We start from the raw sequence: 144,179 nt of genomic DNA on the forward strand, positions 1-144,179 counted from the left end.
AAATCAGGAACATGCTTCAGAGCTCTGCTGAATCTGATGTGCAATTTTCCAGCAAGGTTAGTGCAACACCTGAGAGCACAAAGTTTCTTGCTAAGAAAATATTGGAAGTCAGAGCACCTGATTTCAGGCCAATGCAGTTAGGACCTTTTGCAGACTGTGAGCTGCTCCTCACCCTGAGGATAGCAGTGGAAATACTTCACCTTGATGATAAATGCTTAAATGTTTCTTAGATTTGGCAGTGTTTTGAAGATGTCTTTGATTTTCCACTAACAAGTTGTTCAACTGTTTAGAAAGGAGGTTTCTCTTAAAACCTTTTTAAACTGAATGGCTGAGGGAGCAGCTTGACATTTTCCTTGGGGATTTGGTGATATCATAAACCATAGGCTTTGCTGTCATGGTCTGTGGAATTGTTATGGGAACAATTAAAGAAATTATTACAATCTATAGCTGTTTAGAGGCTGTGGACTCAGCTGTGTTAGCAAAAAAGGCAGAAAATTAATTAAAAATTGATCTGATAAAGAATGGGAAATTACAACATTTTTTTTTTTTTTTTTTTTTTTAATACAGGGAACCTTTAGCCATGTCAGATGTGTACATTTGGAAGTGTTGATATAAAATGTATTTCTTCTCTGATAGTGAACGTTTTTGAATTCTTTTAAGTGTTTCAAGCAAAGCTGTGCTTTAAGATGCAGAATTTTGAAGCAGTGCCTAGATACTAAAATACGTGTTTTGTTTTACAGTACTGGCAGTGTCTTCATGGGTTTCTTAGTTGTGGTGAATGATTTCTGCAGTTAAAAGAAACTTTGTAAGGAAAAAATAACCAAAACCTGAATTTGTGTAAGTACAAATATATAACAATGCTAATCTAGATAAATGATGTAAACTGTTTAATAAAAATATTTACCTTCTGTTTCTTGGACTTAGTCTGTTATGTATACAGTTACGATTAAATCTTTGAATACCTCTGTAGGTTGTTCAACAGGTTGAGGGCTGGTAGAAAAATGGAATAACAGTTCTCTGTGCTGGAAGGCTTCTGAAAAGCCCTGCATAAGGATTAGTTTCAGATGGTGGTGCTCCCCATTTTATGCAAGTGTCACACAAATTTCCAGTAGACAGATGATTTTCAGCTGTGAATACTAAGATCAAAGTCTTTAGTCTTCTTTTTCTGAAGAACTAAACACTAGCTTGAAAAACCAAGATCCACCTCTGGGGTCTTGATTCTAAAACAAGAATGATTCTAAAACAAGAAAGTGGCTTTGCTTTCCTAGCCACTTGCAGTACAAGTCTGGCTTGCTTAACTCTGTGAAATGAATGCGAGTGTGTAACAAGACTAACTGTACCTGCTGCTGAAAGACAAGTACTAAATCAGCATGAAGGAACTATTTACTCTTCTTTGGATGGGATTCATCTAAAACAGGTTTCCACACAAAGCTTATGCCATTCTGAATGTCCATAGCTGTTCTGTGACTTCCGTTTCCCTTTGAAATTAATACCCATCCACAGTGTGCATGCTTTCAATCTGGTAGATTTGTGTTCTACACATTCTCTCAGTCTTCTCTTGCTGTAAAGAAGGTGGCTGTTTGATAGGAAGGGTGTCAGACTGGTGTTTCTGAGGATATGTGTACAGCTTTTCAGCTGTCCTGTTTTCAAAATCTATGCTGCTTGTATCAGTATATAGCAACACCAAAACAAGCAACAAAACATTTTAAAAAATATTTTGTTCACAAGTGAAACAAAGGTCTAAATGGCAAATCTTCAGCTGATACTGTCATACTTTGAATGCATTAAAATTAATTTCTGGCTTTCAAAGCAGCCTGCTTGTCCACTGTTACTGCATTGATTTGGTGGAACTAAATGTCATCGTTTGAGCACCTGCTCTATGCTGACTAGGACTGTATTAAATCCACAAACTCAGGCTAGGGGGAGCAAGGAAATGTGCAGGTTAACTGAGAGGTCCTCGCCTGACCTCTCACACCCCTGACATCAGTCACATTCCTACAGGGCACTCCAGCACCTTCTGCCTCCTGCCTGTTTGTTAAATATTACCCCATGGAAAGTCCTCCTCCATATTTTTTGCCTCCCTTTAAGTGCTTTGCTTAAAATGAAAATTCAACTTAAATTTACTAGTGAAATTTTACCTGATATTTTTTCCCTAACATTTATATTGAAATTGAATTAGAATGCAAAGCCAGTTGAACAAACAACATCCCTAATTCATTATGAAACACACTTAAAGATGGTTTTATTAAATTATATGTTATTCCATGCAAACTGACCGATTCAAAGGGAAGAAATAAACGCAAACATCTAAAGCCCCCTTCTATTATGCTATTGAAAGAAAAATGTGCTGTGGTGCTGTTTAAAAAAAGCTGAAGAACTAATTACCATCAAATAAGATGCAGTAGGAGTATTTTTAGAATAATGGACTCTAATTAGTCCGTTGCTCGTTGAAATAAATCTGAGGACATCATTAACACATCTTATTCTAGTAATTGTAGCTGCTCTGGGTTTGGTGTAAGTGGGTTGTTATCTCGTGACAGTTGCATTGCAAAGAAGGAAAAAAAAAAAAAAAAGTATTTTTATCAGGGGTAGTTGGCTGCGTGTCTTCTGGGGGCCGAGGGAGCTGTAGTTAGCCCCTCTGAAAGAGCCGTTTGGGCCTTGTAAGGCAGCCGCTGGTTCGGGGCGCGGGGCAGGGGGTCGGCCGGCCGGCGCCAGGCCCCGCTCCGCGGACGCCGAGGGGAGTCCGGCCCGGGCTTTCCCGGCGCCCCCGGCAGCAGGGCCGCCTCGGCGGCCAGCTGCAAAGCCCGGAGCGGGATCCAGACCGGGGCCGGAGCGGGGGGCGGCGCTCGGCGCCTCCCCGGGGTCGCGGCCGGAGGAGACCCTGGGGCGGCGCGGCCGGGGCTGGCGCCTCCCGCTACCGAAACCCCGGTAAAAAAAAAAAAAAAAAAAAGCAAACAAAAAACCCCATAAAAAGCCCCACACCCGACGCCACAGTAAAATACACGAATAAAGGACCAGTGAAAAGCGTCCCGGGACCCCCTCTCCCCTCCGCCGGAAGCCGCCCCGGCCCTTGCCCGGGCCCGGCCCGGTGGGGCAGGGGGCGCCGGGGAGGGCCGGGCCGCGCTGGCCGCTCGCCCGCGTCGCTCCCTGTGCCTGTGCGGGGACCTAATAAAGCTATTTTGAAAGTGACCCCTCGGCCAGAGCGCGGGGAGGGAGCAGCGAGCCGGGCGCAGCTGTCCGGAATCATGACTGAAGATGACGGATTCCGTGGTGGTGGAGGGTCACGTCAAGTTGAGAGACGGAAAAAAGGTCCCTGCTCCCAGCGCCCCTTCGGCCCGGCCCCGCAGCGGGCCGGGGGTCCCCGACCGACACCCCCTCCCCAGGAGGGGAGAGAGCCCGCTCTTCCCTCCCCCGGCCCTGGCTAACCCTCTCCTTTTGCCTCTCCTTGCAGTGGAAGAGTAGGTGGCTGGTGCTGCGCAAGCCCTCCCCGGTGGCAGGTAAGAGGGGGGGGGCCCGTCCTGGGGGGGGGAGGCAGGCGCCGGGGCGTCCCTCCCTCCTCCGCCCGGCGGTGGGGGACAGGGTTTGGGGCCCCGGGGGCAGGGAGCTTACCGGGCTCCCCTCGAGGTTACCTGCCGCTGGAGATCACCCGCGGCGGGGCTCCCCGCAAGCCGTCGTTGCTCTTTTATATATTTCTTTGGGGTCTTTTTATTTCTTTAATCGTGGGAGGGGGGAGGAAATTATCTGGCAGCGGACCAGGCGGCCAGAAATAGGGGACGGTGAGTGCCGGAGCCCCCCGAGGTGCCATGAAGGTGGCGGCGAGGGGAGAGCGCGGAGCGGAGCGGCGGGGCTTCGCCTCTCCTCGCGGCCTGGGGCTGGCGGCCGTTCACGTCCCGGGACCCTTTTTCTCCTCAGCGGGGACGGTTACAGACCCGCAGCCGCCGCCTCGGGGGGTGCCGGCAGCCCGGACTGCGACGCCGAGGCCCTTCCGCCGGTGCCCGGGTGTCGCGTTTGTCCCTCGGGCTGCCAGCGGTGCCCGGCGTCGGAACTGAAGGTTTTAAGTAGCTTAATATCAGGCCCTGAAACCAGTGGGAAAGGTGACTTCAAAGCACGGCTCTTTGGTTTTGGTTCCCCTTTAAAATGCAGTTTTAATTTGTTTTAAAAAAAATTAATTATTGTTTTTTCTTAAGGGTGATTGGTGGCTGTAAAAAAAAAAAAGCTGGCATTGTAAGGTCGGTAGTTATTTCTGATTAGTGTTTTGACATAAAATATCACTGCAATTTAAAAATAAAATGACATTTTAAATTAAAAAAAAAAAGAAAAATCACTTCTATGCTTCTGAAGGGGAAATTGAAAATGTTACTCAGAGTTGATGTTTTGCTGCTGGAGAGGGGAAAGTAGGTTTCAGGTTTCCCCATCTATTTCTAACAGGGAAAACATTTGGGCCCAGAAGTGTGTCTTTTCAGGGCTAAATGTTGCCTATGCTTAGAAAAATGTACATCAGCATTGCTGCAGAGTGGATGATGACACCTTTTAGAGGTTGTTGTCGATAAAGTTTTCTTAGTAATTGAAGCTCTTAAGTCTTAACCCTTTGTTGCTTAAGTTGTTACAGTTACGTGTTAGTGTCTTAAATGCCTGTATCTCAGCTGAATCTGTTAAACTTCTCTGCATGAATGGGCACCTGTTGATCTGAGAGACATTCTAGACATGAATATGGGCCCGGATTTCCAACATGAGTAAGCCAGGTTTGAAGGGAGAAGATGAGTGACCTTGCATTGAAAACATACTGACTGACAATGTAGTTTATTTCTCAAAAATAGTATTTTTATTCTAGCTAAATTAGGCAGGTTTACCAGAAAAAGCTCCCAATTGTTTGCTTTTATTGGTCTGTAAACCATAGTTGTTCTTTCTTCAGGCACACAACTGTATTGCAGAATGCTTAAATATCATAGTTGCAGCTGTTTTTGCAAACAGGTGCATGAAAACAATTGGGAGTCCATGCAAATCTCCACTTTAGTTAACAGACGGTTCAGTCTTTCAGTCGTTTTTCACCTCTTTGGAGATTTGCCAGTTTTTTGCCCAGCTGAGAGCTACAGGGCATCTTGCCAGGGCTCAGAGCACCACACCCCAACATTCATAAAATGGTGCATAGGGGGGTTTCTCCTCTGTGGTATGTAGGTCAGCTTAAGCTGTGGATGTTGCAGCTTTGATATTGACCATTAATTTCATTTACAACTGAGTGCGACATGATGGGAAGGGAACTTGGGAGTAGAGGAGTGGTCTTGGTTTTTTTTTTTTTTTTTTTGTCTTTTGGGTTTGCTTGTGATATGCGCTTTTCCCATGGGACCATGGCACTTGAATTACTTTTATCTGTTGCATAGTTATTGTGTAATAAACACTTCTAGGAAGGAGTTAAAACCAAATGGTGACACAAGTAGATATTTAAAAAAAAAAAAAAAAAAAAAGGTGTGGCACATAATGATTATTTAGCAATGGCTACTGTGTAACATTTAGCTAGGAAACCTGAGCTGACACTCAACAATCTGGCAGTGGAGTCTGCTCACCATTTAGTAGTTGAGTAATCTGTGAACTACTGTAAGAATTTCATTTGTGGTTCAGTATGTTCTAATGGAAATATAGATGACAATAGCCTCTCAGTCTTCAGTGTTTGTAATGTGAACAGCTCTCATAGTGTAACTCCTAATGTTCAGAATTAATGAGTCAGCCCCTTCCAGACTTGGGAGAGTATCTGAAAAAACACTGGATTTTTGCAATGGAAAATAGGGAGAACTTTTTACTTTCCTCCTTATTTCTGAGCCTGCAGATTACCCTTGAAACATGCCTTCAGTGTTTGCTTCAGTGACTGCAAACTACACGAGGTGGGGTGGGAAAAGAAAAACAAGTTACATTGACTTGATCAAACTAACCCTGTAGTTGTGTAAAGCACCTTTGTATTGAAGCAGAGGACTGAGAAATGTGTTATGTTCTATGTTCTGCCTCATCATCTCTGACAGTTTTGCTTCTTTTAGACTGTTTGCTCATGCTGGTATACAAGGATAAATCTGAACGAGCAAAAGGGCATAAGGAGAGGAGCAGCATGACCTTAGAAGACATCTGTGGCTTGGATCCTGGGCTCTCCTATGAGGGCTTGAATCACACGCTTGCAATCATCTGTCTCTCTCAAGTTGTGATGCTGGGATTTGAGAACAAGGAAACAATGTATGCGTGGGATGTACGAATCCGCTACAGTTTGGGGGAAGGTAACCTTTGTCTTCTCACACTTTTTTTCTCCCTGGGGGAGGGGGGGAAAAAAAAAAAAGGCAAAAGGATAGCTAAAATGAAAATAACATAGTTAAAGAGTGTCACTGATCTGAGAGTGAAGAGACCCTTACATCTTAAAGCAGGTGTCCCTTATGGTAGGTTTTGATTACAGTATTGCCCAGTACTGATGACTAACTATGAGAGCTCTTAACTTATTTCTGATTTTTGGCACTGAAAGTGTGTAGCTTTGAAGCAAAGTGATCAGACTTCTACTTCTGGCCCTGCAATTATCTTCGGGATTTTGTCAACACTATTTAGAGGGAGCATGAATTAAGAGAAGAGGAATCCTGAGTAGAACTTGGCTAGTTCAGTCCAAATTTTCTGAGCTGCCTACTTAGGTGTTGCATAGATAATGTTTAGTGTTCCTAGTGTCCCCTTTCAGGAAGGGGCATCTTGAAACAAGGAGGGTCATCAGACATGGTCATTCCAGCTGACTTCATTCTTATGCATCATTTTATTTTCTTGGTTAACAGCTCTAAAATGTATAGCAGTGAACAAGAGTGATATTATTGGTAATCCATAGTATCTGTCTTATGTTTTGTTTAGTCATAACTAGGAAAGGAGGGTAGGTGTGTGGGAGACGCACATTAGCCATCTTAATCATTTGTTACATATGCTTTGCCATCTGTTGCGTTTGTGGACTCATTCCTTTGCAGTACATACATAGAAAGATGGCCTTGGAATTCTACAGGAATAAAAAGTATCAGAAGAGAGATATATGGATGTGCCCCTTGGAGCTATCAAATGTGAAGCCTTGCATAAGGGGAAAGGTTAGAGGGGATTTCTGAACAATACAGGCATGAATAGCTGGAGTAGTTGGTGTACTTTGTAGCTGTATTGTGTTCCAGTTCTATTTCTTTACTAGATTTGGGATCTATATACAGTATAGACTTAACACCTGAAGGAGAACTTGGTATTTGACAGGGTATGTCTAGTTTTCATGATCATGCAGTGTGCAGATGGAGAGAGTATTTAATCTCAATCTGGGTGTGAGGTTTATGGTTGTGATAGGAGGAAATGCAGAAGCAGTGAAGAGACTTTTTTTAAAGGAAAGCTGTGAGCAAGGTAGGAGTAGAGCCTATTGGATGATGATACGTGCAGTCATGGAATGGAGATGGAGCAGGAGAGAGAGTGTGTGTGGAGGTGAAGGAATGAAGAGGTAAGAGAACAAGTATAATTGGTTGAACTGCCAATAATTTGTAGAATGTTAACTGCAAAAAAGCTTAGGGGAAGGAGGATAGACCAGAGCATATAAACTTTTTTTAGGATTTTATCTTTTAGTGCAGGTTCAGTTAGGAGAAAGAAGTCAAACTGAAGTGCATCTAGTTTGAGTAGACAGAAAAGAGTGGAGATTTAGATGAAGAGTGGGTGGTGACTAGTGTTTTTTCTTAAAGCATAGTAGGGGTGCCTTTGTGTGCTTTGGAAGTAAGGTGGCTGGATGATAAAAATAGACTGGACAGATGACCTCAGAGTCTGGGAAGCAAAAAAAAAAAGTGAAAGGAGTTGATGCTGCTCTTGAATGAGGACCACTGAATGGAGGCATGTGCACTGGAGTTCCCAGTGTTTTCTCTCTGTTTTTTAGAGATGAAGTGGATGTGATTCCTGGAACAAAAGAACCAGGATTAGAGAAAACAGGGGAATTAAGTGAGTTGAGGTATATGGGTCATATGTGAGAAGAGTGCTTGAGCCCACAACCCATTCTGAGGAAGTTAGCATACTGCAGGTCAGTGCATAGCTGTGAAGAGGAAAAGATTGGCTAAAGGACATGAGGAATTTAAATAGTACCTTTTGTCAATGGGTATATTCAGCTCTGCATCTTATTAATTTTTTTTCTTCAGAGTAGTAGATGGCTGGGGAGAATTTTGAAAAAAATTAAATTTACCAAGAAAGCAGGCTTGGTAGCAAAAGCTTCATGTCCAGATCTGTTTTTTCCTCTACTTTGGCTTTCCTCACATATAGATATGCTGTTTTTTTTAACAGTGGTCTAGAATCTGAGCTGCAGCTCGTTTGTTTTCAGCAGCCGTTGTAACTTGCAACTGATTGTGTGAAGAGTGTGCTCCATTCCTCACTTATGAGGCAGAAAGAACCCTGATGCTTTTGCTCTGATGATTTAATTGCAGCAAAGTACTGGGCAGAGTTAATTGAGCAGAGGGATCCAAATGATATTAAAGATTACTTACTGAACATTATTCATCAAGATGGTTTTGGTATCTTTTTCACAGTTTATGTTTAAGCAGGTTGTGTAACAACAGTGTGCCCAAAAGGGGACATTGTGTGACTTTTTATTTGCTCCCTAGCAGTACTACTGGCAAAGCTGTAAGTAGAGCTGAGGTTTGTTAGATCTATCTCTGTCTCCTTGCACATTTCACTTGAATGACTTTGTGGCTAATTTCTGCTGGAGCCTTAGGGAACTTACCAAATGCACGTCATAGATGAGGAGTTGACTTACAGCTAAGATGGTAACTAAGAATATAGCAAGTATTTAGATGAGAAGCAAGACTCAGAACCTAGCTGAAATTCATGATGTTTGAAGAAGCATAGGCAAGAAACAGGGAAGAGTGGTTGTAAGAAGTGAGACTATCTGGAAGTTACCCTGTAGATTTCATAGGCAGGTAGCTGTTTGTATGATCTTTGATGGATAACCAAAAGCTAAATCTATGGGCTGCTTGGTAAATGCTCCACTGACAGCCTGTCACTGGAAATATAACAGTCCTAATGCTTTTCTATGCCAAGACAGATTTTTTTTTTCCTCTTTTTTTTTTTTTTTTTTTTAATCTAATCATAAGGTGGAAGAAACTAGAGGAGTAGTGGAGGTTAAAACAGTTGTTTGAGAATTAGGTGCTTGCTCACTTAATTTTCTCTCTTTGAAACACTGTGAGATTTGAGCCCTTGAAGTGCTCCCAATAGCTTATTATTCAAAATGCAACAGCTCTGGAGGAGAAGATGGGATACCAGCCTAGAACAGCTGCTACTTTAGGTAAGGACCCGTGCTATATAGGGGGTACTGGAGTTGGGATTTGAACCTGAATTTTATAAACTTGAACGAAACAGGTGTTTCCTTTTTCTGTCTCCACTCTTTGAAGCTTAAACTCTGATAAATGAAGACTTAACTGACATCTAAGTGTGTTTATTACCTATGACTCACTTAATCTCCTAGTCATTTTAAATGTCTGGGCATCTACCATCACCAACTCCCAGAAGATTCACAAAGGTGGGAAAATGTAATTTTCCCCATTTTACTGCTAGGGAAGGAGCAAAACAGTTTATTAAAGGTTGCACATGAGTCAGTGATGGAGCTCTGGTTAGAACTTGCCTACTTCTTTGGGCCTTGGCTTTCGGTCTCCTTGGGCACTGTGTTATGTGTGTATGCATACATGTAGGAAAGGTGAGGCAGGGGCTGTTTAGAGGAAGATACAGAAAGAAACCCATGTAATGATGCAAGGGTGGAGGAGATAACTCAAATGTGGCCTGGATAACTGACTAATTTGAGATAAGGAGTAACCTGGAAGACTTAGGATAAATTAATATAGCATTAAAATGTAATAATTTGTAGCATTAAACCAATATATGTTTTTCCCTATCCTAAACTGGCATAATAGGGAGTAGTGAGTTTATAGCTACTGACATGGGACTGTCTGGGCTCTACTTAGAAGCTTTATGCTAGAGCCTTGTGGTGCAGGCAGGGGTCTGTCCACATACACAGCTGAATAGAATGACTTATGTGACATAAGTCATGGTACCTTACTTTTATTTGCTATAGTAATTTTTTTTTCTTCCTTATCTGATAGTTCATAGATTTCAAGTTTTTGTAGCACCTGGCACTAAACTAGAGAGTGGGCCTGCTACCCTGCATTTCTGCAATGACATTCTCGTCCTTGTAAAAGACCTTCCTCCTAGTGTCATGGGGCAATGGAAGCTCTCAGATCTGCGTCGGTATGGAGCTGTCCCAAATGGATTCATCTTTGAAGGGGGTACCAGGTGCGGCTTCTGTAAGTACAATTGGAACCTGTCTTCTAAAAGCTGTTTAAAACCTTTTGTGGAAATGTAAATGTTAGTCTCATTCAAAGTGGAGATTGCAGAACCAGCTGTGCTGCTTTGTCATACAAGCAGCCTCATATCAGAGGGTCTGTTCTACCAAGTAGATTTCTGCAGGCTTCAATCCTGGTGTTCAGTAAAAATGTGACTATGTGGAGTCCTGACTGAACATTGCCCTGTGGCTCTCCAGAAGATGTTTAGTCAACTGTTGCTATTGGACACAGAGCAAAAATAAGGTAATGGAGTTTTATGGCTTTTGTCTGGCAAGAGATAAGGCAAAATGGTTTAATGTTCAGATTATTAAATTATGGTTATTTTTGCTCTTCATAGAGGGAAAATTATACAGAGCTTTGAGGTTACAGGCCGCATCAGGGCTGTCATTGTGTAAATGGTAATGTCTAAATTCCGTAGGGGACTTCTAGCTCCTAAAAGTTAGGAACTTCAGTCTGTTCCCTTCCCTGTTAGAAGCTTTGTTGCTTTAAGGGACCATGAGATTCATGGGGTCAAAATGAAAGCAAGAAAGCAAGCTGAAGGTAGTCGCCTAGTAGCTAAGATACACCTTTAGATGGGGAGAAATCTCTTGTTCCAATGTCCCGTTTAGGACTTCTCACGTTCTAACTTCAGATAAAATGCAAAGCTCCTATGCAAGAGCTGAAAACGAAAGATAATTAATGCACTGAATATCATACACATCATTAGGAAACAAGGTTATAACTTCAAAAGCCGAGTTTGAAGCCACGCTCAACTGATGATCTGTGAGGCGAGTGGGTATGAAAATCACCGGTATGGACGTGAATTGTCTGACTTGCATACTGAAATGTGAAAATAATGGAGTTCTTCAATTACCAGGCTGAAAAAATAGAAGGTTTCAGAGCTGATCACATCCAAAAATATTCTTCCCTGGGACTTGTAGCAAATTTTGGGGATGAAGGCTAAATAAATTATTTTAACTGATTGCTCCAGTGAGGGGTTTTCGTTTTGTCAGTTGAAAAGTACAGAGCTGAAGTTACAAACATGGTAAGTATCGACTCAGCTGTTATATCCTGATTACTGATTTAAGATGCTTGTTTTCAGCGTGGAAGATTCTGGTTCAAATGTTTCCTTGCCTAGTTCAGAGGTTGGAGTTAAAGAAGCGTTTCCACCATCTGAAGGAATGGGTTATAGGTATAGCCTGTAGGAAACAAATCTATTTTAAGGTTATTCTGTTTCAGTTAAAAAATGGTATGAGTACTGCAACACAAGTGTGTTGTTTCCTAGTGGTGTGGTTTAGGCTATGAGCTTGGTTCTAGAATATAAGGGGGAGACAGAACAGTCACATTTTTCCCTTTTTTGCAGATAGAGCCATTGACCCAGACTAAACTTGAATCTGCAGCTTAGTGTAGGTCTGCCAATACTTGCAGTTTTGGTTTGAACAGGTTTTTTTCCATGTGGAATAAAACAATTGCTCATTCCTGCCTCTCTATGCAGGTACCACTTTAAACAAAAGCTGGACTTCTAATAAATGTCTGCACTGCAATGCTAACATAATTTGGGTCCACTTTTTGAATTATTAACTGAAAATAGAAAACTTAATTTTGAACTAAATACTTCAGAATGCTTGCAGGGAGAAAATTTCCCAAAGCTGAACCACAGTGTGTTTTTTCTCTTCTAAAAAGCTGATGATCTTTCTGGAAAGCCCGTGTAGACTACTGGTTTGTGAACTAATGAAATCTGAAATAATTTAACTATGGAAAATTTATATTTAAAAAAAATATAGGGAGCTGAAGTAGAAATGCTAAGCAACCTTTAGATAAGATTAGCAGTGATTAGATAGATAGACTACACATCTTATATAAATTATCAATGTAATTCCTCATATGAGAGAATATGACTTAATTATTTGAGCAATTGATATCCCTGAGGCTATCTAGGGAGGCAGAGCCTCTCTAGTTTTTGAGTAAGAGGTGCAGCAGCACTGTGGTATGTTGGATTTGGTTTTTCCTTTAAATCTTAATGCAGGTGCCTCAAAGAAAGAAGACAGTGATTTATTGTTAATAAGGGCTTCAAATAATGGCTTGATTTTTTTGGAGTATATAGTTGATTGCAAATCGAGTACCTGTGAATTCCAAGCATGTGTTTTATGCAGACTTTCATTATAATATGGAAGGATACAAAATTCTATTCTGAGGGCTATCCAAAAGTTGAAATGACTAGCAGAAAACAATGATAGATTCCAGGACTTATGTTCCCCTTTAAAACCCCCCCATCTACCCCCCCCTCCCTAAAACAACCAACCAAAAAAACCAAACAACCCCAAACCAAAACAAAAACCCCAATTGTTATTTTTCTTCCATGCTTTTTTCAGAAGGACTGTCCAGCACTGACTGACAAAGCATTTGCAACACACATTGTCTGAAGGGTTCATTTCTCAGATATACTGCAGTTTTGAGAGGGACATTGTGGTAGAGTATAAAGAATAGCTATTTAGGACTCCTTGGTAAATGTGATTTTTATGATAATGTTGATGAATGGATGTATGACTTCAGTTCTGGTTTTCATTCTTGAAAATTCAAAAGTAAGGGGTATTTGCAGATCAAAATGCTGACTTATTTATCATCTATTCTGTGTGAAAAGATCTTTCCTTTGTGGCTGCCTGAACCAAAGACCTTAGAAAGTGCCTGGTTCACTACTAGACCTGAAGGTACTTTGCTTGCTTATTTGTGCTGATTATCATCCTAGAATCATTTAGGTTGGAAAAGACCCTTAAGATCATTGAGTCCAACTGTTAACCTAACACTGCCAAGTTCACCACTAAACCATGTCCCTAAGCACCACATCTACACGTCTTTTAAATACCTCCAGGGATAGTGACACAGCCACTTCTCTGGGCAGCCTGTTCCAGTGCTTGACAATCCTGTTGGTGAAGAAATTTTTCCTAATATCCAATTTAAACCTCCCCTTGCACAGTTTGAGGCTGTTTCCTCTTGTCCTATCACTTGTTACTATGGAAGAGACCAACGCCCACCTTCTTACAACCTCCTTTCAGGCAATTGTAGGCAACTTGCAGCTAGCCAGTAAATTTCTGCTGTGGTGGTTACTGTCACAGGCAAACCACCTTAATGTGTAATGTGGCTGCAAGGAGGTGCGCAGGATGAGGCTTCATTTCTAAACACAGTGCTGTCAGGAATGATGGATGAATACAGTGTCTCTGGTGTTTAGTACAAGACCATTTAATAGCTGCTGTTAGAGGAGTGCCTGTGTCCAGAAATCTGAATACGGCATCTCCACAGGCACTCTCCTGAGGTCGCCTAGCTTTCAAGTATTCAGCAACAAGGCACTTGAGCATAAAGAATGAAGCTACATCTTATATTTCAGTAGGATCTAGCTAATATACTTAGCCCTATATTATTCGGTTTAATAAAACCTATTTGTTTGCTTCATTTGGTTTTGTAATGAAATGAATCTAGATTATGGACTATGTACTGTTATGATCTGTATCTGATTGGAGTGGAATTCATTAGATTACTAGTCTTATCACCCTATAGTTCTATGTATTGCTCGTGCTATGTTAAAGACTTATATTTCCCCAAATAAAATCAGACCATTAAGTAATATGTGATATAAAAAATGTTTAGTAGCTCATATGGTGAATATAGACCACACCAGTTTGTGCATCGCAATTTCATTACAGTGTTTAGGGAATAACAGTTTCAGTCTTTTTATTCTTAAATGCTAATGTATGTTATAACATTACTAATATACTAGGAACTTTCATTTACTGTTAATTGATTTTTAAAGAAAATTTTATGCTTTAATACATAACTTATCACCAGTTCACACTAATGCCCAAATTTTGAAAGCTAGCAAATAAATGAACAAAAATATTAATCTGAAATAACTTTCTGTCAATTTTTGCTTAGTTGTTTGGTAGTAAAAACGAATACTGTAATTTATTTTGAAGGATTAGCAGTGCTTTAGTTTAGAGAATTTGCTGTGGCAGTTGTGTTATTAAAGCATCAAATGAAACATAGCTTATCTGGTGATGCAGCAGCACTACAGAATGCTAATTAAGTTTCTGCAGTATAGTAAGAAGCTAATTTTTTTTAGAATGAGATCAGAAAGAAACTTCCAGTTTGGATGTCACAAATGCCTAAATATCACAGAACGAATGAAGCTGGGAGGGACACCTGGAGGTTACCTTGTCCAACTCCCCTCCTCAAAGCAGGGTCAGCTAGAGCAGTTTGCACAGGACCATATCCAGTCGGGTTTTGAATGTCTCCAAGAACGAGTACTCTACAACCTCTGTGAGCAACTTCCTATATTCTGGTGTTTCATCTATTCCTCACATTTTTGTATCTTCTGCAAACTTGCTGAGGGTGCACTCTGTCCCATCATCCAGGTGTTAAACAGCATTAGCCCTAATGTTGACCCCTTGCATACACCAGCCAGGGATTGGCCTCCAGTTGGACTTTGTGCTGCTGCTCATAACACTTTTAGCCTTGTAGCTCAGCCAGTTTTCAGTCCACCTCACTGTTCATTTATCTAGTATGTACTTGATCAGTTCGTCAATTCATATATTATAGGAAATGGTCCTGAAATCTCTGCTGAAGTCAAAGCGAATAATACCTACTGCTTCATCCACCAAGCCAGTCATTTTATCAAAGACTATCAGATTGGTTAGGTTTCCCTTCTGTAAATCCATACTGACTACTCCCAGTCAGCACCTTGGAAGTGGCTTCTAGGATTATTTGCACTATCACCTTCCCTGGTCTGTGGTTCCCTGAATCCTCCTTGAAGATAGAACTGATGTCTGTGTTTTGTTTATTTTCCCCCTGACCTCAAGCATACCATTCCACCCACCAGTCTCCATGACCTTTCAAAGATAATAGAGTGTCCTTGCAGTGACACTAACCAGCTCCCTCAGCACCTGTGAATGCATCCCATATGGCCCTATGGGCTTGAGTATGTTCAGTTTAACTGTTCCTTAACCTGATCCTCTTCCACCAAGGGAAAGTTGTTTTTCTAGATTTTTCCACAAGTCTCAAGGGCCTGGGATTCCTGATGAATTGAATCTTGTCAGTAAAGACCTTGAGTTACCTCAGCCTTTTTCATATCCTTTGTCAGCAGGTCCACCATCTCATTCAGGAGTAGGCTGAAGTTTTCCCTAGTTCTCCTTTTGTTGTGATATACTTGCATAAGCCCTTCTTGTTGCCTTTCACATTCCTCCCCAGATTCAATTCCAGGTAGAGTTGGGCTTTCCTCACCCCATTCTTGTGTGCTTGTACAGTGTGTCTGTATTCCTTCTATGTCATCTTGGTCACCCTACTTCTACATTATGTATGCTTTCTTTTTATGTTTGAGTTTTGTATGGAGTCCCATGTTCATCCATGCAGGCTTTTCTGCCACATTTGCTTGGCTTGAACTTGCAGGAGGTGATCCTTGAAAATCAGCCAGCTCTCCTGGATCCCCTCTTCTCACCATGGGATTCTTCCAAGTAAATTCCTGAACAGGCCAATGTCTACTAGGAAGTGGGAGTGAAGATGATATGGGTCCCTAGGTAAGCAGTTAAAAAACCCACTGGAATCTTTTTCTAAGTGTGTTGCCTAACTGGAGAGGACACTCTAAAACATCACTAGAAAAGATGAAGTGGTAGTAGTATTGCTCTGCATGTCTCTTCTGGTTGCCAGACTTCTACAGAGTGGGAGACCTGGGTTCCTGGCTGCCTTCAGCCTGCAGGGCTTCAAATCTTTGTCTGCCTCCTGAGGAGTCATTGGCACCCACAGAAAGAACAGCCCATTACAAGGCCTGAAGGTTGCCTCCCTGTGTTAACCAGGCAGATAAATGTCACTGGGATCAGAAGAGAAAAGTGAAGTATGTGTCTGTAGCCTTGAGACTGGGAGCACAACTTCAGGGACAGACCCTAGATGTTGGACACTGCTCCTAAGCTTAAATGCTTTGTTCCCAAACTTAGATCTTAGTTGTATAAGAAAGCCCAGAAATAATGGGCTATATAAATAACCCTTCATTTATGTTCTTTGGTTAAATTGTGGCATTTCTTCTGTAACTTATTCTAGATTTGATATAATTGCTGTGCTCCAATAATTTAAACTGTTTTGGGTTTACTGAGTGTAGCTGTATTTTATCTCCACATTGCAGAAAACCCAAATGGTTCAATCCATAGGTCAGGGTGCCAGGTGCATAAGGAATATGTAGTAGGAAATGTCTATAGATAATACAAATGAGAAACTGCAAGTGAGGAGCTTAAAGCACCTGAATTACCTATGTTATGCTTCCCCCCCCTGATTTTTAGTGCAAAATGATACAGGTGTAAAAAGGAACAAATATGATCCCTTATCTTTCAAGGGGAACTTTTCTGGTTCTAGGAAGATGTTCTCCATTTCTTGATATATCACTAATTTAAATGGTCTTTGAAGTTGTGGTGAGGTGTACAACAAATAAAGAATCTGACTTCTGAATGACTGCCAAATGTTTCTGAAGGTCCAACACGGTTTTGAATGCTGGTGTTGTCATAACTCTGTAATCCATTAAAAACAATTGAAGTGTGAAATAGGCTTAAAATGTAGTTTTGAGTTTTGTAGATCCTTATCTATGATCTTTCTAAAATTTCCAACCTAAATTTATGTATTCTTTTATTCTAGATAGTTATACCAACATGGTCCTTTAGTGTAAGTTAGTTCTCTCTCTCTCTCTCTGATGCTTTCTTCCCTAAATATTTATCCAGCATTTATGGTGTCTCACTTTTGCTACATTAAACAAACTCATTTGTTTATCTTCCTAGTAAAATACAGGAGGTCATCAGTAGCTGTCCTGTGTACCTGTTTTTTAAGAATGAACATTTTTTTTGGCTACAAGCAATGAGAATTACAAAGTACTTGGAAAGGGTCCCACTATGTTGTTGAACATTATGTTAATGTGTTCTTTTTCTTAAGAAATGTCTGTCTTGATAGCTGAGAACCTCCAGTTGCCATGAAAGGGTGTTTTTTCCTCATCCCCTCAATGTATGTGTTCAAAGGGAAGAACAGGATAATCATTTTGGTACAAAATAGCCCGCCACATTGAAAACTCCTTACATATTGAGTTCAGGCTTATCTTGTTAAAGGAGCTGATTCCCTTAATTGAGCACTTAGACGTATCTGCAAGCATAACAACATTTAAATATGTGTTTAGTCTAAATATTGGATTTAATACTGCCACAAGAAGAAAATGATTTTTGTAAATGGGACCTAAATAAAAACATAACTTTGGTTATTCTTAACAGAAAAGTGCTGATAAAGAAAAAGACCAACTTTCTTCACGTATCTTTACTCTTTTACTTCATTCCTTTGAAATTCTCGAGGAATAGGACAAACAAGTAGTGTTCAGGGAAAAAAAAAATCTGTTATTGGAGAAATTGCTTTAATTCCTAAACAAAAGCATTCTCCATTACCCTGTCATAGAAACATCATATAATATCATGTAGACTCTATTGTCAATGTTACTTTCATATAGCTTAAACCATAGCTTTGCTCACATTCTTCCTGTGAAGCTCTGAGTGCAGAGGATTAGTGGATTTAAGTTTTAAATACCACTGTAATAAATACGTTACTAAAAAGAACAGATGATCTTGTGGTTAGAATGCCTTTCCTCTCCGTGAAAAAAAAAAAAAAAAAAAAAAGTGAAGCCCCAAACAGAAGCAGAGCTTACTTTTGGGTATTTCTGTAGTAGGACTGAGGTCTAAAAGGTTATGAATCTGTTTTAGCTTTCTGTTCCTTGCTTCCTCATAAATTTTTTCATAAACATAAAATACTTAATTATGTTTTTGAATTAGTTGCTCAGTACAGGTTTTGTTCAACTCTGAAGGCTTTGGTGCTCAATCCAGGTAGAGGGAAACAATCCGAGCTAATGCAGAGATTTCAAACATTAAATCTAGGTGCATTTTCAAGACGGTTAACACCAGTTTATTCTTAAATAGGAAAAAGAGCATTTACATTTTGAACTTCTCTTACTCTTAACATCACAGTTGTACTGCTAGAGATCAGAAAATCCTTTCTTCTGCTTCTGACAGCTGCAAATATGTTCATCTCTGGGGCAAAATTTGGTGACCCCAGCTGAATCTCCATCACACATACTATTTGCAAAAAAGCAGGCGTCTGGGCCTAGGAGTCAATTGAGAGGTTTACTTAGAGGAACAGACTAAAATAGAGCCTCTCACTTTCCTGAATTGCTACCTCAATTAGCATGCGCTGATTAAAATGACCAGTTGCCAGGAGAATCTTGACTTGGTCAGTGTGAAATAATTCAATTAGGATAATAAAAGGGCATGGTAACACTGTGAGAATTCAGGCTCTCCAGTGTTCAAGTACTTCAGGATTAGCTTCCAGAGCCTAGATTGAAGCTGCCTCTTGTTTTCTAACAGTGTCTCCTAGAAGAGAGGAACTTGTTAGCACTCTTGGTGCCCTTTGAAAGAACAAATGATACTGTTGCTGCTAGTTGCACGATAAGCAGGAGTATTTCTGTAATCATTTTGATGAAATTAGGTGCTTCTTTCTTTCTAAGGCTTCTGCAAGTGGCTCTTAAAATTCATTCTGAAATAGCAGAAGTGGCTACCAGCATATCTGGAAGGGCCAAAGGAGGAAAGGAGGAGTGCTATAACAAATGGGAATTAATTTAAAAAATAGAAGCAGTAGAGGTGGTTAAACTGGGGCAATATGTGGAATTTCTTGAAAGATTCTAAGTTGTGTAGATTAAAACTTCTGTTTATGTGCAGATATTGTTCTGTTGCTCTCTCCTACTTAGCCCTACTGCAAACAAGAAACATTCTTACTTTCTTTTTAGTAGTCATGCCCATGTCTTAGTTGGCAATAATAATAACACCCATGGTCATTTTCACCAGAGAGGAGAGCAGCCTAAGATACCTTCTAAAGGGGTTGCTCAAGGCCAGGATTCAGTCATACTGGTTGGACAACATGATGACTGCCATGAACTGAACTGCCAGGGTTTGTACCTGTCGTGTAGTTAAAAGACTTCAGGCTCTAGCAATGTATGGCACCTGTTAGGAGTAATAATTTGTGGGAAGGGGTTGACTCTTCCTCCCTGCTTTCACGCACAGTATAGAGATTTAAGTAATTTTTGGTTATTGTGCATTTGGGAAGTGTGTTTACTCATGGGTTTGCTTTTTTAAGATGATGAATTAAAATCAAACATTAGCAAGATTTAATAGTACTTAGAAGTTTTATGAAATTGGCAACTTCTCTTAAACATTCGGGAGACTGTACAGTGTTCTACTACTAACTGCCACAGAGGACTGGCTTAGTGTTTCAGCCTTGTGCAGGTGGTTGCAGGCTGCTTTTCACCAAGTCTCTTACCCCATGGAGAGTGAGTGAGTGAGCTCTTCAGTCTAGTAAACAGCTGCATGGTATTACAGTGATGCATACCACATATTCCTTGGCTTCCAAATGCTCGAGCACCAGATCTGTTCCAACACATGACTGAGATGTGTAATTTCTAGTAGTGAATTTCTCGGCTTTCTCAAAAAATCAGAAAAGAAATGTAATTGCTGGCTTTTATGTATGATTTTAAAACATAACTTAGTTAAGCTTTACCTATTCATTCATCTCGCCTGATGTCTTTTGCAAGGACCCCCAGACTCCCCTTGCAGTTCTTTCTACAAGAAAGAAAATGTTTCCTGGGAGAGTCGATCAGTGGTTTATGGTGATCATGTGAATAACAGAATCTACAAAGAAATATTTTACGCGTATGTGTATATTGGATTTGTATCCACGTGCACATGTGCATACCCTGTTTGCACTACTTATATCAAGGCTGTCATATTTGGTTTTGGGATCTCCAAATGTGTGATAGTTCTTTGCAGAAATCATTCTTTAAGCAGCCAGCTCGCATGCACACATTTACTTTTTGTTTCCATTAAAGTCAACAGATTGTAGAGCCTCTTCAGAGTTTAAGTAAGACTCTTGACAATAGTGATAAAAGAACAAAGTGGTCCAGATATAATCTTTATGTACAGAAATACTTGAAGGATCTTCTTTTCCTGTATATCAACATGGGTGTGTAGGATTCTGCTAAATTGCCAAGTCGCATAGTATATCACTGTGCTTGAGATATGGATGTCCTCTCTTATGTTGTCTGTCCTGCTTGCTTATTGTGCATGGAATGGGAAGGTCATGTGTTCAGAGTCTTGCAAAGCCTTGTGCTGCCCTGCTTCCTCAAGAAGGGCATGGCTTCTGGCATCGGTGTGATTTATGGCAGAAGAGTCATACCATCTAAGATTAGGCAAACCCTATACTCCCTGTATTCTGTGGGGGGAGAAGAAAGCAGCTCAGAGAAAGAGCTGAATTTCAGGTCATTCCTGAATACATACTTGGCACCCAGCTTTTTCTAATACAGTGTTCTCTGACTCTTTGGCATCTCTTGAGGAGGGGAAATGGGACAAGATTGTGAGTGAATCACCACCAGAGACTTTCATACCTGTCAGACTGCATGATTAGTGTTGTAATCTCCTAGATGGTGTTTGATCCTGAAGCCAGGGTGTGTATATGTGCTATGAGGGAATGTGGGACAAACTTGTTTTTTAAAACAATAATAGAAAACAATACCACAGAACTGCAGAGTTAAGTCAGCTTTACTCTACTTTACATTTAATGAGCTAGTGTGTGTTCATATTTTCAGTTGCTTAAACATAGCTTAGTGGTTTAATACTTGTCTATCCTGAATCTCAAGTAATATATTTGAGACCTTGTACTCTAGAAATGATTAGCAAGCCAGCCCTTAAGTATAACTTTAACTTCTACCAGTCAGTGAATTGTAATTCCAGTTGAATTTATAGCCATTTGCCAAATGAAATAAACTACCAGAAACAGGATTTCTGTTTCTTTGGTTGAAGAAGTTTTGATCAGTAAGGTCTGAAGAGGAACAAATGTGTCAAATCAAATTACAAAGATGCTGCTAACAGTGTTGTCTTGAATAGATTTAAGCAGAACAGGCAGAGACTTAGATGTGACATAAATTGAGATTGACAAAAGAGTGTGGTCCAGAATATACTTTTCCTAGAGTGGTGAGTTTACTGCTTGCTGGCTGTATCTAATTTGGTTTGTGGTCCACTCTTTATTATCTCCCTTGAATCCTATAGTCCTTTGTCAGTCAAAAGTGTATCCATTGCTTAAGTGAAATGTGAGTATCCTATTGGATATGATGGCATATGTGAGAAAAGTGATGGGGATGCAGGCATTCTGGTCAAACAAGCTCTGCTGCTTTGAGTAAAATTGGTAAACATATGCATGCAACTCAGAATTGGCTAGAGACATGCAGAAGTTAAACATGTCTAGATTAGGGACCCAAGTCCCTAGGAAAGTAATATGCAAAACCCTATTGCTAGTCTAAGATTTGGTATTGTGGTTTTCTAGCATGCGTGTCTCTGAGCTGGTGGCACTTCAAGGCCTATATACTAATCTGATTTCCTTCTGTGTTTGGTTATTGTATTTTTTTCCTGAAGTTACTGGTTATTGGAATGTTTTAAGATCATAATTTTTTTTCCTGATATCAGTAATATTTGGACTGACAATTCTCAAATAAAATGTTCTGTGGAGCACTTCTAGTCTTGTGTGTTGTCCATGTAGCCATATATCATGCAGCTCAGAACTTGTTTATTTATTTAGTGATTCTCATTCTAATTTTGCTTAGGGCTATTCTTAATGAATGGAAAGCAAAATATCAGAATAGAGCAAAGGGTAAAGATCTGATGACAACTTGTGGAGTTGTGTTACGTTCTGTTAATAATAGACACATTGCACTTTGATAGTATACATTTTCCTAGTCTTCCAGTAGTATTACCAAATCCTAATTCATTGGGATATATAAAGCTGCTCTTGGTTAAAATTGGATAAAAGTAGAATTAACTTGGTTCATTTTGATGAAGACGCTTTAAGTATCACTGACACTTGCATAGCTAAGATTTGATCTGCAATTCTAGGGGTAAATAAAACTAAAAGACCCAGACAGCTGTTGAGAATATGGCTTGTATTTTGGCATTGCTCTAAGTGCCTGAATCTCAAAAAACTAGCATAAATGATTCAGTAGATGTTGAATGTATGCGTATGTTTGTGATACAGTGTGTGTGTGCTGACCTGAATTTTCTTCTTTTTATTTCTTTTCTCTGAAAAACATGTCTTGTTGATTTCTTTTCATGGCTTGCACTTAATACTCTTGATTGCAATATTATAAATAGCTTCAGCTAAATATATTTCTAATGTATCCAGGTGAAACCCACATATTTATGTTGTGCTTTCTTACAGGGGCTGGTGTTTTTTTCCTTTCTTGTGCTGAAGGAGAGCAGATCAGCTTTCTGTTCGACTGTATCGTCCGTGGCATCTCCCCGACGAAAGGCCCTTTTGGTTTGCGTCCAGTCCTACCAGGTTAATATAGGAAGTATAGAGTAACTGAGCAAAGTAGGAACTTGCCATGTCTAGCACTTACTGCTGTGATTGTAAGAACAGCTTGCAGACACTAAGGGTGTAGAAAGTGCAAAGTGGTTTTCATTCTGAAATGTCACAGTACAGATTTATCAGTTGAATGTACCCAGTTTCCCCCTGCTGCTCTGGCTCATTCATAACTTTATCCTTCTCTTATTTAACAGTATTAAAATATGGCAATTCAAATTGAAAGAAACCCTAACCTTTAATTTTAAACTTACATAGTTCAACTTGGATCCATGTCTGCATTACTGTTTTGATAGTTTAATGGAAAACTAACTTCTGGGGCATTTTGAGTTCATCCAAAACACTTAGAACTAAGTCTTGCCAACCTTAGAAAATTTTTGAGGCCTCCACATCACATTTCAGTTCTGCAGCTTAAACTTCTTTTCTGATGTACAAGGATTAATTTCCTTTTCCTGTTTCATGGTAAATGCTGCATGCGCTGTAATGTTCAGAGAGGAAATTAGATCACATTATAGGAAAGCCTGTTGCCTTTTGACTTTAGCAGATGAAGAAATACAATGTTGAGTCGGAATGATTGTGTCAAACAGGGCAAGAGTTTGGAAATGAGATTGCACAAAAATATCTGTGAATTGACAGTGGGATATAGTGCAAGAATGGTGAAGGATAAGATGGGATTTGTGGGAAATAGTCTCTGTTTAAGTCTTAGGCAGTTAATAGGTATTTGACAGGGTTTTATTGCTGTTTTAGAAGATAATTGCAGGAAGGAAATATGATGGAAAAGATTAGATCTGGATGGAAAACTTGTGAAAATATATTATGAAAAGTAAGTTCAGGTAACTGCAGTAGACAAGACTCAGTTCATATCTTCTTTCTGATAGTTGTAACACCAAAGTAAATAAAATAATGAAGCAGAATAGTGGGCAATAAAACCTCATTCTTCTTATGTGATAATCTGTGTTTGTGTTCAGCTGGGTGTTAAAAAAAAGCAAACAGCAGACAACCAACAATATAAACCCAGAAAATTGCCGATACTTAAATCTTTACTATTGAATACATATTTTTTGCATATCTAAACATGTATTACACATATACAACTGCTAAATATTTCATTTAACAAAAATTTATGTCCAGAAAAATTAGCCTACAAGATAATCTGTGGTCTCTTTTTTAATTATTATTTTCTTAATTTTAATTTTAGATGACACATTCTTTGAAAAATATTTTTTTAGAGGCATGTAGAAGTAAGTCAGCTTTCGCATTTTAGTTATCAATTCTGGTGTTTGTGGGTTGTTACACATAGCCACATACCACATTCCCTTCCCTCCTTCAAGAGCTCTGACCTCACTGAAGTGCATAAAGTGGATGTGGAATATCCCGGGGATGATTTGGTGATTATTGTAAGTGATTACTGTAAAAAGACTTAAGGTCTTTTTTATTTGTCTTCTGTGCTCAGTGGACTTGCCACTAAAATGAGGTGAAGATGTACTCAGCCACTTGATTTCACCTTGTTTCCTTGGACAGGAGCAGTGTTCTGTAGGGAACTGTGCTCACCTTCTTGCAGACTCCTCTGCAGCCCTGTACATCTCCCGTCATAGAAAATTTTTATTTCTTATGTTCTCCTTCATTTATTATCCCATGCAAAAGTTTTCACAGACCTATTAAAGGCATATGCAAATGTATAATACTAGTGATCCATCCATAAACTATTCCTAATCGAGTACGCTGTTACACAGAATGTTCTGTATTGCTTGAAGAGGTCAAGTCTCTACCAGCTGCATGCTATATCTGTGCAAGATACTGAAATTCACCCAACTTTTTGAAAGGGTTACTTATTAAATAGATTAATCATCTATACATCTCAGGTAACTAGATCAAAACTTCCAGACTGGGGGTTCTACCAAGAAACATCTAGTCAATGTTATTAATATTTACTACAGCACAGAATGCTACACAGCTTCAACTGTGCTTTATATATGCAATGCTCTGCTTTTGTGTAATTTAAAAGCTTTTATAGGAAGCAGCCTTCTCTCCAGTTTGCTGTTTGAATTTGGCTTCTTGCTGTTGCCTGTACCTTTCCACCTTAAACTTGAAATATGCTTGAATAATTCTTAGGCATTTTCAAGAAAGGAAAACAGAAGGCAGCTGTACAGACAAAAGAACATAATGTGGTGAAAAAATGTCATATTGACAGTGTTCTTGGACACCACTGCCCACAGCACAAATACAATCTAGAGATGTTATGCAGTCAACATCTCCTTAGTCGGTCTTTGGAAAAAGGGTAATGAATGAAGCCAATGGCTTCATGTACAAACAGCTCAACTATATGGTTAAATGGAGTGCTGAAATATTTAAGTGTTAGTATGAGATTAATAGGGAATAATAGAGATTGGTTTGAAGAGAAATAGAAAATGACCAGTTTCCTTACTTTTAATTGCCATCGTGATTCTTTAAAAAAACGTAAAATGCCCAGTATCCAAAAGGAGTTTTTAAACTGCATGTGCAAGGGATATTTGCTCAAGTACAATATTCACATTTTCTTTTCAGGATTGTAGTTTTAAAAAATACACATTACTTTCTTAAGAGAGGTATATGATTACTGTATGTATTTTATTATGTCACCTATAAAATATGTAATTAAAATGCTGTGCAGAGGAACTCATAAACTTGACTGACCGTTGCAAGGTATCAAAATCTGGTCTAATCTCTCACAGCTGACCTGCTTTGAGCAGTAGGTTAGACTACAGAATTCCTGAGATCCCTTCCAACCTGAATTATTATTCTATGACTTTTTGAAAATGGGTATCAAATGAATATGAATATTCTTATGATTAAAATAATTCTATTATATGTGCATCCAAACGAAAATGGAAAAAGGAAAGAACATTAGATGTTTTACAGTCTACTACTGTGTGGTACTTATTTTGGGAGTCTATTAATTTTGCAAAATTCTCCCAAAATGGTAGCTCCATTAGCAGATTGGAGGTTTTGATTTGTTAAAGGCACATGATCAGATCTCAAATTTAAGACGTATGACATTGAGTGGGAATGTAAAGGTAGTGTAGGTATGTGTAGATGTTTTTAGACAGTGTAGTGTTTTAAATAAAGGGCTCAAATGAGTGACAGGATGTCTTTGGATGGCTTGTTTTCCCCAGCTACTAGTTGGAAGATAATTGCTGTAATTGGCTACTTGCATAGTCTCTTTTTCTTGAGAAGATAGTTAGAAAACAGACCAGAGAAATTTTTGTTCTTGTCTTGACAAAAGTTTAGGTCTTGACGTAGTAATGAATCACTGATTGCATGGTTTGTAATCTATACTGAATTTGCATGCATATTATTTCAGAAATGTTTGTTTATCAGGTGTGCATTGAATTCCTTCTTTTCATTAGCAAGATTCATCTTGAATGCCAGACATGAACACAGCAAAGGCCCAATAGCCGATCAGTGATATTTTTGATCACTGGGCAGATCAGTACTCTAAATCTGGCTAAGGCTACAGGACAATCTAGTTCTGCAGGCTGGAAAGTCCCCAAGTGTAATGTTGATAGTTTTGATGCTCTCTTTTAATTTTGGAAGCTTTTTCAGGCTGCTTTGTGACTGACTGGAGCGTGTGCAGTGCTGCTTGCAGAGGATCTATCTGATGCTCTTTCTTTTTGTTGAAGCTTCATACACCTTTGGCCATTGCAAGACAGCTCTATGGCTGCCTTCTGCAGTATCTGTACCAAGTGGATTCTCCTCAAACTTTTAGGACATCTTTTCATTCCTCCAGACATCTTACAAGGTGTGGAGATGTTAGCGTGAAGGTGAGGGTCCAGGCCTAATTTGCAAATGTGCCTACAGTTACAAAGGAAGAAAGAAAGGAGAGATGCTCAGCTTAATTTAACTTTGTTTAATGAAGTAATTAACCAGTGTTGCATTTTAAAGATGCATATAATCAAGCATATCTTAGATAGCTGCTGACTTAACTTGATACGATAGATTTTTTTTCCTGACAGGTGCTTACTGAACAACCCTAGAGCTTTGAATTACTGTGACACTTTATTCGTATGTTACCAAAGTATTCAAAATCTCCCACGATGAGCAGCTGATGTGGCTTTAATGAATATCCACCAACGTAATATAAAAATAAAATCTCCATCAGAGGCATTTTTAGTCTAGCCAAATTTGATGTAATCCTTCCCCTTTGCCCCAAAGCAGTATTTAAGAAGATTTCAATGACTGCCTTACACAAAAGATTTTTTTTTTACAGCAGGGGATCCATTTTTGTTTGAGTAATTATAAAACACTCTCTTAAATGAAGGACCTGGGTGAATCTAACTGCCTAGATTCCTTGGGAAATACATTGTTAAGAGTTTGGGAAATGAAGGTAGTAATTGCTCTTAATGTTGTTGGAGTACTGTAGGATGTTGTGTGGGCAGAAGCTGTATGAACTTCCCTGGACAGCTGTCTCAGTACTGGTCACGCTGCTTCTGTCCTCCTGAGTTAGTGATAGGGCAAATCACTACACAGTTTAGAGGCTTTGTGTTGTGCATGCACAAGGTTATAGGCTGATGCCAACAAACTCAACTTTACTGTTGAAAAAAACCCTTGTTTTCATAATTTTTTAGGCCATATTTCTACATTCATATGTCAGGAGATCATAGGTCATGTCTTCCAGCAGGGACTGGTCTCTAAAATGTGGGTGCCAGTGGCTTCAGTCCTTAGTCTGATCTTGTAGAAAATCCTCCTGATCAGTCTTGGTAGTCTGTAACCAAAAATGCTGCTTCTAGGGAATAGTATTGTGTGTGCTTTCCATGGAAGTCTTGTTTATTAGCAGAGAAGATTAAAGGCAAAACAAAGACTTCAGTAAAACTGATGGACAATTGTATTTAACGTCTACCTAAGACTTACCTTCAAAATCTGCCTAACAGATATAGACTTTGTTTCTCTAGACATTTCCTGGTACTTGCTGGGAAAGGGTTCTTCTAAGCAGTCTTCCACAAAACTGGGCAATGAGAGGTCACATCACGTAGCTATAATCCAGTTTTATACACACCTTTTATACACAGGTAATCCTTAAAGGGAAGTTTAACCAAAAAATTTTCAGTCCTCTTGGACAGGCAGTATGTCTAGAGAGTTCATGTTGTTGGGTTAAACCTGTTGTGTTCTGTAGCTGGGTAGCTGATAAGGAATTTGGCTTCTAGAAGCAACTGAATATGTGAAATACAAACTTAGTGATTTGGTTAAACTTCCCTCCTACCTCCCCATTTTGTATTTTATTATTGGATATTTTTGCAAGATCAGTTGTTTGACCAGGTTTTTTTAATTATATCTTGTGCTGTCTGTAAGAGGGATATCAGTTACTAAAAACCTAATAGCTGTGTATGTGCTCTAGTAACTTTCTGAAAGTCTGTATTTATCAAGTAATCATATGCTGAGGAAAGTGGAAGGATTTTTTTCTACTGTCAGTTCTTTGCTGTGGAAATGGTTAGTTTCTGTCGCATCTTGGTTTGACTAATTTGTTGATCTGTTATGCCAACTTTATACTCAAAGTGCTCATAGAACATCTTTGTTGAACCTTTATGGACATAAGGGCACTGAACTAGATACAGCCGGAGTAACTGGAGCAGAGGACGTTCAAAAATAGATTCAAGCAGCAGCCTGTAATGCTGTATGCCACTGAGCAGATCCTTGCAGAGACCTGTCTGGGTTGCACCATAAGTGCTGGTGGCCAAATCTTGTCTTTTCCTTTGGCAGAGGTCCATATGGAAGCATTGGGGGTTTCATTTGAGTAAACAGTTACACAGGTTTGAACTAGTCAATGTTTAATATGAGTTGTATGGAAGGGGAAATAGGAATGGAGACCTAACAAATTAATCCATATCAAACAGTCCTCTTTTCTGTCTTAAAGTCAAGTTTGGAACGTGTCAGACACTGACATCAAGCACTGTTTGAGCTGGGAGACACAGAGGTCACAGGCATTGTTGCCTTGTCCCTGTTAGAACATCTTTGATTTCCAACATATGGTGTTATAGGATTTTGTGTGTGTCTGGCTCGTTCTGCTAATCTTATCCAGATTGCAGACAGCTAAAGATGGAAACGCCCTCTATATGGGAAAGAAAGTTCATCATTGTCGCTTCCTGTGACGCACTTGGATCTATGCGGGGCAGATCAGAAAGTGAATACGGTTAGGGAGGAGAGATGTGGCAGCTTGTTCCTCAGGTAGTTAATGTGGGGACTCCCACGGAGCTTCAGCTCACCTGGCAATGCTTCTTCCCCTGATTGCGAGCTTGCTTTGACTGCTGTGTTGACATCAAACCCAAGTCTTTTAAAACTGAAAGACCTGGGGTGAAAATGAAACTATTCTTTCATAATTTCGGCTGTTTATCTTACTAACTCAACCACAGCAATGTGTAGCCCTTTTCATCCTTTTTTTTTTTCTTATTAAATGATCCAATGATTAAATGTTTCTGTGGTGTGCTACTACTAGCAAGTTGATCAGATATACAAGAGCAGCAGTTGTGAGTAAGCTAAACTGCTTTATCTGTCATTAATTACTTTCCCTATGTAATTAATAGGAGCTACTGAAATTTCTGATGATGAACAAGTTAGCAGACCATATCCTTTGCAACTGCTGAACATAACACACTTGTCAGTGGTGTTTGAAGAAACCTGTAAGATTTCTCTTGGGATAATGGTTGTGATTGCTTCCAACATCTGATTTTATTGTTTTGCCTGGCTGGCAACAAATTGGTTTAGAGGAAACTGGCCTGTTTTACTGATGAAAAGTTCTTCCACATTCTGTATAGCTTTTGGTCTTTCTGTTGGAATACAATGAGCCTTCTTCAGTGAAGTAATTTCAGGTGGAATAGAAAACAGTAAAATGCATGGGGAGAATCCCTGATACTACATTTCAGGAGTGTGTTTTACCATTCTAACTTGTATTAAGCAGGAAGACAGAGAGCCATCAGGTTGCTTATTTCATCTCTGACTTCTGAACTTAATGGCCTTCTCAACATCAAACTTGAAAGCAATGTCTTTGTAAATAGGTGATCTGGACTGAAAGGTATCCGATAGTTTAAGCACTATGACTGAGTTTATGATGTAGATTTGTAAGTTTGTAGGATGAAAAATTTGGTCTTTCTCGGTGATAAAATTCCCAGTGAGTTCAAGTGAAGTCAGGATGTGTTTTATGGGTCACATATTAGTTTTCAACTCCTAGACCTGCTAATTTTCTCTGTAGCTGTTGCCTTTGGTGCTATGTCTCTGGTGGTAAATCTTAGAGACATTGGGTATAATCTCTGAAAGTCTTTGACAGTTAAAATTATAACTTATTATGTAGCATACCTCCAGGATGTGCTTAAAGGCAGATTGTCCCATACGTTTTCCAGTCACCATTTTCCCTTCCTCTAGTAGATCAAACATAAGAATATCTAATATAAGAATGTGTCCTTTTTTTCTTTCCTTCTTTTTATATATTTTCCATGTTCTTTTTTACTTATTTTCTGTTTCTTTTTAAAGATCCAAGTACAAATCCAGCTTATTCAGAAGAAAGATTGGCTCATGAAGCTTCGCAATTAGAAAAGCGCTTGAGCTTGCTGTCCCATACAAGTCGCCAGGGCAGTGGAGGTAAGAAATATCTTTAATTAAACAAAAATTAAATAAAAATCCTTCCTAGTCTTTAGAAATGAGTATACAAGATGCTAAGCTTTAAAGAAAAATAATGGAGAAAAGATCAAGATAATTGATTTTGCTGCTGTTGGTTGTGGGGCTGTTCTTTAACAGCATTGTCTAAAGTCCATTGATGTAGACTGGAGTTTTTCAACTGAGCAGAGTTTTGGATCATACACTATTAACACAGGAAAATCCTTTAGTATGCTGAATTCCACTGAATCTGTGTGTGTGCAACTTCAAAAAAACTGTCTGCATCACATTTTATATCTGCTTGAGTATTTGACTCACTCCAGCCTTCGAGATGGACTGACTTGTATAGTTCACATGAGGCTCACCAGCAGATTTTTGTAGTAAAACCTAGGGCTCCTGTGCTTTGGTTCTCAGTGTAAGTATCCTTGCTCTTTGTGGTGCTATCTGTGTATGTTCCTTCTGGACCTGTTTATGTATCAAAGTAGAATTAGTTATAGCACTAGATTTGTAAAAGGGCCTATACCCTTAACTAATATTTGAATTGTTTAAGAGCAGAAGTTAGATCCTTAAAACATCTGCTTTGCTCTTGACTTTAAAGCCTACAAGTCTAAAAATGGCCCTGTGAAGATCCTCAGGAACTTAATTATGTACTTCTATACATGTCCATGGCTACTTTTGTCTTGACACTGCTGAGTAATGTGGTTTGTGACTAAATTTCACTGAGACTTCCTGAAGTTTTTCTTAGCATATAACTACTAGACTTGACTAGATTGATGAGATTTGATAGAGAAGCATGCCTGGTTTCTCTATCCAGTCAGTCTGGTTAGAAACCGTAGCCCAACTTTGTATATGTTCTCTGTGTGAGATTACTTGAATTTATGACCTTGTTTTCCTAAGAATGTTATATTCCTCAGAGAATGAGGAATCCTAGAGTAAGATTTTATATTCTGTGATTTGAGTTTTGCATAGGAAAATGAAATATTTGTGTTTATGGGAAATATAACAACAAGACTGTCCCTACAAGTTTGGTGGGAGGACATTTGCCTGAATCTGGAGATCTAGGTTCTGCTGCTGTCTTGGAGAATGTGTAGCTCTACATAGAGCATTTTCTTCAGGACTGTGGGAGGGCTTCCTTTCCAGAGTTCTAAAGTGCCTAAAATATTTGCCTAAGAGAATTGATTTCCAGTAAATCTTATTTTTAAAATAAAGCCAGATTAATAACTTTTATTTAACAAGTATATTTCTTCTTCTGGGCATGTTGCTGAGAACTACACTAATATTTTTGTAATTTGTGCCTTTTGTCTGGATAGCTGTATAATTTAATCTCGGGAGTTATGCTTGTGCAGGGGTCACAAGCCAGTGTCATGCAATGGGCACTGGGAGAAAAGAATTAGATTTCAGGGGATAAACATTGCTATTTTGTGATAGTGTATATATCAAGATTTACTCCATGAAGAGGAGGAGAATTGTTCTAAACTTTTCCCTCAACAAATGGGAGTAGAAATATCTTAGTGACACCAGAAGCTCAGTTTGCAATTTGCAGACCCTTCCCCTTTCATCTGACAAATTACTGCCCATGGTTTAAAGTTAATAAAATTAATTAAAATAATACCTACAAAATAATCCTGCTGTCAGCCTTTGTTTTCACATTGGTTTTATTAAGAAGAAAGAAAATAACATTGTGGGCTGTGTGTGTTGCCTCAAGAAAATGCGTGTTTGTTTTTGTGTATGTGTTGTGTGATGTTTGTGTTTTGTCTGTATGCCCTTTCATGCCAAAGTTTCATGTCATATTTTGTCTTGGATAGTAGTAGTTACCTGTAAAAGTGTCATTCTTGCAAGTATCAGTGAGGGGAAAAAAAAATTATTGCAACGTGCATAAATGAATTGTGGAAGGTCTTTTTGTATATAGATATGGAAACATTTTTATAATAGTCTCATTTTTGTTTGTTGCAGTGTTGTGTGGTTGCATTTTGGTATGGATATTATTGTAGAGTCATAGAGTGGTTTGGGTTGGAAGGGACCTTAAAGATCATCTAGTTCCAACCTCCTTGCCATGGGCAGGGACACCTTCCACTAGCCCAGGTTGCCCAAAGCCCCGTCCAACCTGGCCTTGAGCACTGCCAGGGAGGGGGCAGCCACAGCTTCTCTGGGTGACCTGTGCCAGTGCCTCACCACCCTCACAGTAAAGAAGTTCTTCCTTGTATCTAGTCTAAGTCTACCCTCTTTCAGTTTAAAACCATTACCCCCCATCCTATCACTTTGTTCCCTGATAACAAGTCCCTCCCCACCTTTCCTGTAGCCCCCTTTAAGTACTGGAAGGCTGCTGTAAGGTCTCCCTGGAGCCTTTTCTTCTCCGGGCTGAACAACCCCAACTCTCTCAGCCTGTCCTCACAGGGGAGGGGCTCCAGCCCCCTGATCATCTTTGTGGCCTCCTCTGGACTTGTTCCTACAGGTCCCTGTCCTTCTGATGTTGGTGTCCCCAGAGCTGGACACAGCACTGCAGGTGGGGTCTCATGAGAGTGGAGTAGAGCGGGAGAATCCCCTCCCTCGCCCTGCTGGCCACACTTCTCTTGATGCAGCCCAGGATACGGTTGGCTTTCTGGGCTGCGAGTGTGCATTGGTGGCTCATGTCAATCCATTCTCCACCCAGCCTGTATTTGTGCATGGGATTGCCCCAACCTGACCCATGTGCAGGACCTTGCACTTGGCCTTGTTGAATTTAATGAGATTTTCATGGGCCTCTCCAGCCTGTCCAGGTCCCTTTGGATAGCATCCCTTCCCTCCAGCCCATTGACTGCACCACACAGCTTGCTGCCATTGGCAAACTTGGTGAGGGTGCACTCAGTCCCACTGTCCATGTCTCCAAGAAAGATGTTAAACAGTGCTGGCCCCAGTACCAATTATGGAGGAGTACAGTGTAGGAGAGGTCAGAGGAGAGAACAGAACAGTCTTGAGTTTGATTTTTGTTTTGTAGTGTCTTTAACATTCACTTTGATGTCATTCAGATAAGACTTAAATAGAGAAAAAGTACAAATAAGATAATTGTTTGGTTGGTTCAGATCAAATAGAAGCATGAAAATATCTTATATGGCTTTGGGTTACTGTAACAATTTTTTTTTCAGAGCATCCTCAGCTATTCTGAGCATGGAACTTTGTGACTGTTCCCTGTCATATAAGATAGGAGTATCTAAATTAAACCAATTAACTGTATGGAAGTAAAATATGGTTCAAAAGGGGGGAACTTGGTTTATAAACTCTAAAAATTTAGCTCTGAATGCATTATGTTCCACAATGTGGTAGGGTTATGGCAAAATAACATACTATTTGTCTTTTATTTTCCCCTTGGGGATAGGAATTATTGCAGGAATTCTGACTTCCTGACAGAAGTTCCCCTTACAAAAATCAGATGGAGTCTCAGGGTCCTTTCTGTTTGTACATACTTGCCACGCTTCAGTCTGTTGTTTGTGTTTTAGACATAGGTTGATGCGTTGTTTTCTCTTCTAGGAGATGATAGAAGTCTTTCAAGCTCATCTTCAGATACCAGCCACTCAGATGTTAGTGTTGGGAGCAGACTGACAATTTGGCCTGAACAGTCTTCAGCCAGCACTTCTCAAGAGAGTCACGGACTGGCAGCTGCAAAGGGCATTCATCTTGGGGAAGAAAAGACCCTTCCAGAAGGGGCACGTGGCACCACTAAACCACCTCCCAAGCCCCTCCGATCCAGACAGCTGCAGGAAATAGGTCGTCAGAGTTCTTCCGACAGTGGAATAGCTACTGGTAGTCACTCTTCTTACTCTGGAAGCTTCTCTTCCTATGCTGGGAGCTTGGACATTTGCCATGGTGATGAGTTTGGATCATTGCTGAGCTTGCCATTGAACTTTCCTTCAGATCAGAATTTATGTACTTGTCCTCACAGTGAGCCCCAGAGAGGTGCAGGATCAGAGTATCAGGTTCCCAGCTCTCTCAGACATATTTATGATATACCCAGGAGTTTGTTACAGGCAGCTTCTAAAGATGTGCAACCGAAGCGTGCAGATTCATTGCTACCCAAGGACCAGGCCCTGTCACTTCAAGGTGCTAGTGACCCAAAACTGCTACTACAACATTTGGAAGCACAGAGGGTACCTGAGCACAGCCAGGACAGAGGGAGGCCTTCATCCTTACTCGCAGAAAGCAGCAAGGACTCAAGTGATGAGACGTATGTGGATTTTGTTTCGAGGTGGTCAGACACAAAACCACAAGGACAGGTGTCAGACTCCAAAAGTAGTGAGTTGTCACCACCTAGTGGGGCCTCAGCTGACCCCTATGACATATGTAGCCCCCACCTTGGGATGACAAGAGCTCTTTTTTCAGCTTGTCCAATCTGTGGTGGACTAAAGGTAAATACCTAACACTGAGCAGATGCTAACAAGCCTTACCTAATATAGCATGATTAATCTGAAATTACTTAAGTTGCAGGTCATAAGTACTATTGTTTCCTTTATAATTTGAACAGGTAATAACTTTTCTGTTGTTTATGCTCAAATTGAGAGGCTTAGCACACCATTTCCTCAAAATCTGTGCCTGATGAAGAAAACGTTGAACAATATAGGCCATCAATCATTACTTTTAAATTGGCCAATTCTGGTTTTGGGTGTATGTGAGTGGCTTACAGTGACAGAGATGGAAGCTTTACAGGCATTGAGAAGGCTGAATTTGTCATATAATAGTAATCTAGTATGAAGGTCATTGATCTGTCTTTTAAAAGAAGAGAGGTCAAATAGTATGTGCTACTTTTAACAGTGACCACAGTCCATCTTTTTATTTTATTACTTTTTAAATTTTCTTTGTAACTGTAATTAGAGCATGTCTTCCACAAGAAACCAGATTAGCAAAATTTCTTATGAGGAGAGGATAGTCAAATCAGCATGGCAATCTGTAGCTGATCAACTAATCCACTATTATAACTAGCCAATGACAGATACTTTAGAGGAGATATATAAAAACTTGTTAGTGGTCTACTACCAGGACAGTGTAGTTGCAGGAAAAATGATTTTTGATCTCCAGCCACATAAAGATTTAAAACATAAAGTATGGAGATTCATATGCCTTTTTAAACCCATTTGCCAGTATCTGTTACTATGAGTTAGATATTCTCATAAATTCTTTTGAACCCTGCTAAATTTTTGGCTTTTTACTGCAGTAAGATTTATACATTAACTGTACATTGCATTAAGAAAATGTATCTGTGTTTATCCGTTCTGGAGAAGATATTTTTTGTGAATGTTTCCTAAACTGTAAGAGGGTAAAGCTGCTGGGAGTGGTGAGCTGTTGAAACGCTGGGAAGGTCAGATGGAGTGCTCAAGTTAGGGAATGTTTGAAGTAGGGATTCAGCAAGAGGGAGTTTTGTCTAAGGAGTTAAATACTGCCATTGAAGTGTGTACATTTTATTTGAGCATGTGGGATTACATAAATCATTGCCCGGAAAAGGGCTTGAGTGTATAGCAAATTATTATAGATTTGAGGGGTTATTTTGTTCTCATGAGGTGTTTCGTGCATTTGCATCATTGACTGCCTTCACATATCTGAAAACTAGAAAATGCTGTCTGCCTGAGGCGCTTGTGCAGCCTCCATAACACCACCTTGGACGTTACTTTGTCATGTACCTGCAGCATTTGGGAGGTAGGGAGACACTGGTGTGACGGGTCTCATAAGGTTGTGTTTACACTGATCATTAGGATCAGTGTTCTTCCAAAGACCATCCTTACCAGCCATCTCCACCAAAGGCCCTCATTAGCCCTCTAGCCTAAGTCTGAAAGCTTAGCTGGATGCAAGGGCCCGAGATTCATCCTCCCACTTCTTTCTGCAGTGCAGGCAGTGGGGTGCACGGCAGTGTATCTGCTGCTGGCTTCCTGTGTCTGCTGCCTGTGATTAGAGAGAAGTTGGGGAAAATGAGTAAGATTGATTCCTAGAAGGAATCCTACAAGCTCTGCGATCAGAAAGCTCCAAGATGGCTTTGTTATAGGTAGCGAGGAAAGAATTAGTTAAGGTACAGTTAGCTCACATGGTCTAAATGTTTCTGAGTGATTTGAATTGTCAATTTAGACATTAATTTATCAGTTTACCCTGGATATCTGTGACAGACAGGAAGCTGAAAGTGAGTATTCCATTGTGTATCTTCAAAGCCATGAAAGGCTAAATTATGTCACCACTTCTTTAACTGCCTGTTGACCCCAACAACATACATACCCATATCTTTCATTGCAAAGTGCTGCCAGGTTTCATAGTGTTTCTAGTTGCCCTGATAATATAATTTGGCAAGAATTTCAGGAATTGTCAATATTTAAACAGATTTAGTGAGAAAAACACTGGTGGAAGCCTCTTACTAACTCTTGTTTTAGCATGGGATATGCACATCTGTTTCTTATCTTTTATTCCTACCCGTTTGTAAGCAGTCAGGAAAGAAATCTCATTAAATGGAATGATTCATGGGTTTGTTTTTACTTTTGAAAGACAAAATAACCTTTTGATACATTGTCCTGAGCTGTCAAGATGAATTATTTCATCAGTATTTAATGGACACCGTCTTTGGCTTTTCTCAGGATGAATACAGTGAAAGCACCAATCCATATGCTGTAACTAAAAAATAATTCTTATTCCTTGTGCTCTGAAGAGAGTATATTTAAGATGCAGTTAGGGCTGGGAGGAGTTGATTTATAGATTAATGAAGACATCAGGTTTTCATGTTTTTTCAAATTCACATTCAAAAGGATTTAGTGTGCCAGTGTTTGGAGTTCCTTTGCAATTTCAAGTTAAGCTGTTAATTAAATTGTGTTGATGGTTTTTAAATGCCTACTATTTAAAGTGAGTGACCTGAGTAGAGGAAAGTCCACAGCGGTAATAAAGGATATAAGCACTGGTTTGTTTTCTGCCCTGTATATAAACTTTGGCAAATTGAGGTTAGATTTTGCGCATGTTGTCTGTCTGTGTGTGAGTTCAGCATGTGAAGAGTTGGAGGCAGGTTGCAGGATGAAGACATTCATATGTGGAAGGCATGGTGGCATTCGTGATTGGGATTGACTTGGTTAAGAACCACCTGCTCCACTAATGACAAGGATGATGATGAACATAGGGGGAACATACCCTGGGAAAATGCCTAGGTTCAAACTGAAAGTAGGGCAAGGAAGCCTTTCTGTTTCACTTTGGATGAAGAATAGAACCAGCATGGAGAAAGTCACTAAATACTGCTTCTATTATTTCTATATTGTATTTCCTATTAGATGTTGGGGATTAATAAGCATGCAGGGTGTTTTGCTTTCTGTTGTATGTTATTGTAGTGTGCTCAAGATGTGCTTTACGAACTTCACAAGGTGTTCCTTTGCTATGTAACTTTTGCCTAGGTGATTTCAGTGCTATAGATGATTGGAGAGATTAATTGTGTATTGTAAGTATGTTTTAAACTCAGAATGTTGGTTTGTTACGGGATTTCTGGGTAAGATGTAGAGATTATTAGACTTATTACATTTCAATTACCTTATACTAATTTGATGAATAGAATTTCATTGTATGCTTGTTGCTATGTAACTTCATTTGATGCTATAGTTTGAGAAATTCTGTCAACCTTTTTTATAGGGTGTCTTTTTTTTACACCACTATTGTTTGTAAATTTTCTTAGAAGTCTGAAAAATAAAATTATTTTCCAACTGGTTTTGTCCTTTTCCATCTGACAAGTGCTGGTTTTAGTTGTGCTTTGCTTTTTGTCCCCTGACCTTCATCTTCTTGTAAGTTGAATTAATATGGAATGATTATGGCTGTCTTTTCACTCAGTGTTATACTCAGATCACTGTTGACAGCTCAAAATGTGCCTATTAGTAGAAATGGCTTTTATGTGTGTCTAGCTCACCCTAAACTCATATTTATGTCAGTGGGAGTTCTTATGTGTGTAGAAATATAGTCTTGATTACTGCTTTGGTAGTTAACTTGCCATGATAGAGGAGAAAAGAAAGTGTCTGTTTGTGTGTGGCTGTTACTATCAATCCTGTACTGGTATTCAGCCACCTCCTTTTAGTCGATTATTTAAAAATCCCAAAGCCTCCTTGGACACAATGGCCCCACATGAGGAGCTGCTCTACCCAAATCCTCTGTGAGGCATTTGTATAGTTCCTGCTACCACAGTAACTGTATGCCTCAAACTTTGAATCTCCCAGCATATCTGTAGTAAGTGGAAATACGGGAATGCTGTGGTCATGATGCACGAAGGAGTTCAGGAGTTCTGTCAGGTAGCAGGATCCACAGTGGCTAAGAGCCCTGCCCTACACCGTACAGGGAGATCTGGTACCTGCCTTGGGGTCATGTGGATCTCGGTTTAAGTGAGGAGCTGCTTTGATGAGCTGATAGGAAATTTACCTCTTCTAGTCTGTTCTGTAGAAATTCTTTGTTTTGCATTACAACTTTAAGGGAAGGCACTTGCATGTCTGTACTGTGATCCTTGAGCAGGCACTTTTCTCTATATATTTAATCATGCAGCACCGTGTTCCTGCGGGGCTTGTTAATCACACACAGCCTTTTGTGAGTGCAGTCTCTAGTAGATCTAGAGCTACTCAGAATATCTGTGTTTCCATTGTGCTTTGTAGGCTGGGGGACGACTAAGCCTAGAGAGAAGCAAGGCTGATGTGTCCTCAGGCAGAGGAGGGGCTTGAACTCCAAAGGACGTCTTGCACTGAAGTCTGTTTTGTGGTCTTGCCTGGACTGATTTAACCAAGGTCATGAACAACCTGTAACTGGGTTGGAAATAACCGCCTTGGTCTTCCAAACCCTTTAACCTGGGATTTAGCTGATGTATCTCCTTTCATTATAGATGCTGCTTATGAAAGTTGTAAAAGAGAAGGCCTCTAAGGTGTAGGCTTGTGTAGTGAGATTCGAGAAATAGTGGCTGCAGACTACATTGCCACATCCATGTAACCGAGAACGTTTTCTTTTTTTTTGGCTCATAATCAGGTATTTTTCTAATGTAGTATTAAATTAGATACTAAAGAAATCACAATATATTTTAATATACACCTTTAATATAGCTGGTTTTTTCCTGTTGGAGCCATTACCTCTTTCCCCATGAGACTGAACACCTTATGTGTTTATCTTATATGGTGTTTATTTCCCTGATTTCTCTAAAAGTATAGGAACATGATTATAAGTAATTACATACCTCTTACATCTCTTTTCAAAGTGTTTGTTGGGTTTTTTTTACTGGTATTGATGTGTGGTGCTGTAACATTTTATGCTTCTTCCCATCTTCAAGAAAGCTACAGGCTGCCTAAATTATCAACTGAGAAGGGTGTATTTGTCATCTTCTACAGCATTGCTTCTACTTGTATTTCTGCTCTAATCTCAGAGCTCTGGGCAGTTAGGCAACATACACACTGTCAAAACTGTAACAGGAACAGTTTGCACCTCAGAGGAATCTGCAATTCAGTTGTCAGTATTATTGACCTGAATGACAGTCTGTGAGGCTCTCGTATGCTTTGATGACCGTTGATTCTGGGTATTATTGGCTCTTGGCATGATTTAGAAAACTTGCATTTGTGCTTTTTTTTAAAGGTTTATTTCCAATTGTTTTTCTCTAAGTCTTGACTGTGATATATTAACCTGCAGTGAGATGCGTCTTCCATAACCTGTGTCACTTATCCCAAAAGAAGGGTTCTTTCACCTCGTATGCAAGCCAGTACACACGAGGTCAAGGTATTTCTTTTATTTCATGTCTGCACAGAGATGGCTGCTAGGTGGTAATTCCACAAAGCTAGCACACCCCAGAAAGGAACTACAGTCTATTTATCTTGTTACATGATTAGTAAAAACCTATCTAAATTTACACTCATTTGTCTGTAATTACCATTCCATCTGCTATTGGTTAGTTATATTTAAATTAGCCTTGCTTGCACTGTGAATTAGCATGCATGCTCCTTATAGACCAGGGGGGACAAGTTTTTTTGGCCTTTACCTTTCCCCCAGTTACCACAGATTTTTGCTAACTTCATGCTTCTTGGGCAATCATCCAGCCTTTGGCTCCTTCTGGAGCAGGGTGTTCCCCTCTTAGTAGTCTTTTAGCTTCTCTTCAAGGGTGTAGTTGTTAGCAGAGCCTGCATCATTTATACAAAATATCAGATTTACACAATAAAGCCAATGTTTAGTGGCCAGTGTTTAGAAGATCAGTGCAGTACATTAAATCCTAAATTAAAATGTCACTATAGTTTAGGCGTTAACTTGAACATACAGTTTTACTCAGTCTACATCACTACGAAATAAGGTGACTGCACTGGACAGTGCATTTTACTTACAGTTATTGTAAAAAACACTGAAATTTTTAAAATTAAGCAGTGTTATTTTGGGGGCTTTTCACAGATTCAAAAGCATCTTTAAAAACACCAATTTCCCCCCAACATCTTTCTGAAATAGAAGAAATCCCTTCCCGTCCTTGACTGAAATGCAGACATTTTGTGCTGACAAAAGCACACAGCACTGTGCAAATCAAAGATTAAAGCAAAAGTGTGTTCTCCAGTTGAAACTGGCAGAGGTAAGGGACATAAAAGAGATGGGTGTAGTGTCAGGCTTAGAGCTTGATTTGTTTTGTTTTCCTTTTTGTAGTTTTGGCCAAGACCCCAAGTGTATCACAGAGTTAACTCCCATCCTCTTACTAAGGTGATGTTGGGTCTCCTTATGCACTGTGTTGAGATGTTGCTTATCAGCATTTCACAGGGGAAGGAAGATTTTTTTTCTTTCTTCTCAGTTTACACCTGTTATTTTGTACAATATTATAATGCTTCTTGGCAATAGGCTTAATTCCCAAGCAATTAAGAAGACACCCATTTTCCTTTTACTTTGCTGTTGCTGGTAAGGGCTCATACGAGTGACGCAGCTCTTCCAAGGCTTTGCTTGGAGGAGCACTTACTGTGTATGACTTTGGATTTGAGACATCACAGTAAAATACAAGACATGCCAACCCTACCAGAACTGTGTAGATCTGACTTGCTTTTGGCCCTGTAGGAGACTGCCTTACCTCTTACCTAAAAAATATTACTGAAGATGTTCTCTATCTATAATGAAAGAATCCCCACAGCATTTATGTGAAGAATAAAGGTTTTAATCTGAATTCAAAATAATAGGAATTAAGCTCTCGGCACTTCTTGGGAGCAGACACTAAGTGGAACAGATAGGCTATGATCTGTAATGGGAAAAAAAATGCCTGCCATAGAAGCACTGGTAAATGAAATGATATTAATAATGTCCAGAGAAGAGAGCATCTTTCCTACATGAGGGAATGTAGACAAAGTAGCTCAGCAGAATTCATTCTGTACTAAATAGAAGTGTTGCTGGATTGCTTTTCTGTCAGAGAGCCAGTGAAGGTATTGATAACCCACGGTATTGACTTTTTATACACATCAGATGGGAAAATCTACTTCCTCCCCTAAATACAATCAAGCTGGATAATAGCTTTTATTATTACTACACTTGATGGCTACACGTTTGACTGTTGGGAGCAATAGAGCAATAGCTTTTCTGAACAGAGAGAAAAGAATGTTTTGAAGGAGAGGAGTCTGACAAAAGCTGGAAAAAATTACTCCCTTTGGAATGTAGGGTTTGTGGGGTTTTTGTTTTTGATCCAGTTATAAAGAAACTCATCTGATTGCTTGGAACATGGCCAAAATGGGAAAAGGGAAGGCTTTTTTTTTTGTCTTTTTGTCTTCTTTTATTCTAAGTAGAAATAAATTTCTTTCTAGAAAAATTCTACAGAATCCTATGAAATGTTAGCAGCCACTTTTTATCTTCATTTTCTAAAATGGACAAAGTAGAATTCACCTGCAGAGGAAGAAGGCACAGAAGGAGGTTGGGAAAGCATAGACAACATTGAGCTCAGAGAGAAGCAAATAACTCCAGTGGTAGCCCTGGATCAAGATTCCTATGTTTGATTCCCATGTGGTTCATCCCCTTCTGAAAGATCATAAACGAAGTTATTTTAAAAACCCCTCACTTTTTTGACTCGCATTTCTGCAAAATGTTTGTAGTATCTACCAAGTTTGTATTTTTTAAATCATGGATTAAAGAAGGCTATGCAGAAAATATTCTGTTTTGATTAACAGTCACTGATATCAAAGTAATTGCGTGGCTCAGAAGGAATTGGCGAGTGTCAGTAGGATAGCAATCATTTGGATGGGATGTCTAGAGGGCTGACAGCAGCTCCCTGGGAGTAGATGAGAGGATTGAAAATAGATGCTCAGTAGGGGTGCGACCTTTCCTGCCAACCCATTTTGACAGAGTCACTTAAAACTGGAAGTATGCAAATCAGGATGAAATGTGTTCCAGCAAAATTACACAAAATGTGCTTAAACTTGTCCACAACCCTTGACAAGACATATGAACAGAATTAGTTTTGGTAATTCGAGATGCCCAATATTACTTCAAGGTATCTGTGGAAACACTTTGAGTCTGTCTGGTAATATCCCATATGGACTTGTAATCAGATTAGATCCTTAAGGTATCAGTCCTGTAGGGTGAGCTAGGCAAAGTCATACTGTTTCTAATATAACTGTGCAACCCTATACCAAGTTTTATTACTTTGCTCATAAAGAACAAATATTTTTTCCTAATATTGGCTTAGTAAAATTTAATGATATGGTAACAACATCTTTATATAGGTAATGTGATTTTGGCATCTGTTAGCAAGGAAATGGCAAGTGTGGCAAAAAATGCACTGAATAGAAAATTGTTTATTACCTGCTCCACAAAAAAACACACTGAAACCAATTTGAGGAATGAATCACTGAAGAATATTTGTATGCTCAGAACAGAATGAATACTTCCTATAGATAGAAGAGTTAGAAAATATGGGTAAGCCATTCTGGTACAGAAATGCCTGCCAAACAGTTTTCAGGATGGATTGTTTTAAAGTTGCTTTGCGATTTTATATATTGCTTTATTATGCATAGTTAAGAATACTTCTGCTGGAATGCTAGGGAACTGTCTAGAGAAGAAAAGAAAGGGAATTCTTTAAAAGTTCACATAGTAGATGGGATGGCTAAATTTACTTCTCATGCAATTGTACAGTCCTGATGAAAATGTCCCACTGAGGTCAGCAGAATCCTTGCTGCAGATTTCAGCAGGCTTTCCTCTGACAGTCTTAAAAGCAGGGTCACTGAAATCAGTGTAATTAAAATCTTTGCTTCATAAGAAAATCAGGCTGCATGTCAGTTAAAAGAAATAAGATGAAACTTTGGTATCTAAGAGAGACAGATTTCGATCCCAGTCCCATAGTAGAAGAGTGGGGATTGTTGCTCTGGACCTCAGAAAATACAGAAAGAATCCATACTAATCTTTGGTGTTCTTGCCCTGCCTGGCAGAGTTTTGGATGGATTTTACAAACCTGCATGCTGTGCTATAAAGCTAGTTGTTTACTGCAGACTTCTGGCAGGAATTTGTGATGGCAAAGTGCATATGATGGTGTTTTGGGCACTGTCTCATTTTAAATAAGAGGAGAATCCTGGGGTGTGTAAGAGAGGTAAGCAGCTTGAGATTTGGACTGATCCAGGAATTTTGTGTTACAGTTTTGTTCTTGTGGCTCTGACCAGTTTACCTGTCTACCTAGTTGTGAAATATCTGTATCTGGATAATGTTTACTTCCAAAGGCTACTGGTGTTTCTACACAGTACTTTGGATGTGGACAATTCTATCCAAGTGCTAAAGATTATGTTAAATGTGATGTTTTCCAGGCTGTTGTGAGAGAAACAGAAAGTTTGCCTTTCAAGTGAACTGTGAACAGAAAAGGAACTCCTTAATCAGAATTACTTGAAAAGAAAATGACCCTGCCATGATGGAGCAGATGCTCTACAATATTTTTTTTTTTAAATGCTGGGAAGTCTATCACTAATTTTTGTAACTTAAACAAATGGTTCAAACCCATTTTCTATTTAATGAAAGGTCACAGAGCAGTGGCTCTGAATACATTATTTCAGCAGATTTCTTTTTTTTGTGTGTAAAATTGAGCTTGAAGAATGGTGTCTTCAAGAACTGCAGAGTTACTGGAAAGAAGTTATTAATGCAGGAAACTTTACACTCAGTGGATTCAGAAAGTCTACAACTGAGGACATGGCAGTTGAAAATCAGTTCGTTCTAAGCATGGGATTAGCCTGAGGGTTGAGCAAATTTTAGCATTTAGAAAGGAGCAAGATATCAAGAACTTGAGGCAATGACTGAAATTCAAACCAAGTTGTAACAACAGAAGAAGAAAAGAAAAACAATTGCATTACGTTTTTTTTTTTTCATGTATTCTTTTCTTAAATCCTTATGGAGAGGCATATTGCATCAAATCTAATTTTGCAAATTTTTTTGATGCAATGGTTTTTTTTCTTTAATTTTTTTTTTAGGTCAAAAGCCATTTTACCTGAATAGGGATTAGATAAAACTGAGCTCTTCTCCAGTAAGAGGTGTGAGAGCAGATGTCTACAGGGAGCTTCTGGAGCAGTTCAAGCTGCCTGAGGATCTGCAGTTAAGTATTTCAGCTAGTCAATTGTCCCATCTTAAGTAAGTAGTTACTTGCTGTTGAGTTTCCTTGGTGCTGGATAAACTCAACTCAAAGTGTAGGAATTCTGAGTCAGAACCAAGCTGACCTTAAGGTTACTGCACCTGACTAACTGAGAAAACCTTTGTTACAGTGTAAAAAGTGCTCTTTATCCCACTTTTTACCAATTGAACACAATCTATTCTGTTCCATTCCTAAATGACATTGTGGAGGGAATGTCTTACTTGCATTCTGGCCATCCTTGCTAGTGTAATAACTTCCTGACTCTTGAAGAGTCACTGAAAAACTAACTTGCTTCAGGGAGTAATTCAACCCATGGGTGTAAGATAGAAGCGTGGGGAAAAATGTTATGTTGGAGCTACTGTTGTTTTTCCATCCCCTCTGCTTCAGCTACAGTGAAGTCTGATGCATCAGTATGTCTGTAGCAACACAATTTTTGTGTGCATGTAAAAGTTCGACTGAGCTTCCTTGGACAGGGTGGGGATGTTAAGATCAAAACAAGGGACTGTTAATGTGATCCATGTGATAAATCACAGCCAGGATGGGGTGAGTGAATACCAGAGTCTTACATACAGATCCTAGGCTGTAGTGAAGTGTCTTTACTGCATTACCAGCTCTGCTTATATGTCTTCCTTGGTGTAATCTTTTATGTATTTCCATGTTTCCTTTCCTAAAGCGGGGTAGATGAAAGAAAGCAGTCCTCAAGACTTTCTCTGAAGCAGTTGAGTCCCACACAAGTCCACAGGGTAGATGGAAAAGGGGCTTTAAAGTTGACTTTGTGCTCTTAAGTCTTGTCAGATGAGGATATTGGGCTGTTCACAGTATAGACTGCAGCAGCCAGCTGTCAATCAACTGAAATGACTGTTTCAACAGCTGGGAATCAGTGGGACATGAACTCTGGCTATGTTCCCTCTCCTCTAGCCACATCCTCTGCAGTAGTCTGGATTCTGTGGTATCCTCTGCTAATTCAATGCTGATTGGAAGCAATTTTGAATTACAAGAAATTTGAGCCTGGAAAATATTAAGGAAATATAAACCTTTTCCAGATCTGGTTTATTACAAGGACAAAGAAGTGCTAAGTGGCCTGTATCAAGGCTAGTAACTGTATACTTGAATCCTCTGTAGCACTAGGAAAACATTTGCAGATGAAGTTTGCCAATTCATCTTATTCCTTGAGACACAAAGTCAAGCAGAACACATGTGCTATGGAGATAACTGCTATAGAAAGCTTTGGAACACTACAGAAATAATTATACCTAATAATTTATAGCAGTGCTCTCCAATATAGGAGAAGCCTGTGAGCAGCCCCTGTGAATAGTTAAGTATCTGTATCCTCTGAAGCTGTGCAGCTTAATTATTGTTTCATTAGCTTTGACAAACCATAATTTCAGTGGTGGGCTGGGGATAACGGAAAACACTTGTCTTAATTTTACTATTCTGAGATTTCGCTCCCTTATTTGTCCTTCTAATTCCATCCATTTCTTCCCAATCGTGATCACTGATTATCTTGTTAATAATTTTTTTCTAGGAGAAGTTGACTAACCTTAGGTGTAATTGTGAGGTTGAAAAAGAAGGAAAATGACTGCGAGGATCATATTGCAAGGCTTTCATTTTTATTCTTCATAGGCTCATAATTAAGCCCACTCTAGTTCTCTGTGAGGACCAGGATGCACAGGTTATAACAAGGATTCTTTTCTGCGTGTCTTCATGTGGAATGGGCTGGAAGGAAGGAATCAAATAACTAGTCTAATGTAAATTGGCATAGCTCCATCAGCTACAAAACAGGCCCCAATGTATTTTTAGTGCAAGCACAAACTAAGCTCACACTGTGGAACAACACTCTTTGGGGGAACTAGAAGAAGGAAAAGACTTTTCTTAGGGCAGTCCCTAGGTGAATGTTTCAAAATGGTAATTACAGTTTAACATAAACTTTCTTCATCTCTAATTGTCTATAGAGGTAGGTTTAATTTGTCTCTAACATTTGAGATTTCACTTTGCCAGCTTTTGAAATATTTTTACATTTGAGCTCTTCTCTACTTACTGTTTGTCACTGTAGCTGTAGAGTTGCAGTTAAACTCTTTATTTGCAAAAAATAACCCCTTCATGAATAGATGACTTGGATTTTAAATCTTGTTGCAAGTAGAAAACCTGAGTAAAAGGGATACTTTATGCAGTTTTGTATAATCAGTGGAATTACTTTTATGTTTGTCAGAATTAACAAGAACAATTGTGATAAGTTAGGATACTTCTCAGTACAGTAGCATAAAAACTGTTATTCAATGGAAAGTGTAAAATGTCTCATGCATGTTGGTTGAAGCTCATCCCCTTTCCTCATCAGAGAAGGAATGTTTTAGTGTCAAGAAATGAGTGGGTTATTGGACCTTTTGTCTTACATGTCTCTTCTGGTGTAAATTTGCCAAAATTGCTCCTTTGCTAATCAAGAAAGCAAGGCTATCTGAATCCGTTTGTGAGTACATGTGTGCATATGTATATGTGTTAATGATTGTCCTTCTCATTTATTTTCAGTCTTTCCAAGCTTCCTGCTAAACAGTACTTTTGTATTGACTTTCAAAACCTTGAAATGGGCTAATGCTCCAAGTCCAGCAGAACTCTTGTTTATACTGGGATGTACTATTCTAAGAAAATGTAGAACACCACTTTTCATTTGTCAACCCCTCCTAATTTCACAGGTATTTCTGCAGTACTGAGATGTTCGGTGATGACACAGTTAATCTTGTGAACTTTACGGTACAAAAGAAATGGATCATTGTGAGGTGTTGGATCCAGTCTGTATGCACCTTGCCTCTCCTGTTACTTTTACATGCTGAGCAAAAAAAATGAGATGAGAAAACCATGCTATTTATCTACACAGTAGAGTCAAGTCTGCTGTTACTCGTACTTGTTCGGGTCCCATCTGAGCCTTGTTTTCAGTGGTATGGCAGTTTTGCTAGTCTCTGCCTGGAGTGGTTTTCACTTAGTGCAGAATGAGTAGAAATTACAGATCTGTTGTACAAGGAAGCTCAGACTAGCAAATGTGGGGAAAGTGAGTGTATTTTAAATATCAAATGTTCTTGTAGTAGTGTAATGCTACCCCCTGTTGGAAATTGGAATATATGGAATATAAAACAGAATACATGGAATTGAAGCCTCTTTGACTTCGTGTACATTACTTTGTTTCCGTTGCACTTGATAGGACTTTAGAAGTGCCAGCCTCTATTTCAAGGAAAAAAAAAAAAAGAAAGGAAAAAGGAGATTTTTTTGCATAAATAGAAAAAATGTTTTCCCCCCAGTTATCAGAACTGAATTCAGTTTAAAATAATGTTTTCATGTTAAAATACAGCTGTAGGCACAGATGCCTGCAATTTTACTGCCTTTCTATAAGAATACAAATACATAGCCTAAAAGAGAAACACATCCTGTCTTTTTGCATGGCTAAACCTACTGTATACACTATTATTCAGCTGCATGCTGAATAACAGCACGCATGTTCACCTGTGAAAATGTGAATGGTTAAAGCAATGCTGTGGGTGTACTGCTGAACCTATGTGCTTGAACTCTTTTATTTAAGCATTACAACTGGAGTTTCTGTATGTGCCTCAGGAGAGGTGGTTTAACAGGAGTCTAGCTGAACAAAGCTCTGAAAAGGGGTAAAGGGAATGTAATGTTGCTGTGAAAACATCTCTAAAAAGTTGACAACATTATCTTGAATCAGAAAAATCTGCTGACTGTCTTATGCTGAAATTAAAAATTGTTCCTTTTCATAAAACTCCAGAACAGATCTTCTGCTACTGTAAATCATGACAGCTCAACTGAGGAGTTGGAGCGAACAATGTAGCTGATTATTATTACCTGGAGGAATTGGCTGTCTTTATTTTGGCCCTAAGAATATATGATATGCTGAATTTTAGATTATATCAGGGGTATCTGCCTTGGATCTTAGACCTCACAATTGGAGAAAAAGAAACTATCACTTCTGAGCTGAGTGTATTTGCTGGTTTATTTTAATGGCAATTCTGTAAGGAGTCTTTCATGTCCTAAACAGCAGAATGGTTGTTATAAGATAGAGCTGCTGAAAGATGAGGCAGTTGAAGGCCGATATTAATACATTTTATTATGTATCTGGCATCAATTCACAGGTGTATTTGTTCAGGGTTCTGTGCATTGAAATCAGGAGATGCTGTGCCCCAGTTGTCAAGTTTGATGAATATATCCTATGACATTTGCATATGGTGTTTTTATTTTTCATGAAGAATTGTTTCTAGCTCCTGCCTTCTAACTCCTGCACCAATTCCGGCCATGTTTATCAAATACATTGAATTAAAATTGGTCTCAGAGGCAATTTGCTATGGCTGGCTCAGCCATTGCTTCTGGCTGACTGAATTCCTCAGTCTAGTCCTGGTTCCTGTGATGAAAGTTCTTCTGTATCGTGATCTGGGAGTGAAATGCATTCTGATCATGCTCCAGTGGCTTTGTGCTGTGAGGTCTGTCAGAAAGCTTTAGGTGAGATCATCTGTTCAGCAGTATTTGTAATCATTAATGTCCACCTTTTCATCTGAGTTGCTTATACAGATCTACCTAGAGGGTTTGCTACTGCAGTGTCTCTCTGTAGCTTGTCACTATATCTGTCCTTACAAAACCTCCATGAAATGGCAAAATGCTTCTACTAGTATTGAAACCAGTGCTTCTGATTTTTACCTGTGGTTAAGTAGGACAGACGCTCAAATTCACAGAAGTATTTAGTAATCTTGTTTGATCTGGAACCATCATACCAATTTTTTGAAGAATCTTGAGAAACTCAAACCTTACGAAATCAGTTTAAAAAATTGTAAGACAAAACCAAAATCTGTGTTTGAGGGAGGTGGGAGTGTCTTTGTTTTATTTATGTTTCTTAAGTTGTGGTTTGGGGCATTTCTCTGTAACCACAAGCTCTCTAGCTGATATTGGTGTTAGGACAGTTTATGATGGTTCGGTGTTGTGTGTCTTCAGACTTTGCTGTCTACCTGAGTAAGGGTTATTGCTTTGGGCCAGCTGTATGTGCTCTTGACTTTGTTTTTTGTCTAGCAAGTATGAAAGCTTGACTTGTAGTAGTGCCTGCAAACAGCCACAAACATCACTGGTGTGTTTATACCAGGTATTTTATATGCATTGGATGGTGTAGCGTAGCTGTTTCCTCTAGAATTCTGTCTGAATACTTTTGTACATAATGAGATATGTATGTGATATTAAAAGGATGTTATTTAGGTTGAAAAGCCAAGCCACTCACTGTTAAGGAATTGATAGATTTACAGTTGCTCATGCCATCTTGATGATACCCACACACGTGTCCCTTTTGTGCAGTGAATAAGGCAAATGTCCTGTGGAACAAATTATATGTGACCATGTAATTGTATTGCAGTCCAGTTGTTCAGCACACTCCTCGTGTGACTCTTTGGTATGTAGTAATTCTAGGTCTGTTTTCGAAAAGCAAGAGACAAGAGCAAATCATGTTCCTGGTTGCTGTGTCAGCTTCCCCATGCCTATATATTATCAGTAACAGAACTTTAAATTTGACCCATCAGCATTGCAGCCGAGACTCCTGTCATCTGAATTTCAGGGCTGTTGCTGCTAGCTGGCAGATGGAGATGGCTTTTATCTGAGGGTGGAGGCTGGGCAGCTGGATTCAGGTACTGGCTTTTGTGGTAGTTGTGGCAGACAAAGAACTCAGCCCAGCTTTTCTTTCTCTCACTTGAGTGGACAGTTTCAGAGTATGCATATCATTTTCAGAGTTAATGGTCATATTCTGATGCCACTGGTCATATTCTGTATTGAATGACAAATGTCTCGTGGCTGCAGGAGGCTGGGAAGCCCACAGCAAGAAGCAGAAGGCTCCTCTCAACAGAAGCCTATCAAACTCACATTTGAAGAATTCTTCTGTAAAAGCCTGAGAGATAAAAGATGAGTACACAAATCTGGACTAGAACTAAACAATACTTATCATTTTTTTCTCATATCTTGTTGTTTAAACAACACCTGTAACTTGTAGATGAGTTGAGCTGTGATTATCCCACAGGTTTCAGGAGGCGTATTTTAATGTGACACAGAGTACAGCTTGCCAGTGCCACTGAAATCACCGGCTTCATGCTTCAGAAAATAGCTGATGTTTGGGCTTGGCTGTGCAAACTGAGATGTTTCTGAACTGACTTCAGCAATCTTTCTGTAAGCCAACAGTTGGCTTGTGACAGATGAAGCTGAGTAATCAGAAGTTTGTGGCTGAAATTGGAGCCCTGCACCTGAAACATGCCATGGACAGGAGTTTCTGTTTCATTTGGAGTTGTTACAAAGGATAGTAGAGTTTAATAATTTTGTATCTTTTGTTCAGAACCTGATCAAGTGCTGGGCATTGTGAAACAGCCCATCAAAGAAGATGACCTTTAAAGGTTACTCCATGTGTCTGTATTTATTGACCTTTCCTGGAAACTTTTTTTTTTTTTTTTGTGTGTGTGTGATAGCCAAAGCATTCCAGCTTTAAACTTTTCTGGTGATTTTCTCTAAGAATAAATCATAATCTTTAATCCTCATGAGGAAAGTACCTTAACTATCAGTTTTATTAGAGATTGGTTTATTTTTTTCTGAAATATCTGAGCTTTACAGAACTTTGGACATGTTCAAGACTTCCCCCCCCCCCCCCCCCCCCCCCCCCCCGCCCCGTTTTCTAAAAGCAATTTACACTTTTCTCTTTTTTTGTAATGCTGATTTCAAAATCTTCATTCAGAATTTCTCACGGAGTCCTTTTCTCCTTTATGAAGTTGCTGGCAGTTCAAGATACTAATGTGTTAAACTAATGTAACTGTAATTTGCTGCCTCCCTCTACATGCAAACTATGTGAAGCAGTCAGAGGGATTGTGATGAAGGGCCACCAGCTATATACAGCAGACATGAGAGTTTGTTCATTGTTAGAGAAGTCTGCTTCACAATTTCTGTTTTTTTCAGGGACCATCCTCTGTATTTTGAATCATGATTTTGATGGTTTTCTCTTGAAAAACTGGATGTTTTGCATGGCCTTGATGCTGCACAATAGCTTTAATATAAAAGAAGGGAGAGGAGAAAAAAAAATCTAGATCATATTATCTGTGAAAATTAAGCAGCTGACCAATGTTGCAACACATCCTCTCTGTTTATGAGTGCATTTTCGGCATGTGCTGAATAAAAATCTCACCGTGCAAATAGTTGCTTCTATTACTGTTGGGTATGAATTCCTCTTTCATAGCAAGAAGAATCTGAGAGCCTTTCATCTATGTTGAGATTTTCTTCTTTCAGTGTGAGGACCCAGGTTGGAGCAAAGCTTCATACATGTGTTTAGACTAAAGCAAATGACACCCAAAAATCATAGAATAGTTTGGGTTGGAAGGGACCTTTAAAGGTCACCTACTCCATAGCCCCCGCAATGAACAGGGACATCTTCAACTAGATCAGGTTGCTCAGAGCCCTGTCCAACCTGGCTTTGAATGTTTGCAGGAGTGGGGCATCTACCACCTCTCTGGACAACCTGTTCCAGCATTTCACCACCCTCATTGTAAAAAAATTTCTTCCTTATGTCTAGTCTGAATATACCCTCTTTTAGTTTAACACCCCTTGTCCTATTACTACAGGCCCTCCTAAAAAGTGTGTCCCCACCTTTCTTATAAGCCCCCTTTAAGTATTGAAAAGCTACAATAAGGTCTCCCTGGAGCCTTTTCTTCACCAGGCTGAACAACCCCACCTCTGTCAGCCTTTCCTCATCGGACTGGTGTTCCATCCCTCTGATCATTTTTGTGGCCTCCTCTGGACCCACTCCAGCAGGTCCATGTCTTTCCTGTACTGCAAACTCCCAACCCTTACTAGGTTCAGAATAATGGAGCTATAAAAAGCTGCCAAACTTAGATGAGCTGAAAGAAAAGCTTTCTTTCTAAAGATACACAAAGGGAATTACATAAGCTGTGACTGAGGAGGTGTGTCTGAAATGTTGACAGTTATCAGGCAAATGGCATTTCATTCCTTTTGGCAGTGATGATGGAGCCGAGCTCAGCATTACAATCTACAGAAGCTGATCTGCTTTTTCTTGGAAGTATAGTTTCCTTCTTTTCAGGAGGAAAAATATGAAACAAAAGTGTTTTACTTCCTTGAAAATACATGGTTTATATGGAGCTATATATCAGTTCCTATCCTTAGAGCCAGTAATGGGAGGGATTAGTCTCAAGACAATATTTTCTTTTTTTCTGTTCTGTACATGTGACTCGCAAGCTCCTGGCCCCTTTTTACACCATGGTGATGCTTTTTGTCACTATGAATCTGGCAAAACTTCAAAGAATAGGAAATTGTACAGTACTTTGCTGTGGAGCTTGGAAGATCTGGACTTGGGCCTGATCTTGTGTCCAAAGACTAAAACTCCTGCTAGCAGTATCAGAGCAAGTTTTGGTATGTAGTCCATGAAAAGTGATTTGAGTATATATAGAAAGGTAGGCATACTGCTTTTTATATGGGACAGTATTTGTGTCTGGTAATTTTTTCAAATGAGAACTGATCTGGCAAATCATATATTTCATGAAATTCAAAGTGAATGAAACTTTGAATGAAATAAAGTGAAACTTTGAAAGAAAAAAAAGGAGAGAAATATACATAGAGGGAAAAAACCACCACATTTTAATTGTAAAAAGGATTATGTATTATGCTGGTTACTTGCATACATAGAAATAAATGCCAAGGCTTAGGTTCTGTTTGGCTGTTTAGGGCAACAGAGCTAATCTGTGAATAATGATCCAGCATATCAAACTAGTGGGTTCTCCTAACATCTGTCATTGAACCCTCTGCAACGTATTTGGAAGCAGAACATCAAAAATGAATGTCATCTGACAGGAGCCAGATCACTACCAGAGTTAAAATAGCCCTGGACATGTAGCTCATGATGTGTGATATCCAAGTGGTACATATCTGTTAGCTGTGGGTGTTGTAGTGGTGAGGTTGTTTGAGTTAACAACCATGCGTCACGTACTTCAGCACTCGGCTCTTGTGTCACAGAAAAAATAATCTGCATTAGAAAGATGTTTAACTTACATTTACAAGTAATATTATGAGATATGCAGTATTTAGATACTCACTTTGCTAGTTATTGTCTGAATATCCTAGCAGGCATAACAAAAGTGTATTATTTGGGTGAGGTCCCTTACCCCTTTTCTTTTTTGGTGTAATCATATGGTAGGTTGACATATGTATTATAATTTACATTTGAAAACCATGCATTTACATTTCTATATTATGATAATTTTAAAAGTTTTCCTACAGACAGAAGTATGTTTTGCCTGACTTTTGTAGAATTAAAAAAGATAGCTTTTAAGTCTCTGGTACTGTTGTTTCTACTGAGTTGCCTTAGTGGTAACCACTCTAAATTAGTGAAGTCTCTGCCTTACAGAGAGGACTGCAGCAGGAGGCCTCAGAGTTGCAGAAAGAATAGAATATGATATATTGAAATTAAAATGAAGACAACAATCTTATAGACTGGAAAAATCACTTGATAACAAAAGACTAGTTTTGGTTTTGCTATTAACTCAGAGTCACATCTGATTCTTTTAGTAATTTGTTGTCTTTTATCTATTCCCTATAATTTCAGTGGTATTTTATCAGCGTCCCACATCTGATGTAATTTCACACATCTAACTTATGTTTGCCTTTTTGCATTTGTGAAGTATAATCTAGTCTTTTAACAATGACTCTGAAAGTATGTTTATTTGATATTATCTGTCTAGCCTTTATCAATTTTGTCATTTTACCTAATTTGTTCAATTTTATGAAAAAATGTTCAGATTTTATTTTGTAAGAGTGACTAGGAGTGCCAGGCATGAAATAAGACTCCATTGTTGAACAAACTGTACCTATGTTAACAAAATGATCTCTCTTTAATTTTCAGTTATTTTCATGTCATATATGATGTGTAGAACAAAAGGCAATGATGGTTTGAATTCCCACTCACTTTCAGAGGTCAGAAAGCCCCTCTGATTGATTTTAACTTGCATTAAGCAGCACATCAACAAAAAAAAGTTTCTTCAACTTAAATTTTTTTAACAGTTTGGCATTGCTGACTTTTTAATCCTCATTCTTGCAGAAGTGCTAAGCTCATGCAACTCTGAGAGGAGGGAAAACCAGCAAAACTTAATTTGCAAGTAAATCAACTAGTTATAACTTGCATTTACAGGGAGAGCAAAGCTGTTTAGCAAGTAGGAACGTATGCTTTTGTGAATGACAGCTTTGCTATAAGGTGAGAAGAAAACCAATCATTATAAAAATAGTCAGTTTATTCTTTGTTTCTTTGCATTACTGTTGATTGTAACATCTGTAAGGATGAAAGAGGATTTCCCTCAGGGAGATTATGTATAAACAAAGAACCAAAATGCTGGTCTTTCTTCAAAGAGCTTTCAATCTCCGTTCAGGTTTTCTCCTTTCTATCCTTTATTTCTGTCATTTTTTGGCCATAATGCAGGATATTCTGATGTATAGTGCATTTCTGGAGAGAGAGTTAAAAATGCTTTTCCAGCTTGCTATCTAGTTTCATGCATTATCTCATGACCTGAATGGCAGCAAGGCTTTGCAGATCACTGAATCTAGAGGCAAAGGTGAGGAAAATAATTTTTTTTCACCTCCCAAAACAATTTTTGATTGACTTTATGAACTAAGTAACATACGGTTCCCTTCCATACCCCACAAGTTACTCCGCCCCCCCAACGCTTTTTTTTTTAAAAGCAAAAAGTTACCAGAAAATTGTGAGATCTTTTCTTACTAGCAAGATTTGATTTTTATGCTTTTCAACACTTCAGTCTGCCATTTTCTATTCCATTAAGTAAGCTAGCTTCAGAGGCAACATAATCTGCTTTACATCCACAGACATAACCAAAGTCAGGGAAATTATGTTTTGGTATTTTGTATTAGCAAACTCCTAATAAGTGCTGGAGGCAGGTAAAAACTATTTTTCAAGTCTCCTATAAATAATAGTGAAAACAATTCATAGAAATTCTATTGTAATGGAAAAATATTGTTACCTAAATATACAGAATTCTGCTTGTAATGGACTCGAAAGTCTTCCGTCCTTTATCTGTGCAGATACTTCTGCATATTCCCCAAATGAAAGCAGCAACTTCTGTGGTGGCACATGGTAACTATAGAAACAAATAGAATATAGAAACATCCACTATGGTTAAATTAATAAAATGTTAAGTTCTTTTTCTGAAACACTGTGGGATGTTTTTTCTCTTTTAGAAATGAAATCTTGGCCATGTTTCTGATTTCCTCCCCCTCCCTTCTACTTCTACTCTAAATAGTTGCTCAAATTCAGTGTCTCGTATATTAAGGTATACAGCTACCATAAAAGCTCAAGTAAATACTGAAGCTGTAGACTGCATGTTTGTAACAGGATCGGGCAGAAACATCTTGTATGTTGTGTGTTGTTACACTGTTGAAAGTTGTTCTGTGTTGCAGATTTCAAAACTGTATTTAAAAAACCCAACTTGCTTCTCCCCAGTTGATCCAAGTAAGCACTTTTAATGTATATTTCACTGGCTAAAACAGAATCAGTGTAATCTTTTCTAACATTTTTCTGGTTCATTGCAAGATGCATCAAAACCAAAGAAAGCCTTTCTACTTTAACTGAAATTGGATCTAGTAGCTGGCTCTGACAGTTTTTTGTGATGGTGACATCTAATGAGCTTTGCATCTTAGTATGTTTGCCTTAAGAAAATGTTGTGCAGGAATTAGTATGACTTGAACTTCTACATGGATAATAATAACCTATTACATATTCTATTGAGAAATTTTGGGAAGTCAACACAGTGCCTGTGTAGGGGGAAGATATATGTAATGTATTTGTAAAGTCCTAAGTGCATCTGAAAAGCCATCACTTTGTAAGAAAGCATAGGAAACAGAGAGCTATCACAGGTCACAGGTCTGTGTATTTAGGTGAAGAAAATTACTGTCAGATGTTAATGTAATATGGAATTCTATTGCTTTGGAATTGGGCATTGTTATTGCTCAGCTCCAATAGGTATATAATGTTTTTCCACTTCGAAGTCCAGAAGACACATTTATTTATTTATTGAAAAGAATGATCATGATGATGATGATGAATTCTTCTCACCAAGATCACAGGAATGAAAGAGATCTCTCTGGCAGAGTGGTGGCCAGTAGCACAGACCAGACTGACTTCACAGCCTACCTTGACATTGCCATGCAAGAGCAGCCTTGATCTTATCCAGAGATGGAAGTGCTAGAGTGCCATCCAGATCAGCTTTGACTGACATAGATAATATAGCTGGGGAGAGACCTGGCCTGCAAGCGTCTTTTGGGACACGCTTACCCTTAAGAGTGAACGGGCGGGCACTGGTACTCTATGCCTGACTGCTTTGATGTGCCCCAGCTGCTGTTGTACCACCACGCTATGAACAGTGTGAAACATCTGAGCTGGCAAAAAGCTTTTCTGGAAAGACCCTGATGTCACAGGTGGGATTTGTAGGCAGTCTGAAGTCAATTTAAGCTCTGTGTTGGTTTTTACAGAGCTGTGTCAGAAGCACACCAGACTTCAGTCTGCTTGCAGCACCTACCATTTTAAGTGAATATAGGCATGGCTTTAATTTGCATCTGTTAATGCTGTTACTCTGACTTGATATCATCCCCTGAATATTGAATTTTCTTGATTTTTGCTGTTTAATTCAGGACTGATTCAATAGTGCTAAGCTTCACTGTGCCTGCAAAGCATCCAAAGCCAAGTTAGTTAACTTTTACTAAGGTAGACAAGGGTTTTGCAGGTTATATATGTTTTGAACACCTTCAAGTCTGAGCACCATTATGTCTGTTCTGGATTTTAAAAACACTTGTTAAGCTTTTTATGATGGTGAGGTGATTTCTCTGCCATTCTTCCTATATTTTGTAAAGCTCTTGTTTCTTGTAAAGGTTTTTCAATCTAAAATTTTCTGTTTTCTTTAGGGAACAGCAATATTACAGTCTGGAGTCTTACCAGCTATACCAGGTAGGCGCCATTTAGTTATTTGCTGTGTTAAAGAATTATGTTTGTCTCAAATTGTGATGAGAGAAAGAGAAGATTTATGGAAGCAGAACTAAAGACTATATTGTGAAGTATCCTGTTTGTGGTTGGTTTTGCTGCTGCAATACATGACTGAAAATTATTAAATACATTGTAATCTGTAGTATCTTTGGTTGCAAAGATTAATATATTTGATTTTCCTTTTTGTAATCTAAAGAGGTTTGAAGTTGTCAGTTTCTATATGAAGATTTTTAGTGCTTTTTCTACTTATATAATTGACTGTCAACAAAGTGTTCCTTTGAGGCTATATTAACACCAAGGGGAAACGATTTATATGTTCCATGTGTATACCCAGTTTTTTAAATAACACAAAACCACAGGACTGGATCCTTACCAGAGGCAACATAGAAATGCTTCTCTCATGTCAGAGCAATTACTGATTGACCAACAAAATTAGAAAAGGGAGGAGACCGAGTATCTGGCCTGGAAATACTATTTAGGCAAAGGTAACACACTGACTACTACTGCCCATAAGTAGAATGCATTGGTCATCTGGAGTTCTCTGTCTAATGGAGCCAAACTGGTCTGGCACCTTTTGTGTCGTCATTTTACTTCAAAGATAACATTTTGTAAGCATTTGGTTTTGTTTACTGTCTCCATCTTAGTCCTTGGAGACATCTCTGCAAATAAGTTGTTTAGTATCTTAAATGTTTTTGTATTCCTTAAATTGTTTACCTGATAATTCAGCAGATCCATTAAATTTCTCAGGTTGCCTGCTTCTGACAGACAGAACAGCTCTTTGTGCTTGAGTTTCTTTATTGCTTTTAAAAACCTTGGCAAATACATAAAGAAATATAGCTGATTGATACTTGTGTGAACAAATCCAGCAAGATACCTAGGATCAGGAGGTGTCTCTGGAGAAGGTTAGAAGTAACTCTATTCCTTTGTCTGTCTTAGCAGGAGAAAATCTAGAAGCATTTAGCAGATCTTGTTCCTAGTTATTCCACTAGAGTCAGTGGAATTACTCTTGATTTATAGAGGTATAAGTAGAAGCACAAATTGGATCATTAACTCTAATTTTATCTTTCCTTCTGGTACTCAGGTTTCTAGTCCTCTAATCGACCCAAGGAAACCAGAGCACGTATGACTAAGTGTGTGTAAATACAGGCAAACTTGGGTCTATAGCTTCATGTGGTGGGCACAGCATTATTTCTGAATAAATTTCCATGGCAAATTAATTGTGGATGCAAACAGTATCTGACAAAAACTTAATCTCAGACTATTCATGCAGATGAAGGAGTTAGCTGTTTTGATAAAACCTATCATTAAGCAAATTGGAAATGTAGAAATACAGGACAGATTTTTAGATCAACAGAAAAGGAAGATACAAGACTGAAGAAAATTTGAGTGTGTGGGTTTTCATGTCTGGTACACTGGGAAAATATTGTTTAAGAAAAAAGCTGAATACTTGTTGGAATAAGTATAAATGTTTTAGGCAAATGCTATATCAGTGACTGAAGTTTTTAGCTATATTTGTGGGGTTTCATCTCTTAAGTGCTCTCATTATATACCTTTATTCTTCAATACTACACTATTTTTCAAAATACGAAAGAAACCCATGCTTCTATGTCTTGTCACATATTTATTATCCACAAATATTTTATTGTCTTTTATATATGTGAACATTTCAAGTATAATTGAACTTGGCATTGCAAAGCTTTGAAAATAATACTGTAACCTGTTTTGCTTCCACCATCTTTAATCCAAGCCATTAACTGAAGGTCCCTGGGTGCTGGGAATAAAGGAACAACATTAGAACTTTTCTATGTATCTCTATTATGATCTTTTAATCCATTGTTGATGATAACATAAGGGCAAAGTAATTTGAGGTAGCTACTTTCAAAGCCTGTCTTGCACATGTACGTGGCAAGATACCTCTACTAGCATCAATGATTGTAAAATGACCCAATATACAGTTATATTTGCTAGTGTAGCAGTCCACTTAGTCAAAGACATTTCTTCTTTATCACAGAAAGAACTGTATTGTATTTTAATTCAAACATACTGTATGAATGCAAACCCACTTCTTCCAGTGCTACAGGTGCCCACATGTTCTGTACAATGAATGCCTCAGTTCTGTATCAAGAAATGGAGTTAGTCAGGATCAATTGTTTAAATATTTTTTTAGTTTATTGGTAGTGAATGTTGGTGATGATACTCTCTTTCTACTGTTAACTATGTATGCTGAGCAATCGACTCAGCAACTTCAGAGAAATGTGTCTAATTCTAATGGCAAGCTAAAGTGTTCATAAATGCTGCAACAATTCTGTATTGTATTACTAGATGAGAAAAACCATGTTGGGGTGAATCATTTAATTCTGGTTTAAATAATTTGCCTTTGTTATAAATAACTTCATAAAGATTGATTAGAGAGACTATATGAGACTGCTTGTATTTGTAGGAGGAAAGCATTTCCATTGTTATCATAGCTTTGTACTACAGATCAAGGTAAGGGATTTTTTGGAGTTGTATGATGTGGGAATGCCTGGTCTTAAGTATAATAGACTGCATTTATTGTTATTCTGGACCTTGAAATACCATGACAGGATAGAGGTTCAAAAATATGATTCAGATTTCCGTATTTGTGAGACTGCTGGATTCTGGAGGCACCCAGGTTTGGTACATTTGGTCTAAGAAGTTCTAATGGCTCCTATACAGAGTTTCTTATGAATGCTTAAGAAATTCTGTAGCATGATCTAGTGGATGCAGTTTTGCAGCTAGGTATGTAGTTCCTTCTCTCAGGAGCTGCTTAGGTGCTTTGAATTAAAGGATCATAAATGAGATGCACATTCAGTGTTGGGAGGTGGAACCAAAGGACAGCACATAACTTCACAGAATGGTGAGCAGAAGAGCTCATCATTATCTGGATTGTCTTTCCGGTACTATAAAACAAAATACTGTAGGAAAAACAGGGCTGAAAATGTTGTCTAGCTGAAGCCTCTTCCCTGAGGTTAGGATGTACTTCTGTGCGTGTGTCTGACAGGTGTTGGTTTAGCATGTTCTGCAATGAGAATCCACCTTAAATCATTCGAAGTCCTTTGCTGTTCTTACATTTAGAACATATTTCCTAACAGTTTCCTAACAGTTGTGGTCTTTCTCACTGTGATTTAGGCCCCTTATTTAAATCTGTTGCTCCTTTCTAGTTCATTGCAACAGCTTAGAAACTTCTAACTCTTGTAATGTCTTCAGGCTCTCCTTCAACCATTTGGATTTTCTCAGTTGAGTAGAACTCTGTCACAGCTGTCCTGTTTTCTGAATGATAGTTAAACCATGAGGTTGATTTTTGGGAGACAAAGAGGTGGGGAATACCAAATACCACTATTTCTGTTCTTAGTTGCCAACACTTCCAAGTGAACTGAGTGGTCTGAATCCCAAGACTGGTATTTAGAGAAGCTAAGTTGAGAGCTAGAATGGGTTTGTAGAAGTGCTTAGGGACCCTCTGCAAGCCCTGTAGAAGGCATTTCATGCAGGCTTTGTGCACCATATTTCAGAAACTTTTATCTCTCCCATTAGCTACAGGAAAGCTGATTGCCTAGGCATTCCCAGGGGCCAGGCCCAACTTTGGGCATTTCAACACTCAAACTTCTGAGTCTGGGATGTCTGATCTCCCTGTATTTCTGTGCTGCAGGGTCTGGCATTACAAAAATCAATAGTTGAATGGGAAAACAGGTTAACAAATATCCTCCCACGGAAGCAGTGTGCTTTAATATTGTTAAGTTTTGTGACTCTTAAATTATCTTCTAGGGTTTTTTTGTCTGCGCAGTTCCATTTTTTCCATATTCCACAGGAGCAAATTTATCACCACTGCAACAGACACTCCTGCTATCTGAAAACCTCTGTGCTTGTAGTGCCAAACCTACGCAGTGCTTGATGGGAAATGTTCTGAGAGGATGAATTAAGGAATAAACATAAAACAATGCTGTGGATTGGAATTCAGCTGAAATGTTAGCTGAATGCTGATCATGAACGTTGTAGCTCTATTAAATTGTTCTTAGGTAGGTATGGAGTCAAGGTAAGGAGATGAAAAGAAAGAATAAAATTAAGTATATAACAGTTGATGGGTGCTGAAATGAACTCAGCTGTCTGACAGCTTAGCTTTTATGATGGAAAAACAGACTTTCTTTCATGTATTTTTAAAATTGTTATTGTGAACCTATACAGCCTAGTACTTCTGTTCCAAGCTTAGGAGTAAGCTTTCAAGGAACTAATTGAGAGCAGTGAGAGAGAAGAATCTGGGCCATACCGTGTTGGTTGTTTTTGCTTAGGTTGAAAATAATTATAATTCACAATTTTTTTTTCAGGAAATGTGTTGTCACCTCTTCGGATGTAGGAAGACTAGGTATACTATGATCCTTTTATTGACCCAGTAAAGAACGTGTGCTGAACAGTGTCCACCATAAATCTCTCATACTTCACAAGGCTAAACACTGTAATAGAAGAGCGTTATTGTAACGAGAAACTGATTAAGAAAACCCTGCCATAATATGGCATGCTCTTTCTTGATTGTGTTTGATTTTATAAGTGCACTCAAAATAATTCTGTAGGGGAAGAAAGATAGCTCAGAAAAAGGAAACTGATTAAAATATGTATTGCATTTACAAGCTAAACCTTGGCCTTAGTGACTATCTGAATTACTAGGGGCCTGACAGCAGGGAAAAAACCAAACCTCCCTGTGGTGAAAACATGTGCTAGTGAACGATCCAAATGCTGCTGCTTCATACTCGGGGCTGAGTAGATCCAGAAGGATCCTGTTGCCTATCTTGGTAGTGATAGAAGGTTGTAAGTCCATGCCACCGTGAGCCTCTAGTCCTGTCTTTTCTGTATTCCTGATTTGCTTCCCCATACCTTCTTTGACACTGAAATTTGGGGAAATGACGTATTATGACCTCCTAGAACACAAAGGTGAGGAACCTCTTTTGCAAACATAGTGATTATTTCAGGTTTTTCTTTTTTTTTTTTTTTTCTATTAAGGAAACACATTATGTGACCTTCATTCTTGGCCAGTGTAGATCCTGAGCTTCAGATTCATCAAGATTTTTGGAGTAAATGAATGTAAAGCATCTTTGAATTTATATTTTTCAAAAAACAGACACTGAATTTCCTGGTACAGGAAAATGGTAATGTTTCTAGCTTAACACTTTTGCATTTTTAAGGATGGGAGGCTGGGCTGGAGTGGCCCTACAGCATGGAAAGATGAATAATAGCTAGAAGTAGTTAGATCCTCTGTGATTCTTTTGGACATGCTAAACAGTCATCTTTGTAGAGCAATTTTTGAAAAGTAAGTGTGCTTGAATGCATTTCTAATTTTGAGTGATTCTACTACTTCTGAAATTGACTGTTAGAGTGACAGGAGGCATTTCCAAATACAGTGAAATCTGTAGAGCGAGTAAGCATTTTTAAGCATCCCTGTCAGCTTTTATGTATTGCAGATAGTACCATTTGTATAGCAGAAAATATATGAAGTCACTTTGAAAATTGAAGAGTAACAAATTTAGGGAAGTTTTAAAGGGCAATTATAGAGCACCAGGAAGTCTTTTATTACATTTACATGAAAAAATCTCCTGGTGTACTTGCAGTATTTCTCCTGTCAATCAGTAGCTCTAGACTTTGGATGCTCTTTTAACTAAGGTATCTGTTTTCAAAGGAGGAGAGGGAAATATTGCTTGGCTGAGTGGATCAAAGTACTTCATAGTAAAGGTAGCTTTAATTCAATAAGAAGCAAGAATTAACTGCAGAGCATAGCGTTTTCTTCTGTCCTGACTCTTTGTCAGCAAATCTAATAGCCCAGACCTGCAGAGTTTGTGACCTACTCTCTGAAGGCAAAGTAGAAGTGATCGCTGGGCAGTAAGAAGTGATCACTTTGTAAATGCAGTGCAGCGTTACATGTGTCTGCTCACTGGCCGTGTAATGATAGGTGACAGGATTTGAAAATGTAAACTAGCTGGGCTCAACTTATAGCATGTATTCCAGCTTCCATCTCATTTGTTCTTTTTTTTTTCGTGGCTCTTTTTTGTAGCACATGTGCTGTAAACTGCTTATTTTTGAAGACTGGGCATAAAGAAATGACTGTGAGGTTAGAAAAATGTTTCAAACAGTGGTTGTCTTCACTGAGCTACATCAGACATTTGAGTCTAATCATATGTAGGAATGCAAAATATTCTGGTTTTTATTTTTGTCACATTTTAGTATCTTCTTCCTCTTACACACTGAGGAAAGTAGAAAAGAAATAACTCTGGATGAGCTACTCAGTTTTAACAAAGACTTGAGCAATTCAGCCACACAGAGCTGGATGACAGGGGAAACTGAAAAAAACTATTCTTAACAGTTCCTTGTAAGATGAAAGGAATGATGGAAGGGAGCATCTGTCTTCTGCTGGATGCTTTATATGTTCAGAAATTTATCTTGCTAACTTGCTTTTTCCATTCCTACAAGTGTTATCCTAGGATTCATAAATGAGAAACAAACCAGTTTATATGGTAAATGTAAATAAGAAGGAAGAAAATATCTAGGTCAGTCTCTGTTGACGTGTGTTTATATGATGCAGTTCAAAGCTGCAATAAAATTCCATAAGAGATTTGACTATGTAAATATTTGTTAGTTGCCAGATTTGAAAGTGAGTAAAATGCAACAGGTCAAATCCTGCAGAATTAACATGGTTCTTTTAAATGAACTCCAATGGCAAAACTTCAACTTGATCATAAATGGATTGGAATATCTTATAGTTTTAAATCTACTTTCCTGTCCTGTGTGCTTTCCACAAATCCTAAAAATGTTGCTTAAAAATCCATGTTTCCCTTCTGCTGAATTGCATTAAGTTTTTGAGGGAGAAAAAAACCCAACCCCACACTAGTTTTATGATGAAGCTGCAATTAGCATAAAGCTGTAGTCTTTCTTCAAAGTAAGGTAAGGCTTTCAGCGGCATAAAGTGCATTCTGACATGTTTAATAATGCAGAGACAGGATGCTCTGAGATGAGGAAAAGGAAAATCAGTTAAAGTGAAATATAAATAAATCAGCTAGTCCAGGGCTGTCCTATTTTTGCATTTATTTTTATCATCAGTCTTGTTAAAAACAAAATTTCAGACAACATTTTTAGTGGTTAAGTCCTCACCAGGGTATGTAAAGGTTCTACAATCTGGTCTCATTTGTTAAAATACAAAATTAGTTTCTCGGTATGGTATGCCTGAAAATTGATTTTGTAGCCTTGGATTACCCTATATATGCTTTTGCGTACACAAAAACTACAAAACTAAAGGTTCTGGTTCAGTTGCGCACTTCTGAAATAGGTGTTTATTATTTTTTTTAATCTATTGTCCTCATTAAGGGAAATAATCTGTGGGTTTTATTTAGATTTATTTATAAAAGTGTAGGAATAATTTTATAAGCTTGGAAATTATTAGATTTGGAAAAAAATTTGTATGAATATATACTTTACATGGGGGAAAAAATGAAGAAATTTCCATTTTCTTTAGGTTCTTAGGTCATGCAGTTTTCTTAGATATTTGAGATAGCTTATTTATCTTGTAGAATTTCTTCACGTTGCATAAGAATTATGGTAATTTTTGGATGCTAATTTAAAAACAACTTTCATAGAAGTGTCTCACCTGTTCAGAGACTATTCATCAGTTTAGAAGAGAGTGTTAATTTTATACCTGATCCCTAACACCCAGCAGCACATGGCACAGCTGCTCTGTCACCAGTGGCAGGGTTACTCATAAGCACAGCCTCCTACCTTATTTCTTTTAAGTACCATTTACTTGCACAAGAAGCTCTCTCAAAAATCTTCATGTGAGGCAGTAAGTGCCACTCATCTTGATTAAGGTGCCCACAGTGACAACAGTAGAGACAAGACATTCGTGGCTGGATAGGGATAATGCTAACCAAACAGGTAGGTATGATGCTGATTAATTTGCTGGTTAAATAAAGAAGGGATGTGTCTATGTAGACAAAGCACACTACATGCGTACCGCTCTGTAGGTTTCTGAGTTGCCAGCTCTTGTTTCCTCAAACATCAGTATCTAATACTGTACCTGGGACAGCTTCCTGCTGATCTGAAGAGGGCTGGGGAAAGGAGACTGACTGTGCCATCTGACATGCCCTCGGTAAAGCTTTCCTGGCTGTAACACTTGGAACGGTATTTCACAGGAACCAGCTATGACCTGGATTCAAACCCCATGGAAGCTAGATCCTTCACCTACCCTTCACCCTCCCCCAGTTCATGCATGTCTAAAAATGGATGGTAGACTACTGAAGTGTGAAGTGTACAGTTTGTCCCATTAATTTTAATAGGTTTTGGATCCAGTCTGATGAGATTTTAATGAACCCTTTAAACTCTGTGGTTGCCAAAGCTACGTTACGGATTGCAAAGGCAACTCCCCACTCAGTTTTCATTGCCATTTGACTTCTCAGTTGAAGACAACTGTCTCTGTGAGTAAGGTAGTACTCACCCCAAACAGGGAGGCCAGTATCCTGAAGTTTTAGAGAATGCATCCTTTCTGAAGAAAAAAACCAACAAAATTAGATTATAGTGCCACAATTTCAGGATACAGAATTTAGCAAAAAAAGAGGAATATTGCTTAAGTGAAGAATGACTTGTAATTCTTATTGAAATTTTTCTTGATGTTTCGGAATCATCTACTAAAAATGCTGATGCACAGCAGATATCTAATAATAGCAACAAATATTTAGATTTAATGTGAATATCTGTCTTTGAAAGCAGGTGGTACTTCTGTCATGGCAGCTTCTGGGTCATTAAAAGTACATAGAGGGCACAGTCTACAAGCTGGTAAGTGTAAGTGGTTCCGAGGTGTGTGTGTGTGTGTGCATGTAAATTTAAATTAATTTAAACTTAAACTGTTTTAAAGTTCATAAAAAGTTAAAGGTAATACATTACTTGATTCTCTATTGTAAGACACATTTCTTTGGGTTTTTTGCATTGCACGGTTTTAGTTAGAAAGGCATTGACAGATGGGATAAGTTTAGAAGAGGCAGTGACAGATGAGATAAGTGTCAGTGCATAGGCAGTAATCTTATTCACAGCAGTAATATGCTGCCAGCACTTTAACAAAGGGCACCCACCAAAAAAAACCACCTCAGGCCATGAGAAATCCTGTACCCTAGCAATGACATGGTGGGGAAAAAAATCTACCACATTTAAAGATAATTCTTTGTGGTAACAGAGAAAGAAACAACACCATCAGATAAAATGATGAATGTTTGTCATTCAGAATTAATCCCAGTATGTTCATTCTATGGACACAGCTTTTTAGCTAGCCTTGTTTGAACTAGGATGGAGACTGAGATCGTGAGAGAACCTGGGTGTCTTTTTTCAGTTTAGTGCTCTGGAAGCACTGGTGATGCTGTGCAGCGTGGCTTCTTGCAAAGATGATAATTTGCACTTGGAAAGCAAAGTTATCTTTGGAAGGGCCAGTTTAAACATTTTCTTCAGAGCTTTGTTAGAAATCAAGAAGTTATCCATCATGCTGGAGGTGGAATTTTAACAAGAGTCTTCCAGATGCTCCCAGGATCACCCACACAGTTCTCCCTGATTCATGCATTCAACACATCTTTGCTCCCACATTGATGTACAGCAAAACATACAGTTGACTTCAGTGCCCTTCAGTGTGAATCCTTGTAAAAATGTCCTAACGTTTATTTCCATGGTGTTACACTCATTAGAAAATGCTAGCATCACCACTGCAGAGAAGTCAACACTAACCACTGTTTATACTTTCTGAGATTATTCAGTGTGATTATTCCAGTTAGAAGGTTACAAGTCAAAACCAGAAAATCATATGCTTTGTTTTCATTGTACAAATTCCTAAATCCAAAACCATTGACAGTGTTCCTGTATTCTAGGTCCTAAAGGTGGTTATGAGATGCTAACACTTCCTGCAGAACCTGGAACTCCTACTAGCCCTGAGGAACCTGGTGAGTAAAGATCTTTGGAGACAGTTGCATTAGAAGACACTAACATCTGTTTATTTATCTGTTTATTTTTCCATTTCCTTTTTTTTGTGATCTCTTCTACATGTTTATTTTTGAGGTGGTGCCCTTTGACATGTCAACTTTACATACATGCTCACACACACACATCTTGGGGCTCTCTTTATGGTGTTGGTTTTCTTTCTGCATTATTTATTGCATGTTTATGAGAATGGTGCTTACATAGGCTAGAAAATAGGAATAACTAACACTTGCTAAAAGAAAGGCTAGAACACAAGTTTCAAATATAATTTTCTTCCCTCCTCAATTATGTTGTCTTTTCCTTTTATACCTCATTTCAGTGCCACTGCATTTTCTTTTACTCTTCTCCTCTTACTTGCTTAACTGTATTTTTTTCTTCCTACCTGTTCCCCCTTTCTTTTCAAGTAATCATGACTTTTTCAGAATTTCACAACCGCACATTTTGGTCTGTTTTACTCTCAAATCCTCTTTCCATAATGATCTCAAATTCTGGTCCTCTGACCCCTCTTGTAAGTATCTTTTCCCTCTGTTCATCCCGAATGGACTGCTGAAAGCATTGTCTTTCTCCAAGGCTCAATGTGTGTGCCTTGTTTTCTTAGTAGGAGCTTTTGACTGTCTCGTACTTTTCAAATAAACATTTCTCTTCAAACAAATATAAGCCAGTTTTTAGTGTCTAATGAGTTGAGTTTTTTATTTGAAGAAAAAATGAAAAGCCAAGTATTTCTATGTTTACAAAGAAAACACAGTTTCTATTAAAACAGCACTGACTAAACAACAGAAGACTTTTCCTTTCCTTCCATTCCAGTTTGCCCAACTTTGTTATTGGTTTTTTCCTTTGAGAAGAATATTTGACTGTTGCCAGGGGTTTCTTTGTTCTGCGTGTTTCTTTTGATTTTCTTGGACAAAGCCTTACCAATTAATATATTCTTCTCCTTGTCTGTTTTTTCAGTTTTTAGGAAAATCTCTTGCCTTGTCTGCATCAGGTATGACATTCAGCTTCCTAAAACCTTTCAACTATTTAGCTCTATAGAGAAGTTTACTAGTTTTCATGCAAACTAGCTTTGAGGACACCTCACTTAAACTCCTGCTACGTCACTTTAACAGTGTATAGAAAGACTTAAAAAATTATCTTTGCCTTTATGACTGCTTATGACTCTGTATCAGTCCTTAATATTGTTATTTGCTTACAACTTTAACTATTTGGGATGCAGGTTTTCAATGCTATGGTTCTGCTGAATCCCTTTTGACACAGTTAGGCCAAAATCTTTGAAATACTTTATAAAGAATAATTGAGAATAATTTTTGAGAATGATGTTTGATGAAGATATAGAAACTTCTCTGTTTAATTTCTCTTTTTTTCCTTTTCATTTTGTTTCTAACACCTGGCTTTGGGACAACAACTTGAAGTCTGACCATCAGAAAAGTGTTTGGTTATTTCGTGGATGTTCCTATGTTTTCTTCATGGAAATCTGTCAGAAAATTGGTCAACTTTCCAATCAAATTTTGATTTATTTTTGAATTATTTAGATAGCTTAAACCTGGAGAGGTTCCAGCCTCTGACAACTCTTACTGTTGCCTGATACTGTATGAACTATCTCTGGTACTCATAATACAGTCCAAGAAGAAAAAGTTCCCCTTAATGGTTATTCACAGCTGCTGTTAGTTGATTTTAAGAAGTCATTCTCTCCCCTGCTGTAAAAAACCTTGATCACCTACTGCCTCTCCCTTCACATCTCAACAGTGTCTGAATGAGCAGAAAAGAAAAGCAGTGATCTGGACAAATAAAATTTCAATATGAGTTTATGCAGGGACAAGGAAGGGCTGAATGGAAGAACTTCAGGAAAATGCAGAACCTGAAAGTGATAGTGTGTTTCCTCTGCACTCCTTTGTCCCAAATTGACTTAACAGCAGGAAGTGTTTGAGGGTAAGAACTTCAACTGGACTGGTCAAGCAGGTGATTTCTAGCCTGCTGAGTAGGACAGAGAATGTAACTCAAAGCCTTGCCTAAACAGACAGAGAATACGGGTTTGTATTTGAGTGTCCTATAAGTCTAGTAATTCTCGGAATTCCCTTGATATTCATGGATGGAAAAACTAGATGTAGGTGCCTGATGTCAGGAAGGGGTTGAGGGCTGAAATGCCTGGTTGGCCAGTGAATGGAACCTTCTGCCTTCTCTCTTAGTTTCACTTCTGACGAGATTTGAATAATTGAAAGTAGGGCTAGAAGAGGTCTTGAGAATTTATCCAGTAGACAAAAAAGTTGTCTGTAAGTCAAAATCACTTTATAGAAAACTATTTCCTAGTAGATGTTAGTCTATCTCTTTCTTAGAAATTCTAGATGCAGAAAGTCTTCAGCGTCTGTGGAATTTCCTCTGGTGTTCTTGTGATCTTTATTATTAGAAAGGTTTTCCTACTGTCTAATCTTCTACTTTTTTCCTGCAACTGAAGCCTTTTATTACTTGGTCTGTCCCCACTTGGCATCATTCCTGTCTTTTTCAACTCAGTACAGGGAAGCTGACAATATTGTCTCTTCAAGCTTGCCTTCCTCTTGCTTGAAATGGTTCTTCAGTCCCTGTTTTCAGGACAGACTTTCTGAACTTCTAGTGAATTGTGTTACTCTCTTGGGGATCATATAATAGTCCACATCTTCCTAGAACAGATTGCTTCTTACAAGGCTTTACTAACCTGAGTTAGAGCTGAAAGCTGCTGAGGTAGTGTTGCATATATTGTTTCTGTTTGAAAATTTCTGCGTAGTATTTGCTTTCTGTCACAACACAGTGAGATCACTGCCTGTGGTCTGTGGTGTTTACATAGATCCTGACTTGATCAGTCTCTCAGGATCTTTTCTGTAGAATCCTTAGTCTTTTCCACGTCCCATCTACAACTGAGGAATGTACTGTTTGTCAAGCTGAGTTATTGCTGCTGAATGTTTGCTTCCAGAATATTTGATAGAACATTGAGTTATTATGAAATGTATCATTGGTCACTGCAAACAGTGTCTATAATAACATGTTACTTATTTTAGAAGGGGCAGTAGGTTATTCAGCTGATATCCCTGCATCAGATCGACCCCATGGCGAGACAGCCACCTATGTTAATATTCCTGTCACTCCTACTTCCAAAAAACAACTTCATTACATGGAACTGGAACTTCAAGAACCTAGCACGAGCATAAGAGGTAAGGAAGTCTACTATTTAAACAGCAAAGGAAGCATTAATGCAGACTGTATTGGGAATCTTAGTTTCTCATTTACACATAGGCTCTTGCTAACAGAATTGAACCCTGGTACGTTTGTGAGGCAGTTCTTGAAATTGTCAACTCTTTTAGAAAAGATTTTGAAGTATTGAAGTTCTATAAAATGTTGCATCCCTCTGACAGGCACATTGTATATGTACTCCTTCTAAAGTGAACATTTCTGTGTCTGTGGTGTGTGACAGACAGTAATTTGCTTCGTGTTCTCAAGATTTTCATTGCACATATTAGGACTACACTTGCTTAAATTTTCCTGCTTGGCTTCAGGAACAGGGCTGTGGGTGTAGGTGTACAGGGCTTGCTCCTAAAGATACTGAGTCTGGAGCCACGCAGCAAATGCCTAAGGATAGAACACAGTGTTCTTTTATCTGCTCTCCATGAGGATATGTGAAAGTGCTACAGAGAGGAAGCCAGCCCAAGTATTTGATTTTTAAAAAATATTTTATTCTTTTGTCTGGATCTGAGTATTTTACTTCTAATACTTAACTGGAACAATTAGCACATAAATATGCATTATAGCTACCATGTATTGTCATTCAGAGACGCGTTCCTCCTTACAGAAAGCCCCTAATCAGCATCTGGCATTTACTTCACATTTGGTATCAATGGGTTTTCCATGTATAGTTTTCAGCTATTGAGATTTTAATTTTTATACTTTTAATTTCAGCATGTTTATGAATTTTGAAATGATAGCACTTTCCCCATATTTAAAAAATGTTTATATCACTGTAGTTAAGTAATTCTAAGCTTCTCCCATACTTTAATGTAGTTTTTTGTATAACACCCTGTCGAGATGTAGAAGTGATGTTTTATCTTCATTTTGAAGACAGTGAACCAAGTAATTAAGAATGAAAAGCTGAATTCCATAAACTGATGTTAAATTTTCCTAAATGTCAACTACCCTCCCAAGCTCAACTTGTATAACTTTGAAGGTGCCTTCAATGACCATAAGTATTTTATTTTTTCATACTAAATTTGTCCCAGCCTCTGCAGTTGTATGTCTGTACCCGTAAAGAACTGTTCTGCTCCTGAACAGATAGAGCAGCTTTTATGTCCCTTATTGCCAGTTATTGGACTAAATTGTCATTCTGTTTGAGGCTGAAGTGGTTGATCAGGTAAATGTTCACATAGTGCCTAATTAAGACCAAGAAGAATCCCTTCCATCTGCCCTACCAATGGTGTTTTGTTTTCAAATAACAGATGTTATTAATTTACTTACTAGTAGCCTACCGATGAAGCCTCCCAGAAGTGGGAGAGCTGAGTTCAATTTTATCTTCTACTGGGAGGAGTAGTAGTGGAGATTCAAACCTGAGGCAGAAATACAAGTGGTTCATTTGCTCATTTGAAGAAAAACAGATAGCTAAAGTACGTAGATAACAAAGCATTTGAGGGTTTTTCTTAGTTGTCATTATCATTTTACACCTGTTACAGAGCTTGGTTAAGACAAGACCAAGATAATCTAGGAAATCTGTAGAACAACTGTCTTGGTAGCTTAATCCTAGGTCCGTTTTACCCAGGAATATATGAGGGCTATAGTCTTTTAAAGGATTTCATTTGGTATTTCAGGGAGTGGATCGTCCCGATATGCGCAGATTGACATTGCAGCCACCGAGACAGCCCACAAAGTGGGAACGCAGCATGCTCAGTGCCGGGAGGAACGCTTGCAGGAGCTAGAGCAGAAGAAGAAAGGGGCTCAGCAGTGACCCGTCTAGGAAAGAACTTTTTGCTCACCATAAGTTGGTACTAATTTATCTTTGAAAAGATTCACATTTATTGTGAAAAATACTCATACAAAAAGCTGCCATTGCTTATTGCTTTTATACCAGATTCATTCCAATGTCTTGATTCCTAATTGGAAAACTGGTAGCATGAGGGGGGTGTGTGGTCTTTCTTTTTATTGTAATTTGGTTGCAAAGTCCACATATTTTTTTCATATGCATTGACAAATGTAAGTTACATTTTTCTATAATTCTAAAGTTCTGGAAGAACCTGGAACTAATTCCAGTGTTTATTAAATGGTGGCATTTTTCTCTAAAAATAAAGAACTTGTATGTGTGCAGATAAGGGAACGTGAGAGTCTGTGTGTGGTATGTGTACACATATGTTTGCATGTGTGCTTATGTATGTTTGTATCCAAGCACACATTACTGATAAAATATATGTATATATCTGAGTGTATAAAATCGTAAAACCTCTATTATTATATTAATGGACTCTTACAAAAGCAAGAAAGTTCAGTGCCTGATTTTTTGCAGGCACAGTTTTGTTCAATTTATATGCTTATTTATGGACATGCTTAACTTTACATATGCTCAATTCAGTTTTATACCTCACCAAGAGTTCTGTAGCTTTGGCTAAAGTTGCTCAGATTTAAAAGCAGCAGTGTCAGGGATGCATAAGTGTATGAATATAGACAAGAGCACACACAAACAAGTTATTTAATTATGCCTATAAACCAAAGTAATGTGAAGGGACATTTTAGGTGCTTCTGTTCTTGAAACCCCTGTTTTAGACACCATAAGCTTTGATTTCATAGTTGCTGAGTATCTGTAATTCTTAGCAGTTTTCCTGGAGCTGAACATACATAGCACTGAAAATCAAGTCCCGCATTTCTCAGAATATCTTAAAATCAGGGTACTCGAAAGAAACATTAACTTTTGAAAACTGAGTCCTTCATTTGTATCTCCAAAACTATGCCAAACGTAAACCAGCATCAAAATCAGATCATCCACTGTGAAGATAAAACTTTTATTGAATAATTATCCACTGTCTCTAGATAACATAAAACCATTTCTCTGTAAGAGCATGATGTCTTCAGAGATGCTACAGAATGGAGGCACAACAGGCTTTTATGTTGTAATATAGGTTTATCCACAAGTATTTGACATCTTGCTTTTGTACAGTGAGATTGTCATTCAAAACTTGACTTAGTTTCTTGTGTTGCATTGTCTATGTAATTCTTGTGTCCCATGTATTTGTCCTGATACAAAATGTTATTTAAATAAAATGTTACGGCAGTGAAACTACACTAACAAAGCAGTGTACTTAAGAAAAAACCCAAAATTTTGGCCTGCAATAATATATCAGCTTTGGCTTCCAGAAGTTATCAGGAGTGATACCTTGGGTATTATGTTTTTTTGATTGTGTCCTCTTAAAATACAATATCTCAGCCCAATTCTCTTTTTCAGATACACATTATAATTCACATTGGTGAGTGAACGTTTTCTGCTAGTGAGGGTTTCACTAAGTGATTAAAAGAAGAGATAGGTGTTTGGTTTTGAGGCAGAATTTAGCCTATACATTTATCTGAATGTAGCCCCAATAGTAATGTAAATCAAATAAGAAAAAAGTATTTGAGAGTTGACAGTTGCCTCTGGCATCTGTCCTGTGCTAAGATGCACTTTTCTGTTTATCAGCCCAGCATATTTCTAAAGGGAAAAGAAATTTTTCTTATGTGCTTCCCAATTTAAATTTTTAAAAAAATTTTTTTGGCAAATGGACAGTGGAAAACTGCTTTCTAAACACATATTCAGTACAACTGGAAAGGCCTGTACCTGTAGCTCCCTGTGATCACGTTTACCTAATTGAACTGCTCTTCAACTAAGGATCCTCCACTGGAGGGCTTGCAGGGTTGAATCTCTTGCTATGTGCCTATTTATATTTAATATTTAAAATGAACATTGATTGCCTGATGCACTGAAATGCAATGTTTTCATGAAGCTGCAATATTTCTAGCATAAAAATCTATTCACTGGGAAAATATATTATGGAGTTTCTCTACAAAGCCTGCCTTTCTGTACATTGCTTAAAATTGCTTGCGTTGAATCCTGGACTTGCAGCATGGGTAAAGCTTTAACACAGTAACAAAGGACATCAGATTGCTGCTGGACTTACAGGAGGAGTCACAATTTAAAAAATATGTTTCTCAGGTTGAACGGGGCTGTGAATCTCTACATGCACATATTTGTGTATGTCATAGCAACTTTAGGTAGGATTAGTGAGACGGCTGGATATAAATTTATACTTGCAGCCTTTGTTAATGTTAACATAATTATCCCATAAGTCTTTCCACAAATGAAGTAAGTAACTTTCTAGATTTCTGTTTCTCTTTTTGTACTTAGCTTGAATAAGGCAAATAGAACAGATGACTTTCACTTATTTTTGAAATTCACTTCATATTCTTATGCACTGAATTATGTTTAGGAGGCTGAAGCAGGAGGCCAAACCTTGCTGTTGCATCTGTTAAAAACTGGTTGGTTGTTGTTTTTGCAGTACCTTGCAGGCTTCCCTGTCAAGAAGTAGGCTTGTTATTTCTGTTGAAGAAACTAAAGTTTTCTCATTTGAACAACAGGAGCTCACAGAAATGGAAAAACTTCTTCCTAAATAAATAAGATAATGTACCTTCAATTTCCAGTGGCGAACTTGGGAAAATGGAAGTCAAACCATAATCCTATAAGATGACTTGTGCTCATTATTTAGCTTCTGTGGCTTAACTCTAGCACCACTGTTAGTGTGTGAGTAGTTAGGGGTTTGTTCACATACCTTGCATAAAATTTGCGCATAAATGATCTGAAATACAGTTTGTGATGATTCCAGATTCAGAGCTCTTTGCAAAAAACCCAAAAGATCTCCCACACTTTTGGAGATAAATGTGATTCGGAACACCTGCTGGTACAAATGAAGTCTCTGATCATTTTTAATTTACCATTCTAGCAGAGACAGATCTCCTCCTGCCCTGGCCAGGAGTATGAGGAATTAATTATCAGAAGAACAAAACAATGTGATGTGGCTGATATTTCTGTAAGATGTTCCTGAAGTACTTTAACATGGCAGAAGTGCTCTCAGCGATGAGAAAACATACTGTCAGGAAATGCAGTGTTTGGGCATAACTGTTAGTGTGTTGTATACGTGCCTCTTTCTTTCTGATAGTCCTACTCAGTAGGTTACTGCCAAATGCAGCTATAATTTCAGTGGGTTTTATGGCATTGTTCATAAGCAGTTATGGAACATCTTTATATGCAAGTTTTTGGGTGGTGGAATTTCTCCAAGCTAACATGTCCTGCAGGATGGAGGGCTGGAGTTTGGAGGCATTTAATTGCCTAACAATGCAAATAGCTGTCTGGGTTTTAATAGCACCCTGGCACCTAATTGTGGAAAATGCCAGTAGGTGTCTTTAGGCATTTAAATGTGCGCAAAAATCTGTCCCAAGAGTTATTTTTAGCAAATTGCTTGGAAAAAATCCTTATTTTTTCTCTGCTGTAAACAAAATAGTTTTAATTAAGGTAGCTTGGAGAACAATATGTGAATTTGACTTATGAGTGATTAAATTTTTTTTTGAGGTGTTGAACCATGCACCCCTTCTCTAGTTTGTATGGGATAACATACATATTATTTTCATGTGAATGTGATCGTGGGAAGAAGTCACAGAATTTTATGGGTTATCAAGTACTCATTTCTGTTAAAATTATGATTTTTTTCAGATGATAGTGCTGTGTTGTTTTTTTATGTCATTATGCTTTTATCTGGGAAGATTATTAACTCTCATTTGGCCAGTCACACAAACATTATTTTGTAATCTAGGTTGAAAGGAAATGTTAATTTTACATCATACAGCAATAAGAACAAACAAAATAGAGTAAGCATGGAAGAACTGAAATTATTAAAGGGAAATTTGTAAGGAGTAGCTCTGCAAACATGTCTTTTCAGTGTGGGTGAGTAGAATTAAGTTAAAGTGTCATTTTTAAAAAATTTGGATGGGTTCTAATGAGTTCAGTTTTATGCTTTCCTTGACCAGCTGTATCAGATGAATGTTCACCAGTCTATGGGTCTGACTGGATTCAGCCCAGAGCACTGAAGGAGCTGGTGGATGCCACGGCAGGACCCTTCTCAATCATCTGCCAAAAGTCTGGGGAGTCTGGGGATGTCCCTGCCGGCTGCAAGCCAGCTGATGTTATCCCAGTCTACAAAAAGGGTGTAATGGAAGACCAGGGAACTACAGAGATGTTAGACCAACCTCAGTTGCTGGAAAAATTATGGAGAAGATCATACTAAATATGACTGAAAGGTATTTAAAGGACAATGCAGTCATCAGGCACAGTCAGCAGGGGTTCACATAATTTGATATCCTTCTACAATAAGGTCATCTGCCTCGTGGATGAAGGGAAGACGGTCAATGTAGTTTTTATGGATTTTAGTAAGACTTTTTGATACTGTCCCTCACAGCATCCTTCTGGACAAGTTGTCCAGCTATGGGATGAGCAGGTTCATAGCGTGCTGGGCAAAGAACTGGCTGAAGGGCAGGGCTCAAAGCGTTGTAGTGAATGGGGCTACATCTGGCTGGCAGCCAGTCACCGGTGATGCTCCTCGGGCTTCAATTCCAGGGCCAGTTCTGGTCAATATATTTATCAATGATCTGGATATAGGGGTTGCACCATTAGCAAGTTTGCTGATGATACCAAACTGGGAGGAGCTGTTGACTCTCTTGAGGGACACGAGGCCTTGCAGAGGGATCTAGTTGGGAGAGATGTAGAGGGAGCATTAGGCTACGGTTAATGGGATGAAATTTTACAAGTTGAATTGCTGGATTCTGCACCTAGGAAGGAGTAAGGCTGGGCACAGGTATAAACTGGGAGAGGATCAGCTGCAGAGCAGCCCTGCAGACAGGGATCTGGGGGGCCGGTGGGCAGCAGGCTCAACGCGAGTCAGCAGTGTGCCCTGGCAGCCAGGAGGGCAAACCGCACCCCGGGGTGCGTCAAACAGCATAACCAGCGGGAAAAAGGGGCGGTTGTCCTGCTGTGCTCAGCGCTGGCGCGGCCTCACCGGGAGTGCTGCATGCAGTTCTGGGCCCCACAGTTTAAGAAGGATGTGAAGGTCCTTGAATGTGTCCAGAGGTGGGCAACAAAGCTGATGAAAGGGCTGGAAGGCATGTCCTGTGAGGAGCGGCTAAGGACCCTGGGTTTGCCTCGTTTGGAGAGGAGGAGGCTGAGGGCAGACCTCATTGCTCTCCACAGCTTCCTGAGGAGTGGAAGTAGAAAGTGAGATGCTGAGCTCTTCTCCCTGGTATCCAGTGACAGGACATGTGGGAATGGATCAAAGCTGCACCAGGGGAGGTTTAGACTGGACATTAGGAAGCATTTCTTTACTGAGAGGGTGATCAAACACTGGAATGGGCTTCCTGGAGAGGTGGTTGCTGCCCCAAGCCTGTCAGTGTTTAAGAGGCATTTGGACAATGCCCTTAACAACATGCTTTAACTTTTGGTCAGCTCTGAAGTGGTCAGGCCGTTGGACTAGATGATCATTGTCAGTCCCTTCCAACTAAAATAGTCTATTCTGTTCTATTCCAAAGGTTACAGGCTTCAGGGTAGCTTTACTCTGAGACAGGACAGTGACAATCAGTTGGTTACAGATTAAAAACAACTCTCCTATGGACTTTTCTTTGGAAGACTAGAACATTAAGTGATGGGAAAATACATGTAATCCACATCTTGGATTCTGATACAATAAGTAGCTTTATAAGACAGTAGGCAGGTTTAGGAAAGTGCAGCTGCCAAGTAAACTTTGAGTTCAGTAAAAACTTTAGGGTGAGTGAAAGTTAACTTTAAAACTTACTTGCTTTCAAACATTTGTCTGCATCAGAGCATCTAGAAATAATTCAAATTTATTATCCCACTGTGTACACAGAGGCGTATGTAACATCACCATTTCACTGAAATAATAAGTGTCAACTTATTTGAGGAATGTGCAGTGGGGGGTGGGATCAGAAAGCCGATTTAGCATGACAGTAACTTGTCTCTACATTACATTATACTGTTGTGAAACCCCTTAAAAAAAAAAAAAAAAAAAAAAAAGCCCTAGCATCTGCTATTGTATAAGTTAAATTTTAGTCATCTGTGGGCTGAGCTGGCAATTTATGGATAGTTCATATACAGAAAATAGAACAGATTGCATGCTTGGAAAGGAATCTGGCCTTTGGATACCAAAGTTTTATTATGTAATGAATTGCTCAGATTCTTCACACATCCATATCTCTGCTACAGTTGGAAGATGTACCCCGTGGCCTGCCTTTGGCTGCTTGTGTGAGCCGGCACAGGTGGGATGCAGGAACCACAAAAGCATGGATGAAACGCAAAGAGTAAATTTATTCCTGTTAACTTGCCAACCAGGGGATCCCTGAAGCAGCACCCGGGCAGAGGCACATGAGTGGGGCTGCAGACACCACAGAGCTCGGTCCATGCTCGAGGATCAATGAACCTGCTGTTTTCTCCTGTTTATCAAGGATTCATGCAGGCATAGTTTACCACTGTGCTTTGATCTTTCCCACAGCAGGGCAGGAATCTAAAGCATGTTTGATAGGGTGCCTCTAATTCTATCACAGGCCTATGTTATCTAAACACAGATGTTCTGTTTATCCAACACACAAGGCTAAACAACAGTTAGTATGATATATGTGTTTTTTGACACCTCAGCTGCAAGTCACTTGAGTGTGTTTACAATCCTCCTCACCAATCCTCCATTGTTTTCCCGCAGTGCTGTAATGCTTTGTCCTTTTACTGCCAACAGTCAGCAGCAGTACTGGACAGAAACTGGGAAGCACAGGAAAAATTCATACTGGGAATTCGATGAAGAGGTAGGTAGGTGTCAGCAGAGAGCTGGAAAGCAACATTTGTCCTTTGCCAGCTGTTGTACTGACAGAAGAAGGGCAGTAACAGGGTGGCAGAAGTGTGTATCAGTCTGTGAAATGTAGTTTGGGCCAGTGCTGGAGACTGCTGGCTGGATTGTTGCTTCTTGTACGAAGTGTGATTGTAGCAAGGAAGTGGAGTTTCCTGGAACACAGTGAGGTTGCCGTTCTGTCCTTGGTGAAGCAGAAGAGGTGCAGGCACTGTCTCCTGCAGGAATGGCGTGGAAGCGGTAGGATGGTTAAATGCTGATATCTGTGCCAAAGAGGCAGACTGTTCATGCTCCACGTGTGACAGCGTCTGTCTCATTGTCCTTGCATCAAGTCATACAAATAGTTCAAGGTTGTACTGTGTAAACGGTCTAGGCCTTGGACAGAATTATCCTCCATGTCTGGTATTTCTTCTCTGTGGAAAGTATATGAAAGCTTAGTATGTACATGGGGTGAGGGATGGCGGGAGCTGGGCCCTGCCATGAAACAGAGAGCACCCTAACTGGACATGAAGGTGCGCCCAATCCTGCCTTCAGCCATGCTAGTCTTATTTACAATAACGGAGATTTGCTAGAGATGGATCAGGTCTACTGAAAGCCCAGGTACTGGTCTTAGATGAATTTTTGCTGTCTTTTTATGGTGAATGCATGATACTAGTGACCATCAGTGATAGCTGTGAGAATGCATTTTCTGCAGTCTCTGGACCTGAAGTCCCATGTGGGCTGCCACTAGATACTGTTTTCAGTGTGTGTACCTCTGGCCAAGCCCTCCCTTACACTGACAACATTTAACACGTTTAGACCCTCTCATTGCAGTCCATCTGGCTGGGGAACTGTCGAGGTGTAAATTACAGCCTGCAGCTGGCTACATCTTCAGTTTGGCCTGTGACGGGTCTGTCTCTCTGTATATCAGCGTGGTGCTTGCCCTGAGCAGTGCAGGAAGAGCCTGAAGCAACCGGATAACAGAAAACCTGGTGGCCAAGCAGCAAGTTTGTCAACATCAAAATGCCAAACTACCTACCCCTGCTCTGAGTCACCACTGTGTCACTGGAAAGCTGTGAGTGGTCAAAGCTGAATAGGATGAGTTGCTCTGTTCTTTGGTTTGAAGGAGCTGAAGAGGATTCATGTTTATAGTCACTGTATGCTTGTGGCTAAATGAGCTCACTCCTCTTTCTTTTGTAATCCTAGATAGGTACTGCAGCAGCACCTTGATAGGGCATTCAGCCTGTCCTATTTGGTTACATTGGCTGTTTTTTTTCTTTCAAAAATTCTAGCATAGCTGTTTACACAGATGGCAATAAAATGAGAAGGAAAACAATTCTGCAAAATGGTGTTCTTATCCTGAATTAATAACTACTCATGAATGTAAACTTTGTTTTGCAGTTCTGCAAAGCTCATTTCTCTGCAGGGGAATGCGGGTCTGTTTGAACGAGACCTGAAACAATCAACCAGTGCTAAAGGTTAGGCGACACCAGCGAACTGAGGCTAATGCAGACATTGTCTAAGACATAGGCAGCCTGTATAGATCATGGTTATTAGCTGCTTGAAGGGCTTAGAGAAGGGTAACTTGAGTGTTCCAGGCTGCATTTACTTGTGTGGAAGGTGTTCAGACTGTTGGAATGTGTTTTTCTGTGTAAGAATCTGTATCAGTTTGTAACCTGAAAAATTCCTAACAAAAATCAGGAGAAACTTCCTGCATTTCCCACTGTCAGCAGTCTGCTGTTGAACTGAAATGAGCAGTAACCCATGGATTCCTAAACTTGCCATGGAGATGTTATTTTTTGCACACAGTTCTTCTAACTCCCCTTTTGTTTTCTTGAACTTCAAAATGGAACAAATACTAGATCATCAGTAGCCCAGGCACTGGTATGAATGAGGACTCTATGCTGTGACTGGGCATATCTGGAACTGTAAATGGGAGTCCCAGAACTTGGAGCTGAAATGAGGTTGGAGAATGAACTCTTTTCCCATTGAAGCACCATTTAGTTAATGGTTCTGTTTCAGATGTTTTTGTGAATTAGAAACTGAGATTTGGATTTTGAGTTAGACTCCTGGATCTAATGCCAAGCATTGCAAATTATTTGGTTTCATATGCAGGATTCCAGTTCTCAGTGTGTTTCTTCTTAAAATAGTGTAGCTCTCTTCCCTCTTTAAAGTAAGTTGACTGAAAAATTATAACTGCGGAACATTAAAATAGCATTTTATTTTAGTAGGAGGCTTATTTCAAAGTGATTCAACACTCACTTTGCCCTACAGAAATCACCAGGTTTAAGTTACAGTAGACCAGTTATTGACAGGCAACCTTTGAGACTGAAAAGGATTAGTTTTATTAAAATGGATGTGTGCTGCTTTCTGGTAAGTTAACACATCAGTGAAGGAACAAAATATCTACGTTATATTAATGTAGTCATTGTTTTTACGTTCACATGTTAAGCATTAATATCTGTGTACTGTTTCTGATTTAGGAGTGCTCTTCTGTTAAGTGGTGGGATAATATACATGAAGATTTAGATATAAGGTGCATTAAGGATTATTGATAAAAGCATTTGGGTTACAATCATTGCTGCACCAAATATGGCTCAACTTGAAATATTTACTGTGGATGAAAGTGTATAAATTTATTTTGGCCCAACTGGCCAGATTTTATGAGTGCTTCCATTTTATGACTGTGGATGTTAGTAAAAGAAATCCATGCAGTCTTTTTTTCCCTGTAGATTAACAATGTGCTTCCCAAGAGGTGCTACGTGAATGGCCTGAAATACGTGTTAACAGTGCGTTGTATTTGGAAATGTTGATTCTGGCATTTAGAAGCTGTTTGTTACATAACCTAATGTATACAGAAAATGCAGTCTTTGTCTTTCATAGCTCCCTGTTAAGAATAAGTCTGTTTGTATTGAAAGCAGCAGTCTATTCTATTTATTGACTTTTATTTCACGACTTTTTAATTTATTTCTTCTGTTCTCATTAAATGCTATACAAAGAAAAAATATATTGAAAAATTATTTTAGAACTGCCACTGTACTACCTACTGGTAGATTTTTGTATGTGAAATTGCACCTTTTTAAACAAATCAACCAACCAACCTGAAGCCAAAATACCTCTCTGAAGTGGTGCTCAATGGTCACAGGGAGGGTCTGTGGATGATGGGTGTATGTTGTGAACCAGGCATGTGAACTGTGTGTTACCTCCGTCTGGGTTAGTCCTGAGCTGAACACTGCACTCGGGTTTTGACAGCTGATCCTGGCTTAGGGCCTGCAGATTTGCTCTCAGCAGCCTGGCTCCCAGTGCAGTGCTCTGCTTTCTGGGCACTGTGGCACGCTGGATCCTGCCTGGGGACCTACATTCATTCATGGAGTGGAACTGCAGCAATTCACCTAAACTCACATATATAAATGGCAGAATTGAAAATACGGTGAGTTAGGGCCCCTGCCAGCTTGCTTTAGGGTCAGTGGGGCGAGATGCTTGCTTAAGCAGAGCTGCAGACCCTGTGCGCTGGGATCTAGGCAGCATACACACAGGTGTGCTCCGTGGTCTTGAGCTGGGAGTGCTAGAGCTGCCCTTCTGAATGCTCAGCTGAGATCAGCTGTTGGGGCAGCCACATCCTGGAAGCTAAGCTGGCTTCTGTCTCTTGCTCCCTGTCACCTTCTGTGCAAAAGCCCCGTTACGCTTGCTAGAGGGGGCGCCGCAGAGGGAGCCTGACACACAGCAAGCCGGAGGAGAGCCCTGCCAAGGATCCTGCTTCCATCAGCTCCTGAGCACCGAGAGCCGTACCTGCAGGAACTGGGTCACTACAGGAAAGTGGGGCTGGGGTCAGGTGGCACCTCAGCTTACAAACTGTAAATGATCTCTACTTGGTGCACTCAGACACTCTGGCTATTACCTGATTCATCAGGCATCAGAGTCCCTTGGAGGGGAGGGTGGAAATCGTTACAGCAATACGTCTGCTGTAGTGGCTGTTCCTCATTCGTCTTGGTAGAATGATGTGATCTGAGCTCCCCTACCAGCATGTAGGACATAGTATTTATTTTAAGAAAGACTTGGTTATTTTTGTTTTATTTAATGCCTTGTGTATTTATTTCCCTCTCATTTCCACCTCCAACCTGTTTAATAAATAAAATCTGTCCTACGTGAAGTCACTGACACGTTTATTTAAATTGAGGTTCTTTTTCAGGGCAGAATTTGACAGGCTGTATAAAGCGTAAAATGTTCTGATTATTTTTTTTTCCCCACTAAGAAATGCAGTTCTTTCCTCCTGCTTCCACTTTTGCATTTCAGATTACTTCTCAGAGTAATTTGAAAAACTTGGTAATTTGAATAATTATAAAAGGATCAGATAAAATACCAGTTAAGGAAGAGGCAAAGGTTCAACCACTATTAAAAGCTGTTAGTTCTTTCCTATTCATATGTCTGTTTCATGCAGTCTCACCTATGTTCGCTAGGTACATAACTTCATTTATACCTTTTTTCTTGGCTTTGAATTTTTGTTGCTATTTACAGAAACACAAAGGTGTTTAAAAGAGTTTCAGAGTAGCCACTCATTATTTTGGTCATATAAAATGTCATGGAGGCTTAAAAGCTGCACAAATTAACTGACTTGTACATATGTTGATGTGTGTGAGGTGCAAGATTACAGACAGGAGTGAAATCACTTTGCACTCACTAGCCTGCCTGCCACTGACTATTTCAGGGGCAAGTTGGATTCAGGGGCAGCAACCACTGTTGGTTAATACTTTTTTTTCTCTTCTGGGTTTGTGTGAACAGTCTTTGGGCCTGATGACTCATTAACAGCTGTGTTAAATAACTAAAGTGAGGTGACTGTGCTGACCCCGGTCTCTGGCCTCTGCTGCTGCTGATCTATGCCTCATTCCTAATTTTAAATTACCGTGACATGAAAATATCTTGTCAGCCTCTTGTACTTTGAAGCACTTGCCAAGCGTTCTCTCTGGCCTTTGAGCCCAATGACTGTCATGGTGTGGTGGCTAAAGATGTGGGACAGCCACCACCTCTGTTTACAGCCCGTGCTGAAGCAGCCGTGTGCTTGGAGCCAACTACTACCATCATTGATCTGACCCTGGTGACATGTTCCATGAATCCAGCCCCCTGTGCTATTGCAAAATTCTTCAGCAATTCTTCAATAAGCGTATTTCATTTCAGGTGCACAGTGAAGACGAAACCCAGCTTTCCTCTGTGTGCTCTTGTGCACAGCACACAGCTGCTCTGCCTGCTTTTCCTGTAGGCTGATACAGTCATGTTGCTTTCCCCTGTGCAACACCTTTCCCCCAGCAGCAGTACCTGAACGCGTTCAGTAAAAGCTTTTCCATTCTTGTACAACCCAGCTAGGACTGCTGAGCAGTTCCTCTGTTCATGTACTGACTGCATATGTTCCAATTCCTTGCCCAGGAGGCAGTGGTGTCGGCCACGCCACACCCAAGCTACAGCCACCCAACAGCCAGCTGACCTGTGGCACAGGGATTTATTTGGTTTTTCCCTTTGGTCAAGTAAGAAAGGACACTGTGAAGTCTGCACCTTCCACACATAGTATAGAATACATTTCTATATGCTATATTTTCAAGGCATTCACCTTGAAAAAAAATAATGATGGAGATAAACCTGTAAGACAGAGCAACTACTGCTGTATTAAAGAAGGCTGAACAGCCCTTAGAGTGACAGTCTGGGGAAGACATGGTGTGTAGCATCTAGAAAAAAAAAACAAACCAGTTTTCTCATAAATAGGTTTTAGCTATTTTTGGGTTTACTTTTTTTAACTTAGCAACCAAAGGGGATGTACACCATAAATTACAGGAACTGAACCATCTCTAAGGTAGCCTTTGTTTCTCATGACAGGCTGATTCTCTGGGAAATAAGTAACTGTTAGATTACATTAAAATAAAAAAGTAAAAAGAAAGCTTACAGCTTTAAAGTAAGATATTCAGAATCTCAAAGTAAAACCACAGTTTTGGTTCAGATCACTTCCACATTATGAAATAGTCTTTCATATGGAATCATAGTACTTTTAACCCACCATGGACCCAGGACCTGGATAAATAATATATAGAGTGGCTGATCCTCACTGACTGGATCTCTTCAGTCTCTCACAGAACAGGCCCAGCATGCAAGGCTCGAGGACAGCTTCCTCACGCAGCACACCACAGCACTGCCACATGGGAGTGACAGAGCTTCTTAACCAAACAGCTGTAATGATTTACCTACACTGAACCTTTACCTTAACCTTGTTCCTGGAACAGTTTCATGTGAAACACTCCTTAGAAATAAAGGGTCAGCATTATCATTATAGAAAATTTCAACCCAGATGGCTAATGTTTGCCAAAGTTCTGATGCACAACAGAAAAATCTGCTCTCAAAAGGGAAAGTGATAATCATCTTTACTGATGATTGTACTGGAATGGAATGCATGCTGAGAGAAGCTGCTTTAGAGAGCCTTCTGTCTACTGAGAACAGAAACACATTCTTGTGGTGCAAAGCTACCCCTCCTGTCTCACAAACTGAGGTGTGAGTGAACTTTAGTTTAAAGGAATAAGCAACATGCTCAAAATACAGGTCTGGTTACTTCTCGCTCAATGAGAGGAAAGAAAAGTCTCACCAGTATCTTGTTTTGATTTTTTTAATGACTAAGTGTAACAAACCCAAGCAACCATGTAACAAGATAATTGTACACATACATTCAGAAACTTCAGATGTGTTAGTATAACTAGATTGTGTGAATTGACCTCAATACTTGTTCCCTCCTTGCTCTTCCTTGCCCTTTCACATGAAAGATTCATATACAGTGCAGCTCCAAGCCCCCGCTCAAAGGCAGTAGAAATATTTTCATTACCTTCAGTAGGAAATGTCATAGGCCAGGCATTGACATAAAACGCTTTTCTGGCCTCTGTTTTAAATTTCTGTACCTCAATGTTTGCTTCCACTGATGAGAATACCCTTCCTGACTATCAGATTAGGATTTTTTTACTAGCAGGAATCTTCTCAGAATTCACATATTTTTCCTTTTGACATGACTGCATATTTCAAAGGCTCATAATTGATTCAGATGTAAGATTTATATGATCCAAGGTGTGCAACAAATTTACAATCTAATCATTTGATAGTGCAAATACAAAACTGGCAATTAACTGGCCCAAAAAAGCTTTCTTACAGGACAATTCTGTTCAATCCTTACTATTTCAGAAGGACTCCTTGGTAAATCCTGTTCAAAAAACCACATTATCTGTTTTGTGTTAATAGATTGATCTCATGAAGGAGAGCAAATTTTTATAATTCATTGTGCTGAAGACCTTGAGAGATTCTGCTGGACAAATCTTGCAAGTGCTTCTTTACCTAGGAGAAAAACAAAACACATAAAACAAATTTTAGTAAGACAATGAATTATCAATATCATATATTCAGATTTGGTACCAGTATGTGTGACAACAGGAAGAACAGAGACCAGGGAGATTTCAGGCATTTTAGAATGAGGTCTACAAAAAGCAATTATACATACCCTGTACTAAACATGGAGCACAGCTGTGATTTAAACTTCCCATTTGGAAGTCATTCAGCTTGCGTGAAAAATCAGCACTGGACAGTCTACATACCCTCTACTACTGAGTTAACCTTTCAGCATGTATATACACTGGATTTATACAGACCTTATATCCTAGTTCTTTTGTCTTTTCTTCCAGCATGGCGTATTTCTCTTTGTTTCTGTTCAGATGATCTTTATCTCCAGTTCCCTCTACATGCTTCAGTTTCTGGTGTGAAATCTCTAATTGTTTCTGATAATGATGGTGTTTTTCAATTTTTGCTTCAAAGTGTTTCAGCTCCTCCTATGACAACAAATAGACGTAACTTCACAGGATTCTTTCCTTCATAACTTCTTTCCAAGGCTTTCCCTCTCTTTCCTTGCTAAGACATCCCTAATGCTATTTCACTAAGTCAAGCACAGAAAGTTGAGTTCCCTGCTCCTTAAGAATGCCTGGACAATACATTACCACACAGACACCCAATTTTGAAGGCAGGTCCTGAAAACATCCCACTGCAGAGTCCTCAAAAGGAGGCTGCTGATGGCTGTGAGGTGCTATGAGACGATGGCATGAACACTGAATAAAAGTTTATATATAAGAATAATGGACTGGGTGGAGGGAGACAGACAATTTTTAAGAGAAGCCTCTTTTCAAAATCAGGTCCTGCTATTTCCACTCAGACTGAAATGTTTTCTGGGTTTGCAGGCTGCTATCATGTATCTGAGATAGGATGAATTAATTAACAAAAAGCCCTCTTAGTTTGCCCCAAAGACAGTGGCCAGACTAACTGCGGTGTTCAGGGACATATCAGAGACAGTCCTCAGATAACCTGGTACACTGCAAGGGGGACTAGAGAATGAGTAATGTCTCTATGCACCAAAGCATGCTCTTGTTTTGCTACTTCAAGGCAGTAAATTTAGATTCTCTCTGTCTTAGGACACCTCCTCTGTGAAAAGAATATAAACACTTTAAACTGTTATGCCACTTATGGCAGCAGTTCTATCCGTCACATCCAGAAAAACTCAGACAAACCCTACAGTGAAATCCCCCTGTTTGACAGAGCCCGCCTAATTTTGGTCACCGATGTGTTTCAGTCCTGATGGCTGACAATATTCCTCTCATTTGAAGACAATTTTAAAAAGAAGTAAAGATCTATCGTACTAATAGATCTTCTTGAGCTTTTAAAGTAAAGGGCTTTTGTTTTTGACATTTATGACAAGAAAATAGTTTCCTTTTGCTGTAGAACATTCCAGTCTGTTTTACATACTCCATTCAGGACCTCAGTTTGGGGTTTTACTGCTCTGATAAATAATTTTAGCTGCTCCTCTCAGATGATGTACCAGCAGAGCAGCACTTGTACCTCTCATTATTAAACCCTTTTGAAGCTGGTACTGTGGCCAGTCAGGAGAAGACAACTTCAGCTGCTCAAACAAGGCTGAATGGAATCTGCACATGATTTCTTTAATTCTGCTTTTGTGGACTTTTAAATGGGCAGATTTATCATTATGATTATGATCATTATGATCTTACTGGGTTTCTTTTGTTAGGATATCCCAACATTCACAGTAACAAGACAGGCTTGCTCTGGTTCTGGGGAAGAGGGTTTGCAGGAATGAAGATTTCTACTAAGATGGTAAAATTAGTAAGCAGGTACGTGTTCTTGCTTATGGAACTGGGATTTTCTTTGTCACTGTGGCAGATACGAAGGTCAAATTTACCTCTCATGCAATTGTACAGTCCTGATAAAAATGTCCCACTGAGGTCAGCAGAAGCCTTGCTGCAGATTTCAGCAGGCTTTCCTCTGACAGTCTTAAGAGCAGGGCCACTGAAATCAGTGCAATTTAAACATGTGCTTTATAAGAGATCAGGCTGCATGTGAGTTAAAGGAAATAAGATGGGTCTTTGATATCTTAGAGAGACAGATTTCAACCCCTGTCCAAGGCAGTTAAACTGTCTCATTAACTTATCCAGAAAAGAAGGTCAAGGTGACCCTAGCCATGTCTTGGAGGGTAAGACAACATTGTAAGTATATGGAACTCCATGAAGAAGCCCTGAAGAGTTACTTCTCCAGGCTACCAATCAAAGTCTATTCTGATAAACAGGCAGTCAGATGAAAAAAACACCCATTTTTTCAATGCAATTTGAATTAAATAAAACCAGTATGAACCCCACAGGAATTAATTTCTCTAATATTTCCTTGAAAAGTGGTCTTTATCATGGTAGTCTTGGGTCAGTTCAACACAGTTCCAACATGGGAAGTTAGCAGTGCAAGAGGTGGCCATGACGGAAATTGTTGGGTACATAGAGTGCACTGCTTCCCAAAGAAGTAATTACATGAAGACATTGGGTAAGAGAGGGAAATCTGGTGCACTGGAAACAAAAAAGCAGGGCCTGATTTTTCAAAGATTTCAAAGATGCAACAATTGATCTCACAGGATTCAGAATTTTCATTTTGCCCATTATGACAGAACCATGCATATGACCAGTTACATACATGTTTATGTATTTGAAATATTAAGAAAGAAGCATGACTCTTTTCTATGGTGTCTGAAGAGCGATACAGAAGTAGTTGCACTCAGAGCAACACTGAGTGTTTCTTTATGTGGGAAAGTTTCTTTCCTAAGAGATTTAACTGGAATTCTACTTACCCGAAAAGATTCAAGTTCTTTCTCAGTGAAATTTGCTGATTTAGCCATGTCCCACAAATCAATCACTCTTGGTTCTTCAAATTCTAAACAAACACATACCACTGAATAGAAATCTGGACACAATCCTTTTATGTCCAGCTTCTATGAAAGATGAGTAGTTTCTCAAATACATACACACAGATATATAAAGCACTACATTACTAATAGGTCTATTTAGATGAAAAAGGAGAAAAATCCAACTACTTAACTTAAAGCTATAGTATTGCTGTAGCAAGTATTTTTTAAAAAGTAAAAAAACCCCCAACAACTCTAGGAACTCAATAATGGCTCTGCTTGCCCTACATGTTGTCTCAGTTACCTGCCCTCCTGGGCTGAAGGCATAATACCCCTTCTCACGTGGGCATGGAAGACAGAACAGGCTGGCTTAGCTCTTCAGTCCATTGTGGTCACACCACATACTCTAATACCATGACTACATCTTATTACTTGTCCACTGATTTTTAATTTTTTAAAAATGAGATTAATCCCAAATAAGCATAAAACCCACTGTATCATACCACTGGTTGTGTCATATCCCTGGTGACTGACTTTACGCAAACGCTCAAACCCCTGATTGATGCTTCTTAACTTGTCTTTGAGTTCTCTGTGTTTGTTGTGCAAGATTTCCTCTTTCACCAGGTTCTCTTCAGATGGGTTGATAACATTTTTGTGGATATCTGTTGAAGAAGAAAGTGTTATTGATTGTGAGCCAAACCACAACAGGTCAAAAGCTCCAGAAATCCCCCAAATCTGAAGTGAATAAAAGATGATAAGTTCTTAGCATGTGAGCTGAGTGTAAAGCATCAACACCACACTCCAAGAAGCAGTAATTCCTTTTGCAGGTCAATATTAAGATCAAAGCCACACAATGCTCTGGAGGGTGATATTACAGAAATGGCTTTTAACTCCTATTGCCCACCAGACAAAATTTTAGTAAGGAAATGCTCTTATTTTCCTAGATTAGCAATATCCCAAGGAAACTGGATAAAGACGGTTGAGTTCTGCTCCCTCTTCCCGGGGCATGTCAGTACATCTGCTGTTGAAATATCTTCTAGCAGCTTCCAGCTTGGACCCCACAATGCAAACATCAAACTGCTTATAAGTTTTAGAATACTTTGGCTCTAACAATTTTAACTAAGATTAGTGCAGCAAGCTGGGTTCAGATCCTCGATGCTTTAACACACCTCAGGCTCAATGCCTAAGATATTCAAGTATATCCTCTTGGGCTCCCAGCTGGTGAGATCAAACATGCATGTTCTGCAGACCTTAGGACCACATTTTGCAGCAGTGGATCTATGCTTGCTGCATAATTTCCAGTAAACTACGATGGCCATCATTGCTAATCTGATGGTATCTTCCCTGCATGAAGTGCAGGCAGAATCAGAAAACTGAAATGGCAACATTTTCATTAGCTGGCAAGATTTTTGGCAGCTAACGCAGAACTAAACCCAGCAATTATGTGGAAATGTCAGCATCTGCAAGCAGTTCTGACAGAAATGTCAGACTTCGGGAGTTTCAAAGAAACTTGGAAACAATGGAGGCAATGGGCAGAGAAAGAGTTGTACTGATCTCAAAAACATCAGATAAATGATCAGGCACCTTCTGTTCTGCTCACGGTCTCCAGCAGAATATTGTATTCACGAATCTTTTCTTTGTGATGCTTAAATTCTCGCCAAAGCTTATCCAACTCCTCATCAGAGAACTTCCCAGAGGTCTTGGCCTGAAAGAAACATGAGCTCATTATGCTTTCCAGGCCAAGTGCTTTTAAGTGCACTCAACTGCCAAAACTTCTTCCCACTTCCCACCACATTTAGAAAATTATTAAGTCCAGCTTTTCCTTAAGATCTTTTGTTTTAAATCCCTTTATTATTAGTGTGAGGTCAGGATTTAGACATCGATGAATATGGTGGCTTTGATCATGTCAAAAGGAAGTTTGCTTCAGACTTATAAAGCCAGACTTGCTATGGACTACCCAGTGAGAAATGTCCGTCATTTCTATTCCACAGGAAACAATTTAATACAGAAATAAGGGCCATGGAGCTCCATATGAACTGTAAGGGGACTGTTTGCATGAGGGATGCAGCCTGATATTAAGCACTGTTTTTACTTAATCTTACTCTACTGGCAAGTGAAGATTTTATCACTTCTGTGCATTTGCTCTGCAGTGATTTGTTTCCCACTGGACTGCTTTTTAGCAATTAGGGCATCACTGGTCAGACAGCTGGAGCACTACTCACTCCACAAATCTGGTGACTTATTTGCTGCAATGTATGATCAAAAGTTAATGTTTCTGATACCTATTCAGCCCCATCTCTTTTTTTTGCTTAGGGAATATTCCAATCTAATGCACTTTACTGTTCCCCAAAGCACATAACATCATGTCTCTTGCCAGAGCTGTAACATTTTACATTACAGTAACATTTTAAAATCCAGCATTTTTTTTTCCCTGCTTTACTACCACTACACTAGACTGGCTTAAGAATTCTTTGTTTTACCTGACTACTTGTTTCTTAAAACTTGTATTATTTCATTTTTTAAGATTATGACTTTGACAGTTTTAACTGCCCAGACCAACAGTATTCACTCCAATACCATGCTGGGAAAGTCCTTATTTAACACCCTCCACTACACATTTCACTTATAAGCATTCTAAGAAATGGTTCTATTTTAAATGCATATTTTTAAAAGGATCCAGAAACAACCATAAGAAAACCAGGAAGAACACCATAGGTATACTACCACACACCGCAATAGTCACACAAAGGGAAACCATGAGTTCAGTGAAATTTGAGGAAAAACTCTGTCTGTGGACCCTGGATCTTATCCTCTGTGCAGACTGATGTGGGTGTTTTCTTTGGTGAAGAGAGCCTGCCACACTTGGTGACCTAGATGCAAGTGGGATGCCCTCAGGGCACAAAGATTTGTGTTACAGAGCACAGCAGCTTGGCCAGTACTTAAAAGCAGAGTAGTAAAGCTATGCAGTTCCCAGTCGAGAAGCTATCAGAAGACACAGACAATAGTTCAGTGAATAAACAATGATTTCCTACACTCCAGTTCCTAGAAACCTTGCTCACCTTGCTCCATAATTTTTCCAGTCTTGGATCATCTAGTGTATCACTTTCTGCACCGTCTTTAATGTAGTTGGTATCAGCTAGTTGGGAGTCCTTCTTTCCATTCATTCCATATTTAGTCATAATGACTGCAAGGGAATAGAAGATACAGAAACATTAGATCCATCTATGGATGTAAGAAAGATGAGAGACTGGGTACATCCCTGACTTGCAGAGCTGGATTTTGCAGCTCACAGTGGAAATGCTAACAGTTTAGGGTGCAGAGGTTCCACGTTTAATGACCTCTTCTGAAAATATAAGGAGCAAAGCAATCTGTTAGCCTCCTGCAGCTCCCTACTGACCTCCAAAGAACTTGTGTGTGCTCAGTGTCTGGAAAGACAACCTGTCATTTAATGGTTCAAATACAAATACAGCTGTCTAAGCATGTGTCTGATGCAAAGTTTAAACTCCTTCTGCAAAGATATCTTACCGTTTAAGTTGCGTCTGAGTTTGGCTTCTTTCTCTCCATCTTCATCTAGCCCTTCAGCCTTCAGTTTTTTCCAGCTTAGCTCATCCTTTTCTTGTATTTTTAGATCACTGTGCAACTCCGCCAGTTTCACAGCAGAGAGATGAAGCTAAGAAGAACAGAGCAAGGTTTGTATTCCGTTATGTGGAGTCACCTCTTGCTGCAGTGTTACCTCAGAAGCCAGTATATATGCGTAGCCAGTATAGCACAGCTTTTTTTTATTTTACTCTAATGCTATGTATCCACCTGAATTTAAGGGCCTTAAGGGCACATGTAACACCTCTTGCCTGTGAACATGGCTATGCCCCCAGCATACTAAGTGTTAACAGAGAGCAATCACACAGCCTTCTCTCAGCTCTTCAGCTACTTGGATAACAGCAAAATTATGTAAGTGTTAAAAACTTGTATCTTTCTTTGCTGTTCCTTCAAGTAAAATTGAAATGGCATTTTTCCTCCACTTTTAATGGGACCACCTTCTGAAAATGATTCTACCTTAAAAATATCCAGTACTAATAACAGAGAATGTAAAAAAAAAAAAACAAACCCAAAATTTATTAAATCAATTCAGTCTCGCTAATTAACAAAAGGCAGTAACAACCAAATTTCTCAAACATGCCATTGCCACATGTCCTTTCTTGTGGACCGCATTCTAACCATATAGTTAGTGAGTTGGTAAACTTTGTCAGTATGGTTTTGTAGACTATCAGGACACTGAGGATGGCCTGGCAGGTCAAAGAGCCACTTTATCAGCAATTTTTACTATGATCAAGGTGCAAAATTTTCTAAGATCACTTGTTAACATAGTTTATGTGCATTAAAAACATATAAAATCTAGAGGTATTCCTGTCCCACATAACAGAACAAAAAGATTAGATATTGAGGCTGAAGCTATGAAAAAAAAAAAAAATTAAATGAATGACAGATCAGCTTGAAATTTTGTGAAGTATAGAGAAAACTGGAACAGGGACAATGACTAATATGCAGTTGGCTAAGCAGCACTGCTGTAAATAGAGCCTGAACTGCTGAACTTCCACTTTAGTTATTCAGTTTAAAACAAAGAATTGTAACAAATCTTATTAATGCTTCAGAACTTCTTGCATGTGTGTGTGTGCATCTTAATAACAAGGTGAGGTAAGAAAAAACCCAGAGAAGAGAAGAACTCAAAAAAAATGAGCAACGTGACTTCCAATACAGTTCTACCTGAGATGACTGAGTCCTGCCTTTGACCTCCGAGCTGCCAGCTCCTGGGAGCTCAGATCCAGCTCTGAACCACCTTGGCTCATCTGTCCTAGGACAAACTTATTTACTGGATGGGTTATTTTGGTCATTAAAATCAGACCACAAAAATACTAATTTTCAGTGAGGAAGCAGTATTTTAATAAACACAGACTCAGAACTCACTATTTTGAAACATCTGAATGAAACAGAAAAGATTCAGCCATTCATTTAAGCTAATGCACTAAATTCCTATAGACAGGAATTCAGGAACCTGTGCACATTATTGTTTCTGCTTTCAGCTTAGGCTGCCCTATTAGTCTTGTGACTATTCTACTGAATAGAAATATTTTCATTTTTAAACTAAGGTTTTTTCCTTTATCTTGCTTTTGGATTACTGAAATAATTTACTAAAATCTAGAGTAGTTGGAATCACAGGTAAATATAAAATTTATAGAACACTTTGTGGCTTTCTGAAGGACTGCTCATCCAGCTGTGTGTTGCAGTGCTGAATTGCATCATCTATCTTTTATGTCAAAACAAAGGAGTTCCTTATTTTCAGTACTTTCTCCACCACTACCAAAATGACAGAGAGTTTAGCACTGGTGCACACAAATATTTCAAAGCAGGTCGAACACGCAGGCATAGTTTACCTCTTATTTCAGATCTTGCCCAGACATACCGAAAAATCATTTTCAAAAACACAGGCTGGGTGTCAGTTGTACTCAGAAGTGAAATTTAGATGGTGGCAAATTTAGTTCAAGCAGGTGTTGTCTCTCTGAAATCTGGCTCACACATACAGAATTCACTAAAGCTTAGTTCTTCACTCTGACAAAGTTAACTTCATTTTATGTTTTAGCATCTTAATGTAGATGATGTAATGCATCTCAAATTCGAATTCCAGAAGATCCAGACATGAAAAAAGAGTGTAATTGGAAAAATATGAGGAAACTGACAATGCTTTAATTAAAGTCTATTTGTAGTCTCCATGTTGTTTCTTCTTCAGCTGTCAGTTCACAGCTGGAGTTTCACTATCACACACTGCCCTATCCCCCGTTCCATCCTTCTCCCACTGAGGGAAGGAGTATTTTTGATACTTTCTCTTGGCATGTTGGGAGGCAGCGTTAGGACAGCATTACAGCAAATTTATTTTTTGACTAAACCCTGGGATGTCCTACCTCTAATTCAATAGCTCAGGCTGTGGAATGTCTATCCAGGATACAGGAAATCCAGAATCAATATTAACTATATTTCTTTGCCTGAAAGAACTGAAACTTTACCAGCCATTACCCTAACTTCCACACTCCACAATATTCAGGGGATGAATATGGGTATGCAGTGCACTTCTTCCCTCTTATTGGAGCTGTACTGCTTAGCTGTAATTAATTTTTTTCACTGCAATTAAATATTTTTACTGTATTTTCACGTTAATTAAATATTTCTTTAGCTCAGAGTGAGAGAAAATCAAGTAGCACTGTCAAAATGAAGGCTCCCATCTGAGAATGGCGATACCCGTTTGCTGGTCCTCCAGCATCTGACTACATCACTTGGTATAAATGAAGGTGACATAACCACCAAGGTGGAGGGTTTCTTGCTTTCCTGCGCAGTGAGCTCCTTTCCTGTGCAAAGCAGGAACTAAGGCCACCGCCTCCAGACAGATGAGAGCATCACGCCCCCTAACAAAATACGGCTAAAGCATTCAACCAGCGACAACAGGAACCAGTCTCAGATCCTCCATGGTACCTGAAAGAATTCACTCTCCCCTCTGCTTCATGGACACGTAGTTTAGCTGCTGGATTTAAATACGGGAAGATCAACACTTCCCATGACGGATACATATGGCAGGAGAGAGGAAGGAGATACGACCTGAGAAGTCCTTACACGGCACCGCAGGGACACAGCGCCGCCTGAACAGCTCGCAGGGAGCAGGGCTGTGTGGGCCCCGCTCTGAGCTGCCCGCCAGGGACAGGCAGGCTTGAAAACACAACAAAAGCCCCCGCAGCCCAGAGGCCCCACACCAAGCCGGGGCCTGTCGAGGCGACGCCGGGCCAACCTCGGTTTCTCCTCGCGCACAAGTCCCCCGCTCCAACCGCCGCCCGCCGCTTCTCCCGCCGCATCCCATCTCCTGAGGCGGCTGGCAGGGAATGCGTGTGCGAGGCGGCCGAGCCCGACGCTGGGTCTCCCGCAGAGCTCTGCCAGGGCACCCCGCAGAGCACCGCCACGGCCCCGGCCCCTCCCGCGCCGCCCTCACTCACCCGCTGCGCCTTCTCCCAGATCTGGTTCAGCCTCACCACCCGGAACTCCCCGGCCTCCCGCCGCTTGGCGCCGGCGGCCGCCAACCCCTCGTTGGCCTCCCGAGAGTACTTGCTGGCCTGGACGCCAGCGGCAAGGAGGAGCGCGGCACCGAGAGCCGCCAGAGCCCGCGACGCCGCCATGTCGCGCTGGACGGGGAACTACAAGTCCCGAGACGCCGCGCGGCTTCCTGCCCCAGGGCCGGGCGGGCGGCGTTTGTGTCGGGAAACAGGCTGGGCGTCCGCGGGACGTGGGAAGTCGGGTGGCTAGTTTGGGGTCTGGGTAGCGTGAGAAGAATTGGGTTTGGGCTCTTTCTCTTCAAGCGGGTTCGTGTCATACTCCTGAACGTTTGCTTCACAAAATGTGGGAATACCCTGACCGTGGCAGTTCTTGCGAGTGGTTTTTTCGCAGCCTGTGGTGACTGCGGTGAACGCGCTCCTGCATCCGTGTGTCCCTCAGCGAAGTGTTGCTGTCAGCTGTGTGAGAAGTGAACACGACGGGTTTAAACACCACACCTTTGATCGAACAAAGTTTTCAGGTGTTAGCACGATGTTCAGTAGTATACAGAAAACGAAAATGTAGCTCAGGAAGGGTGGAAGGCAAGAACAGGGACCAGCGCCCCAGTACTCCCTATGAGAGGAAGGACTCTGTCCCCCCTTGGAGGTGGTAGCGGAGGACACCTCTGCCCAGGACACCACGTAGTGTTTGATGGTATGGGGAGACGGAGGATTGTGAGAAACGTAATAATGAGTACATTGGGTTGTTATCAAGGGGTGAGCTATGGGAATGACCCTGAAGTTGGTGGTGTGTGCTGAGGGCGGCTCTTGGGCGGGAGTGCCCCGTCCTGCACGGCACCAACCTCCCTTCGCAGGGCTGCCTCCTCAGGCAGGCAGCCAAGAAGTCCGTTAGGCACGGGAAATCTTTGGAGGTGGTTAAGTCAAGCTGTTTAAGAAAAAAACTCCCAACATAATACTGCAGAAATGCCCAATATTTTATCTAGGGTTGGTATATATCCTCCCTGATTTTTAAAAAATGCACTGAAATTGAATGCTGCTGTGAAAGAAGTGCAGGAGATGCAGAGCACACTCCATGTGGGTGTTTCTGATGGGAAGGTGGTGAAGAAAACTGTTCCTTCTCTCCTTGATGAATCCTCTTCACACTGCACAGCTTGTGTATACAGGGTCTTTGGCATAGTTGGGCATTTCTGTGTTGAGTTTGTTTAGCAAGGCCGTGGTGGGGTTACTTTCCTGAGCCTAGCTGGTGGTGGAGGCAGAAGTTCACTTCATAAACTCACCTCAGATCTCATGTGTGACCTTGAGCAAATTAAAGCGTAGCTCTGCAGTACTGTCAACACCAAGCCTTCATGCATTATAAATCAGTCCTAGGAAAACAAATAGATTGCCTGCACTATAATAAGATTTCTGAAAACAGTGCCCCAGGGAGGATTCTAACTGGACTCTCATTTTTGCCTTGTAAGCATTATAAACATCTTGTCTTTTTCCTTCACATTTTCCTAAATCAATGCAGAGATTCTCAATCATATAAACCTAGAAGCTGTTGCTATAAGACTAAATTGCAGAAGTGGGCAAAAGTATTGCGATGTACATTGCATTGAAGAGCAACTGAAGTGAACACTGAAGTCTAGCAAAAATGATGGGAAAAGAAGCCCACCAGCCTTACCCAAATCTTGCAGAGCTCTCCACATCAATTTTAGGATTTCGATCTTGTTTTAGTCTCATTGTTACTGTGTATGTATGTATTGTTGAGTCATTTGGAACAGATGGTTTCATCTTGTCATTTGAAGTATTGATTGAGTTTTCGGGCTCTGCAAATAAATGAAACATCCATGCAATATAAACTCCTACAGATCATATAGCTATATAAACCCTTACATTACAATATATAAACTCTTACAGTTCCCACTCTTTTTCTTGTATTGAGTGTAGTTGTGCATAGCTTTATGCATTTGTTTGCTTGCGTTTTTGAGCTACACCAGGAAAATTTTTAGAAGCAGGTAAGTGATGCAGCACCATTAGTTTTCTTATGCTGGCTAGTTGGATCTCATGCTTCAGTGCCATTACATCTGTGTCAAGTAATCACTGCTTGGTATTGTTCTGTACGTCTTGGCCCAGGTGCTTCACTCTGACAAGTAAAAAGCCAAAATAACTCTTGGGACTTCTGTGTAGAGACTTTGGATTTACACTGGTGTTGACGAGGCCAAGCTCATCATAGAGTGCACTTTAGTGTAAATAAGAATCATGCAGTGGGAGGTCATGGGAAATCAACTCCATCGTTTCCCGTTCCTATGTGCTTTGGGTCAAATTCTCCCTTCATTTTTCCCTGGCATAGTTGAAAAGCAGCTCAACTGAATCACTGGAACCGTGCCAAAACTGATATAAGCCGTGGAAGCGCTGCGGGCTCTTTTGTTTGCATTGTTCCAGAGGGCTGTAGCTGAGTTGATGGACCATTGCTTTTTGTGTGTTCATTCTTTATTATCCTTATTAAAAAAGAAACATTAACAAAACATGATGTAGACCACATTCAGAAGTCTGTCTTCTGCTCTCTGCTCACTTGAAAAACAAAATTAGACAAATTTGAAATGAGGATGACATTGCAAGGCAGTAAAAAGATCAGAGAAAGTCTTAGTTAAAAGAAAGAAGGAAGTCTAATGGCACTTATGGAACAGTGCAGGCTTCCTGGTAGAATAAAAGAGAAGAGGACTTTGAAGCTGATGTTCAGAGGCTTGAATGTGATTCAAATACATTCTTCTGAGTACAGTGCCAGGAGACCTTTTCCTTCAAGAGTCAGTGTAAGAGCTGGATCAGCTTCTTCTGTCTTCAGTTTTAACAAAACCAGTTCACCACTGAATTTGCACCTTCACATATTATATATACCTATAGAATCTAAAATACTTGTATACCTAAAATCTATACCTATATATCTAAAATTTTTTGCAACTGATAGAAACTGCCCAGTGTTCCAACTATTCTGTTGCAGAGCTCTGGAAGGGAGAGTAGTTGTGGCCTTTCTCATCTCCATCTTCTATCCTAGTGATATCGTCTGCAGGCTAAGCCTAGCCAGCCAGAACTCAGGGCAGGTAGGGGAAGTGTGGTGGGTTTTCGAAGGTGCAGCTGGCTTTGTCCAAGTATGCCCTCACTTGGCCTCCCCAGGACGCTGCTGAGGGTGTACTGAAGTGACGTTTGTGAACCTTTCACAAACAATAACCGTAGCCATAAGTCTGCCCCAGATGGAAAGTGATGTGTTAGATGTTTCCCAGGGTGCCTTTCCCTTCCCTCTGGGATGCCACAGATATCTCTGTATAGTAACTTGCACGTACAAGTTGTAGGACTTTTCCACTGTCCCACTCTTAGCCAAACTAAATTATAGCAAAGAACAGCACCATTGCATATTTTTGTTCCATCCATGTAAGACTGTCAAGGTGAAGTATGAAAGTTTGTTTTTATGACCCTCAGTCATCTCTGTAATGAAGGATTTTCTTAATATCTGAGCCTTGGTAAAATTACCACCAAACCCATCACCTCTTTCCAACCACAACCCTCATCCCATGTATGAAAGAACAGTTCTACAGACAGTGGGCTAACCTTTCTACCTTTCATTTTTCAAACTCTGGTCCTCATTCTAGCTGTGCCAATAGCAGCACTCAGGTGAATCAAATCTGTATCGAAGTTTTAGGAGAATTGCTTGCTCTTCCCATTTCTTCTGTATGTCTCATTATCCTATAACAAACACACTTCAACCTTTTGTTCTCCAAATTCTAGCCCAAATCTTAATTTTAATATCCAGTTCACTGGGAGACATACCTCTCCCAGAGTATTTCTACATCTTTGTCTCACTGCATTTCATTTTTCAAAGCCCGGTTTGAGCAGTAATAAACTGACCTACCTAACTCTTTATTTGGAGAAAAGTTCTCAGTCTCCAAACCCTAATCCTAATTGTCCTCCCAGCTAGAATATAACCCAAGACAGGTTTATCTATTAAAACAAAAACCATAATGTTTCCAACTAACTCCCTCATTTTACTTGTCTGAGCAGCCTGCAGGAAACATTCTTTAGGACTTTACTTCCAGAAGTGTAAACATAACCATAACAATAACACTATACAGAAACAGACTGTAGTTGTATTTTGCAAAAATAAAAAACCCCCAACAACTTAATTTCTCTTCTAAGCCATGTTTCTCACTCTACTTCTCCAAAGTCAACATTTAAGAGTTTCTAACTTGTAATGTGAATCGAATCACAGAATCCTAGAATTCTAGAATGGTTTGGGTTGGAAGGGACCTTAAAGATGATCTACTCCCACCTCCCCTGCCCTGGGCAGGGACACCTTCCACTAGCCCAGGTTGCTCAAAGCCCCGTCCAACCTGGCCTTGAGCACTGCCAGGGAGGGGGCAGCCACAGCTTCTCTGGGCAACCCATTCCTGTGCCTCACCACTATCAGGTCAGAATATTTAGTCTAAATGTATCCTCTTTCTGTTTAAAACCATTACCCCTCCTCTTATCCTTACACTTTCTGATTAAGAGTCCCTCCCCATCTTTCCCTTTAGGCACTGGAAGGCTGCTCTAAGGTCCTCACTGGGGCTGTGGGGACCTGAGCCACCTGCACTCACCCCTTCGCCTCCAACTGCTCCCGTCCTGCCAGGCACAGGCACTGGACGGTTTTGCAGGAGCTGTGCTGCTGGTAACGGTCATTGAACGTCCCATCCTCCTTCCAGGCAGCGTCCCTGTGTGAGCTGGGGGGTGCTTAGCCCCAGGGGCAAGGGTGACCCCTGCCACAGCCAGGGAGGCAGAAGGGGACTGGCTGTCACAGAGCGGGAGGGAGGCACTGGGGAGGGTGCCAACCTGTTCAGGAATTTTGATGCTGAGGCAAAACATCTACGCCTGATAGGTCTGCATGTTTTGGCAGAGTGGGCAGCAGAAGCCGTGGAGGGCAGAGCACAGTGCCTGGCCCTGGGGCACAGCTGGCATCAGTATTGGGGGTTTCCCCTTTGCTCTCCCAGAGCTGGGTGTTGGGGTGACGACAGGGGCTTTTCAGGGGCCGGGCGCAGTGCTGCCTGCCTGGATGCAGCGGCAGTGGAATCAGGTGCTGGCGCAGGCGGGACAGACCAGGGTGTTGTAGCGGGGCTGCCCTGCCAGGGCCTCCTGGCAGGTGGGGCAGTGGAAAAGGTCCTGCTGTATTGCTCGCACCTGCTGTACCCACCTGTGCTTCCAACAGAAGGTCCTGTGGGATGGAGGTGAGAGCTTAGCCCCAGCCCTCTTCTGCCCTGGCGCTGGCTCCTGCCCTGAAGGGTGGCTGCACTCACTTGAACTCCCCAAAAAACTGGGAGATGCAGCATTGCTTGCTGCCACAGGGGAAGTGAATGTTTTGGAAGCATCACCAGCCCTGGCAGGTGACCGAGGTGCCTCACAGCCGTCAGGTGCAGCACTTCTGGGGATGGCAGAGAGGCAGCTGATGTCAGTGCCACACACCCCTGGGGAGCCTGGTAAGCTCTCGCCCAGCACAGCCCCATGACATTTCGGTGGGCTGCCTGGCCAGTGACACTGGACCACTCATGGAGTCATGTACCCTCTCAGATCTCCAAATTCTGCAAAAATGGGCCTTTCTGGATGCATGAGGATTTGGTGAGTTACTTGCAGATGGCTGCCAAAGAAACCTCAAAGGGGGTTTCTGGCCTGTGCAGAGATGGCCACAGGACATGGGGACTATGGTGGGAACACGTGTCTCCATGGCCTCTCCTTTCATGCCACCCACTTCAGCTCCATCTGGGTGTTGGGGAAGAGGAAGATGTAGAAACCCTTTTTATTGGCCCCTCTCTGTCTCGCCCCACTGGCGTGGTAGTGCAAGAGGGGAAAAGAGAGTGTGTGCTGGGGGCTGTTGGAGGTGTGGTGCTGGGGACTGGGGGTGTCAGGCCCCAAGGACTCACCAGGAAGTTCTCGTGGATGCAGAGCCTCTTGTGCTGATACAACTGCCCAGTGACCTTGGGCCACAGTCAGCCTGCCAGCACAGCCAGCACAGTGCCAGGGGACAGAGGCATCATCACCCTCATCACCGTGCCCATGGGGGTAGTGCTGGGAGCAGAATAGGGGAGAGGCCAGAACACCTTCCCACGGTGTGGGGGCCTCTGCTTGCCCAGGCAAGCACTGGCCAAAATCTCCTCTGGCAGGTGCCCGGGGGCTTGTTCTGTGCTCACCTTCCTCCTCGGGGACCTGACGCTTCATTCTGAGTGAGGGTAGCGCACAGGAGGGTCCTGCCAGCTCCTCCAGCAGCGCTGTGGGACAGGGTGGGAGGAGCTGCAGCACCCTGCAGCGCCCAGACCTCAGCTCCATCACCGCAAGAGGCTGTAGTGAAGGACATGGCTGGGCGTGGGGATGTTGGTTTGGTTGAAGACTGTCTTGATCCTCCAGTGTTTGAGACAAACACATCACTGAGCTGGCGGTGGATGCCCAGCGGGGCTGCCCGGTTCGGGAGCTCTGTGGCTCAGCTCCACACATGCTGTGTGGGGAGGGCCCTGAGAAATGGGCCACCCCTGGGTGAGATGCCAGCGTCACTCCACAGGGCTGTCTGGGTCATGCTGGATCTGAGCCCAGGCTGGGGAGGGGGAAGCACTACAGGAACTGCCATGGGGCCAGGCCTCCCTGCCCAGGGGGAGGCAGTGAAACCAGGGTGCAGTAAGGGCCAGCGGGTCCCTGTGTGTCCCTTCTCTAGTGTCAAGTCCTCCACCAGGGACTTCAAAGACACCCAATGGGCTTGGCAATCCAGACAATTTCTTTAATCATCAAAAATTCTGACTTCTCATTAACAGGCATGTTGATACCTTTTAAATAATTTTTATATTTTCACTTTCTTAGCAAGCAAGATTTAGTTTAACAAATCTGTGTCAATTAGAATAAATTTTCCCATTGAAGAAGGATGCAGCTCAAGCACTTTGTTGTGTGTCTGGTGCTGAGGGCCGGGCCCACTGCACTGGGATGGCAGCAGGGAAGGGTCAGTTCTTCAGGGTCTGGAAATGCTTCAGATGTGCCTGGACCCAGGGTGCCTTGGGGTCTGCGCACAGCTGGATCCCATTCTTGGTGACCAGACTGCCGGGAGAAAACCAATGTTAGGGTGCTCAGCTGGGGCAGTGGAGTGCCTGCGGTGTGTCCCTCTGGCAGAACTCCAGGTGTCCCCAGCCATGCCCCCTTCCCCCTCCCAGCCACTCTCAGACACTCTTGGGGCATTCCTGGGCTGTTGCACCCAGAGCCCCGGCAGTGTTGGGCACTCACATCACTCCTGGCAGGGAGCACGTGTTGCTGGTCATGTAGGCGGAGGAGATAACAGCACGCGGAATGCTGCGGGACACGTACTTGACGCAGCAGGAGTTAGCCACTGTGGGACCAGAGAGAGAGCCCCAGTGAGACCCCACACTGCAGCAGAGGCTCTACCTGGGGCTCCCAGGGGATTCACCATCACCTGTTCTGTAGTCCCCAGGGACATCCCCTGGAAGCGTCCATCGCCGAGGCCGTCCCACCCCTGGTGATGACCACCCTCTCCCAGCCCTTCCCATGGACACGAGGGTCCCATCAATGGGGTCAGGGCTTTCTCCCAGGGAGGGACAGCAAACCTGGCGTCTTGGAGGACACAGCAGTGCTGGACTCGCCAAGAGGGTTGTGAGCCGAGGAGCAGATGGCCATGACGAGCAGAATGGCCAGGGTCGCTGCAGGGACCTTCATGGTGCTGTGGGAGCTGAGGGAACCACCAGTGGGGCTGGAGCTGGTGTGACTGCAGGGCTCTCCTCTGCACAATGCTCAGTCCCTGCTGCTGCTGCTCTCCTTTTATCCCCTGGCTGCTGGGTGGGCACAGGGTTTCAAGGAAAGAAAATGGATGCATCATACCAGGGAAATTATGTAAGGGTTGCCCAGTTTTGCTGAGCTAGAGAAGGCAAGGAAACCACAGAACGGGAAGTGCTGGCCATGGGGCTGCAGCTTTGGATTCGTTTTGGGGAAAGAGACTGGCTAGAGCCCAAACAGTTGCAACACCAACCCTGCTGGTGCTGCAGTGATCCCACCAGCCAAAAGCCAGGCTGGGGCACGAAGGTCCATAACCAGAGCCCTGAGAAAAGTCAGGGCAAGGCCAGAAAAAGGAAGAAAAAGGAGGAAGGAGCAGGTTTTGCAGCTTTCTTTCTGAGTGTGCACTGATAGGGGCATTTGGGAATTACCTTCTGGGGTTGCAGATGCAGCCCTTTTTCAGTCATGCTACAGTCTCTTTGACGTTTATCTGCAAGGCTGCAATGAGCTGATCTCAATGGTTGCCAGAGGAATCCTCTCTTCCCTCCAGCTCCTACTCTTATTGCCCTATCTACTCCATGACACTGGTGTATTTGCTTTTTTGGGGGTATGCCAGTAGTGAGAGCCTAAATGGCATGAAGTTATCCTGCTTGGAAAGAAGTGGGCAAGCAGTAATTGCAACAACGTGACTGTCGAGAGGCTGCAGACCGCAGCCAAAACTAAAATCCTTAGACAGAGAGGTGTCAATCCTCTATTCACCCTGGGGATGGAGAGGATGGCAAGCCAGTCCGCACCTTGAGACCACTGCTCCAGCCGTGGAGCAGGGGAACAGAGTCCAGTCATAGAGTCCTAGAATCCTAGAATGGTTGGAGTTGGAAGGGACCTTAAAGATGATCTAGTTCCACCCCCCCTGCCACGGGCAGGGACACCTTCCACTAGCCCAGGTTGCTCAAAGCCCCGTCCAACCTGGCCTTGAACACTGCGAGGGAGGGGGCAGCCACAGCTTCTCTGGGCAACCTGTGCCAGTGCCTCACCACCCTCACAGTAAAGAAGTTCTTCCTTATGTTTAATCTACCCTCTTTCAGTTTAAACCTCTCTTTTTTTCTGTAGGCCCCCTTTAAGTACTGGAAGACTGCCATATGGTCTCTTCAAAGCCTACTCCAGGCTGAACAACCCCAACTCTCTCAGCCTGTCCTCAAAGGGGAGGTGCTCCAGCCCCCTGATCATCTTTGTGGCCTCCTCTGCACCCATTCGAGCAGCTCCGTGTCCTTCTGATAATGGTGACCCCAGAGCTGGACACAGCACTGCAGGTGGGGTCTCACAAGAGGAGAGTAGGAGGGGAGAATCCCCTCCCTCGCCCTGCTGGCCACACTTCTCTTGATGCAGCCCAGGGTACTGTTGCAATACCACTTGCAATTCAGTTTGTAGGTGAAAATGCTGAAAAACAATTCTATCTGCACAATTCCATTACACTTTTTTTTTTTTTTTGAGGTATTCAGCATCCATCAATTGAGGTTCATAAAGTTTTAATTTCCTCCTTTGCTCCTAGTCCAACCCTGAATTACATGATTTATACTTTAATCAGGTTTTAATATAATTATTAGCTCTTTTCATCACTCCTTCCCTCTCTTTCTGAGGGTTAGAAGATCCACGACAAATGGGAGTTCTGCTTTCCCAGTTCTCTTTGTTCCTACTTCTGTCCTTAAACTTAGCCCCAGCTGTAGCCTTAAATACAAACTAAGCATATTCATTATCCCTCCTCACTGATCTTTAGTTTTGCAGATATGCATAATCCACCGGTGAAATGAAATTAGAGATGTTTAATTTCCCAAAGTATAGTATATACTATAAGTCCTAACTTATATTATGACAAACCTGAACCTATTTGAAAAGATACTCCATTAGTATATTTTATGGTCAATGCTCCACTCTGTGCTGCTGTGGTCTGAGTAACTTGAATTCTGCTAACTTTCTGCCTGCTTCTCTATATTCAAAAGCATGCAAAGGTCTTATCTTACAGATATTTAACAGAATCTTAAACATATTCTTGGGACCACTATAAAGACCAAAAAATGAAAATAACTGCTAGTATCTGCAGATCCTGATTTTATGCTTGGTTTTGTAAGTCTGCAGTATCCCAACAATATATGCAAATCATAAACTCATATTTTCCTAAATGTTTAACTAGACAAGAGCACAAGCTGAAGCCTGAGGTAAGTGACCCATAACTCTTCCTAAATTAATTACTTTAGTATAATAGACCCTTGTCTCTGCTGAGAACATCCAACAGCATACTGGACAACAAATCTTGTCCTACTACTCCTCTTTAACCTAACACTAATTGTAAACCACCACTAACAGTCTCCTTAAACACTCCCTATCTTGTCTGTCCTGGTAAAAAGTACATGTACACTCTTCTTTCAGTTCTAATTTAAATAAATTTAGGACATTTTATGTAGGGGAGGCAAATAATTTTGAAACGATATTATCTGGGTTTTTTTTGTTTGTCTGTAGGCTACTTTTTAGTTAAAATAGAAGCTGCTCTTTGACCGACCTTTTATCTTCATTGAGATAATATAATTAATAGATCCTTTGTGTTTATCTAACAAACTATAAAAGCAATAATAATTGACTCTTGGTGATAATATTTATGTATATTTATAGTCCCTTTAGAAAGATGCACTACAAAACCCAATTAAAGTTTTGAGGATGACAAGCAATTAAGAATCCTAAATTTCTTGGTTGAGATTAGTTACCAGGAACCTATTACATCTGTGCTATAACTATGCTTTTCCTCATTTAGAAGAAGATTAATCCAGATCCCAGCACTGTTTAGTGCTTTAGTAAATTAACCACATCATAGCACATATCTTGGACAGGTGCTCAGTCAAAGAATAACTCCCTTCCCTGTCTATTTGGAAGAGAAGCAATGATATAATCCCTTTCTGAAGAATGTAGCAGGAAAGAAAAACAAGCTCAGGTACTACGTTATTCAGAAGTTCCCTCAGTTACAGATTTCTGTACAGTTCTGCTCTCATCTGTGAAATTTAGCATTTTCTTCTTTCTAGGAAGAGTTTTTTCTTTCTTTTTAGCAGACAGCTTTATATCTATAACAACCTCACAACTTTGTGATTATTAAATATTACAGAATAAAAATAGAAGAATATATAAATGTTTCTCCAAATAAGTCAAGGTTTGCCTGTAGCTTCATCTGAGATACCACAGTACTTAACATCAGTCCTAGTACATTGCCTATTTCTGTTTTGGTGGGAACCACTCTAGATTTCACCCTCCTGAACATCTTGACTTTTTCCCTTGGTTCTGTGTGTTAAATAACAGAGTTCAGCCAAGGTTGATCTAAGATAACTGGAGATCCTCCATCCACAAGTTAAAATCAGCTGTCTTGTTCTGCAAGAGACTATACAGACTCCCTAATGACAAGATTCAGTCCCAAAGAAGTGTGAGAAATGTGAAGAACAGGCAAAGCTGGCTTGAAGGCATCTGTCTATTCCATTTTAATGGTGATGTCAAACCAAAGCTTCCTGTGGTACATAGCACAGCAGTTAGCTACAGCCTGATCTTGTGAAGAGGCACAAATGTACCTTAACACTATATATAATTTTACTGGCTCTACTTGCATCTACAGGATTTTATTCTGCATTAGGTCTTGAGAGTTCAATATTTTTTTGGTCTTACAAAGATCCAGGTCCATGCTGGTAAAGCACTTTTGGGTTAATGTCAGGAATTGATAGCGCAGGAACCTTCCAAATCAAGATGGCTTTGGAGATGCCTGATTGTTGCTTGATTGGTGACACAAAACCTCTGTGTCTGGTGTCTGCCTCTCAGTATGGTTTTGTAAACAATGGAGTGATCCTATTTCTTCTTTTACTGTCTTTTAGTAACAAAGGAGAAAGCATAATTCTGGATCAGCATAATTCTGGATCTTATATGTTCATTTTCAGATAGATACATTGTACCTTATACTCTATTTCACCTTAAATTAAAGAACATTTATCCAGGTGTGCTTTAGATTTTCCAGGACAAACCAGTCAGAGATATGTATCTGGATAGATACTGAGCTGAAATCTCTCATCAAAGACACAGTCCTCTTTGTCAAGGGGTTGAACCTTTTCCTTTACTGTGTGCTGTTCTGTAAATCTCAGACTAAGGTCAGAGTCAGCTTTTAGACATCAATTTTGACTACTTCAGCAGGTGTAACAGGACCTGGATTCCTCTGATATACTTAAGGAGTCTGCAGTAGCTCACTGTGATGGAAAGTCAGTTGTCTTAAAAATACTTTACACACATTCCTCAAACGGCCCAGAGACATGGTTGTAAACTTCCCTTCTCTGTGCAAACTCCGTTTTCAGCTCAGAGAAGCAGTCTTCATCACAGCATCTGTCATTGTGATTCTCTGCGTGGGTAACTCTCAGTTCCCTGTCCAAGCAAACCCAGATAATGTGTCCTTTTCCAGCACTAGAAGTTTTAGGTCTGCTTTGTTCCAAGTCTGAATCATTGGAAAACTACTCTTGTAGTGTGGATGAAACTGGTTTTGTTTTTTTTTTTTTGTTTTTTTTTTTTGTTTTAAATATAATTTCGTCCATTTAATTAAGCTATGTAACTGTCTTATTTTTCTGAAATAGCTTCTATATTTTTCTTGTATTTAATTCTGTGCATTCAAGCAGAAAGTTAAACTACGTCAAACTGAAGAAAGTGAATCACATAATATGCTGAAAAGATGAACTGGGGAAATATTTGCTATTACATTAAATTCTTACCTATGTCCTTAATGTGAATTACTAGAATGTCAAAGAGAACTAACCAGCTTGGAATTTATTTTTAAATATGTATTCTCATAAAGTGGATCCTTTCTTCTATGCACTCAATTTTAGTGAAAGAAAAAAGCAAGTGTTGGTATAATATTATTGCAAAACATCTCTAGGTAATTCCCGTAAATGGTAACAGCTTTCTATTCTATTGTCATTATCTTAATGAAATTACTTCCTTAGCTAAACTGTTTAGGACCAGTTATGAAAACCAGCTTATGAATCCTGCCCTTCTAGAAAGGTTTTTGTGGCTAATTAAAGTGAACCTTGACTTGTTCTGGGAAGAAACAAAGTACTCACTGGCATTCCTGACTGTTTGTTTTAGGGCTCCTGACTACAGCTCTACATGACTTCTGGCTGCTGTGGTGAATTCAGCTTTCCTTTTTATCCAGTTTCCAACACATGTTTTAATAGGCTCTTTCTTTCTTCATAAGTGTGAAGTAGATAATAAGGATTTTGTAGGTGGAATCTTGACTTGTTGCAATGGGAGAGTTTAGGTACTGAATAAGCTCAAGATCTGAAATGAGAGGTTGTTTCTCAAGCACTCAGAATCCCAGAAACCATCTTTGTTTTATAATCCTGGTACCATATCATTTCTCACATACCAGCATAGACTTTACTGTCGTGAGACTACTTGCATTTTTATTAAGTAAATAAGTAATTTTAAAATAGAATTTGGCTGTAAATTATTAGTATAAAATGAACAATGAATGTAAAATAAACAAATGAATTGCTAACAGGTATCTCACCTGCCAGTGAAATGCAGCTCCTCTCTGAGATGAAACCCATCAGTGCAACACATGGTTGGGTCTAGATCAATAAAAAATGCAAGAGCAGTTTAGTGAAACAGAACATGAAATAACAAAAAGGATTCTGAAAAATGCCAAGTGCCATGTCCTTGAATACCGTATATTTAAATGCTCTATTTTTCTCTCATAAAACTATTACAAGTAATGTAACTCTCTTCCTCCTGAATGATCCTGTATGGAATTCAGCAGTGCCATGTAGAAACAAACCTGACAGATGTGCTCCATTTCATCAGTTTTATGTCAGAGTAACTGTGTCCTTTTTTGTCAGGAATTTAGTTAAGGACTCCTTAAAAGTATTGTTGCAGTTTAACTTGATCCCTGTTTCTCCCACAGAAATGTAGTACAGCAATCCTGATGGCTTCTAGATTGCTGATTGTCACTGTGAGACGTGACAATGGGACGTCTACAGTATTGAGCAAGTATACGTGTGTGTTCATAATTGGCTGTGCTGCCACCTTAAATCATTTCTGCCTCTTGTTTCTCTGCCTCTTTTGCTTCTTCTCTTTCCATCCAACTTTGGCTATGTCATTCCTTGTTTACATACCTTCATGAGCTTCCTTAATTTTTTCCTTTAGTTTTCACATCAAATCTTTCTAGGTATACCTGCATAATACATGACTGCATCCGTTTGTTTTCCTCCTACACCTCCATTGCATATATAGCTTTCAGACTTTACCAAGCAATACCTATACCTTTCAAAACTTATTTGAACTTCTGGCACTCTTTTCCTAGATGTGCAAGGAAGATTTGTATGTCACAGTTCTGCATTATTCAGATGTGGCTTAGTTTTTTTTTTATATCTGTTGAGACATACAGAAAACATTTTCTGGCATATTTTTCAAAATATTTTTCAAGTTACTGTTACATGGGGGATTGAATTTTTGGTGACCAGCTTTCAGAGGTGGCTCGGCATTTTAGAGTATTACAGGCTCTGGCATGAACACTCAGTATAAAAGGAATAGTTTTCATTCTTATTACTGTTCCTGAAGTTTCAGCTGTTTAAGCAGAAGAAGCGTTGTGGGAGCTGTAGAAAACTGAGCCAAATAAACAGATGGGATCTTCTAGTCCAGCTGAAAGAACTACTCTTCCTGTGGAGGGTTCAAAGAGAGGATTTCAGAGAGAGAAAAAATCTGCATCAGCTGCTATGTCTGAGATCTTAGTGCTTCTCAGTGGGCGTCATAGAAATTCCTCAAGGAGGGAGAGACCGCAGTTGTGTTAGAAGGACTTCACCAGCCAAACACTGATTTCAGGGTGTTTTGTTTTCCTTATTGGCTATGAGGTGTTCAGATGTAAAAAGTCTGAATAGCAGTGGCTGAACATCTGCTCAGGAGGAATGGACCCAAAATGACAATGATTGTAGAGGGAGATGAGGTCACGCCAATCTCAAGAGTGAGAGTAATTCTTGTCATTTTGTTAGCTTGTAGTGTTATGACAGCCTGAAAAATAACTTACGAGCCAGAAGACTTGCTCCTACCCTAAAATACACACTATCCAAATAGAGATATGCTGTGAAGAGGGAGTGCAGGTAGTGTTATAAAACAGAGCAAGAAGTACTGAGCATACAAATATAAGAAAAATGGTGAGTGTGAGCTATGGGAAGGATAATGAAATTACTTTCTTTGCTATAGTCTGGTTCAGAAAGCAAGAAGAGAGGCAGACAAACCTGCATTAGCTGGTGACATCCTGCTGTTATTTCAGCAGTTGTTTCAGTTGTATTCTGTTGCTTCTGCAAGTTGGGCTATCAACAATAGAAATCAGTGTAATTGTCAGGAAAATTATTTTCTGGAGAAGAGTGGTTAAATGAAAAGAATGGATCTGGATAGTGTTAAATGTAGCATAACTAATATCAAGTACTACAGATGACAAATCCACCAGCCAAAAATATAAATAAATGGAAATCTAAATGTGAGCCACTTAATAATTTCTATTTGTTTTTCCTAGATAGCATCCAAACTAAAAACTGATCAGGAAAGATGGAAAAATAAAGTGAACAATCAAAAATCTGCTGCACTTGGGAGGAGCAAGATCCAAATGTGGCTATTTGCTGCCAAAGGCTTAAGGAAGAAGGAATATTAAAGGAAACGAAGGATGTCTTTCAGGGTTCCCAGAAGAAATCTGAATGTCCATCTATCTTCCTCTGTGCTAAAGGACATGTTGCTGAATGATGTGGCCAGTGAACACCCTTGCTGTAATATAGCAATGGAGCTTGAACTGGAAAAATGCTGTTATTTTTATACCTTCATTCAAAAGACACTGGTCATCTGCCCAATGAGACCAAATGCTAGGAAGCCTGATTTCTCTAGTGTTGTCTTTACTGGCACATACCTATAAACATTGCACAGAATTAATGAACAAATGAGCAGTGTTCACTGTGACCTTGTTGATAAAACCTTTTCAAAAATTCTCCTTCCTTCCAGGCTGCAGTTCTGTATGTTTGGTCTGAACAAAATGTTCTTGGAAGGGAAGCATAGGTAAAAATCCTTTTCAGGTATTTCCAAGAGAATGAGAGTTATTCCTTATCCTGCCCTCCCTCTCTACATACCCAGCTGGGGGTATGTAGTCCTCATTTTCCATCACGTTCTACAGACCCTTCTGGAACCTAATGCTGAGCAGATACTGTTTCTCTTGAGATGATCATTAAAATTCATTGATCAGAAATAAATATTGAGTAGCAAGGAAAATTTGCAGTCAATACTTATCTGAAAGAAAAGTTGATTTTATTTTAGTCAGAACAAAATTGTGTGATGGGCTGTGTGTGCATTAAGTGCATTCCAATGCATTGCAAAACTATGGCTATGGCTGAGCAAGTTAGTTGTGGCCCAGGATTCCTATTCATCCTCTGTTCTGGGCTGTATGTTTTCCAGAAACAACTTAAAATACTTCTGAGTATTTTGAGCACAGATGTATTCCTTAACTTTCTCTGGATTATTTGCGAGTGGGTTCTTCAACTTGGATGGAGAACACAAAAATCTTGGTGTAGGAAATTGTGAAACATATATATAAATTGAAGTCAGACTTGATTAAAGCCACACATGTTGTCTTGCAGTTGATTTTGACCAATTAAAGTTCATAGGGGACTTCCTCCCTATCACCACACCCTAAAGATAACATAAATCAGTTCTAGAAAATGGATCTTTACCCATATTTTTAATTAGAGTTAGTGGTAAGATTTGACACTTCTTTTGCTGTATCAGGGATGTCGATCCCATGGGATTATTTCTGTTCTATGCCTCAAAAGAGCCATGAATAGAGACATGCATAGTCACGGTTAAAAGTTTAAAATTCCATCACCATAATTACTTTTAATACTCTGCTTAAATTTGTTGCAGCACTGATGGTGTCTGTCAGAAAAAGACCCTCTGTGAGAAGGAAAAGGTAAGTAATTCTTGCACTGCATAGCTGGCAATCATAAAAGAAAGATAGAGGTGCTAATCCTTATTTTTCCAGCCTTGACAGCTAGACAGAAAAGCTGAGTCATATTAACTGACTATTGGCAGGTAAAATAGATCAGGTCAAGCACTTTCCATGGAATATGTCAAGTGCAATTAATTGTCACAGAAACTGTAACTCGATTTTCAACAGCACTTTGACATAACGGTGAAGAATTTAGACTGCTTTAAGCTGCATTCATCCTGTCATTTATATATATAAATCCTTTATTGCAACAGTTTTCTCTCAGGTGTTTGGCTGATCCAATATTTAAGAAGTTTTTATCTCCATGTTTTTTGCCCATGAAAAAGCTGTAACTGTGTTGGTTAAGCTATACCGTCTGTCTAAGTTATGGGGATTTCAGAGAGTACTTTGTGCATTCAAGAGTGGGATGATCTCTTCTGCTTCGCACATCAATTCTGTAGCCTGGGGGACCTTGGGTTTGCCACGGGGAGCTTCCTGTCAAGTCCCTGACCTGCATTGCAGTCTCTGTTATTGCTGTGTGTTGTGAACTCATTACTAAGAGTGACTAAGTCACTAAGGACCTGATCCAAAAGACATTTAAGTCTGAGAGATTCTGTTTACTTACATGGGTTTTGGGTAAGGTCTGGAAGGCCCATGCCTGTTCCCAATGAAGGGAGAGACGATTGTCTCTTACTCTGAAAATAGGCAGGATATGGTTCTAATTTTGGATTAATAAAAAAGCAGTAAATCCAAGGCAGATGGTGCTCAGAAAGAGATGCTGTCACTACTAAACATGACCATTGAAGATGAATGCAGATAATCATAATTTCTGCTGTGAATATCATCATAAGGAGAAATGTAAGGAGCCAGAGAGACTGGCATCATGTCTACTGCTAACACTTTCTGTTCAGTTACTACACCACAACATGCCAAACCCAGATTTGGACCTAGGTTTTGGAGGGGTATGGAGGTGTCTCTCCCAGTTCTGAGTTCCATCTGAGGTTGTGTATGAGAAACAAATAAATAAATAAAGAGGAACCCTCGTAAGATTTGTTTCTTCAGAATAGTGTTTGGCCACAGGAGGGCAATACTGTTCTATAATAAATTTGACATGCTTTATTCACTGAAAATCTGGTTTGCACACAGGTACCTGAGGGGGGAATGGGATTGATCATGTTTAACAGTCATCAAAGTCGTATTGATCAGAAAGTGGATTTACGCCTTTAGCTATGTTTGCAGGTGTTGACCAGCTAGTCCTCCCAACACTGCTGTTAATATCACTCTCCTTCTCAGAAGAGCAAATTGCAGCACAGAAACTGAGAGCTGTGATGAGACCTAAGGAACTGCTGCTTCTTCGGCTGTGGTTTAGGTTGGTACTGGTTTATGCCCCCCCTTCCTTCCACACTCTGAATTGGAGGCCAGAAGCCAAGCGGTAGCACAAGCGATACGATAGTGAGTATGGTGGCCCCTCATGGTGCTGGTGGAGGGTTCTTTGTCCCTTGTCCTGCAGCTGTTTCAAACTGAAGTAAGGAGAGTTTTAACTGAAATGGTGAGAGTCTGAGTGTGTGACTCTCACTAATACTGGTAAGGAGTATTTAGTTGGTAAGGGTGGGTCTTATTTTTCTTTTGTTCCTTAAGAAAGTTTCTGTGTTTTTCCCAGTGGCAGAGGACATGTTCTTCTTTACTAGGACCCAGGCACAGGATAAAGACTCTTTTGACTTACTTGCTTATTGATTCATGCCTTCATTCTTAGATTAATTTTTCCTATAAACCCTCCAGGCTTATTAGAAGATTCTCCAGAGAAGCAATGTTGCAGGTCTTAAATCTCCAAAGCACATGAGAGACTCGAGTGTGCCTTCTCTGGCTCTTAAGATGAATAAGAGATACCATTTCTGGGTTTTATGAAAGAAAACGGAAACTTCACTGTGTTCTCTATGAAGATTAATCTGCTAGGAGTGCTTTGAGACTAGTGGATTTAACCTTTAAAGGGAAGGAAATACTTGGTCTACACAGACTGAGAGTTTAGTGCGAGAATGGTGTTTGGCACAGTTAGAAATGTGAGAACATTTGAGCACTTAATACATCTCTTAACATGCTTCAAGTTCTTAAACATTAATATGAAAGTAATTTGTGGAGTCTGGGTATCTCCTGAGTTTGGAGACAGCTGAACTTCTCAAACTAATAGAACAGGAAGCTTTCTAAGGGCCAAATCTCTCATCTGTGTTTTAATATGCCAGGAATATGCCAAGAAAAGTTGAAATCATATTGAAAGTTAGAAAGACGTATTTATGAAGGATGGATTGCAAGCTTCCAAGCTAACTTTTTAGGTCAACTGGAAATGAAAATGTTTCAGAGAATGGAGCTGCTGCCTTTTTAGCTTCTATTTTTGAATAAAGGCTCAAAGATGTCCCCTTCTGAAGGACAATTCTTCTGAGTGGTGTTTTTCAGTCTGTAGTTTGCATGCTACTTCTGATAGACCTGCAAAGGCTTGAGATGGGCCTGCAAATGCTGAGACCCTTGTCTTTACCTTCTCTTTAGAAGTTGCTCTACTTCCACTGAATAAGGGAAGAAAGAACATTCATGTCAGGTATGTCTTTAAATGTCAATTTATTTATTTTATGCTTTACAGTTAAAGCGTGCTTTCAGTTTCATAATCCGGAACATGGTCTTTTGTTTTGCAAGAATAAGATTTATTGCTTTTATTTTTAAACTTGTGTAAGGGGAACTGAAACAAATCTGACAGTTTCAAGGTGCTTGCATTGGCAAGGAGGTAAGGAACCCAAGGAACATGGGTCCTTTGCTGTGCTTGTAACCCAAGCTGGCAGTTATCACCTTCCAAACTACTAGAGTCATTTTGGGACCTGGTATCCTCAAGTGCTCAGAAAAGGAGAGGAATTCCTTCTGGTGAGTGACAAACAAGTCTCTTTGGCAAAGAGCAGGCAGTGATGATACAAACCATGATGTGATGACGTTTTCCTGGCTGAGAAAATTTTTTTGGAGGGGAAATCTACATTTTACAATTAGACACTTAGGGAAAACTTCTTTTATTTCATTTTACACATCATTTAATTTGTACGTATAGTGAAGATAAAACAAAAACTGGAGCCAGTCACCCAAGTCTGTTGTGCACTTTTTAATGTACTTAGGTAAATCCCTTTCTCACTTTACTCTGTAGTCACTTTTTCTACTAGAATAACTACATTAAAAATCCCATACTTGACTTTGGTATCTTATCCTTAAATATCGAAGAATCAGATTTGTGCTTTTTTGAGTCTTTGAGTGTCAATCTTCTCACACTTAAAACATGTAAAAATGGTCATGTTAAAGATGATTCTAATGTTACTTCTTCCTGAAATTTTTTTCTACCCTCTGCCACACATGTAGTGTATTACTAGATAGATCTGCACATATTTTCTGTCACAAGAAGTTGCTCAGCAGAAGTCACAAGCAGTCAGATGTCAACTGAATGTCAGAGAAATGGCCCTTATAATGAAGTCTGCCTCATGAAGAAGGCAAGATAAACTTTGTGACCTTTAGGACAAATCAGCCAAAACAATAAAAACCACACAAAATAATGCCCTGCATGGGGATGAAGAAGGTGGCCAAGCATTAGTTGAACTTTTCTGTTTTACTATATTTTTTTTCTGCTTTTTAAGTAATTCACAAAGATTATTACTTCAAATACTTATTTCTGTCCCACTTCTGAATGTTAGTAGGCAAACCCAACTTTTAAAATTATTTTTATTATTTCTCTTTTCTATAATCAACCTATTTTTCTGACTAATTGTGGAAATATTTGCTGTTTCTTTATTCACTGATTTAGAGGCTAAATAGACCATTAGGACTGGCTCATCTGACCTCTTGTACAAGCCAGACCAGAGGACTGAACTCCATAATCCCAGTATAAATTCTTCTTTCTGAGATGTGAAATGTGGCTTTTAGAAAGACACTACATTTTGTTTCAACAGTTCCAAATACAACTCACTATATTATCTGGTAAATCCTTAAAATGCATAATTACCTTCACTTAAAAATTGCATCTTCTGTCTAGCCTGGATGTAATTTGCATCAGCTGGCTGCTATGGGATCTGGGTATGTCTGGTTAGTTGCTCATGAGAGAGTACCTGAGCAGAACAAGAGAGCATACATAACTTGTCTTGTTGCTCCTGGATCCCGATGCCTTTAGCAGTCTACCAGAACTAGCCACAAATATTTTTGGTCTCAGCTTGGAAAAAACACACCTAACTATCTACACCAAGGTCTGTGTTTTGAAGGTCGGTGGGACAGAAGAAATAGCATTAATAAAGTCTAACTTTAGCCAAAAGAATCCAAGTGTCCCTCTGTCAGCAGTGAAAATAGAATGGTACTTCCAAGCACTCAAGTTAGAATATTAAAATTAAGGCTTCTGATTTCCCAGGGCCCTGGAAGACCCTCTATAAATATCCCATAGGATCTACATTGTACACTTCTTTTCTAGAGGTTTAATTTTGTTCCCTCTTTCTTTAGTAGCTCTTTGACTACATGTGGGGAACTGTGTGGAGGAAATGTACTTCCAAAGAGAATGGATTGGCTTTCGCTGAAGAATCTGTCAATAAAGAAAAAAATATTTAAACCTGAATTAAAGGTAATTTTCTTGCCTCTGCCAGATTTATTCTGGTAGGTGATTGTTTACTCTTGTAGGTGAGAGAATAGTTGTATTGATATAGGCCGAGGACATTTAAAGTCTGTAATAATCAATTACATAAACTAAAATCTAACCTCAGTCTGGAGAGACGCTGTGTAACCTTTTTTAAGGCTATTGTTTTTAGTGAATAATTTTATCTTTTTTTTAACAGTTTTTTTGTCATGTTTGGTTTTGTTCTATGCTTTCATCTTATCTGGTGATGAAAAAGCACATTGTGTGTGGGGGACTGTTCCTGAGCTCTAGAAACATGATAGCGCTTTGTCACTTTTCTCTTACACAAGCCAATCTGGAGAAAAATATTATTCCTAAACCTTTTGGCACATGAATTATAGATTTTTATTGTTACAAAGAGGGTACTTCAGTCAGTCAGCTATTCAACACAACACACCAATTTAAGAGTCCTGAGGGGTTTTCAACAACATGGCCAGCACATACTGGAGGGGCATGATTTTTCTTTTTCTTTCAGCCTTCCCAGAACTGCTATTTTACAGTAAAAAACTTCTCATGTCTTCTATTCAGCCTTTAACAGGATGCTTATTAAAGCTCATGTAGTAGCTAAAAGTTCCTGAGAAGTGATGCCTTTGGCTATCTGATGTATTGCTCCTAATTCAGTTCTCCTTTTGGCTCATGCACAGAACTATACTGGCTGACAACTGCTGTCACCACAGGCAGACAAAGAGAACCCCTGTAATCTGAAGTAGAGGAGAATCGTGCTGATGGTAAAATCTTCTTGGCTGATTTATGTCTCTTCAGGGATATCATGAGAGTCTTAGAATAAGAGATGCTTCAGAGTAGAATTAAAGAGAAATAAATAGAACTGACCATTTGAATTGGCATCGTAGAAATTAAAACATGTGTGTTCTGTTGCCGGTTCTGTCACTGCTATGCTCTTTACCTTTAGCAAGGCCTTTCATTGTTTTTCTCTTGTCTACAGTTGTCAGCTTGAAAGGTGAGCCTTTTGGGATTGGAGCCCTGGCATATTATGCGATTTGGTCAGGCCCACTCTGCTTTTGTGGCTTATATTTAAAAAATGGTAACAGGAAGCTCCAAGGCTGTAGAGACACACAACTCTGTACTCTTTTGCAATTGTTTTTCAGGTGTTATTGTCATCACAGTATGTAGCTAACAGATTCAACATCGCATTAAAGGCTTCTCCTTGGTGATATACCACAGAAAGGGGTTCTTTTTTCTATTTGTTAGTTAGTTATTCCAGGAAGAAAAAAAAAGCTGCTTAAGTTTTTAAACCTATTATGCAGTATGCCAAAAGGTCAAGTTGCTGTTCTTTTTAAATACAATTTAATTGAAAATGGACAGTAGCCTGGATCTTCTTCAGGCGTAATGAGGCAGGCTATTGATATGCACCATGTGTCCCTGATTAAAATCAGAAGGCTAGGAATGTTCAGCCAATTAGGCAATTTGTGAGACACTGGCCCAATTAGTTTGGGACCATGGAGAAGCAGGTACACAGAAAGATACTTTGTGTGTTCCCTGTAAACAAAAAAAGAAACTACAAGGTGCTGAATGATGTCCAGGCTAATATAGCCAATTAATTGGCTGAACTCTCTTGTTGCACTTTATTTGTTCCCTAGAAAGATTTGTCTGTAGTATAAATTTACAATGTAGTTTAATGTAACAGTGGGGAGACAGAGTATTTTTGCCGTGAAGTGAAATAACTATTCAGCTGACATTAGGATTTTGCAAAGAACAGTTTCAGAACACAGACTAAAAATGAAGACCCAAAGACATTGGTGAAGTCCCTTGTATGAGATTATCAGTAAAATCCACTTACTTATAGCTGTGCTATGATATAGGCAAGAAATTCCTATTCTTGCTCTCAGCTTTCTGGTTGTGCTGCATATGGTGTATCTGCAGACAGAGAGAAGTTACTTATTTTAGCTTACTGAAAATAAGTAAAAGGCGCAAAGTTAGGTCTTCACCAGAACATAATATAAATATATATTTCACAAATTAATCATCCCGCAGGATTTCCAAGAACATTAAGGCTTTGCTCTGTGGAGACAAGCAAAAGGTTGAGAAGTGTAAGGGTTGTGTATGTAGGGAAAACACAAAGTCCTGCTAGCACAAACAGTTTTGGAAGGGGTCTGCGTCATCTCCAGTGATCATGTTTGGCTTTAATGACACCTGAGTTACTGCTTAAGATATTAACAAAAAGACCAGAAATCAAGAGTGTAGTTTAACACCTGGAAAAATCCTCTAATTTTATATTGCATATGTAGTGGTTTCTGAACGCTTATTTTACAAATCCATCCAAGAGCAGGTGTCATTGCCTAATTCTCTAGTTAAAAGAATGACTTAAAGAAGTACAGATGTGGTTTTCATGGTAAATGGACTTTTGGATCACCTTAAGCAAGAAACATTCACTGTGGAACATGTTTACAGCCACAGACAAGTAACTCCATATATTTTAAGTTCCAGTTTTATCTTTCTGGTTTATCAGAAATTACAACTTGTACAGACCCTTATGAACTACAGAGACACATCTAGTGGAGTACTATTATTTTTCAAAAATATGCCTGATCACGAATCTACCCAAAGTACAGAAAAATCTCTCAGTAGGTTTGAAACATCAGAATTATCTTTTCTTAATAGATGTATTTTATTAGAGAAAAAGGAAATGTTTAATTAGCTCTAGTCTAGGAGACACACACGGGATATTAATCAGATTTGCCAAATTTGTTAGAGCTGCGGTTGTTTCTAAACAGAAAAAATATTGACACTGTCAAGGAAAGATGGGATATCTAGCGATTCAGTCTCCCCCATGAAAAAGAAACACCACATTGCAGAGGCTTTAACTGAAAAGTAAACCTTCACATAGTTTGCTTAGCTGGTGCTAGAAAACGTGCTTCACAGCTCCCGAATGTTTGGAAAACAGGTTGATTTAATCATGGACTCAAGGGCTTTATTCACATAAGCAAGGGAATTTAAGTCCAGCTACTTTGTTGTGGGCTAAATGTTAATCCTAAGGTGACTGGTACTGAGGTACCTGAGAGATAGTAGTCAATTACTGAAGGTGATGAAGCGTTTTTGGCAGCCTGGTGCCTATTCATTGCATTTGTGCTGAACAAGGAAGCAACTTGAACAAAAGAATAACAGCTATGAATCCTTCAGTGAATGTGTCAAGTCAGAATTAAAGAGTTCTTTCGCCGGCCAAAAAATTTTTAGTGGGAAGTGTGATTTCTATAACAAATGCAGCTGCACAATGGAGTCTGACAATACCAATCAGGTATTTATATTGCTAGTAGGGGCAGCAGATATAGGAACGTTTACCTATGTCCCACTCTTGTCCCAGCAAAGTCAGCTGGAGTCATTGCTTGTCTGTGCAGAGGATTGTGTGGCTTTACTGCAGCAGACTGCTCTGTGCTGGGAAGGGTACTTTAAGCTGTAGCACATGAGAAAAGGCAGTTCATGAGGAGAGCAGAAGCCCTCACTTTGCAGGAGCTGTCCTGACCCGAGTATGGGGCATAACAGTCAATTCCTCTTGTCGCACTTCCACTGTATTTAAAATAATGAAGTGCTTACTAGACCGTGGCAAATAAGTGTGAGAATGATTTTACAGCCTAGTAGCTATGGTGTTTCCCTGAGAGAGGTCAGTGCTAGACTCCAATCACTGAGTGCCTAGTAAAAAATACTGGGAACGTGTGCTGGGTAAGTGTCTCGTTTTTCCAACAGAATTCTAAATTATTCCTTGAAAAGCATAGATTTAATAAGAAGGTCTGATGAAGCCCTTATTTTCTAAAGAAATTGTGAGCTGTGTGTTAGAAGTGTCTTCATAGAGGAGTGGGGAAGGAAGACAAATTAGGTGAGTACTCTGACAGTCAAACTAGTGAGTTAAACGAGATTGCATCCTTCTCTGGCCCAGTTTTGTTATTTGACTGGTTTTATTTGACAATATCAACCATACTGTAAGTGAGACGGGAAGGGGACTGTGCTACATTGTGAGTTCAATGGGGCTGAGAGCTGGGATAGGTACTTACCTTCATGTGTCCATCAAGACATAGGCAATCTTGGCCATTTTAAGCATCCTCAGGATTAGATGGAAGTTGAGCAGCAGTTTTGAGGGCCCAAATTTTGCAGGATGACATCTCAGCCTTTTTATAGATGCAGTCCCAAAGCAAACATAAGCAATGACAGTATTTCGTCTCACCTACCTGTAGTAGTGCTGGTGATGGGACCTTAAACACTCTTCTTAAGTATTCCACAGTGTGTTAATCTTATTTTTGACCATGTCAATGCATTTTCTCTTAGTTCATGTCCCTGTATTATACTGATTTATACAGTCTAAATCAGCCTTTCTAAATAGATTCTTCCTCAGACCTCTGCCCTAGTCTTTGCAACGGGCAAGAAACACTCACTGATTCTTAAAGTGACTAGATATGCTTTTCCAGACCACCATCATCACCAATATGTTATTTAGTTTTCTTGCCCCAGAAGGGGATGTGTCATAACTTTATTAGCTTTACATGGACATTCTTTCAAGATCCAGCAGGTGTAAGGTAGAAAAGATGATGCTTGTTCCAGGAAAGCAAAATGTTAAATTGCAGGTTATAAAAACAATATAGACTATATTAAACAACACAAATCCTCATGATCTATTCCTGTGTCTTCCACACAGAATTCTAAAAACTTGTAAAAATATGTCTTAGTTGGTAAGCTACAGGAATTCTTCACTGTGTAATTTGCCAGTTGTATCCCATCTCTGGGTAAGCACCTCGCAAAATACACTCATGAGGTTTTCCGGTTCCCTCTAAATGCAACTGTGGCATTTAAGAATGAGTTAAGAAGACTCCCCTTACTAAAACGCCACCTGGTAATCCCAGTCTCTGATTTGGGTAGGCTGTTTGGATGATTAGAATGTATTCAACTATTAACTTGGCTGGTTATTTTTTGTATTTTCTGGGCTGTATAAGCTGGTACTGACCCTCCCCATCTACCCTTTTCACTTCCAAATTAAGATGTGCATGACTCTGTGTCTTTAACTGGTTCTTCCATATTCAGATATCAGAACACACTTTACATAAACCTCTTTTGTAGCTTTGCACCATTAACAAATTAAACATAATTTAAAATCAATCCCACAGCATCATATAATTTACCGTACCTGTGAGGTTCTTATACAAACACTGTAAATCAGCAATGTAAATAATTAGATTAGTTAACAGGAAATTTAGGCAGCCTCCTCCTTTTCCTTTCGTGTTTTGTTTCCACTGCCGTGAAAAGATTGTGGGAAGAAAAGAAGAGCAACCACTTTTGATGGTTAGGAGAAAGAAGCATGCAAAGCAGATAAACACACAAAATACAAATAGGCACAGCAGCGAACATGTTGATGTATGATGCACATTGTTCAATCTGCTGTTACTGTTTCCTTAGAGGGCACTAAAACATTGAAATGCTTCTTCCAAGTGCGGATCAAATAATAAATTCCTAAATGTATCTCACAGCCATCAGCTTCACAAGCTATCCATTTAAACAGGAAGAGGCACCAGGACTCACCCGTTGGTGGCAAATTTGCATGGCATACACTGAATCCACAGAAAATCTTCTTGTGTTTTTACGTACCTACCATATATTTTGCAACATGAATGATGTTTCTCCAGGACTGGAGTATTGGGTCCTTTGATAGCAAGTGCTACATGAAGCTTTTCCTACAGCTGGAGAATTTATGAGGTCTATCTGCCTTGCACATTTTCTGTTGAAAAATCATTGTTCATATGTTAAGAAACTGGTCTCCTTCTGGCCACCTATTTTTTGTGACAACAGTAAAAGCATAATCATCAGTGAAATGTCAACTCTTTCATCTTCAACACAAAAATGACCAACAGTGCCACAGTTTATTAGGGAAGACACTCAGATGATATCACATTGGTCTTATTTCCAGAGGAAATCAGTTGAAAAATAGACATAAAGTGTGATTAAGAATGTCAAAGTTACAATTTTCTGTTACAAAACTAGATAAAAACAGTAATCAATGCATGTGTGTGAAGCTCTGTTACTGGTTCAGAGCATAAAATTACTAAATTATATCAATAATAATTACTAGAGTACTAAAAACTTGTTTTACTTCTACAAGTATATATCAAGTACATATTCTGATTCGTTTCAAACTCTCAATTTCCTTTTATATTGTCGGCAGCTCGGAAAATGTTGGAAATTTTTGTCGTTGTCCATCAAATCTTAGTCTGTGGAATTAAATTTGTATCTTGTCTGAAATCTGTATTTTGCTTATTTTCTCAAGCTCATGCTATTCTTCACATCTGATGTACTCATGTATTGTGTCTAAATTTTGTGTCACCAGGAAACTTCATTGGCATACTCTTCTTTTGATTGATGTCATTTATGAAAACATTAGTTAAGAGTTCCAAGACCGATTCTTCAAAAATTCCAAAAAGTAAAATCTTGTCATCCCTGTCAACACTTAGGCTTTTTCCAATTCCTTACTTAGATTTTTTGCCACAATTTCTAAGTCTCAGTTTTAAGACAGTATTATGGGCTTTGCAACTTATTCAGTGCTTTACTGAGAAATTAGGTCTATTTTATTGGGAAATTCTTGGGTCTTAGCTCTCAACCACAGATCATCTGTATTCTTTAAAAGATACCTGCCACTTACCAAGTGCTTTATACTTTACCTAGGTTGTAGTCATAAACTGAAAAATTGTGCCTGTGATTATTTACTGAAGCTAAAATGTTATTCAAAGGAAAAACTGCAGCTTTCTCTTCTAGAAACTGTAAGTTCATTCTACCAGATAATCATGTGTTTAGGGTTATGATAACAGACGCATAGTGTCTATGAGTCACCCATATTTTTTTATGTCAGATCCAAAATTATAGCTCTCTTGATAATTTGTACTCCAGAGTCTTGCTTCCAGAGGAAAAAGGTGAAGGAACAGCATCTGAAAATTAAACACCACGTGGAGAATATGACAATTCATGTTCCTGTCTTGGAATTAGAGTTTAATTACAAAGAACCCTTCAACCTAAATTGCAATTGCAGATTTTACAGCCACATTTGATGGTTCATGTCTTACAAGTAGTTTCATAGAATGATTCGCATCAGTTTATACTCAGCTTGATAAAAATATTTCTCTAAGAAAGGGCTTCAGCTGAGGTAATGGGCAATGTTTTTGAAATCCCCAGGGCTTCACTAGTTTGAAATTGTTTCTCCTCCAGTTTTCAGATATGATATTGTCCCACAGCTGTGCAAACCTGATAGCAAAAGTCTGCTTTTTACTTTTCTTAGTCAAACCCAGTTGGAAAAATCCGAAACTGTAGTTTTAGTGAACTGTCATAGCAAATGGTGCAGGTTATCTAGTAAAGCAGGTCACAAAATATGCACACTCTGTCCATAAGAAACTTGCATGATCCTTCTTTGGACAAAATGAGAGTGGGGTATACCAATAATTATATTGCACTGATACCAGTCTTACCCTACATTAATATCATATAGTTTTAGGTTTTTGTGATGGGGGAATTAGTTAGGAAACATGACTGAATTTTAACTACTTGGCCAGCTGGAACTGTTTCAGCTCTGGATTTGAGGTCTTAATTCAAATTGGCTACAGCTGAAAGTTCTCTTCTTTTCTAAAAGCCAAGCTCCTTTCTGTAGAATAAAGAAAATAATCTAAGCCAGAGAAGGCTAGCGAACAGGAGAGAAAGCATAAGCAGGCTCAGATAGAATTAAAAATAAAAAGGAAGAATAGTGACTGTAGTGGCTTGGTTTCATGTAGCAATTAAAATATAGAAGAATCCATTTTTTTTAGCCTCAGATACAAAGGAAAAGCAAATTTTTGCTTACATGTATTACAAAATGAATTGTAATTAATCTCACTCAGCTAATTTAAGAATCCTTCTTTCTGAAATTAAGGGAGAGAAATCCAGGCCTAAATGTTTTGTTGTTTACACTGCACTCTTGATTTTGTATGAATGTGTACTTGTATAACAACATTGATGGAGAGCTATCCTGGTTACATGAAGGGCATTGTATTCCTGTCAAACTCATTATACACTGGTATTAGTAAAATATGAACCAAGCCTAACCTTTGTCTTTTCCTCATCTTCAAAACTGGCCTAATACTTAATTCTTTTCATAGGGGTTGATGAGTCATAAATAACTCATGCGTACTTATGTAACACTTATGGATGCTGACAAAGACAGCATAAAAGAAGGTTAGTGTTTAAATTTCCTCTGTTGTTTAACAGTCTCAAAACTTTTTATAAATATTATAAGTTGAATGCTCAGAACATGGGGGATTTTAGCCTGTTTGTCTGAAGACTATTCCAAGAGACAGCTCATGTGCTCAGCATTTTGTCTCATTCTCTCCGAGCTGGGAAGACACTGAAATATCCCAGGTGCCAGCTCAGTGCTGCCCATCACATGGTGCTTGCTTCACACGCCTTCAGAGCAGGTGTGCTTTGTGGTCCACCTGGTCAATTTTCAAAATCAATTCATGTTTGCTTGGTCTCTTCTTTCAGTAAACATCTCCAAAAGGATTAGTATCATCAAGGTCACCCTAAAGGCCTCCAAGCTGATGAGCACAAGCATAGTATGGTTTGGAGGCTCCAACTTTAAGATTGCTTTAATAGCTTCAAGCTGATCACATCTTTTTGCAACTACTTGTTTTATACCAGTACACAACAAACCTAAGCACTGTCCTATTTCTTCTCCCACCTGTTTATGTGAATGCCTCTTTACAGCAATCATCCTTTACACAAAAGCAACACATTTCACTGCACTTACTTCAGAGTGAATGCTGCTAGAGAAAACATACCAGTAGGAATACTTAGGTTTTGATAGGAAATGCTGGATTAAGGAGTTTGACTTAAACCCATTTGGTTTTGAGATATTACCTTTTTTTAAAATTTCCTTGCAGACTATTTGTTCAGTTTACATCAGAGCAGGCTATTTATTAGTAAGAGCATTACGTCAGAGTGGTCATCATACAAAAGTGATTGTTCTGCCACAGAATTTTGAGAATACCTTTCAAAGATTTGAAGGGTGGCAGTAGCAGCAATTTTGAGAGAAGAAGGGTGGTTTATTAATCAGACAGCTAATCCAACCAAAAGCTCCCTTCTGTCTAGGTAAGTGACCTGCCTGAATTTGGTGGGGAGGACCAGAAGATGTACTGATATAGTGAAATTGTGTAGGGAAGCTTCCTTTAAGAAGGAAGAAATGCCATAAAGACAGCTTTTAGAATGCTATATTGACTTTTTAAAGAGGATTCAACTGTGTTGAAACTGAGATATGTGAATGTATTGCTTTTCCTCTGATGCTTCAAAAATACATTTTTCAACCTCTTAACTGGAACAAACCTGCAATCATTTTTCCTCTTCTCAGGTCTATGTCTCTGTCAGATGTTCTTTAAAAGGGCTATTTGGCAGATGTATGAAAACAGCACATATAAAAAAAATCTTAAAGGTTTCAAGATAGTGTCAGATAGGTATGTAAGTTACTGATCAAATGGGCAGTTGCAAACATTTTATAGCATGTTGTGCTATCTTCTGTTGTATCAGCTCTGCTTTTCTATGTCTAAAACTAGACCCTTGAGGAAAGATTCAAGTGTATGTGTTGATATTCCCTGCTCTTACAAGAGAAGTTTCAACATCAAGACCGAACCCAGTTCTGTAGTGGGTTTCAGAGATAAAATGTGTAGCAAAAATAGGTTACTGACACTTTGTATGCATTAAGAGGTATTAAGTTTACAGAAATATTAAGCGTGTCCATTACTCTGTTATGAGCAATTGGTCTCCGGGTAAGTCATCCATTTTCTCATTTATTGTATTCTGCCCCAGCCAAATTATTACCATTTCAGAACAACATGCCAAAAATCAGCTCAGTCAGAAGTTTACAACTCACGGAAATGGGGCCTATTTAATTCATAAGAGCTTTGGAAACCGAGTTATACAAGTCTAAATGCATCACAATTTTAGACAATCATTACAATTTATTTTATTACTATTTAACCAGCCAATAAATGAGATCTCTGGTATATTTAACTCTTCATAAGGCTTTAGACTGTATTGAATCATAGATAACAGGCTTTAATGAAGTTCAATGTAAAAACAAATATGATTTACCCCAAATGTTTAGGGATTTCAAAAGAGAAAAGTCACAGAGATAGAAGTCACGTTCGATCACAACAGCTCTTCTGCATTGAGTGAAATGTATTTTTATGGTTGAAGCGTTAAATGTAATTTGCAGGAATATGCTTTAATGCTTAAAATATATACATTGTTTTGTAGTTGCTTTTAGCTAATTATAAAAAGGCGAAGTTCTTATGTATGTCCATTAATAACTATGCAAATGTGATAGTTTAGAAAAATTTAATTTACTTCTTCTATCTTGGTATCACAAAGATCAAAATTGTATTTGGAGTTTTTTAAAATAAATTATCCTCTTTGTCATTAGGTAGAATGGAAAAGTCAAATGTGTAAGGTTCAAAGCAACACAGACATTTCATGAGATAATGCTGTCTAGTAATGCAATTTTTGTCAGTTCTGCCAGGCCGAGTTAACAAATTAGAAAATCTCTCTGCAATATAAAATTCTTCATCCCTGTCAATAGTTATTAACATAATTCTGTTTACTCTTTCTCTTAGGTTTTTGAGCCTCTTTCTTTGGTATTCTGTTTTTGCCATCTTGAGATTCGGTCAATAAGTTCCCAATGAGCATTTCCATACTGTTAATGTATTTAATAATCAGATATTTGTTATTTCCTTATCTAAAAAGGATGGCTTGAAACAGTACATTTCTGCTATGTATGTAAATGTACTTCTATGCATGTATAGATTCTGGATTTTAGTGGATTACACAATGTTTTTAGTGGAAGCGTTTGTATAATTTAGAGCAACTGAAAAGTTTACACTGTTTTGGCACGTGTTTCTCTAGTAAGAGCAGACATATATTTTGACTCTCCTATACTCAATCCTTTAGTTCTGCCTATATAGCAAGCAAAGAAAAGAGCAAGTCTATGTAAGTGCCAAAACCAATTCTTATCACATGAGACTTCTGCGCTCCTGGCAATGTATGCTGGGTTCTGGCACTGGGGAAAGGCAAGGTGAAGTATTTTTTCTATAATGTGCCTGGCCTCTCAAGAAACAATATGCTATAGCTCCACAGCATAGGATTTGTCCATTCACATTTGATGTTGTCTTGCAGAAGGCAGCAAGAGTCCAAGGGACTCCTGTTCTGAAAGTCACCAAGGCTGCTGTCCTCTACCTTGTAGTTATTCTATCACTCTGCTCAGACACCACTGACTGTAGCCAGGGATCTTCTGTCAAGCAGGCAAATAACACTGCCAGACCAGAAGACTAGAGGTTTGGATGTAATTCCATTTAGGCTAGAGAGGAGAATCATTTTGAATGAGTATGTGTTTGTTTTTACTAAAACAAATGAGGAAAACTAGTTAGTAGAGCAATTTATGAAGTGTTTGATGGAGTCTCCATCACTGGCAATTGTAAGTTGAGAATGCAGATTTTCGAAAGCATATGCTCTGCTTCAATCATGAGTAAAGTCAGGGAAGCTTGTTAGTCTGCCTTATGCAGAAAGTTAGAAGTTGATTTCACAAAGATCATTTCTGGTCATTTCAGGAGCACCTTTTTGTTATCATTAAAAACAAAATAATTTCTGCATCAGTAATGAAGTGATTGTTTATAACATTAATTGCTTTAGCTTAGCTTCTAATGAACTCTGCCACTTTCAAATTTATAACTGATTTTCCATTTGTGACATTAATATCATGCAGGATTTTTTTTTTTTTCTGGGAACATCCTTATGTGCTGGTGACAACATTAACCATAATTTGAATGTTTTCAATCCGTTTGATAAAGATTACATTATTTTTTTGGTAGTGCCAGATTTTTAAAATCAGACTGTTATATGGCATTAAGTGAAATGCTTTGCAGAAATTTGAATGTACTATGTCAACACAATTACATTTATCAGAGAGACTGAAATCTTGTCAGGGACCCTGACTTCTATCAGATTCACATCTTTCAGCTTTAGTGAAGAGAAGAAAAAATCAGACTAGCATTTCAGTTTAATGCTTGAAGTCAACTGAAGGATTAACCTGTCCTTTTCAAAAGGTGGATGTTCATTTGTGTATCTATATCCATGGCATGTTCATTATCAGGAGCTTAGACATTTTTTGTGCTGCTTCAGTAACTGACAGATGAGCTGGAAGTTAGGTTTCACTGCACATACTTTAATTGTATCACAGCTCTAGGACCATCCAGCTTGCTAGCTGAGGCAGAGAAGTGTTGCAGACTCTCATTAATACCTGACAGAAGTTTTAATTTCAAAAAAAAAAAAAAAAAAAGCCCTGATCCAGAAAGAGCCTGCTGGATTCTCAGAGTTGTAGAGCATTCTCTTGTCCAAAATCTTCCCCAAGCTGATGGAATTGTGTCTGTTTCAGAGCTAATAAATTTTCTGACTCCATGAGCAATTTCTGCTGTGATAAAGGGAGACAGCACAATGCAAAAGATTTGTGTTCAGAAAATATTCTAGAGCAGCAGTTTGGCTTTTGCAAGTTGTTACAGCTTGATTGACTTCAGTGGCATTGTTCCAGTTTGCGCTGTCTGGATATTTGGCTCTGCTTCTGATTGCAGGTTTTTTTTTTTTCCCTCATTTAAACTCCTCATCTGAAAGATTTTCCCCCACCCCTGAACCTGCAGGTGTTCAAATGTGGGTATTACAAACATTCAACTATTTGCTTCCTTGCACTGAATCCCAGTCTCTGAGAGGAACTCACTGCATCTTGTGGTATCTCTGATGCATTTTAGTTATGGCAATGTCTAAAATGTACAGGTATTTTTACACTCATTGTTATCAAATAAGCATACAGATGTCCAGGTTGAGTATCTGCACTTGTCTGGGATATTCAGAATAGAAGTAATTGTATTTTCCTGCCTTTGTACTTATAAGTGCTTGGAAGGTAGAGAGATTTTCAGTCCTTGTTTAGTTATCATTCAGCACAATATACATGTTTTCCATTTAGTGTTATTTATGTAACACATCCACAAAGCAGATATACCCTTGCTGTCTGCTTCCCCGCACCACAAAAGCTGATAAATAAAAAAGTAGGCTACCTTCTCTTCTTAAGGGGCTTTATGCTCTAGATTTCAAGCAGGGTGAAAAAAGTAACAAAACCACCTCTACAAAACAAAGAGAGAGTTACAAGACTCACCACAACCTCTTTCTGCCTCAGGAGCTAAACCGTGGAAAACATTCCTAACCCCCAACACAACATCAGACAAATGTTGAAAAATTCCTGTGTCCTCATCACACAGGTAAAATGAATTGCCTATTTTAACATTATTAGAGAAGAAATAATTAATTCCTCTGTAGCTGAAGGTAGAATCAGCTTTAGATAGCCGTCAAAGCAGGAGAACAAGTCCAGGGTCAAAGACTGCAAATACCTACATGTTTGTAAACTAGTGAAAGTTGAAGGAGTTCAGCCCCTCTGAAGAATAGATTATGTTTGCAGAGGGCCTAAATCCTTCTGTTAACCAAGGAAATTTGAACACTTCTGCTGTATTTCCTCACTGGAAAGATGATGAGTTCAGACAGACCTGCTTGTTTAACCCCATTTCATCCACAGCCCCAAGCTGAGGTCAAAAATAACAGCTAATAACAGCTACACTGTTTCCTAGCAGATACTTGTCTAAGCTTTTTTTAAGAACCTTCAGTGATGTCAAGTTCAGATTTCCAGTTTCATGGCAGTCGTTTCCAGTTTTTAATTATCCTGAATGAGAAAGCATTTTTTCCTTTGTAGCAATTTAAGTGCATTACTCCCTGTCCTACCCTCAATGGACATGAATTTTTCTGTCTTCATTTTTGTTACCTTTCTTCCTAAAATCAGGCCAGTGCACTTCATTTTTGACAAATTCAATGAATATTTCCTCTTCATCAAAGAAAATGAAGATGAAATTCTGGGCTTGTTGAAGACAATGACAACTTTCTCATTGAAGTCAGTAGACGGGCACTTCATTCCAGGACCTTCAGCTGGAATAAGTTGTCCTCAAAGCAAACCTGGAAGAGAAGCCTGCCAGCATGTTGAAATTTCTGAGAAGATAATGAAAGCTTCAAGGTACAGCACAATGTTAATTCCGATTATCCCAAATGCACAGAACCAACGTACAGAATGACAACTGTCACAGAGGAGGACTTAACTAGAGTAATATTTTGGTTTATCATATTTGAACTTTGAGTTTTTACACTTTCTCCCAAGAGACCACAAACATTATTCTAGAAAGAACAGTTTTCTGAAAATAAAATTGCTGTGAGCATACCATGGTAATACTGTCTCATTTCTGTTTTGAATTAGAACAATTGAAGGAGACTCACAAGACTCTAGTCAAAAGTGAAAGCTTTAGGGCAAAGAATGGTAGTTGATTCTGGAAATTATTTTCAGAGAGTTGACACTGCTGCCCTGTTAATGGCTTTATTGTAGGAGATAGATATATGGAGAAACTTAATTAGAAGTTTAATTTTATTTTGCTCTAGAAGCCCTTTCTCTGTTCTTGAGGTGTGGCAGTCTCATATGTTTGTTCTGATTCTGACATTGATCACTGCAGTTTCAGCTAAGATCCCCTGCAGAGCCATAACCAAGTTTCCCTCTAAGGAAGGTACAAAATTTGTGTATAACTGTATGCCACAAACACTGCCTCCCCCCATCCTGGGAGTATACTACTGGGGACAAAATGCTGTGTGAAGTGTCACAAATGGTGCTAAATACAAGAAAGTGATGGCTCACAATGGCAACTTAGATGCTTTGTAAAAATCTAAAACTTTATGGAACCTTAATGAGATCACATCAGTTCCAAGATAGGGCTTGGACAACAAAAGAAAATACATGAGTGTTTGAGTGCCCAGAGTAGGACTTTAATTTTCTAGTTAACCCCCTGCATACAAACATAAAGTTATGATTTATGTAGTTAAGTATGTAAACTGAAAACATGTACAGAGATACATGAAGTAAGCTGCTGCTGTTATTAATTGCTTGTTCCATAACAGTGTTTAGTAATCCAGTCAAGGGGCAGAGCCTGGTGTATGAGAAGCTCTGTATACACAAATATCGGTAAACTTGACTATTTGGAAAACAGTGACTATATTCCAATAAATATTTCAGAATAAATTATTCTCTACTTGTGTCTGGAAATTTAGCTGTGCTTTTAAAATAAGATAGAAGCATCAGTTAAAAAAAAAAAAAAAAGTTTGTTTATTTCTAGTTGAACAGTTTTGAAGGGAATGGAAAAACTGCTAAAAAGAAAAGCCATCTCTAAATGGCTTAGCAATATATTTGTTATGAGGTTTCAGAATTCTACTTCCCAGTATAGACAGCCATCTGCTTCCTTTACATTCGGTATGGCTTTCAGTTCCTCACAGAGATTCTTATTCCAGATTCTAGTTTTTAACAAAGTGACGGAGTGTAATGTTGGCTTGTGTGAATATGCATTCGAATGAATGTGACTCCTGGTCAAATGGCACAAAACCGAATATGTTTATGAGATCTGTCAAACCTAAAACACTCTTTTTGTTGACTTCAGTGGGTGATGAATCAGAGTGTAATATGACACACTGATGTATATTTTCGGTACAGATGTGCTTTGTGTATAAGCTTGAAGAAGCAGTGTGATGCACGGTTCTGTGACTGCCAAACAACCAAGATGCTGCTCCTTTCCTGTGAAGCATTGTGTACACAGGGGTGACACAGACTGCCATTCCTTGGGCATTTTTTCCAACATACTTCTGTACATTGGATTCATGTACTCGGCATGTCTGGTAGGATTTTATCACACATTTGTCAAGCAAGGACTTTGCTATAGTGATGTGTCAGCAGTTTATGGGAAGAGCAAGGGCCCATCAGCCTCAGTTGGGAAATAGGTTAGAGCCAGCTTTAGTGGGAGTGGGTGTACTGGGTTTGTGTGTGATGGGGCTTTGGTAGTGAGGGAAGGGCTACAGCAGTGGGTCATGTGAGAAGCTTCTAGAAGCTCCCCCGGCTCTAAATTGACCCACCTCTGGCCAAGGTCAAGCCAATTAGCGATGGTGGCTGTGCCTCTGTGATAACATATTTAAGAAGGGGAACCTGAGAGGAGAAGGAGAAGTGGGGGAAATGCCTCTGCAAACACTGAGGTCAGCGGAAGAAAGAAGGAGGAAGGGGAGGTTCTCTGGAGCAGAGAGCCCCTGCGGCCCATGGTGAGAGGGCGGTTGTGCCCCTGCGGCCGGTGGAGGACCCCACGCTGGAGCAGATGGCTGTGCTCGAAGAAGGCCGGGACTCTGAGGGCAGCCTGCGCTAGAGCAGTCTGGCTCTAGGGGTCTAGGCGTGGGGGGAAGGTGTTTTTAAGTGCCTGTATTTCTCACTGGCCAACTCTGATTTAACTGGTAAATCGGTGGTGGTGTTAGAATTAAGCTAATGTTCTTTCTTTCCAAGAATTTTTCCTGTGACCATAACGGGTGAATCATCCCTCCCTGTCCTTGTCTCAATTCCTGACACTTTTGTTACATTTTTTCCTCCCCATCTCACCATGGGGGAAGTAGTGAGTGAGGGGCTGCATGATGCTCAGTTGTCCTCTGGGCTCAAACCACGACAGTGGGGCAGAAGAGATCTATGCAGCCATGGCCCCTCAGTGAACTGGGACTGTGTATGTCACACCAGTACAGGAATAACGATGAAAAGAGCAGGTCCTCTTTCCTTAGCAAACTTCTTGTTAATGATCTTCATAAATCACCTTTCACTCGTCTTCTTTTACATCTTCACCCTATCCCCTCACAATATATCGATTCACAACAGCTGACTGTGAAAGGATCCAGAGTTAGTGCGAGAAGCATTCTGATTGCAGTTAACTCTTCAACCTAGCAGAGAAAGGTATAACAAGATTCAAGATTTGCAGGCTGAAACTAGAGGATTTCAGGAAAGAAATAAAGTATGTTTTTTATTTGCTTATCTTTATTTATTTATTTAAACCAGTGAACAAAGTAGCTCACACAACAATTTGGTAGTAAGTAAATTTATTTTAGCTTTAAAATTGCAATCTTTGATACTTAAGTCATGTAGCTACACAGAATAAGTCACTCTTGTCTTCTCCTTGGATTTAATTGTAAACTGATTTTTGTACTAGATTTAAAAGATATTATAGAGAAATGTAAAGTCTGTCACAATGTCCTAACAGTTCTAAATTCTTCATGTTTGATCTTGCCAACACATTCTCCTGCCTCAGCTATTTGGTTTTTGATATTAATTTTAAAAACGTACACACAGCTGCTAAGTAGAAGTACTGGTAAGAGTGCTCTGAGGGATGGATAAATAAGATAGAGGCAAAGGAACACAGTTATTTCTTTGAGTAAATACATACTTCAGAGGGTGAAGTGGCTTTAATTAGAAAACTGTGATCAGAGGACACTGAAGGAAACATAGCATTACATAGCTAAAGATGAAGAGGCAATGAGGAGTAGTGCCACAAAGCACTGGTGGGTGGTAAGTGTCTTGAGATGATGTAGTTAACCTGGAGAAGTGTAGTGTGGAAGATCTAGAACAGGGGCTCACCCTACAACCATGGCTACCAAAGCAATGAAAGTGGCTCAAATAGTTCTGATAATGCTTCCATTCACCTTTTCCAGCAGCAGAGCACGTCAGTGCCCCTTCATCGGCCATAGGACTATTGTGCTTTCTGCATGATGAGGCTTCTGCCAGATTCTTGCTCACTTATGCTACCCTGATAGAAATCTTGAGCCTGGCACTGTGTTGGCTGGCTGCTGATTAGAATGATGCGTCTTTCTTCCTTCTTTCTTGTTTTCCTTATGGAAAAATTTAACTCCTGTTGAAGTCTGTATTGGAGCATCCCACAGTAGAAGGTTATACAGATGTTTGGGAGGAGATAATCCATGGGGCTAGATATCTAAATATAACACGGTATAACTATATGGGGCTAGATATCTAAATATAACATGGTATAACGATATAATTCGCGTATATCAACTAGGTATACCATGCTGTAGGTATATTTTAGTCTCTAATCTGAAGGCTCTGAAATGAGTTCCTTTCAGAGCACTGATGCTGGAAAAGATTGACTAATGGTCTGGCAAATCCTAAATTCTCCTTTTTTAAAATTCTTTTGCAATAAATGTTTTCTACCAGACATTCATCAATGTGTTGGGTTTTTTTTTTAATCCTATTAAAATTCACATTCAAGTGTCCCCTTATAAGTTTGCTAATCTTCTAGGAAAATCATATTTGAATGCAATATATTTTCTGTTTCATACCATGAAGAGGTGCATATTCTTTACTCTGTTGTAGCACAGCAATGTCTTACAGCCTGCCACCCCCTGAAATAAGTGATGAGACACAAGATTCCTACGTCTCCAAAGCCATTTATCCAAATTGACATGAAAGCTTTAAAACAAATGTAGCTGGTAGGGTTAAAATTGTATGAGCTTCATGTAATTCACTTTTTATAAGAGGTACAAATTTGTTATGCAGATCTGTGTCTGTGCCAATGGTGTACTGCATATCTCATGTGCCACTGATCCTTCCTACCTTCATTCCTACATTTGTATGAGCTGTTTTAAGCGGGAATAAAAATCTCCAGGTGGGTCTCTAATATGTATTAAGGTAGGGACAAGCAATTGAAATCATACTAAGAATATAAAGTGATGGCTGCTGAATTTAGGGTCACATTTGTACTCACCCTGAAGCAACTACAGAAAATAATAGCAATGACACCTATATTTTACCCAGTGCTTTTTGAGTGCAAAGCACTTTACAAAGGTAGTTAGAAATGCTGTAACAGAAACTACAGCCCCTCTTTGCTTCAGTGACTCGTCCACCCAGGAAACTACTAACAGTGCAGTTCTACACGGTGAGCTAATCCTGTCCTTTGAGGTCACTTGCTGCATTTCATCTGGAAGAAAATCTACGTGGGAGAAAAGAGTAAGATGAGAGAACCAAAGTAATCAACTGGAACTGGTTCACATAGGTTTTAAGGACTGCCTGGCAGAGTAACACCTCTTCTATGATGGTTTGAGAAAGTACCAAACATAGATACCATGATGAAATTATACAGGTGGTGGGAAGGGGGTTATTCTGCTGTGGAAAGTGGGTGTGTGATTGGATTATTTCAGAAGGAGGTGCTTTTCCCAGAGCACAGTAGATGTTGGCTTTGTGTAGTTACCAGGTGCCTGGTTACTTGGGAAATTCAGCTATGACTGGAGTGGAGGTGAGATCTAATTTACCAGACCTTCTTGTGAAGAGGGTGTGCCAGTCTCCACTTCTGCCTGGACAACTTGGGACACCCAATTTGTTATTTTGGTCTGGTGACCTTTGATTGTCCTGACAAATAATTGCAGGAATGGATTAGCATCCCGCTTAAGAGCATTGGACCCCAAAGACAGACAAGCAATTGCTAATGAATAATGCATAGGTAAATGTAATATTCATTTCCAAACCAGTGAAATTGTTCCTTCTTTTTTTTTTTTTTTTTTTTTTTCTAATGTCACAAGTTTCAACTCTTAACACTGCAAGCACTTAAAATAGGCACATTCCATACTGTGGAATCCCTTCACCAGGAGAAAGCTTTCATACCAAAATGAAAGAGAACAGTTCAGGAGCTAAATTTTTTCTGGTTGGCTTCTTTATTATAATTATTTTTCTGGTCTTAATTGGTAGATAAAACTCCCTGCTGCTCTTCTCCTCGATAAACCCCACAAGATTAAAATATATTTGCATACATCTTCTGTGATATCTTTTTATTCCTGTCTTGAGTTGACATAAGATTTCTTGCATGTGTTGCACTGTCATTCATTGCTTCCAGCAGTCTTAGAGGTAGTGCATCGTCACTGACTCTTCATGCTTTTTCTGAGATTTCCAATGATGACAAAATTGCATTAGACGTGCTGATTTTAATTTTTTCCCAGCTTTTGCTTCCAAATGTTTAATTTCCCTTCTATTTCATGTTTTTTTTCTTCATTACTTCCAGGTGAGTGTGAGCAAGAGTAACATGCCCTCTTACCCTGGTGCACAACAGGATGCAGTCATCAGTGTCCCTATGGTAGGCTGAAGGAAGAAGGGCATGTGCTCAGTGCTCAGCATCCTTCCCCGTGGTCTGGCAAATCCTCTTCCAGGACACATTGCACTGTGGGGATATCAGAGAATGTCTGGTCTCCACAGGCCCCGTGTTAAGTTTCTTTTCAGTTGCCTTCACTGTTGCATAAAGGTTTCCACAAAGCAGCAGTTTATTTTATGAAACATGACCAGAAGGAGCAAAGAGAGGGGAAGGGACTTTGTAGGACTTTATTCCTCTTCTGCAGAGCAGGAAGCTGCTGCTGCGAGTGCTTAAGTCAATGAAGCACTGAATTTGCTGTCTCCTTGGGCTTGGCTCATTAGCTGTGGTGTTATTATAGGTATACAGGTTAATCTAGGCCTGTTTCAATTCTATGGGGATTTGAAACACGAAAGAAAAGCCTTCAGTGACCTCTTCCCTTAGTGATTACCTTCTCTTGGAGCACCAGGGTCTGTTTTCCCTACTGTGTGTTATTGTGCTGTTATTAAGAGGATAAAGAGTCTCAGTCATGGTCAGAAAACGAGGCCTTTGCCTCCTGCCAACAGAGGTTTTGGAAGGTGCTGAGCAGAGCTTTCTGGCTCGTAAAATTATGTACAGCTTTGTTTATAAACTTACTACTGAGCATGATTGATTATTTTTCTTTTTAATGATTGCATCCAGGATGAAAATCATGACTAGGAGGCTTGGATGTGGTGATAAAGTTAACTCACATCTAAAGTGAGATCACAGTTCAGAGGAAAAGGTCTGAAGAGAGGAGGAAAGCTGCAAAACTGAAGAACAGCAAAGTGTGTATATGTACCAGGCATAATTTCCTGGGAAGGAGAAGTAAGTACAGCAAACAAGAGGGCAGAATTCTTTCCTACTGACAGCAGCAGAAGTTCTGTAGCCCTGATTCTTCACAATTGTAAACAGCTTTAAGAGATGAACAGCTTTAAGAGATGAAAAAGGAAAGCCTATCGAAGGAATAGTAGTTTATACCATTCAAAACCAGGTTCTCAGTGATTCAAGACACCCTGAAAGTGAAGCATTATATTAGCACTAGTAACATTTTCTAAGTAAATCTCACTAGAAAACCACTTCAAATGATGTGTTTCAAGAATTATTATGTCCAACATGGTCATAGTGTCTCATTTTCAGAGGGCGTATTGTACATTACGATCTAAATCTATAGTGACTTCAAACACTGCTAGAAGTAGCTGCTTTTTGAAAAAACAATGACTGCTTGATGGGGACTGTCGATCTTTCTGGTCATAAGCAGCAGCCAGGTCAATAAAAGCAATCTTGAAACACAGAAATCATCTACTTGAAACCATAGGCATGAGTCTGCTGTCACCTGCTTGTTGGAACTGACCACTACTGAAACAAAATAACATTTGTTTTTCACAGGTCAGTTCTGAAACAATTAATAAACACAAGTAGAAAATGGTATTACGTATAGAAAGTCATAAAACTCAGAAGACCAATATATTCCCAGCAAGAGAACTGGCAAATGTAATATGAAGAGCATCAAGGCTGTCAGAAGAGAGGAGGGTCAGAAGATTCTAGTACTGATAATATATTTTGCACACTATGATAAAAAACTTGTTTGGTGAGATTATTAGATGAGATTATGATATTATTTACACCAAATTCTGTGTAATATTATTTACAGCTTGTGTATTTTGCTCTGATTTATGTTGATATAAACTAAGACAAGAGTTGACACAGAACCTCTTAGAACAATTCTTTAAATTAAACCTCACAGACTTGCATTTGTTTCTTTTTTCCAATGTTGATTGGGAATCCTCTGTATGCTCATCTAACATGGACCCTCATCTTCATGAGTCTTGGGTTCTTCTCAATGCACTTATGGCAAAATTATTTCCAGGAGAGTAGAGGATAATCTATTATTTCCATAACAGATAGCAAAAATAATCTCTAATTAAGTAATGTGATGTTGCAAGTATAGTATTAAGAAACACTAAAACAGTTTAGTGGCTAGAGAGTGGTGCTGAAGCATTTGCTGAGTATTTAAGATATGTTTTTTCTATGTGTACAACTGTTCTGCAATCTGTGGGCTATTTGACTTATGTAATGATGCATATATGCCTTTTGCCATGGAAATTAATTAGGCTGCAGACTCATTATGGAATCAAACCTTCATCCCTCAACCAGGCAGTAAGACTAGAGTGGAAACGCTAGCATGCTTTTTTTCTACCAGCTGAGAAAACTGCTGTTTGCATTTGGAACACAGGGACAAACACTATAACTGTTTTGGAAGGCAGAGATGCATCTACTGACTGTGGGTTAACACAGCAGCTTGTGAAGACCTGCATCCAGTGGAAGCACATGTGGCACTCAAACTGACCTTCCACCACCACAGAGAAAAACAATTAAGTATCAGATTCCAGAACCTCATCATTTTTCTTATAAAATCTGTATTTTCTTAAATCTCCCCTTTTCACAAGGGGATATAATGACATACATTTTTCTTCAGGTTCATAATCATGTGGTATGGTAAATTCTTTATTTTTCAGCTGCAGTAATACCTTCAGTGGTATTAAAATGGATATGTGTGATCTGGTGGGTCAGAAGTGTCAACATCAACATGTAAACTTGATCTAACCATTGAAATTTAATGAGTCATACTGGACAAAATAATATCTAGGGACTTAACTCTGTAAACTTGCTAGGTCAAATTATTATGTAAAGAAGAAAAATAAGTCAGAGTAAGCAGGAACTCATTTTCAGTTTACAGGTTGTATATGAACATATTATTGGCCTTGATTTCAATACAAAATGAATTGTGGAATATTGGACTCTACCCAGAGGCAGTGAATAACTGGTTTCTGGTTTTCTTAGTGCATGTTTGAGATTATCAGCAATATCTCAAACTTTTTTCCCCAATCCCTGATTAAAATAAATACAGTTATGATACTGGAGACTATAGTATCATAGACTTAAAGTTCGCTTTCTTTGAATATTAACTTACTCCATTTTCAGTCCTAGAATAGCTAGAATGTTTGTAGGCTATAAACACAGAAACAGTCATGCAGAGTAAATCCATTTAGTGCCTCATGGTAAGGCTACTAAAGGAAATGGCAGTCTTTCATATCCACCTTGATGGGCTTTGAATAGGCCCTCCAGGAACTTATTTTTGCAGGATTCATTCAGTTCTGTAATTTCTATTTCAGATTAATAAACAGATCCAGAGGGACAGAATTCACACATCACCCACAAAACATCTCATTCAGCTGTTTCTAGAAGTTGCTGCATAGCTTTTGCTTTCAGCTTCACTGTTGAATTTGAAGTCTTTTAAAATGTCATTACCTTCTGTGACACTAAGAATTTTTCAGTAAGCAAAATGTCAGAAAGTAGGTATGTGACTTCCCTCACATTCTTACTTTCATGCCACTCATGTGGGTGAGTTCAATCCTTCTGTGTCAACCATAGTTTTTCTTTCAATTAGCAAGACAGTTAACTATCAGAGCATAAAATCACCATATTCTTTTTTTTTTTTTTTTCCATGTGGCTCATTGCCTCTCTTATCTGCTAATTAATAAGGTTAAGCAAAGTTTGTTGATGAAATGCAGCCACTGCATTTCCTTTTGCCATTTTAGAGAAGCATTCCCCAAATTAATTTAAGTTTTATATTCATTCTACAAACCAATTTCTCACCAACAAACCAAACCCTATGATCTTTCCTGGAGCTTGAAAAACTGTCAGTGATGAACAAGTCTGTGGCAACAGCTTGCTAAGATCTGTCCATCCCCCTATGCAGGTTTTAATATTAAGCTACGCACAGCTGCATTTGCAGAAACCTTGACTTTCTATATAGAGGCTCTTCTTATGTGTCATGTTTTTTGAAGATGATTGGCATGTATTTGCCAGCCCAGTAGTTTCCTTAGCTCTGCTTCTAACATGGCATTCAGAATTCATCACTCGCACTAAGTTGCTGGTGAGTTAAGTAATTCAAACATCCCCTAATTAACTTTTCATGAACACATCTCTACTCTTTATTCCTGAACACATTGCGGTTTGGACCACTGACAGACAGAGGCTGCCATCTCTCCTGCTGACTTTGTTGTTTCCATCCAACTGTACCTGGCATGTTTGTGTCTCTCATTCCTTATCTAGCACTCTAAATTAGTGGAGCAGTGACCATCTTTCCCTTTTTCACTGAAGACCTAGAAAAGAGGATTACCAACACATCACCAAGGCTACTAAGCGTAAGATGTTTTCATGCAAATGTTAATCCATTAAGTACTATATAAAAAGCAGACAAAAGGTAGTAATATATGTATGTTAGTTTCAGAAAAAAAATATTATATTAAATATAACAGCTTTCATCCATTTTCTAATAAATTCAGATTGCTCTACTGTTGTATTGTTGGATTATTCACTCTTAAACTGTAGACGGGTGCCCTTTAAATAACATAGAAAAAATTCTGAACAGAATCAAATAAATAAGAGACAAAAAAAGATCCATAATGGAACTGAATTGTTTCAATTAACATCTATCTTGCTCAGACAGCACTATTGACAGAAGGAGGGCTGGGAAGTTAAAGTGTCATGTTTCAGCAAAGCATGAGCAGTGGGATCCCAGGACTGTTCTTGCTGTCATTCCTATTCTCAGCAGGAGCAGGGCCTGTCCAGAACACGCCAAGAAATTTTCACTTGTCAGGCCCATAATCCTCCTCAGAGTGGCTTTTTTAAGGGGGCTTCCAGTTTCCACCCCACCTCTTTCCTCACTTTCAGAGGACCTGCAGAAACCCAGCCTTGCATCAGATGAGGGGCAGCTGTACAACATCTTGATAGGACCAAGACTGGGAATTTATTGCCCCATCTAATGCCCCATCCTATAGCTGTGTGAGCTTCAAGGGGATTCCTGACAGATCAGAAGGGTGTCAAGTTTGCAAGGAGAGAATCATAGTTTCTTGCAAATCTTCCTTCTGGTCTACCCAAATAAATGTTGGCTAGCAAGCTGCAAAGCTCTGGTTGTTGTGTGGCTGGGTACCAGCTCACGTAACATTTGCAGCCAGGGTTTCAGAGCCACTCTGTATGTTTGCAGCATATAGTACAAGGACACCAGAGTCCTGTCTGACAGTACATTGTAAAAGTAACCTAATAATTCACCTATTAGGCCTTACTTTGTGGTACATTATATCATATGCTCTCATCATTTTACCTGATTGCAGTGATTTTTGCTGTAAATGCCTCTATATTAGAGTGGAGGGTATGTTAGATACACTTATTTTTTTTTCCTCCATGGTATGTCACTCTGACTTTAAAGTTCTTGGCATGAAACCAGAAGACAAAACAAAACTCATAGGCAATATAATACCAGTAAGAAAGACAAAACTCTTCTTCAAAGAGCTACTTTGGCCATATGGAGAAATTTTTACTCCCTCAGCACAGAAAT

At 39.6% G+C, this 144,179-nt stretch overlaps 2 protein-coding genes across 5 annotated transcripts; one reads left to right on the top strand and one right to left on the bottom strand.

The window, feature by feature from the left end:
- The first annotated feature begins 3,172 nt into the window (after window positions 1–3,172).
- On the top strand, window positions 3,173–73,334 carry DOK7 (docking protein 7). Of its 4 annotated transcripts, none has more exons than XM_074904436.1 (12): window positions 3,173–3,309; window positions 3,452–3,497; window positions 6,027–6,257; window positions 10,107–10,307; window positions 22,641–22,760; window positions 30,282–30,389; window positions 33,909–34,783; window positions 57,931–57,973; window positions 66,764–66,832; window positions 67,906–67,977; window positions 71,038–71,190; window positions 72,832–73,334. In XM_074904436.1, exons 1-12 carry the CDS (start codon window positions 3,256–3,258, stop codon window positions 72,966–72,968), a joined length of 2,109 nt encoding a protein of 702 aa, XP_074760537.1. In that variant the 5' UTR covers window positions 3,173–3,255; the 3' UTR covers window positions 72,969–73,334. The 4 variants fall into 4 exon arrangements, with proteins under 4 accessions (XP_074760537.1, XP_074760539.1, XP_074760538.1 ...); XM_074904438.1 differs by lacking the exons at window positions 57,931–57,973; window positions 66,764–66,832; window positions 67,906–67,977 and adding exons at window positions 45,777–45,792; window positions 53,209–53,232 and having other exon boundaries at window positions 33,909–34,420; window positions 34,535–34,783; XM_074904437.1 differs by lacking the exon at window positions 22,641–22,760.
- A 13,208-nt stretch (window positions 73,335–86,542) lies between these two features.
- Window positions 86,543–97,378, bottom strand: LRPAP1 (LDL receptor related protein associated protein 1). The gene is made up of 8 exons (XM_074904440.1): window positions 97,183–97,378; window positions 93,677–93,821; window positions 93,211–93,335; window positions 91,736–91,856; window positions 90,655–90,813; window positions 90,098–90,180; window positions 87,576–87,752; window positions 86,543–87,264 (listed from the first exon to the last, which is right to left on the bottom strand). The coding sequence occupies exons 1-8, from the start codon at window positions 97,360–97,362 to the stop codon at window positions 87,199–87,201; spliced, it is 1,056 nt and encodes a 351-aa protein (XP_074760541.1). The 5' UTR covers window positions 97,363–97,378; the 3' UTR covers window positions 86,543–87,198.
- Between the last annotated feature and the right edge of the window lie 46,801 nt (window positions 97,379–144,179).

The sequence above is a fragment of the Athene noctua genome, chromosome 4 (assembly GCF_965140245.1).
Source record: "Athene noctua chromosome 4, bAthNoc1.hap1.1, whole genome shotgun sequence".
In the NCBI taxonomy this organism is placed as follows: Eukaryota; Metazoa; Chordata; class Aves; order Strigiformes; family Strigidae; genus Athene; species Athene noctua.

Excerpts from the sequence above, each read along its gene's own strand:
- DOK7 (XM_074904436.1), top strand. The coding sequence starts at position 3,256 with ATGACGGATTCCGTGGTGGTGGAGGGTCACGTCAAGTTGAGAGACGGA. Across the intron at positions 6,258-10,106 it reads CCGCTACAGTTTGGGGGAAG|TTCATAGATTTCAAGTTTTT; the intron begins GTAACCTTTGTC and ends CTTATCTGATAG. Across the intron at positions 57,974-66,763 it reads AGTCTTACCAGCTATACCAG|CAGGTGGTACTTCTGTCATG; the intron begins GTAGGCGCCATT and ends TGTCTTTGAAAG.
- LRPAP1 (XM_074904440.1), bottom strand. The coding sequence starts at position 97,362 with ATGGCGGCGTCGCGGGCTCTGGCGGCTCTCGGTGCCGCGCTCCTCCTT. Across the intron at positions 93,822-97,182 it reads TCTGGGAGAAGGCGCAGCGG|CTTCATCTCTCTGCTGTGAA; the intron begins GTGAGTGAGGGC and ends TGTTCTTCTTAG. Across the intron at positions 93,336-93,676 it reads ACTCAGACGCAACTTAAACG|TCATTATGACTAAATATGGA; the intron begins GTAAGATATCTT and ends ATTCCCTTGCAG.